This window comes from Dryobates pubescens, chromosome 11 (genome assembly GCF_014839835.1).
Source record: "Dryobates pubescens isolate bDryPub1 chromosome 11, bDryPub1.pri, whole genome shotgun sequence".
Taxonomy (NCBI): Eukaryota; Metazoa; Chordata; class Aves; order Piciformes; family Picidae; genus Dryobates; species Dryobates pubescens.
In genome coordinates this window covers 16816538-16931224 of record NC_071622.1, presented here as the reverse complement: position 1 = coordinate 16931224, position 114687 = coordinate 16816538, and the positions used below count along the sequence as shown (strand labels likewise).

The 114687-nt window shown below is 38.4% G+C and overlaps 3 protein-coding genes across 4 annotated transcripts; 2 read left to right on the top strand and 1 right to left on the bottom strand.

The window, feature by feature from the left end:
* Positions 1 to 1671: 1671 nt before the first annotated feature.
* On the top strand, positions 1672 to 44117 carry BTBD8 (BTB domain containing 8). 2 transcript variants are annotated; one of them, XM_054165051.1, is made up of 17 exons: positions 1672 to 1933; positions 2783 to 2900; positions 7212 to 7301; positions 8564 to 8644; positions 9751 to 9847; positions 10450 to 10538; positions 10764 to 10866; positions 14905 to 15087; positions 15847 to 15984; positions 17141 to 17270; positions 19814 to 19875; positions 20981 to 21617; positions 21966 to 22050; positions 22648 to 22787; positions 24366 to 26723; positions 40783 to 40951; positions 43763 to 44117. In XM_054165051.1, the coding sequence occupies exons 1-17, from the start codon at positions 1714 to 1716 to the stop codon at positions 43863 to 43865; spliced, it is 4803 nt and encodes a 1600-aa protein (XP_054021026.1). In that variant the 5' UTR covers positions 1672 to 1713; the 3' UTR covers positions 43866 to 44117. The 2 variants fall into 2 exon arrangements, with proteins under 2 accessions (XP_054021026.1, XP_054021027.1); XM_054165052.1 differs by lacking the exons at positions 1672 to 1933; positions 2783 to 2900; positions 7212 to 7301; ... (2 more) ...; positions 40783 to 40951; positions 43763 to 44117 and adding an exon at positions 28077 to 31081 and having other exon boundaries at positions 9767 to 9847.
* Positions 44118 to 44948: 831 nt separating this feature from the next.
* GLMN (glomulin, FKBP associated protein) lies at positions 44949 to 62994 on the bottom strand. The gene is made up of 18 exons (XM_009909866.2): positions 62927 to 62994; positions 62341 to 62466; positions 60894 to 61013; positions 60027 to 60135; positions 58561 to 58807; positions 57972 to 58071; positions 57089 to 57276; positions 55821 to 55874; positions 54862 to 54892; positions 54430 to 54519; positions 53863 to 53904; positions 53704 to 53777; positions 53265 to 53349; positions 51855 to 51964; positions 50681 to 50744; positions 47799 to 47922; positions 46388 to 46470; positions 44949 to 46255 (listed from the first exon to the last, which is right to left on the bottom strand). The coding sequence occupies exons 1-18, from the start codon at positions 62990 to 62992 to the stop codon at positions 46148 to 46150; spliced, it is 1821 nt and encodes a 606-aa protein (XP_009908168.2). The 5' UTR covers positions 62993 to 62994; the 3' UTR covers positions 44949 to 46147.
* Positions 62995 to 64742: 1748 nt separating this feature from the next.
* On the top strand, positions 64743 to 102922 carry RPAP2 (RNA polymerase II associated protein 2). The gene is made up of 12 exons (XM_054165565.1): positions 64743 to 64804; positions 65715 to 65760; positions 68145 to 68259; positions 68697 to 68795; positions 69761 to 69826; positions 70997 to 71085; positions 73238 to 73273; positions 74008 to 74941; positions 75260 to 75354; positions 77321 to 77401; positions 84875 to 84943; positions 102739 to 102922. The coding sequence occupies exons 1-12, from the start codon at positions 64744 to 64746 to the stop codon at positions 102920 to 102922; spliced, it is 1875 nt and encodes a 624-aa protein (XP_054021540.1). The 5' UTR covers position 64743.
* The last annotated feature ends 11765 nt before the right edge of the window (positions 102923 to 114687 follow it).

The window sequence follows — 114687 nt, the reverse complement described above, 5'->3', positions numbered from 1 at the left end:
ATAAAAAAGACCAAAAAAAAAATATACCAAATCCTTTAAATACAGAGTTTAAGAAGGAAGATGACTTCTTTGTATGTTTTCTCCACCTCTTTAGAGGATAGTGCTTAAATAGCATACTCAAATTACAGTGTTCCCAGTGTTAACACTAAAGCCTCTGGCCTCGAATGAGTGACTAAATGAAGATCTGCAAGTACATGTCTACTAAATCAAAGTAACTGTACCTCTTCTGGTAAATGCTGCTAACTTCATCTCTGTGGTATGAAACTACTGATAAATCATGTTATCTGTTCGCATTGACGTTTTAAGGCTCCATGAAGTTGTTGATGTGCAGTATCGTTCTATAAATAAGAGATCTTTGCAGTCACAGAATGTGGGCTTTGTTAGCCTTTCCAGATCTTGAGCCAAAAATAAGGTGGTGAAACAGATGGGGAAGTGGGAAGTTGGAATTACTATATGGGCAAAGCGAAAGTTCCTGGGTAATCTTAACTGCAGATTTTTATGTTTTCAAGTGCTTCCTTTGAAATTAAAATTTACATCTCTCTCATAACCCTATACCATTTGTTTATAACCCTATACCGATTTTATGACTCTTGTACTTGTAACTTTGATATTAGAAGGTTGTTTATGTTTCTGGGTTTGTAAATTTGGATTCTACTCAAATTTGTATATCAATCTGTCATTGCTGACACAGCTTGCTTCTGCCTTTGCCAGTAGATGAGCTACAAAGAGCAGATAAAACTTTCTGTAATTAAAAAAAATAATGAGGGAGAGAAATCTTTTTCCTTTTAACATTAAATTGCATTCTACTTGTAATGTTTTCTATGGACAAAGGAGGACATGGGGCTGTTGGTTGACAAGAAGCTCAGCATGTCCTGGCAATGTGCACTTACAGCCCAGAAAGCCAATCGTGCCCTGGGTTGCATCAAAAGTGCAACTGGCAGGTCAAGGAAGGTGGTTCTCCCACTACATTCTCGTGAGACCCCACATGGTGTACTGCATTCAGCTCTGGGGCCTCCAACATAAGAGGGACGTGGATCTGTTGGAGCAGGTCCAGAGGAGGACCATGAAAATCTCCAGAGAGCTGGAGCACTTCTTCTGTGGACACAAATTGAGAGAGTTGAGATTATTTGGATTGGAGAAGAGAAGGCTTTGGAGAGATTTATATCAGCCTCCCAGCAGCAGAGGCACTTTTTAAAAAGGCATGTAGTAGCAGAACTAGGGGCAACAGCTTTAAAATGAAAGAGGATAGACAAAGAAATTCTTCACTGGGAGGGTGGTGAGGCACTGGAACAGGCTGCCCAGAAAGGTCGTGAGTGCTCCTTACCTGGAAGTGTTCAAGACCAGGTTGGATGGGGCTTTGAGCAACCTCATCTAGAGGAAGATGTTCCTTCCCTGTAGTAGGAGAGTTGGAACTAGATGATCTTTCAGGTCTTTTCTAATCCAAACTGTTCTATGATTTATAGTTTTTCATTAATTGCAGAAATAAGTTTTCTAGGGAGAGTTTTTAAAAGAGGCTGTGGTGGGGAGGAGAGTATTGTTAAGCACTGCAGAGTCCAGCTTTTCTTTTCTAGTCCTCAACTTTGTTGGAGAAAAAAAAAACACACACTGGTTTTTGTTTTGATTAGCTGAAAAATTACAGGACTAAATGTAGTGTCATCTTCTAGGCTTGTATATGCATCTGATAAAAATCTTAAAGAAGATGAGGAGCTGGCTATGATGAAAAAAGTATTGGAGCCCAAATTAATACAAGAAAACAACACTGCTCCTCTTCAGAACACTCAAACAAATGTAAATTGTGTTGGAGATGGTAAAAGAACACCTATTGATCAGAATACAGTAAGTGAAGCTGTGCAGGAAGTTACTTGTGCATCTTGTATTGAAGAGGAAATCCCAGAAATAGCCATTGATGCAGAAAGCAACAAAGCCACCACAGGTAGGTTTGGACTTACACTTTTATTTTTGTGGTGTTGTATGTTTTTTTTCCTTTTAAATAATTATCCAAAGATTTATGTAAAAATGCATGTTTTAACATGTGGATATATCTTCTTTGCTATGGTCTACCTTTTCTCTCACACTAGAAAAAAATCAATTGCTGCAGAAACTTGGCAGGAATAGTTCCCAGCCAGCATGTAGCGTAATAAATCTGATATGATTTGCCAGGCTTTGGGCACATTCATCAGCATTGTGTCCCAACTTCTCTCTGTAATGCTGCAAACTCAAGTCCTCAACACATGAGTCTTCATAGAGTAGAATCTCTCATTTCTTTTTCTAGCACGTTACACTAGTTCTACTGTTCTATGAGGCTTTTGGAATCTTTCAGAATCTTTCTTACTACCCCTGTGAATGAAGTAAGATGAGGAAATGTGTAACTGCATACACACCAGAGTTGTTGACTGCTCCAGCTGTGTCAACTAAGATAGGATCAAGCAATAAATCTGCTCAGGAAGAAGCTCACAACACTATGACCCTGAATTAATTCAATCTACTTTAATGCATAAACACCAGATTTCTTTAGGAAAAAAATGAATTGACTACATGATCTTATGAAAAAATAACTTCTGTAGATCTCAAATATGAAGTGTTTGTCAGATTCTGGTAAGTCAAAGCAAGAAAAATGGATGGTCTGGAAACTCTTCAAGGAAAATTCTTGCTTGAATATACTATATTAAAATACTCCATAGTGTCAGATTCTTAATTTAAAATATTCTAAGTTGCCTGTGTACAGTCAATAGTATAGTGTACATCAGACACAGTGAAAATAACTCTTTCTTTCCATCTGTAGGTAATTCCAAGCTAGAAACTGCATCTGCATTGGGAGAAGACTTAATGATGCTCTACAAGAAGTGCTGTTGTCCAGATATTAATATATGCATAGAAGGCAAAGTTTTTCAAGCTCACAGGTATTCACAGGTTTGGATGGATGGATGCTTTGCTGGGTAAAAAACTGGCTGGATGCCTGGGTCTGAGGAATGGTGGTGAATGAAGTTCAATCTATTTGACAGCTGGTCACAAGTGGTGTTCCCTAGGACTGAATTCTGGGGCCAGTCTTTCTAATATCTTGATTGATGATTGAGTGTACCCTCAGTGAGTTTTCAGGTGACACTAAGTTCTTACTCTCTACTTGAGAGTAAGAATGGTCTATGGAGGGACCTGGACAGGCTGAGGCTAATTATATGAGATTCAACAAGGCAAAGTGCTATGTCCTGCACTTGGGTCACAACATGCCCGGGCAACACTACAGGCTTAGGGAAGAGTACCTGGAAAGCTGCCCAGTAGAGAAAGACCTGGGGGTGCTGGTAGACATGAGCCAGCAGTGTGCCCAGGTGGCCAAGAAGGCCAAAAGCATCCTGGTCTGTATAAGGAGTAGTGTGACAAGCAGAACCAGGGAAGTGATTGTCTTCTTGTAGCCACCACTAGTGAAGCCACACCTTGAGTGCTGTGCTCAGTTTTGGGGCCCTCTCTGCAAGAGAGACACTGAGGTGCTGGAGTAGGTCCAGGGAAGGGTAAAAGGTCTGGAGAACAGGTCTTATGAAGAGGAGCTGAGGAAACTGAGGTTGTTTAGTCTGGAGAAAAGGAGGCTGAGAAGTGATCTTCTTGGTCTCTACAACTTGATGAAAGGAAATTGTAATGAGGTGGTGGTTATCAGTTTCTTTTCCTTAGTAACAAGGGAAAGGGCAAGAGCAAATGGCCTCAAGTTGCACCATGGGAGGTTTAGATTAGATATTAGAGAAAATTCTTCAGTGAAAGGGCTACCAAACACTGGAAGAGGCTCCCTGGTGAGGTGGTTGAACCCCATCGCTAGAGGTGTTTAAAAGATGAGGTAGGTTGCTAAGGGACATATTTTAGCACTAGACCTGGTAGAGAGAGGGAGGTAATGGTAGACTCAGTGATCTCAAAGGTCTTTCCAAAATGAAATGATCCTACAATTCTATGATTCTGTAAGTATTTAGTGTAAAGTTTTTCAGCCAAAGTCCTTTCATTATAAAATGCTGCTGGTACTCTGTAGTATGTTTTTGCTGATGCTGTTATGTAGCTGTGAACCATTACAGTTTTAAGTCTTAATGTGAGAAGTGGCCATACTTGATACTAATGAACATTATCTCAACAGCAGCTATTGTCAAAACAGTTGCATTTTTAGCACTTTTAAGATTGCCATTGTCAAGTCAAATGAGTATCTGCTCATGTATAAATACTTCATAGGTTTTCTTTGCTAACTTCTATTTAAATAATCTGTGCTCTCTTGAAGAAAATGGAATCTCTATTAATAACCTCTTCAGCTACTAATGCTGAACAAAATTGCCATACAGGTAGAAAAGTTCTGGAGTAGTAATTTTTTTCCCCTGCTCTTCAGAATGTGCAGACAGAATCTGATTTTACTTAAATTACTTCAGTTGTGTAGGTGTAGAGATTGTCAGCAGCCTTTACTAGGTCTAAAGTCCAAAACCACTTAAGAACTTTGACTTACTGGACTTCTGTAGCTTGGGAAAGAAAATTTCAGTGTCAGTACCACTCCTTTGTTATGAGTCTGTTTGCATTTGAGATAGCAAACTAGACAGCCTGCATTTTGTTCCCTTTGAGTGTATAAATAACAGAGATTATAAAAAACCTCCATTACTTTTAGTAGTCTCTGAACACAAAGCCAGTGTGCGGGATTGCATCACTGACATCACAAATATATTTACAGAAGAGATGTCACAGTAGTGTGTTTGGGGGTTAGTTATTTTTTTTAATAACATAATTAGGATAAATACTGAATTTCCATAATGTGTCTTTAGACATGTTTGTTTCTTCGGATCAGCATTATAAGACAACATGTTCTTAGGTCCATAAAAATCCCTTAATGCAAAAAGATATTTTAAGAGATTCCATCAGCAGGGTTTCTTTAATGTAGGCCCCTTACTGCCTGCAGCAACATATCTGGTCTAACCAGCATCACAAAATATTGCAGTAAATCACAGGGAAAATAATGGTGTTCTGAAACAGGCACAAAACTCGCTTGCTTTAGTACTGCATCATGTGAATAGCTGGAGTCATAAGGGAAATCTAACGTTGGGCATAATTGTGGCGACAGCACCAGTGTGGTTTACTTAAAAAGGGTTTTTTTAAGTTCTCAAACAGGAGACAATTTAAGCCCCCACGCTCTCCCACTGAATTATGTGTCAGGACTCCTTACTTTGTCATGAAATCCTATGAACTTCCAACAGACTTTACAGTGTGTGCAGCAGAGTTCTAAGAGAGCTGCCAAGTTATGTCTACCTAGGGCTGTGTTACATTCTTACAGAACTCTGTGTGGGCAAGTAAAATTTATTCAGTAACAAGCTTGTGGTAAAAATTATGGCGGTAGGAAAGCACCGATAAATTTACTTTTAGTTCATTTGGTACCTCCATGTATTCTATGTTTAAAATTCACCAGTGTGTGTTTAGGTAATATGTATTTGTCCATATTCTACTGAGTAGCTGTCTTATTTAAAATGAGTGAATCATAGAACCAAAGAATTGCTTCAGTTGGAAAAGAGCTCTACGATCAGAGTCCAACCTATGTCTCGGTCCAGAGGAGAAGGGAGAGTTACTAAGTTAAACCATATTCCAAACTGCCACGTTCATACGTTTTTTGAACACCTCTAGGGACGGTGACTCCACCGACACCCTGGGCAGCCTGTTCCAATGCCTGACCACTCTTGCAGTAAATAAATTTTTCCTAATATCCAATCTAAACCTCCCATGGTCCAGTTTGAGGCCATTCTTCTCATTCTATCACTGGATACTAGGAAGAAGAGACCACTTGCTATTCCCCTAGGGTGAAGTGAAATATCCACTTCCACCATGCCCTTGAAGTTAGCCTAGCCCTAATCATTACTAAACATTATTTGGAAGAGGATGACCAAATCTGAGATAGTGTATTTCATATCTCCATGATATTGTGTTTATTGGATCTTGTAAAAACAAAGATTGTGTATGTATTGAAAGTTTCACATACTCAGAGTTGTGATTTGCATTCGCACATTTAGATGTGGACATAATTGACTGAGATATGAAACATTCTGTAAAAACTTCATTATTATTGCTGGGTGAATCACAGGAAGAATGTGCAAGAAGTTCCCAATTTAAAATATTGAGACTTCTGAGGCAGGAGGGAAAAGAGATGAGAGATTCCAGAATGTATTATGACTAGAAAAACATAGAGCATTCTTCTTGCTTCTTCCCATACAAAATGAGAGCACTCTGAAGCATCTTAAGAGTCACCAAAAGAAAGGATTCTTATGCCTAACAGAACAATTTGCTGCTTCTGACACAGGGAATACGGAACATAAAGTAATTTTATAGATAATGGGAAGCTTAGTAAGTGTCAGGGAAAAGTTGGGTATATGACTATTATCCACAGCTGCAGCAGCCCGGACAAGGTATATAAAGGCTAACACTATAACTGGTGAAAATCTGGAAGGCTGAAATTGTAAAACAGTTTTTATCCACTATTTTCTCTGTCTCTCTGACCTTCCACTTTCACCTTAAGAAGCTCCAGTTGCAAAGGTCCTCTCATCTTGGTTTTTTTTGAAGGGTGATACTGGTCATTGATGAAAGTAGCATTAAATTGTATTAGCTCCTTTGTGGCCAGATGTGGCTTTTAAATATACAGGGGTAATAAATATAAACAGAAATAATGGATAGATCTTTTTAAGTAGTGCTGGAAACACACATCATATGGTTGTGCCATCTGTTGGTATCAAGTTTGCTTGAATTTTAGGATACACTTGTAGATGACCAGTCAATTTCAAATAAAAGATGGGTTTTTTGCTTGTCTTTTCATTTTAATAAATATGCATTTTGTGGTATAAAAAGAATTTAAGGGATTCAGGCTGGAATTAGGCTGTATAATCAAGGGGGGTTACTGTTATTTAGTTAATAGAACAGAAGAAATAAATTTCCAGTTTTATGTTATATAAAAGGAAAATGCTGGGATAATAGATTTCCTCTGTGTGAATGTCAAAGTCATACTAGAAACAAGCTTTAGCTGAAATTTACAGTACTGTCTGTGGTTTGTGGTTTTTTTTCTCAAGCATATTCTGAAATTACAAACAGACTGGAAGAAAAGGCATGCAGTATACAGATGACACTTTAATGCATAAAGGGCAAAGATTTAAGTCAATGTTGTCAAAGAGTCTCATAATAAATATTTGTATCTAGTGAAATAGCATTTACTTTTTCTCTCTCAGGGCCATTTTATGTGCCAGATCTAGTTACTTTGCTGCTATGTTGAGTGGAAGTTGGGCTGAAAGCTCCCAAGAGCACATCACTCTTCAAGGGTAAGTGTTGTCTTTGCAAGTCGTGTGGGAGCAAAGGTAGGCAATTTTAAATCACTGCAAATATCTAACAACTGTGCTGTGTGTAGAGCACTGAAGATTAATCTGCCTTGACACTTTTTTTCAACCTGATGTATTTCTTGAGTACTGTTTTGACTTCAGTATGAAACTGTCTCTGTAGTGTATTTGTTAACATTGTCAGATGGTTCAGGGGAAAAAAAAAAACATTTTTATCAGGAGAAAGGTAGTAATTGTAGTTTTCTGTCAATGTAATATTGCTGCAAAATCAGGAATGTTCTCTCTTGATTGTTTATCATATATCTGATGATGTTCATGAAACAATACACTTTTAATCAGTTCCTTAGCTTTAATGCTATACATAGTATGTTTTAGAGGCTAGTAGTCAACAATTACTCTGGTATTTATAAAGTAAATACTTTCTCTTCCTGTAACTGATTTCTACATGGCTAAGAAATTTTCCTTCCTATTTTTCAGTAGTGGCCTTCCCCTGAGAAGTACTTCATTTTTGTATGAGTAGATTCTCATTCCTAGGTCTCATAATTTTTGCTATTAAGAATCATATCCATAATTTTACTTTTTCTAGTTCAATTTTCTCCTTGATGCAGACTTCCAAGCTATCTTTTTGAACACTTAGGGCTTAGTCTGAAATAATGAAATAGTGAAAATTCTGCATAACAGCTGTCAAGACTGTGGGGAAACTGCCTTGCTGATGTCATGGCTATCATGTGTACTAATACAGAGAGAGACAGCTGTGCTGATTCTGCTTCTTAGCATGTTGCAATTCTTTCCTTTTGTTTTTAGTCATCTATGTCTGTTGTTTAAACATGTTTGAAGGGGTCTGAGTTCAGTCTTTGTGACTACACTTCATTTATACTAATGCCTGCTTTCAAGCTCTGCAGATTGCACATAGGGATGCACATATGTAAACACAATAATGTCTTATTCAGGAGACCACATCCACCATTTATAACAGACATCTGTGCATTATGGTGCTGGGACAATGCAAGGATGCAAACACTGTTCTGGGCAGGAATTGCATATTTCTAAATCTGAATCTAGGCATAAAGGTGTTCTTGCATTGCAGTAATCTTGAAAATAACTTGAACTTGATCAGATCATCTACCTTCCATTCACAGAACCAGCTGGATGATTTAGCTTCCTTTGGCTAAGAAATGTGGTGCATTTTATTCTAGACATATCTTTATCTTTTTCTTTTTTTCTTTTTTTTTTTTTTTTCCCTCCAGCATAAGCCATGCAGAAATAAGTGTCATCTTGCATTTTATATACGGAGGTATTCTGGACTTCCCAGACCAAGTTGATGTTGGGTATATGTCATCTTTTACTGCTTTTTTAATTGTAGGTTGTGCTTGGTTTGTGTCTTCTCATTGTGTCATAAGGGAAATTCTTCATAATAAGATAAATATATCACATATAATGACCATTGCACCTAAACATAGCTCAGGAAATTCCAAAAGTAAGGCTGCTAAAGAAATCTTGTCTGTTTGACAGCTACTGGAAAAGGTGTGCCAGCCATTTTTTGAAAGTTACAGGGAGAGTGAAAACAGAAAGGTTCTGCATAGAAAAATAGCACCCAGTTTGCATCTATCTTCCTTTTAGTGTGATATTATATAACAGTTAATACTCAGAATTTGTTTCAGTAATCATTTGAGGTGGTGTGAAGTCTAAGTAGGTAGCATTAGATCAATAAAAGATGACACATAGCAACCAATGTAGATCTTGCCATTTTCTTCTGGGATGGTTTTTAATTACTGTTTTATACATCATCTGGTAGTAGCAAAATGTATGCTGAAATGTGAATTATTCCCTGAAACTCTTTTTATATAAGCCATTGAACTCTGCCACTAAACATTAAAGCACGACAATTTCATACTGTTAGAATTGTTATTCAAAGCTTATCCATCTAAAGTAACAACATGGAATTGTTTATAATACACCCCAGTGTCAATGTTTAGGTAATGAATTGATATAGACGACAAAATGATGGTCTTTATTACTGTATTAATTAATAGCTTACTGTGCTTTTTAGGACTTGGAAGGGCCATAAATCTCAGATACTATGTCACCAATAATGTTTTATGTAATCCTTGGGAAACACCTACAAATTGCCAAAACTTTGCTAGCACAAATATCTTCCCTTTCTACCCTTAAAACAGAGAAATAGTTTTCTTAACAATTTCTCAGGCAGTGGCTACGGTTTACATGATATTAAAGACTGGACTCAGTAGTTGGGAGATTGAACAGAAGCATGTATTGACTTAGCAATAAAGATTATTCTTTGCAAGTTTCACACTTGGTTATCAATCTAGTTCAAGTGGAACAAAGAGGTGAAATTAGCATGTATGTTTTCCTGTAAGCAAAATGCATACATCAAAATGATTTCTGCTTCCTGTTGCTCCTGCTTTCTCTTTAGCCGCATGTTGGCCATTGCAGATATGTATGGTCTAGATGGGCTGAAGGAAGTAGCTATCTACATTTTGAAAAGAGATTACTGCAATTTTTTCCAAAAGGTATGTCAGTTCTAATGCTACTTTGTGAGCCATAATGCCTAAGAAGAATTTTGATTCTATTAGTTACACATCATACTTATGAGAGACATAACTGTGCGGTCAAGATGTTAGCTTAAGTCAACAGATCCTTAGCTGTAAATCTGCTGAATTCACTGTGACTGATGGTGGGAGTAAGGCCTGTGGTGTCAGCCACCTACTTAGAGAAACTTGTGAACTACAACTAATGAAAAGCAATATTCCACATGATTCATTCAATGTATCAAGTTATATGTTACATACCCTTTCTCTTAATAGGAATAATAATATATATTTCCATATCAGGTTTCAAGAGCATATATTTAGAAAATACTTCTGCTCAATTAAAATTAGTTCAAAAAGATGGGACTGCTTAGAGTTGAGTATCTTCACACATTACTCTTACAAGTCTGAACGGTCCTACTGATTGTGGAAGCAAATGACTTCCCTATTCTACGTAAAAGCAAACAAATTTAAATACCATGGTAGCTAACAGTATTTCTATTTGAAATGAAGGTTTTGTGCTAATGTACAATGTCTATAAGTCAGAATGTACAATAATTGTGACAATTTGCTAACAACTCTAGCCTGTTCCTGGAAAGCAGCAACCTGTACTAGAATGCATGGCTATTGCTCATTCACTGGGAGTGGAAAACTTATATGCTGCTTGCATGAAGTAAGTAAAATAAAACAAATTATGGTGTGTGCTTTCTCAGTTCTCTGCTTTTTGTTGACATTATTTTATTTTGCTAGATGTGGTTTGTTTTGGCATATAAAATCATCACACTTAACACGTTGGGGTTTTTTTCCTTCACAATACATCGTGGTAGCACTGATGCTAACAACTGACGCTAGAACGTTTTCCATATTCCATACCTAAGAAAGGCTCTCTTTTCAACAGATGGGTAGGAAAACATTTTGCAAAGTGTTTGTCAGAGAGAAGCTTTGCCAGTTTACCTACTGAACTTCAGAACAACTGTCTTGTTATGTTGATTAACTCCTTGGTAAGTAGTCTAGAGTGTACTTGATATTAAAATTAAGCAAAATAATTATTTTTTTCTTAATTAGCTGTATGAGGTAAATACCATATTTGAAATCCGTAGTGTACTTACACTATCACAGAGACATTCAGGTTGGAAAAGACCCTCGGGATCACCAAGTACAACTGATAACCCTACTCTGCAAGGTTCACCCTTAAATCATATCCTCAAACACCACATCCAAATGACCTTTTAACACATCCAGGGCTGGTGACTCAACCACCTCCCTGGACAGCACATCCAATGCCTGACCACTCATTCACCACCCTGAAAAATATTTTCCTAATGTCCAGTATAAGCCCACCCAGTCACAGCCTGAGGCTATTCCCTCTTGTTCTATCACTAATTACCTGTGAGAAGAGACCAGCACCAGCCTCCCCACCACATCATTTCAGGTAGTAGTAGAGAGTGATGAGGTCTCCAACAGCCTCCTCTTTTTCAAACTAAACAGCCTCAGCTCCTTCAGTTGCTCTTCATAAGATTTATTCCCCAGGCCCTTCACCAGCTTTGTTGCCCTCCTCTACACTCACTCCAGTACCTGTGTAAAAGCTTTTAAACCAGGTTTTGATGTGCAGCTGTCATCATTATGATTCATGGTACACAGTCTAGTGATAATCACATCTAAGTCCAGCATAATAGAAAACAAGTTTATGAAACACAGCTGTGACAACATAGCACTGCATGTATTTGGGTCGTGAGGAACAGCAAATTGCGGTATCGGTGTCTGTGCTCGGCAGCAGCATCAGTTGTTTGCATTTGCCATTTTCCCTTTGCCCATGTATGAATTTGAGGGAAATGTACATTCTTTTTGTCCCCAGACTTCAGGTAATCACAAGCCTTCTGTTAACAGGCAAGCTGACTTTTCAAAAGTAAACAGTATACATATCCTGTGCTTCTCACAGAACAATACTGAAGTTTGGCCTGCTCCAAGCTCAGCGTTCATGTTTTGTGGCACGTATTTTCACTGCTTCAATTTAGATCTGCCTTAAGTACTTTCTAATTGTGTTTCTGTGTAAAACTAGGCCCAGAGCTGACTTAAAAGTAATTATCTGAACTAGATATGTTAACAGGCATTTGGTCCAGCAATTGGCTTGTAAATGCACTGAATTGGAACAGAGATGGGAAGAGTAAGCAGAGGAGCTAAAGGTATTCAGTACAGCTGCTGCCAAGCATGGCTGTATATGTGTGGCATACACAAAGCTTAATCTAGGTAGCTCAGGTGACACTAACAGGATGGTTTTGGTTCTAGCACAGGAGACAGCTAAGTGTGTGTGATGTCTCGTATTTCTCATGCTGAAGTCTTTGTCCCTTTGTGTCTGTTACTGTTGTTGCCCAAGCTAAAGAGCTCAGGTATGACTACTGACAGTGACAATATGGCCAAGAACTGCTCCTTGCTGACAGAGCTGTGAAGGCTTCTTGGGACTATTCCCCCCTCCCCTTAATGTACTTAATATATGAAGTGCTAGGTCCAGCAGATCAGCAGTTAGTGGCAGTTACTACTGCATAGTCTGGTGAAAACCTGAAAACCAAGAGATTACAGAGCTGTGTAGTTGTTCAAAGGAAGTTTGAGAGTACCCACAGTTATAAAATCTGAACAGTCCTTCTATGAGAATGCATAATTTCTGATAGAATAAAGGCAGTAATTATAGCTCTTAATATTCTAGGTGTTCTGCCATTATGTTAGATCAGTATGCTCAGTCGTCTCTAGAACACACATATGTGTGTGTATGTATATACACACACACCCCTTTGTGTGTCATATGTTGTATAAATATTTGAGAAGTTTTTAAGTAATATTTTCAGGATTATAGATTAGTACATTCTGATCTACAGGTGTTCATAGTTACACCACCACCCATCTCCAAACTTGCTCAGGTGTGTACCATAGCCAAGAATGTATGTAGACACAGGCTCCTCTCCAGAAACCCTTGTGCAACTTTATAAGGACAGTGAACAGGCAAACCTAAGCACTTCAGACCTTCCTCCTCTCTGTGCCTATTAAACCAGAGCAAGATGCTGTGGTTACAGTTTGTGTTGAAATACATGAGCTATCTTTAAGCTGCCTTTTGCAGAGCTGTCATGGCACTGTAGTACTTGGTACTGCTCCAGCTGTGCACCCAGCTTCTCTAGAAGATTTTTGCACTCTGGACTAAGCGTGTTTTGGTTCCCATTTTAAAATTTGTGTTGGTGTGTCTTTGCAAGATTCACTGGTATTTTATGGTATGAAACCTGGAAAGCTTTTAGAAGCATAAGCCTCTTCTGCCCACAGAACAGTTCTGGTGAGCAGTCATTTAATTCTGAGTCTGAAAACTTGAGGAATTCCCAGTGGAGTTTTCCACAATATGCAAAAATGCTTAAAGCTGCTTGGGGGCAAAAGAACAAAAGGTCTGACATTATTTTTGCCAGGGCTACTGTGTGTTTTACAATCATACAAGTTCCCTTCCAACCCCTAACATTCTGTAATTCTGTGTGATTCTTTTCTGTGCTGTAAAACTTTTTAACAGTTACACCCAGTTAACAGCATGACTCTGCTGATACTTGCATTTGCCAATTTTGGAAATGCAAAACCTAGTTAATGTGGGACGGTCCTTGAGAGGAAGGAAAAGAGATTGTTCACTGGAAAATCTCTGGGAAGCTGTAATGATGAACACAAGTACACTGAAATGGGAGTGCAGTTTAAAACACTGTTCAGGTACTTATCCCTGGTGTCTCTACTATATGCAAGAAAACTACTGTTTTTTGAAATAGAATGGTCAGGGGGGGAAAATAAAACAACTGAAACTCACAGCCACTCCTACGAAGTGCTTATTTAATTAAAAGTCAATGAAGGCATTTTATATTTCACTGGAAGTGTCTAGTGGGAGTAAATGCTTATTGCTTTGTGAGCAGGGGCTGAATTCTGGGCAATTCAAAAAGCTTGTAATTGAGTCCAGTGGGAGCAAGATCAAGCCATAGGCATATACTTAAGTCACCTTATATGCATGGAAGCAAACTGGTTTCACCCACAGATGAGTAAAATAATTTAAAAATGCGTGAACATTGGCTGGACAGATTTTATGTTGTAACTATAATATGTATAAAGAAAATCCTCCCTGCATTATACTTTGCATGGGATACACATGGTTGTAATATGAATTTGTGGTAGGGAAGTTTGGGTCAAATATTTATCTGAATTGTTGCTTTCTCCAGTGTTACTGATCTTACTGCATAATTTATCAGTGACCTGCTATGTCATGTTGAGCAGTGCTTTCAATCCATTCTAATGTGGGTAACAATAACTTGCAAATTCATTTTACATGACATGTTAGCCAGTAGAAGTTGCCTTCAGGTACCGTGCTGACAGAATGCATGAAAGAACCAAAGACACAGACTAGGGGAATAAATATTAGCAAATCTGTTTGTTTTAAATGTAACTATAAATATAACAGTTATGTTTCTTCGGAGAGAAGTTAGACAACAGTGAGGGTAAATTCAGTTAAAACTCCATCTGGGAAGACAAATATTTGATGTTTCCTTTCAATATTTGATTGACTCCTCTAAATAAAGCAGAAGTATTCATAGCTGGGAAAATGCTTGTGAATTATGTATCCTGAATGCTAGGCCATTATCACTCACCTAACAATTTCATTTACCCATTTTATATGAGAATTTATTGCATCATTCAATGACCTAAACATTTTCCTGTACTCAGTTTCTCCCGTTAACATTTGCCTTATTGTATTTACAACTTCAGTATGTAATGATACACAGTTCAAAAATACATTAAAAGCCATTTAAAACTTTACTGCCTAACTTAAGCAGGCAAAACAGAAGGGGTAGATTTTTTTCTTTTTTCTGCTTTAGTTTCAAAGGTAGGAATAATGTTCAGAGTTATCAAAAGCCATCTTTATTTAAAAAAGGAAAATTAATACATCGTTGGATCCTTTTGTAAATGTAACTGAACAGAAGCTATTTATAAGCATCAATTCTTGGCAGCAGGCTAATTTCTGTTTATGTTTTAAGAACCACAAGAATGCTGCTTTCCTTTTGATGGAGAGTGACCGGCTGATGAATAGTCTTCCCCAAGTGAAATGGACAGAGGCAGCTGTGGCCTTGGCATCTAAGCTACAAGAAGAATGTGTAATGTTTATTGTGGCAAACTTCCTACATGTAGTACAAAGTGAAGGCTTCTCTATTTTGTTGCAGGTAAAAAAGCCCTCAAGTTGTTGAATTATATCACACTTTTGAATTGAGTTATACCACCCTTTGCATAGCTCAGGCTGCTAAATAATCAAAACAGTTTAAACTTTTGCTTTAAGGTACAATTCTATGGAACATTACAAAAACCTGGAATTAAGTAGTACTAAGGGGTTTGGGTTTTTTTCAGTGTTATTTTAAAGTACATTAGTACTTTGATATGCAGGGATGATACTGCGTTCAGATTACTTGCCTCAGCTAAGCAAAAGTTCCAGTTAATTTAGTGGGATAGTTTCAGTGTTGGAAAGAGATGAGCATACATATAACCTTCAAGAAACCTTTTGGACCCATTAAATAACAGCATGTACTTACTGCAATGATTATGAATATAGCCAAACTTCTGATTTTTGTTGAAAAAGTTGCAAGACTGTGGGAATGCTGCAGGTACTGGTGAGAACATAACCCAGCTGGATGACTAGGTAAAAAAAAATGGAGCTGTTAAAGCATTTTGTCTTTGACTCTAGAGTTGCATGCAGCTATAAATTCATTGTGGTGTGCGTGTTCCTAAAATTTGGGTTAGCAAAGGGCCTCACGATGATTTGCTAGAGTTCTGGAGAGGGGTGGGGTTATGGAACAGATGCAAGGAAGATGCTTTGCTTTGGAATACCTTCTGCACAGTGTGACAGCAGGTCCCCTCTGCTCAGTAATGCTTTTGTGTACAAAGTTCACTCGTTTGTTTTAAACGGCTGCCTTTTGTTGCTTCCTTAGGCACAGGCAATGAGCAGCAAACCGGATCTTCTAGAACTAATTCTTAATGCAATTGAAAAAAGTATTAATAATGAGAATAGCTGCTTTCTTCTTGTAGCTGTGGATACATTGTTGGACTCTACAAATGTGAAGGACATGGTAGGTTTCTAAGTGTGCAGTGTTTGTAGGGAAAAACTTCTGGTATTGTCTCATGGTTCAAATCAGATGATGTGGTTTGAGCTTAGGTGGCTGAGTCTTGAAATGGGGGTTGCACAAAAGAACATCCAAGGTCCCGTTGGAAGTGTAGGAAATGTTGGCATTTATTTACTGGATATTAACACTGGGTTGTTGTAGGTTTATTTTCCTGCAAAGAGAAACTCTATACACTGGAATTAAAAAAAATGAAAAAAATCTTGTATATTACTGAGAATGTAAGTCCCATGGGCACCAGTGTTCTGCTGATCATCACTATCTCCCTTCCAACCCAGTGCTTTCAATGATTCTATGATTATGTCACTTTAAGTTTGTCATGAGGAAAAAAAAAATTACCAAAATTTTGCATTACCTTAAACTTGCAGTGGAAGCATGCTTAATCTTTTTTTCTATTTTCTCTATGCATCTTTGCCCACGTTTTTGTAACTGTCTCATCTGTACTGGGTTTTGTTTAAAACTCTCCTCTGAAGGAAAGACAGCCTCTTAATCATGTGTGTGTGTGTTTTGGACTGGAAGGAGGTGTCAGTCTCCATGTGTGTAAAAATGCTGTGTATATCCACACAATCTAAATAAATGGTATTTAACCTGTGGTTGAGTGAAATGCTGGGGATAGTTCATTAATAGTATGACATACTGATTAAAATACAGAACGAAGCTACAAGCAAAGAATGAAAAATAAATGCAAAATGAATTACTGCAATCTGGTGCTATTGTAGATCTTCTTAGTAAAAGCAATAAAAATTTAATCAGATACATTAATTTTCCCTAGAGTATTTGACCTTGTTGTGACACAGCTGACAGTAAAGAGCTATTATGGGGTTAATTTAAAAAGAAAGGGGGGAAAAAAAAAAGGACGGAAGAAAAAAGAGCAATGTGGTGTTTTCTAGTGCTGTAGTATGCTTTGGTTTTAAAGTATTGTAAAAATTACTGTGATGGGCAATAATCCTTCAAAAACAGCATCTCCATCTACCAGACCATTATAAAATATAAGTGATGACATCATTGATCTAGCTTAGGGAGTAAGTAGATTCTGAAAGGAATAATGACTGGTTGCTATGACAATATGCCCCTCGCCAGCTGCTGATTTGTTACTTGAACACAGGGTTTTACGTGCAAGATCCAGGCTCTGCGTGATAAGCTGTGGGTCTTCCTGGTTCAGTCTTTTTATGCTGTTCGTCACACAGAAAGCTGGAAGCTGATGAGGCCAGACCATCAACACAAAATACAAGCAGGTATGTCTGGCGTCAAATGGTGCTAGGATTTTTAGCAATCTGTTTACTACATTAAATATAGGTGGTATTGTGGAGGCAGATACAAATTAAAGCAAAAATTTGTGATGCCTTGTGTTTTTGAAGTGCTGTTTTAGAATAGAAGCATGGTAGCATGCCTTGCTAGTTTCTAACATGGAAATCAGTAAGTCATTTTCTGTGAAAAGCCTCCCCTGCTTTTCTTTCTGGGAGTGTATATTATAGGAGCCAAACCCATGTAGATTGATTCTGTTCTTATTTACAGCTACTCTGAATTATTGAAAATACTGCAGTAGGATTAAAAACCTTATCTGCCTCATTTTTAAGGAGATAAGCACGCTGGATGAATTAAATTTGCACAAAGCAGATTATCTGTTCAATGAATTCAGCTTCTGTCCTTTATAGTTTCCTCCATTATATATAAATATTGCTTGTCTCTTGCATAATGCTTATCTTGTGCACCGTGAGTAAATGCAGATAGCTTGACTTCACAGTTGATTGGTATTGTGATATTGTGTGTGCCTCTGCAGAGAACCCCAAAGGAGCTGCAGTGTGTTTTCTCAAAATTTTAGCAGGCTCCAAGGAAAAGGAGTTTTTGTTCCAAACGTTTCTTTGTTTCAAAGTGCAGAAGTATTCTGAGGATGCAGAACTGCTGATGGAGTTTGGGTTATAGTTGAATATTAGCTTTGACAGTACAGTGTTATAAAAGACCAAAATTGTGTTGAAGACTTCTCTAAAATCAAATCACTTTGATTTAAAGGAAAAATAAATATTTTTGGTGTCCCTTATGTCGAAGACATTAGTCGCTAGTATTTGATGGTTATAACACTGTTTATGCCTGTAGGTAGGGGAAAATTTCATTCTACAATTACATGCTGAGAGAAAAATGCAATTACAGTCTTTCTAAGCATGATTTAGGGGGTGTAGTCAAATAACATCTCACTGCTACTGTATAAAACAGGTTAGTGATTTCTTTCTGGTTTATAAAATCCAGTAGCTGCAGAGCTGGCTTTAGAAATAAGGGTGGATTTTTTTTTCTTTGTTTATTTTGGGCTGTTTTATTTTTAGGCTTATAGTATCCTTATTATAAATAATGTTTAGGCTGCTTTGCATTGGTGCTTTCAAAACCAAAAAAATATTTTGGACCAGGGTGTTCCTTAGTCGTCCAAACTCCATCTTGCCAGAAACTGTTTTGTTCTCTTTTAGATTATAATTCAGAGCTAGCATGTATTTTATACATGAACAGCCTGATATGTTTGCATAAATTATCTGGGTTTAATTACAGGCAAAGAGATCACACAATACTGGTAGACAGAATTTTCATGTCCAGGTAAAATACATCTAGGGTAACTTAACTTTTATCTTAAAGACTTCTGGTAGTGGTTTATCTTCTAGAGATGTAACCTTTATAGAACTGGAAGGCTATAATAGAGGAGGAAGAATGCCAAAAGATGACAGATGATATTGTGGGGTTATTCATTCACAACATGTCTTGTGTTTTCTCAGGCACAAGTTTATATGTATTTTGTCTTAATATATTGGTATGTATTAATGTGCAGAGTCATTGCTAGAAAAAGGATTAGTCCCTGGGGTGCCATTTTCAGCGTACCTTCTGTGTGATTTTTACAGACTTATGTAAAAAGTATTTTTAGTATCTTCAATAAGAATTCAGCAAAATTTTCTTGTTATGCATTAAAAATGTATTCCTGTATAATTAATGTCAGAACATGAGACTCTGAATGCTTACTTTTTTTTTTTTTTTCCCCAAATACAATTTTCAGCTGAACTATTAATACAAACAAAATGAAACCTTATTGATTCTGGGTCTGTAGAGTGTCTATAAATAACCTTTTTGTATTCTACAAGTGCAATTGATTTAAAGGCTTTATTGAAAACTGCTTCCCTCCCAGAGTAGACCAGTCAACAAAAAGGAAAAAAAGGGCATCCACTGCCTGAAAATTCCACATGACAATCACACGGATAACTCTCATGACATTATGACACTAAGCTGCATGCTGTTTAAAGAGGCCCTATGATCTTACTGTGTACATTTGGATATTTTGGCTTTTCCATTTTTAGAATTAATGTAACCAATCTCTTCTTTTAACAGAATAAATAAATACCCTGTAAATTACAGTACATCACTTAGGACTCATTAGTCCTCTAAATATGATACTGTCTTTTCTTTCACTGGGGTACACTTTCAAAGGTCTCGGTGCACTGCAAGCTTAAAGTGAGCTAAACTTTGATAAACAAAAGTGTGTCTCACTATGGATGTGGGGAAACAGAAGAGTTAAGCAACTTGCTTATGGCCATGTGACCTCATTACAGACACCACACTTTTTGTTCTGAACATGAAACCATGAATTTCCACTTAACATTTGCCATGTCACCAAAAATAGCTTTCCTAGAATAATTGAAAGACCCAAAGAACTCCTTTCTGATTTCAGATGATGTTAATTGAGTAGGCTGGCTTATTTTCTGTCTCCCTTCTTCCCTGCTAAAGAAACTGCTTGTTCCTTTTGCAGCTGCATTTGACAAGGGTGATGACCGGAGACTTGGCAAAAAACCTATATTCTCTAGTTCTCAGGTAAACATGCTATCCAAGCTTGCAAAGAGAACTATTTTCATCTTCTGTTTTCAGTTCAGTCAGAAAATTTGTGGTATTATTTAAGATAACTTGCTCTTGAAAACTCTTTTTTATGTGAACTGTTATTTCTGCAGAATCAGTAATGCCCATTACTGGGAACGTGTTAGGACTCAGCCTATGCTCTGCTACACTTACAAACAGATAAGCTCAAATAAAAGACAGGAATTTGTGTTCAGAATCTCACATTCCCCTGTTGCTATGTAATGAAAGGGATCTGTCTCCCAGAGCAAATGGTTTGCTACTGAGCTAATGAATCTCTGCTATTACCACAAGCCATCACTGCACTGAGTCTGCTACACTCCCTGCCCTGAAAGAAAAAGAAAATAAAGATGTAGTGTCCTCAACAACCCTTCTTTGAGTCTTGCACTCAACGCTACTTTACTATTTGTTAGAAAAACAATATGGGATTTGATGGTCTCAGATACATTGCAATGACATTGGTATCACAAAAATTCCATTTCATGCATTTAATTCTCCATGTTTCAGTATCGATCTTTACCTGAGAGAGAATGAATATTGTCACTTATCTGATGGGTACACTGTTGGTAATGGTTAAAAACTGTTGATAAATCACATATATTATAAATTAATTTGGGGGTTTATGTTTGTAATAATTGGATCTTTATTGCTCTTTGGAAAACAGGCACATATAACTTCAAAAAAGTTGCCTTTTCTTTTTACTTCAGCAGACACTAATACCTAGAAACACATATTACAGAGTAATTTGTCCAAAGTAACAGTAACAACTCCGCTTAGGTATTTCTATGTCCTCTCTATAGAGCAGTGTTTCACCTGAGAATTACTGGCACTCTTGTTGGTTGTTGGTTTGGGGATTTTTAACTTTTATATCTTTGAAGGTCAGCAATATGAGCTAAAATAGATTATTTTTTTTTTTAATATGCTGAATCTTGTTGCTTTAGGTTTATGTACTAATTAAAAAGTAGCTGTGTTTCAGAAATGAAAGATTGTGAATAGTTCGGTGTTGCAATCTGTCTTCTGTTGTTTGGTTTTTGTTCTTGATGCCTCTTTTTTTTTTTTTTTCCAGCTAAACAAATCTATTACTGAATCTGCTGGCATAAAGAATACTTCCTGGAAAGAACACGGCAAGAAAGATTGCTGGGGAGGTTCTTCCACTAATCAGGATAAAATGAAATCTGATGGATTAGGAGCATCTGGACATACATCCAGCACCAACAGAAACACTGTTAATAAGGCTTCAAAACATGAGGATGTAAAAGGGAAAGATGGCAAAAAAATAGTCTCCAAGATTACTAAAGATTCAAAACCTGGGGAAAAAGCTGCTTCACCAAAGGCTAGAGCTGTTATAAAGACAAAAATAGAAAACAATGGAAATGCAAAGGCAGAAGGCATGCTTACCAAGCAAGATACAGAAAAGACATCATCTGCAAGTGGACAAAAAAATTCAGGAAGTGGTAAAGGACTAAAGAACCATGAAGGAAAAACTGCAGGTGCCAGACCTAAAGTGCTAACAGTAACTTCAAGTGTGCAGATCAAAACAAAGCCATTGAAAAAAACGACAGAGAAGGACTCTCCCTCCTTAGTGACTGTGGCAGGAACTTCCAGCAAGTCAGCAAACTCAAACATAGTTATCCAGACTGCCAGTGAACAAACAGAAGAACCCAAAGAGGATAAGTTAGTAGAGGAAGGGGCAAAACAGACTGGTAATTTGTTGTTGTTGTTATTTTTTAAGGCCCTTTCTGACTTGTTCCAGACTGGTCACACACTGAAAATTAGCCTAGGAAGCTTTAAAAAAAACTGCTATAGATTGATAAGAGTCAACTTCTTGCTCTGTAAATGAGTATTAATTTGAGATAAGAATATTACATTTCTTCTTTATTAACTGACTTTATTTAATGACCGACTGATAGCCATATAAAATGGTAAAAGTTTTACAAGTTCAGCATCTGTATTTTTTTTAAATAGCTGATCTTCATGCATTAGATTTTTTTTCAGTACTTATATGCAATGACTTTCCCCCTCTAATTAACTTTGAATTTACTTTACTGTAGTGAAAATGAAACCATCTGTGAAGACATCAAATGGAGTCACCATAAAAAAAAAGACTGAGCTTGAGGCTAATGTCACAACAAACAGGTATGGTACAAATCATTATGCTGCTCTACATACATATGCATGTATGTATGTTAGTGTATGTTAGTGAAAAAAAGTTTTAGATGAACCATTACATTTGCTGATAAGTCAGCATGTGCTTTGTAATTTTAAAATGGTTGTCCTTTGCATGTTATTAGCAGAATTGACTTAGTTCTTGGAGATATTGTTGTGAAGATAAAATTGATTTGGCTTTTATGTTGGATTGTTTCATGCTAATAATTTTTAAATTGTTATAGGTCATTCAGAATTCTGCATACTGGAACAATTAATGACTACACAAGGTGTTGTAAACTTACCATTTGTGGGATAGCTTAGGTTAAAGTAAACAGGAAGGAGACTGAATCACTGTGAAACTGTGGAATGGGTCATTATATATGTGTCTATAAAATATATACGCATATAGGTTTTACACATATATACAAACAAATATTTTTTAAGTAGTGTACCTTTTAGGTTGCATTTTCAATGTTTATATATGTAAGAATATTAAAACACATCTATTGCTTGTTTAAATGTAATTAAACGTTGCTAGATCTTGGAAATAACATGGAAATAACAGATATAATAATTTATTTGCAGTCTGACAAAAAAATCGTCTGGAAAAGGGTGTAATGAACAAAATGTACAAGCTGGTATAAAGAAAAAAGGGAATGTGAGTAGCAATTCTGCAGCACACCAAAAGACTCAAAACACACCTATCAATTCTCCCAAGACCCAAGGTAAAGTTTTGTACAGCAATTAAATTGTCTGCCATTATTATGAAAAGCTTTGCTGTATGGTTTTTTTGGGGTTTTTTTCAGTGCAAGAATTTGGCAGAATCTTCTAAACAATTCTGTTCTCCACATTTTGCTTTTGGTGGCAACCCTGAATTGCAAAATGCAAACGAATATGCGTCAATGTCAAAATATTTAAAAGATAATATTCACTGCCAATTGGTGTTTTCTTCTGCTTGCTTAATCTGCTTTTCAGACTCTTATTTGCTGATCCCTTGCTATTCTGCACTTGGAACCATGAGTGAGTTCAACAGAAATTCTGTAGGTCAAGCATTTTTAATATGCATCAAGTATCTGGACTGCATACTCTTCTATGAACTGTTAGTTTATGCCTTCTTTTTTTTTGGTGATTCCCCGCTGGCAGTAGCACTGCTGCTGTTGGCTTACCCCACAAACAAATACTTGATTTCAACAGCTATTCTTATCAAGGGTGGGAAATGGCATTGTAGACCAGAGAGAGAACCCAGGTTTATAAATATACAAAGTGTTAAGGATGGAGTTCTTACTGGAGAGGGGGAATTAATATATTAAGATAGTTTATTTTAAATGCATTGTGATATAGAAAACGTAGCTCCTGTCAATTTGTGGTCAGTAAAGCTCTTGCAGTATTTTCTAACTGAGCAGGGGCATTAATTCTGGTATTCTAATCGCATTATAACTAATGTAATTATTTTCTGCCTGTTTTCATTTCCTCTACAATGTAAATTGAATACAGTACTCATCACTTCCCATGCTAAGCTGCTGTGCAGTGTTTCTGTGCACTGATAGCTGCTCACTTCTGCTCCAGCAATGACTACTTCTGTTACAAGTGAACATAATTCCTGTATATATAGTCTATCAAGTTTTAAAGATGGCATGTAAATACAAGATAGTATTTTTGCTGGCTTTGTCTACTGCTTACAATCTCAATTCTTAACTCTTTAACAAACCTTAAATCCCTTAGTTACATAAAAAGTTAAGTAACTTGCTTCTCAACATAAACACTAATGTAAGAGTCTATACAAGAAGATTATGGACAGGATGGGAAGGATCTAGGAAAGGGCCACAAGAATGATCAGAGGACTTGCAGCCTTTCATGAAGGAAGGCTGAGAGAAATGCATTTGTTCGGCCTTGAGAAGGCTTAGGGGAATCTCATGACCACATATAAGTACATAAAGGGAGGCTATCATGAGGAGGGAGACTCCCTTTTTACAGAGTCACATGGAAAGCGCAAGGGTAATGGGGACAAGTTGCTGCTGGGGAGATTCAGACTGGATACCAGAATTTTTTTTCACCATTCAAACTATTAGACATTGGAATAAACTCCCAAGGGAGATGGTAGATTCCCCTACATTAGACAGTTTCAAGGCTCAGCTTGACAGGGTGCTGGGCCATATAATTTCAACTATATTCTTACCCTGAAAGGTTGGACTAGATGATCCTTGAGGTCCCTTCCAACCTGGTATTCTATGAATCTATAAATTTGGTGAATATGCTTTGACTAACATATACAATCTTCATAGTCTTTTTCTACTGTTTGTTAGGACCTCAGGGGGAGTCACCAAATTCACTGAAATCAGGAGTGTCTCCAAAACATAATGAAGAAAAAAATGTTGTGCAACATCTGGCTCAGACAACACTCCCAGAAAAACAACCTTCAGCCAAGAAGAAGAGTGTTAAGCAGTCACAAACACCTGCTGCAAAAGCCACTGCAAAAACAACATCTAAACCTTTGGCTCCATCAAAGCATGCTGAGATTATGAACAATAAAGACACAAAAGTGAAAGCAGTTGGGCAATCTGTATTAAAATCTCAGTCCTCTGCCCAAAAACATTCAAGGAGTGAATCCCGTGTTGTCCAGAAGAATGTGCACACCTCGGAGCACAGAGGTTCAGGTCAGAAACCTGAAAAAACCATGGCTGATGCTGTGGCAGGTCAGCTCAATGACAATAATGAATGCTATTCTGCAAAGCAAAGTGAATCTTCAAAACCTGTGATGGAAGGTAGCAGCGAAGAGAAAATGCAGGTGTCCTGTAAACCCAGTAAACAAAAATTACCAGATTCTTCTGAAAACGTGGAATACAAAATACAGTTGGAATCATCTTCTCCTCTAGTTACAGAAGAAACTGTTTCTAAATTGCCCATTTCCCTGCAAGATGAGACAGAAGCAAGACAAATCTGTGGAGATCAGACTGGAGCTAAACGCATTGAAGACACAGAAAAAGATGATGAAACAGCTGAGTTCAACTGTCATGCGCAGTCTTCCAGTAATGGATACGTAGACTTTTCCATGGAAACCAATCCAAAAGCTACTGCTTCCGGACAACTGGTAAAACACGCAACAGCAACAGAATTCTGTAGTGAACAAAGCAATAAATTAAATTCTGAAACAGCTGTTAACAATGGTGAAAATGCTTTACCAAGCTCTTCCAGTACAATAACCAGTGAAGAGGCTGAGACATCATCTCCTCAGATTCATAGGGAGGGGCTTCTTACAGCTGATGAGCTGTGTGATACATCAGTCTTCACTGAATATAAATCAGTTACTGCAGATTTAGATGATGCTTCAGAATGTTCAACAGAACAAATAACAGAAAAATGTTCACCTAGTTACACAGAGCCTATAGATCCTACAGACATGCCAGAAAACCATGAAAATGCAGAAATTCCCTTCATGGACCACTGGAGTACTGGTGCGCTCGATCCAAAAGAGAGTCCCGAATCAGATACTGGTAGTGCAACCACATCCTCTGATGATATAAAACCGAGATCAGAAGATTATGATGCTGGAGGCTCTCAGGATGATGAAGGATCTAATGAAAGAGGCATTTCTAAATGCAGCACTATGTTGTGCCACGATTTTCTTGGAAGAAGCAGCAGTGACACAAGTACACCTGAGGAATTAAAAATTTATGACAGCAGCCTACGAATAGAAGTGAAAATGAAAAAAGAAAGTTCTGATCTCTTCCGTGTTAATTCAACAAGCGATGATGAAATACCACGAAAAAGACCTGAAATTTGGTCCCATCCGGGAAGTACAAGGACCAATAGTAGGGAAAGCAAAAGTTCTACTTTTGGTAATACACAGTTTAGTCAGGAAGCAGACCAAGTTTCTTCTTCTGCTGATGAAACAGAAGATGACAGATCTGAAGCAGAGAATGTTGCAGAAAACATCCCTCCATCAAATGTTCCTCCGCAACAGTTCCAAGGAATTGATAATTTAGCTTTTGAAGATGCAACAGAAAATGATACTGCCAGTCAAGAGTTTTCTAAAACCAAAAGTTTCAAACGATCTGTTTTACTTTCAGTAGATGAATGCGAAGAACTGGGATCTGATGATAGGGTGGAAACTCATACTTCACGTCAGCATTCAATAGATTCTCTTACTCCTTCAGAAGTATTTGACAGTATTTCTCAAGAGAACCACAGAAAGACATTTTATTCAAGGTGCACAGTGGAAAGTGAAGATGGATTCCTGGATTGCAAGCAGCATAAGGACAGAGATAATAGATCGGATAAAAGTGGAAGTTCTGTCCTACATCTTCATGGCACTGAAATCCCAGGGAAGGAGAATCAAGGTGCTTCAATGACTAAACAGCATAGCTCAGAGCAAGTAGATTCAGCAGCCAGTCCATGTCCGGGAGAGAACCAAAAAGTAAATATGAAGAATGAGGTGGCTAGCGAATTTCACCAGTGCAATAAGTACTTAGACAATGATGCAAAATCCCAAGAAAGACCAAGCCATTTGGATCTTCATCAGAGAGAAACTAATTCTGATGTGCAAAAGAGCAGCTCTGCAAAACCTGTAGAAGCCAGTAAGAATCAGATACTGACTCAGGAAGGTCAAGAGAGAGACAGTCAACCAGCATCTACTGAATGCGCTAATACTGATTTACTTCCAGGTAATGTACAGAAATAGAAACATTCAGTCATTCAAAAACAAATTAATAGGGAAAGTGTGGCAATTTTCTGGGATTGAATCCTGAACTGAAGTAATTTTGGCTGAAACAATACTAAGTTTAAATATTTTAAAGTATTTTACTTAGGTAGAGATTGCTTGTCTGTTTGAAATGCCCGTCAGTACCCTGCTGTTCAATGAGAAACTTGACTACAAGAAAAGAGATTTTATGAAATGCTAAAAGAAAGATTGGATGCAGCTGTCTGTATTTCAGTTATTTTTAATCCAATCTAACATTGACAGCATCAGCATTTGATGGAATTTTAATATCTGTTTTGTCTGCTTAACAACCTATAGTATGTCTGAATGGGATGTGCAATAAATATAGTAATAACCTTAACTAAAGCGCACTTAACTGTTTACCTAAACAGCTATATGAATTATTGTTGTAATTTATTTATTTATATAATATACACAAATTGGGACCTTTCTCCCACTGAATATAACTGAATATTCGCCATACACATCAGTGGGAGCAGGTTTGAATTCTGATTTAGAGCTTATGAGATGTTTAAAATTCTAAATTTTACCAGTAAAAGCCTATTTCCTAAAATAGAAATATTATACTTAGAACTGATGCTTATATACAAAAAGGTTCTTACTTGTTTCATGTAGCTAGATGAGTACTTGTCTGGTTTTGTGTTTTGTCTTCTTTATACCAATAACTCAGTCTGTTTATCCCATCAAAAATATACAATAGTGTTGATTACAACTATTGTGTATTCAAGAGTAATGAAATGCTGATGATGATATCTGTTTGCCAGATCACAGAACAAGAAGACATTAAGATTTGTACTATTTTTCTTTTTAAGTTCGCTTGCCCTTGCCTGCAGCTGCCCTTGCATGTGCAGTGTAGAAATAAGCCTGTGGATAAACAATTTTGTTTTTAATTCTCTCCTAAGCTGACATAGCTTAAGTCACCATTCAGTAATCGTTCTCTATTAATTCCCTCCATGCACCTCCCGCTCTAAATTTTAATTCCTGTAGTAAATGAAAAATTTCATGTGCATTAAGTGTATATTTACATTGTCATTTTCTGTATCAGAAACCTAATTATGGAGGTTATTGTTAATTACCAGTGGTGATTGCTACTTTAACTTAATTTATAAATTATACTTTGGTTTTTATATAGGAAATAAATGCCTCAAATTTTGTCAATTTTGTATAACACTCCATTACCCCTTTTTTTAACCTGGTTGGATTGTCTGTCCTGAATGAGTTAAGTTTTGCTCTACACAGCCCTGAGGGGAGGATCATGTGCAATTTTTACATTGTACAGTATTGTGAATTATTTCAGGAGACATAGATGATTATGACTCAATGGCACAAACCTGCATGTATGAGCATCGGCCTTCAAAAACCCTTTCTCCAATATATGAAATGGATGTTGGAGAAGCAATTGAGCAGAGGATGGATTCAGAAACAGCAGTTCTAGATGTGGATTTTGAAGATCAGCAGTTTGCAGAACAGGACTGGACACTTCTCAGGCAATTATTATCTGAGCAGGACTCAAATATAGGTTTCAAAAACTCTGTTCCTGAAGACCTTAACTTAGCACAATGTCTTATCAATCAGACACTGTTTCTGGCACGAGATGGTTCAAATCCTCAGGGTACATCACAAGTTGACACATTCAGTAGGTGGACTGAACTAATATCTCCACTTGACGATTCTTCAGCAAGTATTACAGTGGCAAGCTTTTCATCTGAAGATTGTTCGTCCCCTCAAGGGGAATGGACAATTCTTGAACTTGAAACCCATCATTAAGGTGATAAATTGTTTCCAACTGAACTCCAACCTGTTCCCCAAATCTATTTTTGATGATTTATTTTTTTTTCCCCCGTACGATAATGAAACACTGCGTCAGTCGAGAACGAGCAATTCTTGATACTGAGGCAATCTTTCTGATACAATGAGGTAACTATGTTAATTTATAATCTAGAGTTAATCACAGGTACAGTAATTTTTTCAAGACTTAAATGTATGTCTTTTCTAAAAATGAAATTTGAGCATGTGTTTTCTAGAATTGTTAGAAAAATTAGATTACATAAGAGGAAAAAAAAAATCTTGGTTCCCACCCTTCCATCTTCCTTTCTGACATTTGCTATTCATATCAAGCAAGAATTTAGAGATGATGGCACAGTTAGTCGAGCTAACCCCATCCCCTTCCCTCCCCCCGCACTTATGGTGACTTCATTTTCCAACAATAAAGATTCAGAGTGGTCATGTCAAAAGGTGACGTGTGCCAGCACTGCTTGAAAATGATGGAAACATATTCAAGGAAAATGTTTCAACGTGAATCTGCCTTGGGCTTTATTAATATGAGGAGTTTGCTTCATCTGTTTCTTTCAGATTTGATTTCTGTATTTTTGGTTTGTTCTGTTTAGAAGTTTCCAATAAATTTTTTACATTGTCTTTCCTTTAAAGAGAAGACTTCATGAGGGTCGGTGCTATAGGAAGAGCACTGTTTCTTTCTTGGAAATGCACATATTTAAACATGTTTAATAGCATAGTGCATGGAATTCAGAGGAGTTGGTAGAATGCTGCTCCTGTTCTAAAAAAACAGCAGATCTGGAATCTCCAAATGTGTATCTCAAGTCTGAAGTTGTGGTCAGTGTTACATCAGAAGTTTAACATTGATTAGAACTACTTCAGCCTTCAGTTTATTACACTTGCACCCTTCTGACTCTGAGGCATTGAAAGATGTTCAGAAATTTGGGGTTGTTTATTCTCGTGGATACTGCATTTGTTAGAGAGAGGGATAACATCATTTTTGCATCTTCATTAATACCTCTAGTGTAGCTTTCATATTGAGACTAAATGAGAGCATAACCATTATTCTGACGAAGAACGAAATGGAATATATTTCTCAGTACTGCTCATTCTGCTGGTTTGGGGTATTAATACTGGTGTGGATAGGACTGTTTGTTTTCTTCTCTGATTTAACAGGGGAAAAATTAATTTCTTAATTCTTACCAAGTCTGAACTCCTTCTGAAATATACAGTGTTTTTTCCCTGCAAAGGTTAGGCCTTATAAGGTATCTGCATTGTGGAAAGAGCAGGGCTTGTATTTCACACAGCTTAAAATCTGAACAGGAAGCATTCTACCTCCTCTTGATCATTAACAGAAGTGCCTTCAGAATTGGGTACCCTATGGCAGTAAAAGGCTACTAACATCTTTTTATTAAAGTTATTTAAGATAAGTGCACAACTTAACGTGACTGTAACCACTGATAATATAGTCAGTTTTGCAAGCTTTTACACAGTTCCAGCAGTGCTTTAGCCATATTTTGAACATCCTTCTGAATTGAAAAAGTAACACTGGGGAGTGGCATATGAAGTTCCATGTATGTTACAGGAAATACAATGATGTATAGAAGTTTTTTAATTGGGGGGGGGGGGGGATTATTATTATTATTTCTTTTCCAGTTCTACGAAAATTAAATTAACTTCTCTCTTCAAGTCCCTGATGATGTTGTGGCAATTACTTTAACAGTTTTGCAGTAGAGCAGTGATTAGAATTCTGTGTATTGTTCAGTTGGTACATATGCAGCCATAGAATTCAGCTTCCCACAGCCAAATAGACGCTGTAGAAGCAGCAGGAACAGAAAGTGGTATTGTTTTAAATTTGCGTTACCAGAGTGCCTGTGAGACTTAATCAGACCAGCATCCCACTGGCTAGACACTGTGCAAACACAGAACAAAAACAAAGACTCCCCACAGGGTGGTTATAATCCAAGTTATGACAAAAGACAAAAAGAACATGGATGGAAAAGTAAAATGAGAGTGTCAATATTTGTCTAGCTGATTAGCAATGGTTTCAGCACACCATCAGTTTAAATATTGCCATTTTTTTCTTCTGTATGCAATATGAGAAGGGGAGAATGCAGAGTGAGATTTGAAGGCTTGTTAATGAGGGAGCTTGTAAGAATCTATATTCCTGGCCAGCTCTGAGTGCCATCTAAACTCTGTTCCTTGACCTTGCTTAGTAGTCTTTTCTCACTCAGTCAGGTGTTCAAGCTTTAAGCAGGTGTAGGTGGCCAACTGTTTAACAGTATCAGTCACCTGAGTTCTCTGGAGTCCTGCTCATGCCTCCTGATAGTGATTTTTACCACTGTACTGATCTCTTCTCTAAAATGAGAAAATGGACAAAAGTTTGTTTCAAAACATTACAGAGAACCAAAGCTGGTGTTATGGGCTCCAACTGAATAGTGATTAAAGGGTCCTGAGTGACCTCTAAAGCAAAGACAAGGTATGTACATCTGATGAAAGAGTGAGGGGGCATCAGGGAAGAAACTAACAAACAGATAGCATAATCAAAATTAAAGAATTGACCTTTGCAGCAATATTTTGAATTAATATCAACAGTGAAATTGCATTGTCAGAGCCTGAGGTGATGCTGACAGCTCATGAGAGATTAAGTGAATGAACAAAGAAGTCTGTATCCTACAGCTGGTAACAAGAAATTCAGTGAAATGTAAGTGAAATTTAGAGAATTCAGAAATCAGATTTTAAGATGACTCTGGTTTTGCCTAGCTTAAATGACATTATGAAAGTGGAAAGGAGGAAGGATGTTTTATGTGTATGGGTGTATTAAATTTAAAATAGGCTAGACCTCTGGAAGGTGATGTCAATAGCCAAAATTACTTTTTTGTTTGAAAAATTAGTGTCTAGACTGGACTGCAGAAGCAGCTCTGTGAGTCTTTCACATGTAGATGCTAGCTGAAATATTGTTTGTGGAATAAATCCCTGACAGAGATATCCTGGAGGGAAAAGGAAAGGAAAGATGGAGTATTGGGCCTCCAGGTGTTGGAGAGCCAAACACTTGGAACAGTATGGGAAACTGAGGAAAGATCTTCCAAATGGCCTACGCAAAATACAATTGGGGAAGCAAAGGAAATAAAAAAGACAGTGATAGGAGTGAAATGAGGATAACAGGATCTAATGGCTTCATTGAAGATGGCCCACAAGATGAGTATAAAACAGCAGTTTTGAGGCCATTTAAGAACATTATTAAGGACTGTGATCAAAATTAAATACTGGCTTCCTCAAAATGAAAGGAAGGCAGATGCCAGTTTGGTAGAGTGTGATAGAACTACAGGAAAGAAACTGAGGTTAACCATTAAAAGAGAGGCAAGAGTTGGAAAAGCACATCGGTTAATAATATGTTTGTGTTTTTAAAGATATGAGATTATACCGTATTTATAGAGTGTATCGGGGGGAAAAAATTAGGAGACTGAGACAAAGGGAAGAGGGCGGATAAATGTGCTTGAAATGAGATCAGCAGGCAGCCTGGACTGCTACTAGGAATGATCAGATAAGAGCATAAGATAAGACCAACATCTGCTTTTGTGGTAGGGGTAGTGGAAAGGACAGTCCATATATTCTTCTTTTCTTTCTATTAGAAAAACATGCTGTAGAATCCTAGAACTACAGAAAAATCATAGAACTACAGAAAAATGCAAGATGGAAGGGATCTCAAAGGGTCTTTAGTCCAACCATACACTAAAAGCAGGGGTAACTTAGAGATTAAATTGCTATGGCCTTATCAAGGTCCATAGCATGTGAAATGGTAATAAAATCAGCAGGCACAAACATGGTGCTCACAGGAAATATTTATGTGAGGTATAAGTATTCTCATTATAATAAAATTACTTTTGTTGTTGTTGGAAAATATTAGTAATAAAGTATAAGAACTACAGCTTGCTTCCAATATTTTTAAGTTCTGAAAGATATGTGACTGAGCTGTAGACATTTAATAGTTGTAGTCCACACTTTCTGATATTTTTAAATTATTTCAAAATCACATAGACCTTTTGAGTTTGCAAATTTTGTTATTATTTTGGAAGAACTAGTGGGCAAGAGAATTTCTCATGCTGCTCACAAAGACTGTCCATAGGATCTGTTCCCCTAACATTGCCTCTTGGTTTCTTTCAAGGAAATTAACAATAAAAAATGCACCTGTTACAGATACAGATTGTAGGAGACTAGTTTAAAACTTTGCATAGACGTTACTGTCATCAGGAAAATAATTAGGAGCATGCTTATTCTACTTTGCTTCAGAAATTCTAAACCTTTGCATGAAGTAATTAAGAACTGCTATTATGTTGTTCATCAGCTGCTCAGAACTGAGACATTTAAGAAGTCATTATTTTGCTTTCATGAATGTCAAAGCAGAAAATTTGGTTGACCTCAGCTGAAGCAGGTTCAGGGCATGCCTATATTAAATGCATGTACTAAAACTGCTATTTTTCCAATATATCTAGTTCATAGTTTTCTAGTTTTACTCTACTGTTAACATTGTACGATTGTAGATGTGACAAATTGCAGCTAGAAAGACTTCAATTTAGGAGTCATAATTGTATGCATTCCGTTAATGTTTCATGACTGGAGTGATTTAACATTTGTACATTGATAGATTACATTCTTGCCAGGACTACACAGGAACGTAGGGCAAAAGACAGAATGAAAAGTAGCAGCTTTGTTACAACGGATGATTCCATGGAAATGGGCTTTTGGATTTTAAATCCAGTACAGTTAGAAGCTTTCATCTCTTTCACAAAATCCGTACTGGTTTTTAGCTCTATCCCTTGAACACAATCTATATGTGCTGATTTTGAAAAACAAGGTTTAAATCTATTCTTGGCCAATTTAATACCTAACTATTGACAAACTACTACATGTGTTTAAGGAAACCAAACCTTGAACAGGGAGAAGTGATTTATATAAAAAGTGGATATCATTGGTGGGAGGGATACCAAGTTTGATTAGGTTTGGGTTGTTGTTTGGGGGTTGGTTTTTTTTACCTCTGGTAACTAATAAGAACCTATACAGCACATGGGTGCAGGCACACCTGTTTATTTTTCGCATTCTGCCTTCCTTTTCTACTTAGCTTTACAGTCTCCACTGTCTAGTCAATTAGGCCACAGTTCTGCACACCTGGGAGCAAATTGACTTAGAACATTTGCAGTTTGGCTTTCAGGTTAACATTCACTTTTTAGAAAGGGTAATGAAAATGGAACTGGCAGTGGGGCCAGGCACTGTGTATATGTGTGCTTTTGTGTAGTGCTCAGTGGGGTTCTAATCCTGATGAACCTTCTGGACACAAAGTATGAATTAATAATGGAATTCCATTAAGTTGCTTCCCTGGTCTCCTTAATTTATTGCTGAAGTTCCCAGGTCAGAAGACTGTTCCAATAGAGAAATCAAAGTCATAAAACCCCAAACTTTTTACACTAAGTGCAAAAAAAGATCTTTCACTATTGCACAGTAAAATACTGATCAGATCTTCAATATCTGAATAGTTGAAAGGGAGTTGACTACAACTCCATAACCAGTTATATTTAACAAGGACACTGATGATCAAAAGAGTTTTTGTGTGTTAACAGAAAATTACTCTTAACTGGATTAGAGTGAGTGGATATTCTGAGGAACCTGACAAGAGACTCAAGTGTACAAATATGGGGACTTGAGCTCAGTTACCCAGATAGTCCATTAGGTTTTGTACTTACGCACATGTGTAGAATTGACTCTGACTTTTTCTCAGCTCCCACTGAAATTAGTGTGAGTGGTATCAGAGCCGCATTTATAAAAGACTAGAAACACATAAAAATTTTGGCATATGTAAATTATTTTTTAACTCTATTGGCCAGTTTTGAGACTCATCTCTCCAGGTTACTACTTAAATCTACAGCATCCTTATTCAAGCAATCCTTATTTAGTCATTTGTGTGACTCTTACACTTGTGTTTAGTGGAATTGGTTTCATTTTTCACTTCTTTTTATAATCCACTTTTGAGTCATCTGCCTCTCTATAGAATTACATCAGTGTGCTTAAGATCAGTATAAATAGGACAAGCCATATGTACATGCCAAATTCAGTATAGGTAGTATAAAAACTTATTGTTACCTTCATAGAATCTGGTGATGCTTATGTCCTTCCATATTTTTTCGTGATAGAAAATGAAACATCAGTCTCTTTTTTTTCTTCTTTTTTTTTTTTGTGGATTGTCATGGTCACAAGGATTAATCCTATCTATCCAGAATGGGACACATTTGGAGAACAGTTTGAGTGACTACCGGTACTCCATGGATTTATCATCCTAGAATATTTTAGCCACTGAGTCTTTGGGTGGTGAAGGTGTTAAGCTCTCAAACTGAATTCTTGCATGTTTTCCACCTGCTTGCTTTTCAAACCTGGATAATTAGCTGGGGGCTGATGAACCATATTTCTAAATGAATCCCTGTGAACACAGTCTTCTGTTTCCAGAATCTCTGTACAATTGCATAGTCCCACAAGCTTTCTTCCTCATGCTCCATACTGAAGATTCTTAGTTGACTTCTGTATGACAGAAAATAATAAACCCTCTCTGTAACAAATGTTGAGTCATTGTACTTCATTGAACATGTGGGCTGCTACTATCAATTCTTATTTGTGTTCTCTGAATTGCAAAAAACCCAAACATGTTTCTTTCCTCTTCTGTTTAGTAGACTTTCACTCCTTTTTCTCCTCTGAAAGGAAAAACATACTTTTCTGATCACGTCATCAGAGAACAAGACAGGTAGGTGATGCGTGTGAAGATGTGGCTGCATCTTGAATACTATGTTCAGTTTTGGGCCCCTCTGCAAAAAAGACACTGAGGTGCTGGAGCATGTCTGGAGAAGGGCAACAAAGTTGGTGAAGGGTCTATAGAACAAGTCTTACAATGAGTGGCTGAGGGAACTGGAGTTGTTTAGTCTGGAGGAGACTGAGGGGAGACCTCATTGCTCTCTACAGCTACCTATAAGGAGGTTGTAGTGAGGTGGGAGTGTCAGTCTCTTCTCCCTAGCATCAGGTGATATAATAAGAGGAAATGGCCTCTAATTGCACCAGGGGAGGTTTAGATTGGATACTGGGGAAAAAATTATTTACTGAAGGAGTGGTTGGGCATTGGAACAGCCTGTCCAATGAGGTGGTGGAGTAGCAAAATAGGAAATCAGATGTGAATCCACTTCTTGTCTGAAACAAAAAGAAGGGCTATTTTTAAATCACTAAGATGTCTAATTCCTTCTAAGCAAGCCAAACAATTTGCTATTAAAATGTATCAACTTTAATATATAAAGTCACTTCATTCTATTTTTAAATGCTAAAAAGGGTTTAAAATGGAAAAGCTTTTACTATGCTTTCCCATTTTCCCTAGATAAGCATAAGTGTGGATTCACATACTGGGTGAAGAGCAGAGATGGATGTCTGGTTCTTTTTCAGTACATTCAATAACTGCACTCTAGCTTTTCTTTGCCCTGTAAAAGAAGTACTGTTTCCTCTTCCATGATGAAAAAAAAAAAGCTCAAATGATCTCAGTACTTCTCTTTAGCTGAAAATGATGCTGTTTAGTGTTTTCACATTTTTGAACTGTTGCTTCTATATTTGGAGTATCATAGAAAATAATTCAGAATATTCTTCTCTAGAAACAGCTGCAGTATTAGCTGTCCATTAGAAATATGCCCTCAAGATTGTTTTCTATGCACAAGTAGACTACCATTGCTGTTTAGAACACCCACTTGTTCTGCTTGATGTCCTGGCACATTTTTGTCTTTCCAGTCCTTTTTATCATCTAAAAATGTCTCACAATCTACACTTGTATGGTGACGACTTCTCAGGCCAGCACCCGATTTTCTGGAAGGCTTTTATGGGATACTTAGCAGGGTTTTCAGCAGTAGAAGCCAGTGCCGCTGCTTTGCAAGGCAATGCAGAGCAGCAGATAAGGGTCAAGTGGAGGAAAGGTAACTAGCTTCCCTACTTCCTCACACAGGCCTCAGATTCTTTCTTAGCAGCGAGTTATGTGCACTTCATTTGGTGGTTGCTAGTTTGCCATGTCTTAATTCCTCATCTCTGTGGGGCATGGCTTCAGGTTTCAGCTGCCACTTATCCCAGATAAGGAGGAACTGCAGTTGCCCTGATGGCTGCAGGAAGGGAACAGACCCCCTCAGAGGCCTAGCCACTGGCCCTGCTGAGGACAGGCCTGCCCCATGCCTTGCGGTGCCACTTGATGCTGGAGGCCTCTGCGCCCACCTGTGAGGCTGAGACACTGAGGCAGGACGGCAGTCAGGGCTACCCAGAAGGCGGGAAGCGTGGAGTAGTTGGTCCTTGCCCACCACCAGATCCCTCACTGCCCCGTGAGGCCACAGGGCCTTCATTTCATTGTATTATCAGGTTTTTAAGAGGGCCAGTTAAAGCCTACACTGGGAACCAGCTGGCATAAGGGTTTTGTGGAATCCAGCTCTCCCAGCACTCTGGACTGCCTCACACTCTTGCCTGGGAGCTTCAGTGTCCCCAGCTGACCCTTACCCTAAGAGAGGCTTGCCCAGCTGGGCAGCCAGGCACGGTTTTAGAAGAGCAAAATGCAAACCTACATGAAAAGAGCCAGGGCTCTGGCCTATGGCATGGTGGGCTGCCCCAGGCTGGGAAGGAGGCCCAGGGCTGCTTTCCCAGAAGTTATCTTAGTGTAAAAGGTTCACAGTGACAAACATGCCATTTGAATATAGGACAAACATTCCTTACTTAAGTGCTTTTAGGAATGTTTTTCTGCACTTATTTATTCATTATGCTGCTCTCCCTGTTATGCCTTCCTCTTTAGAGGAAGCCCTCTCAGATTCAGGTTCTTAAAACCATTTAGCTGTCTAATTGCCATCTTAAAGTAGTTCAGTGGTAGTGGGCAGAAAGGGGTAGTGCTCAGTTCCCTTTACTCAAACCTTTAAGGGACCCATGTGCCTTAAACGTTTCACCTCTTTAATTGGCAGGTAATATCTGTCATCTTTTCCCAAGCTTTTCAGAAAGTGGTACCTGAGATTTCACTGCAAACTCTCGAAAAAAATGTCAGAAAGTGGTGGGCAGGAACAGTCAAGATGGATAACAACAGTTATTATGAGCACCACTCTGCAGGTACAATACCACTTGTCAAGAGCAGTATCGGGCTCACTAAGAAACACTGAAATAAACATTTCCTGTATTTTATACATGGAAATATTTTATCCAATGTCAATGAATTTAATGTTTTTTTTAGGATAAAAAAAAGTGATACTAGTCTGAAGTTGCTTCTGCTATAGTACCGGTTCTTTTGTGTGTATTTTTTCCTCCTAGCTGCTCTTGTATCTATTTAGTATTCTTGCCACTTGCTATTTTGAGTTACACAGATTTAGACTTGTTCTCCTGACTCATCATTTTTGCACTGAAATGCTGCTGCTTTCAATTAGCTCTATAAATATTTCCATCTGAAATGTTTCTGATTTACTGAATTCCTCCCTAAACACTTTATTTTCTACTATACTGTACCAAGAGCAGGGTAGATGATTACTCTGGCATTGTGAAATTCAGTTTTAAATAGTGAGTCTTACAGATATAGATTTATATCTGTTGATATCATAAGCCTAGACTCTACTCCCCAGTAAACTGAAAGGGTATGTCAAGGAGCTGGTAATTAGTTTCTGCAGCTGAGGCCAATTTCATGCCAGAAGGATAATGAGAATTTAGAGACAAGAGGGCTCTGATTCACAAGTGAGGATATCTTATGCTAGTTTAGCTGACAAGGTTATCACCCTCTCTCTTCTGCATAAATGGGTGAATGGTGTTGAAGTAATTTCTGAATCATCTCAATTTAAAGCATGTTCTTACTTGCTTGCTTGTCTTGGAATGACAGCCTGTAAGCTGTTCCAGTTTGGGAACTAAATCCATACTATGGTGAGAGCTATTGGAGAGCAGTGACACCAGTCTAAATCACTCATTAATAAGCACCCCAGCTGTAGTCAAAATGGACTCCTGGTGAGCAAATGTATGGAAATAGTTGAATTCAATTCTAAGATGGCTTTTCTCTTACAAAGATAGTGCTTTGTATCAGTTTTGATCATGAGCTTTCTCTTTTCCCTGTACAGCTATCCTTTTCTTTAGCTGTTATTTGTATTTGTGCATTAAATAATTCACTGTCAGCAAAGGCTTTGAAGAAGCAGTGAGTGTTTCCAAAATGGTAGTTAAACCTCAGCAGCAGCTGTCAGTGAGTGTTCCCTTTTCAGACCAATTGAAAGCATAACATTTCTGGTTACTGCCTCCTTCAGGGTTCACTTGCTATACTGGCTTTATTTTGTACTCTTCCACTAAATCATGACAATTCCTTATATAGGCAGGTTGGCTACACTTTAAATTAATAGGTTAAAGAACATGTTATTAGCTACAAAGGATTCAGTGATACAATCTTCAAAATGTGTCAAGCGACTTCAATAGAACATACTACAGAAATGCATTTTGCAGGCTGAAAAATACATCCAAACGCACTCCATTCTCTAGATGATTATGTTGCATAGTGCAATGTTCTAGTTTTCCTGAGTGGATGGCATTCTGTCAAAAAGCTTTAAAGAAAATCATGTCCCATACAGATTTTCTGAACCATCATCCAGATGAAATGCTGACATCTGTGAAAATAATACCATCTAATTAACCAGAGCCATAGAAACACACTGCTGTATGTTCCTCACTTCTGTAAATCCCCCTTTAGCACATCTTACAAAAATAGACTGCAAAATGTTTGAGCTTCTTTATGTATTATGCAAGAGTTTCCTGAGGCAAACTGAATGTATGCATACAAAATTGTCATTTGGTGTTTGAGAACTTCCAACCCAAATATTTTACCATTTCATTAACTAAAAAAAATTTAGTTAACATTTTACTACCTTTTTATTGCAAATTTAAAAAAAAAAAAATTAAACACTCTTTTTTATATATATAATAGTTCAGACAATCCTTTAAGAATAATTTTATCTAACTTGTTGGCTGAAAACATATTTTTAGAATAACTTTTTAACATTTATTCAGAATCATGAAATTTCTACAGTTCTACAAAGGCAACAACACCGAGTGCGATATTCAGATTCAGTGGAAATTGGATCCGTGATTTTTTCTCTTTCTGGTACAGTACTTTGAAGTTTATACTTTGAAACTCATAATCTCTAATGAGGTACAGTATCAGGCCCTGTTGTAGGCGACACTGAATAAAAGCTGCCTTGTTGGCTGGCAATAGCTAAAGAAGCTGCGCTGTGATTGCATGTAAATCAGAGGATGAAGCAGAGAACTCTGGGGATTAAACATTTTCATTAGTTTTTACCTTTTTTGGACATATTGTAGAACAGCTACATTAGATTTGGTGATCATCAGCTGAACTGTTCAGTAAATTCTTGTTATAACTCAGCAAGCAGGTTGAGTGCCACTGACATGTAAGGCAGCCATCATTTAGTATTCATGGCTGTAAACCTAAGACTGAACCAAGACCCTTAGCTTCCATGTTCCAAGTTGAGTTTGCAGACCTGGTGCTAGCAGAGGAGTTAGGGAAAGGATTCTTTGAGCAGGTTTGATTAGGAAATGGCTGCAACTGCAAATATGAAACACCTATCCTTTCTTTTTAAAGCAGAGAATTTTTTAGACAGGTTGTTCTCTGTTGTTTTCCTGAACTGTAAGGACTAACACAGTAAGTGTTGGCCTAGTCTTTTTGTATCCCTCTTAAACTTCAGCCTGCTTAATTTTCCCTTCCAGAATAACTTGAGTCAACAGGTTTCTAATTTCATTTTCCATGGCAGACAGTTTAGGTAACATTTAAGATGTTACAGGTGTGTTTATCTCATTTAGAAAGAGGACTTGCTGAGCAATTCAGTCTTTGCATTTGCCCTAAATTCATTCTGTTATAGCAGCTGCTTGTTCCTGAAGCATGTGCATTCAAATATCTGTAACTTCAAGTGGATTTAACAGTTGGAATTTTCTTTTGATGTTATGGTCGAAAATAACCTCCAAGTTATTTGTAGTTTCATTTTCAAATTACTAGTCATCACTGGCCAAATCTCATGATTGCATTTTACTGTGAGGATGTGTAAATCCATTCATGTGTTTTGTTCCACCACCTTTTAAACTAATGGTTAAATGGTTTGTGATGAAAACTTAGCATATTACTACTATGATGTGTACATTTACATCAATTTCTTTGACAGGTGTTGCATTTATGCTGTCAGACACTCAAGAATTGCTTATGGCAGGGGAAGAACAGTACTCCAAAAGAATTCAGAAGTTCATAAACATTCATCGAAACAGTTTTTTGGTGTTGTCAGCTGCTCTTCATGGACCAGAAGAATGGAATATCATGTTCAGGATTCAGAGAAGGTATGATTTCAATGTTGAAATGAATGTTTTGTTGCAGTTCTAGATTCAGGAATATTATTTTAGGAAGTAGATTCGAGAATATGAATTTTATTTTTCTAATGCACTGGAGAATTAAATGAAAATAATACTAAGTCAATCAATCTGATACATCATAGGCAACAGAAGAGGATGTTCCTCCAAACACACCAGATAACATCTCTTTCAGTCACTTTAGGGCTCTGTAATGTAATCCTTTTCTGCCTGGAAAAACAGACAATTTTCTGAGCTGTGTCAGCATCTTTCCCTGGTCATTTTCACAACAGAACAGGCAACTCTCCACCAGAAAAGGCTTTGCCAGCTTTAAAAAATCTGTTTACTTGTAACAGCGTCTATTCTACACAGCTACAACAATGGCAATAATCAGTGTTATTTTACAACAAAAGTATAAAACTGGCCCTTAAAACTGCTTTGTTTAAAACTTTATCTGTGATTTCTAATGATGCCTGAAAACTTGCATGTTTCAGTATGTACCTGTTGACAACAGTTAACAGCTTGCGCTCCATATTTGTAGTCAAAGCTATTTTCTGGTAGCTACAGTAGTGTTCTGACGGCAATTGATTTTCACTATTGACAACCAAGTGACTATTCTAATGGAGTCTTTAATCTTTACTTCCTTGAAACTAGCATCAATTCCCTTAAATCCTGGGCACACTGCCAAATGTTGATGAACAGTACAGCGTCTAGGATGAAATGTAGGAGATCTATTACCCATTTGTGAAAATTCCATAAATTTTCATGTGAGGCCTTAAAAGCTCTGCCACTATTCAGCAAGAACATGTTATTCAGCTGGTGGCAGTGCTAATTCTCAATCTACTTTGTGGTTATGCACAATGGATTTTGTGCATGTGCTGGTCCCTCTTAACAAATGTGATGTTTTGAAACTGTATTCCATTTAGAAAGTCTGTAATTTTATTAAAATAATAGAATAAAAATAATTGTTTTGTCATTGCAGGCTATCATGGCCAATTGATGTTGAGATGACACAATTGTATTTTAGATGCATGTGCATTTTTACTACCTGGAGTTCTGCTACTGTATGTAGATCACTGGCTGAGTTTTTGCATCAGTGGGGTTGAAACTTGTGCCATATTATCTCAAACTACAAGTCACATATTTGGTTGGTTAAACAACCAAGTCCCCTATTTCTTTCTGCATATCTATGATTTTGTGGAACCAGGGGAACGATTTTTAAACTATTTTTAACAAGGACATTATGGGATTGCTGTTCAACAACAGAAGCATTTTATACAGGGTTATGTATATCATGGGGGGAAGTGGGAGAAAAGCAATCTTCATTATCACAGCTCAGATGAGCATTCCACTAATATCCCCAGTAAATCTGCATGTTTAACACCTTGGAGCAAAGAGCAGCTATGTGTTCTAACAGCCACTCTTCTGCCCCTTGATCAAATTAATAAAATACAAACTAAATTTAGACCTGTGGTAACTGAAGTAAAACTGCTGACAGAAATGGATTTTCACAGCTATAGGTAAGTACAAGTAACTGTTTCTTTGGTGCACTTCGTTCGTTCATGCTACGCTTTAACCCACTGCTGGGATTAGCAAAGTTGCATCTGTTTATTTCCCTGATACCTAAATATAAATCAACCACACTTCTGCATTCGATTTCAGCAAAATTCAACAGTGACCTGAGTACCTAATCATAGGAAAGGCCACTGCCTTTAACATTTATTTCTGATAATTAAAAGAAAGGGCAGCCAAGTTCAGATCAGGTATCTACACAGCATGGGTCTTAATGTGACCAAGTTCAAGTCATCAAGCAGACTGAGGGGAAGAACAGGTGGTAGTCACAGAGGGAGGTCACTAGGGAGTATGTAGTTGAGCAGCTGGGCACTTCATTTGGATTAAATTTTTGATTATTTAAAATTCCTCATTCTTTGTTGTTAAGTCCCTGTAGTGTTTTAACTCGACAACAGACAACAGCAGCAATGTTAACTTTGTTGTCATTATTACAACCTGTTTAAGACACAAGTCTTAAGGAGAAGCTCTGTGCTTGTCAAAGCTTTGATCTCACTCTCTTCCTTTACTCTACTGAAAGACAACTGGTGCCAGTATCTTAAATCTTCAGATTCAGTTCTCAAGAATCAATTCACATGAATAACATTAGTTATAGAAAAATAATAAATTTTATATACATTTGAATGAATTTTGTAATAACACCTTACCGATTGCTACACTACAAATATTTAGTTCAAATTCTAAGCCTTTTTAGCACAGTGTTTTTAGATACTTTCCTGTATTCTTCCCAAGCCATAAACAAAAATGCAACATATAAAACCAAAACCCCCAACAACCAAACAAGTCAAAATAGAACACAAAAGCCAAACAAAATAACAAAACACAAACAAAACCCCACCAACAAACAAAAAAGCCACCAAAAAACCCAAACAAGCAAAAAACCCAACTAAACACACCAAAACTTTTTTTTTTACTGGCACTGAAAAGAGTCTTCAGCCATACAGTAGGAGAGGGTTTAGTTCTCTCTGAATGTACACATGCTTAACAAAGCATTGACTGATTGTCAAAAAACCCTGGAAAAAGAAATGAGCCCTTCCAAGTCCCACCTAGACAAGTGGTGCAGTGGCTATACAATCAGCATCAACTCTCCAGTTGCCTTTAAAGATGAAAGCAGTCTTCTGTGTACTTGCGGTGAGGGTACAGTAAGAAGTTATGGGAATGCTTCTTGACTTTTATAGCATAACAAATTGAACATGTGTTCTTAAAGTAACCTTAATTTATTTTGACTTGCAGATTCTTTGGCAGTAATTTACGCATAATACCAGTTCATAATACTGCTGAAACTGTTAAGTTAATGCTAACTATAGCTAAGGTAAGTCTCATTGCAAACACATAAAAATATTTGTTCAGAACTTTACTAGGCAGGAAAAACCAAGAAATATAAAATTTATTTTTCCTTACTGGAACTTTTTGGGTCGTATTAACCACAAGCCCTGTAATACATTGAGGTAGGACTGTTAAGCTGATGGCTCAGCTGAGTCTTTAAATTATTGTTAAAGATAACTCTAAGAGCTCTTAGTAGCACTTATAAAAGCAGGTATTTAAGAGCTAATTCAGCTCTTATTTACCATTGTTAAGTTAGGATGTCTTCAATTATCATTTACTATCAGGTAGTGATAGGACTACGGGGAATGGAAAAAAAATAGACATGGGTAGATTGAGATTGGATGTTAGGAAGAAGTTCTTCACCATGAGGGTAGTGAGACACTGGAACAGGTTGCCCAGGGAGGTGGTGGAAGCCCCATCCCTGGAGTTTTTTAGGCCAGACTGGATGTGGCTCTGAGCAACCTGATCTAGTGTGAGGTGTCCCTGCCCATGGCAGGAGGGTTGGAACCAGATGATCTTGAGGTCCCTTCCAACCCTAACAATTCTGTGATTCTATGATACCACCGCAGAACCAGCCTGACAGCTAAATATGTAATGACTTACAGTGCCAGTCTGAGAACTCTACTTGTGGATTTTTGATGATAGTAGGATTTCCACAGCTTAATGAGTGTCGTTTGTCTGTGCATACCTCTATTTGCAACATATCTTGTATGCACCAACACATTATTAATTGAATTTACTGAAGAGTGTTAAAGAACGTTTTTCCATGAAAATTCTAAATTGGATACTCACTACAATAGTACTAGCAGCATCCAGTGTACTACAAATGCCTTATGTGGGCAGCTCAAAATAATGAGCAACAGTGTATTCAGAGTATTCATAAGCCACATTTCACTTACTGCATGGCAAAAGTTGTTAACTACATATTACCACATTGAACATGGAACTTCAACATTTTATGGAATCCACTGGTGTCTGGCCCAGTCTCTTAATAGAACATTGACCTGAAAGCTTTTAAGATTGCTGCTGATCCCACAAACTTGAATTTGCTTTTGTATTTCTTCAGAAAGCTTACACCAAATGTTACCAGGAAAGCCCCATGAGGAGTGATGACAGTATAGAGCATCAATCTGTCAGGACCATTATATTATTTGTTACCAATGCAGTGCAAAGCCAGTTTGAAAAGTAAGATGTTCTTCTATTACTTAAGTTACTCCAATTCTATTCATAATATTTTTCCCTCCCCTAAGATAACCTCCAAGCCAAAAGCAGATGATATTTGTTACAAAATGGAAATGACAAAAGCCCAAATAATAGAAAACAGTCCAGTTTGGAAGATGCTTCAGAAGAACCAGCAGCAATGTAATTAATTTACTATTTGGGGGAGTTATTCATAAACAGAGTGGTTACATTTTAAACAAAATATAAAATGTTCTTTCAGATAGTTACATTTCAACAGATTATATACAACTTATGCAACTGAAATGAAAATTTGTACTGAATAACTATACAGTGAAAAATATCATACATTATACTAAATGTGTATTCTAATCAAAAAAAGGTGGTTTACTGCACTATACAAGAGCCATTCTTTATTTCTAACTGGATTCAGAACATGAGCACATGTGTTTATCATTTCAAAAGATATTTTAATGTATCTTAAATAAAACTATCATTAAAGAAGTTCAAAACAATTAAAAAATAAAGGTATACATATTCAATCTTACATAGTGTGTGTGTGTTAAACTCTCTCTGATGTCTTATTAATTTTTAACATCTTATTTGGTTCCAAGATGATGTGTTTCTCTTTAAACCTGGTTTCCTTTGCCATGTTTCTACTACTATTTACACCTTACAGTCCTGCTTGCAAATATAGAAGCTTGTTTGTCCACATAGAAAACTGCTAATAAAAATACCTTGTGCATAAACAGTGCCTTATAATTACTTGTTCTCCAGTCACTTTATAAAAATACTTGCATATTCATACCACCCAGCAGCAACTATAAATCTTGAAAATTAACAACAACAAAAAATATGCACAATACCTCCTTGCCCCAGCAAAAGAACAAACCTCACTCACATTTTTAGTTTCTAAAGTTGTTCATTGCATACAACAATAGCAAAAGAAAATAAATAATAACAGCAACAGGACCTAGGATGAGCAGCATTTGCAATTCCTCTAGAGGCCACTCTAAATTGGTCTTCTTTTGAAGGTTGGTAGCCTCATCTTCAACTTCAGTTTCATAGTCAAAAGGATCTAAGAAGCATGTTAATTCAAGTACTTCAGCTAACTTAACTATTTTCATCCACTGCAGCTTTTATTTTCACTTCAATGAGTTCTTCTACTCGAGCTAGAACACTTTCTATTAAATCAAATGTGAAGAGAGCAGAGCCTAAAACCTGAAATGACAAAAGGGATATTATTTTTATTAGAGGATTTGTTTTGTTTTACCTATTATACATGTACCTTTGTCTCCAGCTTGAAAATAAAATTTCAGTGCTTCTGAATAACTGAAGGAAATGCAAACTCACCTGCAGCTGCATTTCTGTTGTCATGGCAGGCATCTTTTCCCCACTAACAGTTAGAGAACAAATTGTGTTAGAACTCTGTGCCTCTGTGAAGAAAAATAACCAGAGATCAGCCTGCTGGCTTAAATAACTTTTAGAATGAAAACAGTATTTAATATTAGCCCAATATTTAATAAAACCCCAGACACAGGACAGAACATGTTGAACCTTAAGAGAAAGACAGCTTGAGCTGGCTGCTGTCTCTGCACTTTCTGTAACACATATGACTACATTACTAAATAAGCAGTATCTGCAAGTCTAAACAATTTTATATAACTAAAATGTTCCTTAAAAAGAAAAAAAAAAGGTCTTTTTTTGATACATTTTTAGTATTTCCACATCCAGACACCTAGCAGGAGGTGTTTTTAACTTGCCTTAATGAATCTAGACATGAAATACTTAAGACAAGACTGCATCTGCTGTTTTCAAGCAGATTGCTTGTAGGAGGCAAAACTTAAAAGGACAAGTCTGAAAACTAAGGAGAAAACCTCTCACATTCAGACCAGATTTGAAATTCATCAGAGTGCTCACAAAGATTATATATTGGGAAAAAAGGCTAAACATCTACTGTTACAGGTTCTCTCCCAAACTCGAGTATCTCTTGTTTTCTCAAAGATAAACTTAAGAGGAACTTAAAACTTCCTGATTAATTTTAAAGGATTCCCTTTAGAAAGATATCTACAGATTGCCTTCGGAAAAATTCCTCTTCTTTGCCTCATAGTTACATAGTTTACAGCAGAAGAGGATAAGGCTAGGGGCAGAAAGCTGTACTGACCTTTTTGGTAGCAGAAGCAAGTTCCTCGGTCTGTCTAATTATATTGGAGACCGTAAAGGAACAGAGGATCTGACATACACAGAGATCGCCTCAAGCAGCTACAGTTCTTATGCCCTGTGGAACGTTTTCTGCTTAACCCAGAGCAGAATCTGATTCTGTGTGTCAGTTTCAAAAACCCATTTATTAAAAAATCCAGAAAGTAATCCTTCAGGCTTTAAGCCAGCACCTACTGGCTGTGTGATTTCTTTTCCTGTTAACTTCCCTACACCTATATATATTCAGAAAGAGTTTGATGTGCCTGTCTACCCTAAAAATCAGAACTTTAAGTGCAGAACAAGATTTGAAGGTCTTCATGTGACATTTCCATCAGGTTTCCATAAGGCCTACAACTGTGATGAGATGAACGAGTTCAGATTTTTCTGACCAGTAACGAAAATTAGTATCGAATGCAGCAAGTACTGAATTACTCTTCAAAATTTGGAATCCTATCAACAATTAAATAAAACATGATCCACACAGCATTCATCAACTCTTTACTTTCCAAAGGATTTCCAAATTTTCTAAATATGAACAAAGCCAAGAAAAAAACCCAAAACTAACCTCTTCGGTTCTCTTTCTTATTCTTTATTTCTGCTTCATAGTGTGCTTTTGACATATTGAGTCCTACATGAAGTGGCTTTAAAAAATTTTCCTCAACCTTTGCAAGTATGGTCCATACACCTGTCTATTCAAACAGAACAGAGAAGGTTACAAGTTGGTTTTAATGCTAAGTTTTCAAGCAGAAGTTTTTGGACTATTTATAACACATGCTGCTGCGCCGGAAAGGAAAAAAGAAAGTAATTCATAGATTCAAGCATTTAAGCATGAACGCTATCATGATGGATATTTAAGCTGCTCTCCTTCTGTCTTAAATTGTTTGTTGAAAACTGGAGGATGAAGAAGGGATAGAGGGAGCAAATGATAGGTAAGCTGGTAACTGCAGCAACAGAAACACACATTTTCAATTTGCAAGCCTCTCTCAGCCTAGACTCTCTACAGTGAGTAAACAGCAGTTGTAGTTTCATCTGAGGTAATTCAGCAGCAAAATGGAACTAATATTTAAATCACATTCCTGAATTAACACTGCAACACCAAATGAAAGCTGTGATAAGCATCATACTCCCCAAATACATTAGAGTCTTGTCTGTATTGCATTCAGTTTAAAAAGCATTGTAGGAGCATTACTGGATATGCTACTACCCCATCCTTAGGAACAGTAGCTGAAGCGACCATGAACTTCTCCCCAGTTTGGCATAGGTGATAGAAGAGGTTCACAATAATGGCACTCAGGAAGTCAGACATAAGGAAAAGAAGTTCAAAAGCAAGGCTGTTCAAGGTTACGCAGCACAAGAAGAAAACTTCTCTGCCTTGGCCCCTTCTAAGCTTGTAGCTACAAAACTGCTGTAGAAGGAAACAAATACAAAGCAGTCATTGTGTCTTCAGATATACGAGACTCCTTTCTTCAAGTAGTATCCCCAAGGGCAAAATATGTACGATAAAAACAAGAGTTCTCAATGTTAATGCTGTTTGCAGTGGAAAATTCACCAGATTTTAATGCTAAATGACACAAGCTGGTCAAAATAAGAAAAGTGGTAATTACTTCCACCAGAATGGGCCTAATAGGAAGAAATAACTTTCCAGAAAAAAGCTTGATTTATGAAAGTGCTTGTTACACAACAATCAAAACATCTGAACTGAAATGAAAGGAAGTATTTTCCTACAGGACAAGTAAGGCATGAAGAAGGGAGACAGGGATGAAGTCAGGAAGAACTGGCAGGGTTTCAATTTAAGGGGAAACTTCAGAAGAGGTGATGTTATTTTCTCTTCAAACTGTAGGGACATTTTTCAGGTACTAGGAAGCACTATTACAGCAACTGTGTGCTACTATGAATATTGAAAGAGGAATTCCCTCTTCTCTCACACAGCTATGCATTTACACTGAACAGTGGACCATAATGAGCATTGAAATAGTAATCTGAGAAACAGATATAGTCTACCAATACTAATTACATAAATAGTAAATTAGAAATACACTAACTGAAATATACTTTTGCTCTTCATTTTCATTATACTTTTGGTAATTGGTGTAAGTGTTATTATTAGACTGATAAACTTGTATTAAAAAAATCTTAAAATTCTCTAAAAATAGGTCAGAATTTGTTCTATTTTGTAGAAAACAAAATGCAATGCTGAAATCTATTACTCCAAAGTATAAGGAAAGTCAAGGAACTGGATAGAATAGTCATGACCATGATATTCCTTATTCAAGTCAAGAAAGGCTTTACTGTACTTTAAAACTAAAAAGCGATTTTTATTTAACTCAAAATATTTAGTACAAAGGAGGTAAGTTATAGTTGTTCACTATATGATATATTGGATAAAATGCTCATGAATTGCATAAATTGAAGAACTGGTGGAAATAATGATTTGAAATTGCACTAGTATTAGAGTCAGTAGCCATTTGGTACTGGAAGGTAATCAGAAAACTAAATACAATTAATTCCACGGGTTCTTCAATGCTGTAGTGACACAAGCCACAATGGGTAAAATAGGTAAGGGCCATTTCAATTCTTTAAATATACTGCAAAGTTTAAATAGGCAGAATATTTCTGAAATACCTACATTCAAACATCCACACATCAGAGAGATGATGGCAAAGAGGGTACACCCATAATAAAAACAGGTCAACTGCAGTGGTGGGCTGGCAAATTATTTTTGTGCATGACACATTTACTGTCTGTTTCTAGTAAATCAACTTCACAGAAAATTGGATGGATCTGGCCATTCCTTTTGATACTTCAGTAGATGGCTCTCAGACAAGAAATTTTTTGATGGTAATACCTAGAGAAGGCTAGAGTACCTACCATGCACCTGCACAGTTACTGTCAATATAGAGTATTATTTTGCACAGCTAGAAAACATTATTATTATATACTTTTTGAGAAATCTTAATGCTATCAACGTGAAGAATATTCCACAAAAAGTATTTTGCCTGAAGGTGAATAAAATGATCTTTGAATTGCAAAGATTTGTAGTATTATTACTATGATGATGAAGAGGCGTGAGGGATACCAGGGAATAAATAAGCAGGAGTATCAACTGGGTTTTCCCCACCCCCCTGCCCCCACCAATGGAACACTTGCTAGAGATGCAACTTTACGGTGACATACTCTAAAGCTACAGATACAGACCACAGCTCATCAGGTAAACTGTTACTGTAAACAAGATAATCTTTTCAGCATGAATGTAATGAAATTTCATCAGAATAAAGTAACACATCATCTGTTTCCCAATATACACAGTAAAAGCATCACTTCTGAATAACTGGCCATCGCAAAGAAAAATGCAGAAAACATGTTCTTGAATCAAGGTTAACTGTGTTTACATGAATGCAGCTATCAGCCCTCAGTTAATTAATCTTTTTCAAATCAGTTAGTACTTACCTGATTACCACTTTCACAATCCTTAATGACCAAGTATCTCAGTAGATTTAGTGATGCCATAATCCTGCGAAGTAAAAAGTACTATTTATCATGTAGAGCAGATTTGTATTAGAGACAGTAATTTAAACTGTCCATTAGCTAGATGTCTTAAACATTTCCATTTGTACAAAATGCAACTACTTACCTGTTGAGCAATATAGACTAGTCCAGAGCACCAGTGTGCATAATGGCCATGATACAACAGTTGACTCTTTGCAAGTGAAATTAAAACTGTTAGACTGGAGGAAGGTGGTTAAGTGCAAGAAAAAGTTCTCTGAAGAGACAGAACCTTCTTACAGAATTTGTAGTGTGCATCACTGGTGATCCAAACTTGATTTGAAACTAATGTGACAGTTTTCTTTATTACTGTACTGAGTTTTTACTTTTGCTTGCTTTTTAGGTATGCTTTTCACTGTTTCACCATATTTTTTTGGTGGAAACTATTTATTGCTTTTGTCAGAAAAGAAGTACAATCAGATATCATACCTCTGGGTTTTTCAGCAGTTTTATGTTCCTTGGGACACTATCACCCTGCTGATTTACAAGCCCAACCTTTACTCATCATATAGAAAAAAACTTGTCCTGGATAGATTTTCAGACAATTTTCAGTTATTTGCAGTTTAGGTGGCTCTTTATTCCCATTCATTAGATTGTGGCTTCCCAGAAGCAACATGTAAAACAGCCTCAAAGTTGTGTGCTCTAAGTTGCATCTGGTGTGTGTTATTCCCCTGTATCACATAAGATAATATATCACATTTTTTTTGTTCCTCCAACTGGTTCTGCAGAAAGCTGCCAACCATATTCCACTGAAGACATAATACTTTTATTTCTGTAATTTGACATCTGAGGCCTTACATGCTGAAGGAATGGAGGAGGAATTCCTTTCTTACTGTAAAATCAATGTAAAAGTATTGTGACATTCTTCTATATAGTTAGTTGAAAGGAAGGTTGAAATAAGTGATCATTTCCATTTCTAGTTCCAAACATTTAAAATACACAGGTGTTACCACCTCCTCAATTACATGACAGCACACCTCCCATTGTAGTAAGGTAGTCTGAAGTATTTTTTAAACAACAAACCAAAACAAACCAAAACAAGAAAAGAGACAAGCCTCTGACCACGATTACAACTCACCTGTCTGAGTTTTGCAGAAGGTCTGTCTCAGCACCTTCTGGAAGCGAAAGCACTAAATCTAGAAGAGAGATCAGGTGATGTCCTGTAAACCAAATGTTGTCACATTCCTTCTGGAAAAAAAAAAAAAAAAGAGTGGTAGTTTAGCTTAGTGCAAATTAAAATCTTCAAGGTATCTGCAAGAAATCTTTAGTAATTTAACAATAATTTTTGGAAACAGAAAAGGAAAAAATTAAAAGAAAATCAAACACTGGAAGCAGTATTTTCTAATTACTACCTGAGATTGAAACATACAAATCAGTTTTTCATAATCCTCCTTGTCTCTCCACGCCAAGCTGCTCAATTTTATCAGAACAGATTCTCTACCTCTCCAGCATACCACCACCAGGATAGTTAATATTCATTCACATAAACTTAGCAAATTGTAGTGGGCACTGGGTTTTTTCCTATATTGAGGTAAGGAACAATCAGTTATCTTTACCAGAGACACTAGTCACTTCATAGTAATAGCGCCACAATTTTGTAACTATTTTTTTCTCCAGAAGATGATCAGGTGTTTCAAGTTCTCTTTGCATATTTCTACACCCAGAAATAGACTGGAAGGAAAACTAATTAGATAACATGAATTTAACTGCCTGTTGAGTCAGATCAGATGAGGAATCTGTAACAATTAAGACAAGTTAGGCACAAAAAAGAAGATGAAAAAAAATGGATACCAATAGAAAATAGTTATCATTGTTGCAACAAACCTAGAGTATTCACATTTTAAAATTACTTATCTTTTTGACAGCCAGGACACAGAAGATATGTATTAAGAGAGTTCTGATACTGAGTAGTCAAAAAAGCTATTTAGCATGGAAATTTTAGAATATACTTTTACCTATTCAATTTTGCTGCAAGCCCTGTTTTTAAAAGAGTTTCACATTATCATCTTGTTCACATTGCTGACTCAAAAAATGTTCTCATAAATGATGACTCACTGCTTTCTAAGATAATTATGCTAGCAGAAGGTACTCAGGAACAGGCATACATTTACTATACTGCCCTATTTGACAAAAGGCCCTAAGGATTTTTTTAAATTTAATTTAACACACTATTTTTAATTAATTTTTCCAACTTCTTGGTCTAAATGACTGTAAGCTAGGAGATTTAAATGACTTTGATCTAGCTCAACTGTCTCTGATTAACGTTTGTGAAGCACTCATGATATAATGCTGACTATCACCAGAAAAAATCAAGAAAAAAATAATACTTCTGTCTGGGATGTCTTATTTGAGTTACATGCTAGCAATGTACTTCCTTGGAACTCTGAAGATCACAAGTCCTGAGCAGTTCCTATTTATAAAGAAGTATATATTTTTAAGCACAGAATTTTGAGAAGGCAACTTGTTTTTGTAGTGGTAGCAGCCTCACCGTTAACGATAAGTGAATCTGATCTTTTATATTTTTAATAATGTATCCTTCCACACCAGCATGGTTGCTTGTCTTCAGTAGACACCTTCAAATAAAAACAAACAAACAAAAATATTACCTCTTCAAAAACTGCCTGTATAGCTAGCTCAAGATTTAGATGACATTATGGCCTTTTTCACTAGTGGGAGCTTTACCACAGAAAAATGACTATGTAACCTTTAAAAACTAGGTTACAGATGACTACGTAACCTTTAAACACCAGCTTACATAAGACAGACAATTTCATGTGAGGCAACCGAAATTGATTTCTGATAGAATTTCTATTTTGGTAAATCACATTAATTTTACAATGTTAGTTGTTGGATAAACAATCATTATCTATGCAGTTAAGCTGAAATAAGGTCGATATTACACTACCTACAGTAATTTCAAAGCATACCTGAATAATGTGTGTTTTCCCTTCGCATCAAACTTGTCTATGAACAACTGCAAAATGTTTAAACTCTTCTTTCTCTAGCGAAAATAAAGAGGTCTTATCAGATGAATTCTAATTAAACAAATTCAGCACTTAATTGATGCTGTTGGTCAAATTACATACCATATGTTCCATGGGACAAAGGGTCATAACTTTCACCAAATCCTGCACGTGGACAAAGAAAACATGACACCTAATTACACATGGATTATTAGGTCACATCACACTGACTAACATCTACTGAAGACATTAAAAAAAAACCCAAAACAAACAACAAATCAAACCACAAAACACACAGCCCACAGAACCATGCCTTATAAACAGGTTCTCTTCAGTGGATCCGATAAGCTTCAGTGGTTGAAATCCCAGAGCCAATACACAAGAGTATTATTCCTATACTGTTAGGTCCAAATAAGAAATGTACTCAAGCAGCAGATTTGAAAGGAAAAGGCAAAAATGAGCAAGCCTCATCTTTCAGCTAAGATCAGCATCCACCTGCTTCAGTGGCCTGTACATAAAATACGTGCATTTTAATTATGCTCTCGTGGGTAGATCACCAATTCTCTGTAGCAGAAGGCTTCAAGTTAACAGCACAAGTGTATAAAGGTTCAGTAATATTTCCTCTCTCAAAACGCTTACGAAACTGTTAGATATTTCTAATCAAACTTCTGCAATATTGCCTCTTATTACCTGAGGTACATTAATAAAATCTCTCAATTCTAAATACTGATGGAGAAGGCTGCTATCTTCCATTCTCAATAAACAGCTCTCAAACAGATCCTGCAGATGGGGGGGGAAAAAAAAGGCAAACATTTTACATATATATGAGACACTACTGTATATGCATAACATTAATGGCTACAACTGCCTTCACTATAAACAATCACTTGGATATCCAAAGTTTGTAGGAGCTACAGATGGTGATTTAAACATTTATGCATGTGTCTAAAGTCCACTAAATATAAGCATTTGTAAAATACCTAATTGACCCTCAAAATACTTCTCTATTATCCGATCTATCATTTGTACTTTTCTCAGAAAGGGAAACTAAATTTTTACCATTGCACAAATTGGAAAAAATAAACATTCTAACATTGAAAATCTGATTGAAAGAAAACTTACAAGTCCTTTGGATAGCATAGATTCTTCTGTCCTAAGAAAAAAAACCATTGTCAAATTTAAGTTGTTAATTAAAAAGACACTGTTGATAGATATTTCAGAAGAAATACTACAACAGAGATCTAAAAACTTGTCCCTCAACAATTTTCATTCTATTTTATAAATACAGTATCTTTGTTATTCCTCCCCTTAGAATAAAAAGGCTAAAGAAAAGTTGAATATTAAAGTCTTCTCTCTAGGGTCAAACCTGACTTTATTTTCCCCGTAATTGCTCAAAAGCATCATCTTGTATCTCACAAGTGTCAAGACACTGATTAACAAAGAAAAGGAAACTTTTCCAAGATGATTCAATTTGCATAGTTCTGGCAAAGCTCAAAAAACCCCTACAGCAGATCCTCAACTGAAGACACCAGAAAGTTTTGTTTAAATTTTACCAGGAAATAGTAAGCTGCCCCAATGGGAAACTTCCATTCTATAGCAGCTCCAGAAACTATTTGGTCAACACTGCAGTTTATGGAAGGTGAAATAATGACAATATATAGGAAAATCTCATTTCCTTTAGAAAACCTGACCTTTAATCACATTCTATACATATCAGAAATCATTCAAATAAACAGTATTAAACCAGTTGTTACAGAAGTACAAGGAAATACATACTCAAATTATTCTGCATGTGTTTAAAAGACCTTTGTTTTGCATTTTAAGAACAAAGTTCTAAAAATTATATCACAATACAAGCAAAAAATAAGAAATAAAGTATTTATTAAAATTTTTTATACTTAGTGAAAAAAAAAAAACAGCTTGTTGTGGAACTTGCCATTTTAAGTCTCAGGCTTAAAAACCTCCTCTGAACTTATCTAGTATATTCAAAATTTGAGTCTATGCATTGCTGTAAGAAAATCACACCCACTATCTAGAACCCGAGACACCATATTTATTCTATTCTGTTCTATAAACCCTACCTTTTCAGCAGTACTTCAATATGTGTCATATTGCATTGCAGAAGGTATGATGGACTGAAAGAGAAAAATTAAGTTTATGTTAAATCACATAAGCTATATGCATTTGCACATAGTTAAAATATTGGACAGGACTAGGCTTTTGGGGGAAAAAAATAAAATCTTTATCAAAATTAATAATCCTGGAACAGACACAAAAATAGTAAACCAAATGGCTGCTAATAACTTTTATGTGGAAACTGTCCATAAATAAGCAATTGAAAACTTAATGAGATTTAACACATCCAAGTGCCAGGTTCTGCACATTGGCCACAACAACCCCACGCAGTGCTACAGGCTGGGGTCAGAGTGGCTGGAGAGCAGCCAGGCAGAGAGGGACCTGGGGGTACTGGTCAATGGTAGGCTGAACATGAGCCAGCAGTGTGCCCAGACAGCCAAGAGGGCCAATGGCATCCTGGCCTGTATCAGGAACAGTGTGGCCAGCAGGAGCAGGGAGGTCATTCTGCCCCTGTACACTGCACTGGTTAGGCCATACCTTGAGTCCTGTGTCCAGTTCTGCGCCCCTCAGTTTAGGAAGGATGTTGACTTGCTGGAATGTGTCCAGAGAAGGGCAACAAAGTTGGTGAGGGGTTTGGAACACAAGCCCTATGAGGAGAGACTGAGGGAGCTGGGGTTGCTTAGCCTGGAGAAGAGGAGGCTCAGGGGAGCCCTTATTGCTCTCTAGAGCTACCTGAAGGGAGGTTGTAGACAGGCGGAGGTTGGTCTCTTCTCCCAGGCAGCCAGCACCAGAACAAGTGGACACAGTCTCAAGCTGCGCCAGGGGAGGTTTAGACTGGATGTTAGGAAGAAATTCTACAGAGAGCGATTGCCCATTGGAATGGGCCCCCCCGGGAGGTGGTGGAGTCACCATCATTGGAGGTGTTTAGGAGGAGACTTGATAAGGTGCTTGGATGCGTTGTTTAGTTGATTAGGTGGGTTGGATGATGGGTTGGATGAGGTGATCTCAAGGGTCTCCTCCAACGTGGTTTATTCTATTCTATTCTCAGCATTTGACTAATCCTACTAGTGTCTTCAAAAGGAAAGCTTATCTAAAATTAAACCCTAATAGAGTAATTTGCAGAATTGGAGTATGTTCTTATACATGTAATATAAGCTACATAAATGCATGAACAAACAAATACTACTGAAAGATTTTCATTCATAACTGTACACAAATAAAAAGTTTTCTTCAGAAGTACAGATTATGGTAAGTGAGGAAGAATAGTTCTTACCTAAATACCATTGGAAATCTATCAATACCAAAATGCTGAACAAACATCAGATATGAAAGACACGCCAAAGAATCTGCAAAATTTTTTTGCTCTATGTCTGCAAACTCCTGATTCTCCCAGTGTGAGCTTTTGCCTTTATGATGTAAAAACACCAGGGGCATCAGTTCTCTTATATTCCACAAAATGTCCTAAAAAAGAGAGAGAGAGATTGCCCATAGCTGCTTTAAAAGGTCTGTATACCAATTCAATTCGAAGGTTTCAACTGTATTTACAGTAAGTTCTCTTACATGGCACAAGTCTAAGTTAATACAAATATTTTACATTTATGATATAATATACACCTAAAAAACTGCAGGTAAAATAACTGCTGTGAGAAGAATGTTATTAAGACAGTAAAATCAAGCACTCCAAGTTAGCAAAGATATGCTCCCACTGAACTGCCAGCTGTAACAACAGCAGAAGTCAAACACCATTGTCAGCTGGCACTGCAAGAGGCACATTAAAGATTTCTCACTGTGCAACACATGGATTAAAGCTAATATAAGATTTTACCTTGATGTAATACTGCAGCAAAGATGATCCTTTACAAAGTCAAATAAATTCACACATTGCTAAGGAAAAAAGCGGTTACAACAAAGCAGCAGCTGCTGACTCTGACAGCATTCCAAACTGGTTTATCAAGGAGCAAAACTATGTCTATAAGATTTGCAATTTCCAGAGGTGGGACCTGGATCTGTTCTATAGAGTTATCTACCTGCATTGTCTTAAAAGGCACAGTAAGACATCCCACTAACCAATAAAGGAAGCAAAATGAGCTCTAGAATCAATTCTGAACTAGACCACTGGTTTTGCAAAAAACATTATTAATTTTGACCACACTTACTATAATTTCAGCTGCAAAATGCCGAAAGGGATGCTCTTCAATGCCTTCAAGTTGTTCAAGCTGAGCTGTCAACAATGGGTATTTCAGACTTTTCATACAGCTGAAATAAAAAGTGGTGAAACAAAGTCACCAATGTAAGTGTCACTGATAACCAAGAGTGAAGTGTATATGCATATTAGCTGCTGCTATTCCCATTATGCCAAGGAGAATAAACAATGGATTCTCTCCTGTATAAGCATTCCTTACACTTCACCTTCAGAATATGGTTATCCTCACTGCTGTAAATTCAAGGAGAAGCAAAGAAACACCAAATCAGCTTCAGAGCACAAAGACTAGTATTTCTTTACCATTTCTTTGTACTAAAACATAAACATAATCATTACTTTTACCTTTCTTCTCTCACTTCATAAGTATGTCAAGCTTATTTAGGGTTTTGGGTTGTTTTTCATTTTTTCAAAATACATTTGTCAATAAGCAGGCAACGTTATAAAACATTCTTGAGATAGTTTATTTACTGCCCACGTAATAAATGCCTACTGCAGATGTTGTTAAGTTATAATAATATATTACACTGACATAAAATACTCACAATTTCATTAATTCTCCTTTCAGCTCCATGTCATTGTATTCTGGTAACTTTTCCGTGTTTTTAACAACTTCATTCACAAAAGGTTTAGCAAAGTCAACCACTGCACTACAACACCGACACAGACCAAATTTATCTTCTTGTATTTGCTGTTTTGTATAAGGTACAGGTAAGGGAGTAAGCTGATTCATAATCACGGCCAAAGATAAACCCACTGAGTAGGCTTTCTTGTTCTGAAGTTTCAAAAGCACTGGGGGAAAGAAAAATAAAAGGAAGAGAGTGAGGGGGAACATTTTGAGACATTTGGTTTTTACTTACTTAGTAGACAAAAAAACCCAAAAAAACTACGTGACTACGTAAGAAAACTTTTAGTTTCACGGAAGGAGAGGGACTAATACCTGAAATCACAGGTAAATCCAGCAAGACCATCATCAACCAGTTTACTATGATGTAGTTAAGATGATCATGTATTTGAGAATAGCAAACACTAAAGCAGTTACAGATTTCAACATATTTTTCCTTTCTCTGTAGCACCACGATGAAGACTTAAAAAAATCTATCTTTCTGGAATTCATCCAGGTGCAGTAGTATTAGTTTATCTGATCTTGAAAACTCATTTATTGCTTGACTCCTGTGCTTGGCAAAACCAGAGACAACAGCCCAACATTTCTGCTGCAGTCTGACTTGACCTAAAGCAGAACTGCTCTATAATCCATGGCACAACCAACAAAGGGGCTCCCAGACTGAGGAAGCAGCAGCCCAAGTGGGCTCTCTACCTGTAAACTGTACTCTGTGCAGGCTAACTGCAGATTGCCTATCCATAAAATCCACACACTTCTAATACAAGAAGCATTTTGTTAATTGAGATATGTTAGAATTTAACAATGCATCTCAGAGACTGCTACAATCGCACTTAAACTTGATACGGAACACTTGATCTCATCTCACATGTCAAACCAGAAACTGCTGCTTGTTACCAGCACTTCCAAAAACTACTTGTCTGCACACAATATTTTCAGTTTTTATATGCAACCAGAAGAATGCTTCCCCTCACCAATCAACTATTTCAACCTGCTTCAATCTGAAATAAAAGCTTTCTACTATGAAAATATAGACTTGTGTGTTTTAAAAAGTTAAACAACAAAGTATTTCACAAATTCATGTAGTTCTCTACTTCTGTAACAACAGCATGAATGTTTTACACCACTATATATAACAGTCACAGGACCATACTATTCTAAATGATGAGAAATAGCTGAATATTGCATTTTCAACTGCTGCTATTAATTCCATCTAAAAATCTTTCTAGTAGGGTCAATATCAGCATGGAAACTACACCCTTGTGTTATTTTGTAGAATGTAATAGACTGTCCTGTTAGGACAGACATATTCCAGCAAAGGCTAAACTAAATTGATAAACCAATGAGAAATAACTTATTTCAAATATCACATGAGAAACTGAGTATTACCTGTCTGCAAAGGCTGAAGCAATAACAAGACAGTTTGGCACACCTGCTCTCCAGAGGTCTGCTCAATCTGCTCAAGCAAACCCAAGAAAAGTTCCTTTGGATTGCACAGCTGCAAGAGAGGAACAACACATATTTTTAAATAACCATGGTCACAACCTAAAAAGTTCATCACAAGTTCAGTCCTGAACATCAAGAAAGCAGATCTGAACATCCAAGATAATCTTTAAGAAAATTAAAAGGAATTGGTAAGTACTTCCCTATAATTGATGTCTGCTGTAGTGTGTGTATGTGTGTATACTTTCATATAAGCTGCAAACATGTAATAATATATGATGACACTAAACTTGCTTTCTGTGCTTTATAAAAACCTAATAGTACCATAGCAAAATAAGCCTTAGAAGTTGAGAGAACAGAAAAACTTCAGTGTGAATTTCATTCCAGCCACAGAGGTTGCAAGTTGTTTTTTAACTATATGAATGATTGGAAACTAGTTTTCTACAGATTAAAACTCATCTCCCCTATTACTCCATCAGAGCCATCGTCATACTGTATCAGCAGTAGACAAGAGGCAGTATCGCTGTGGCTGCTCTGCAGCAGCCAGCTATCAAGAACTTCATGAGTTCCCTCTGCCTTTTTCTTTCTGGATAATGCTATGACTTTGTTTTGCCCAGTTACTAATTTCATAAGATTTGTAACAGGTTAATTATTTCTAAGAACGCTAAGTCTGGGTTTACTGGAGACAGAACTGGCCTGTGACTTTAAGTTACAGGAAATGCATAGATGAACCTAGAACTGGTCATGTCTTGTTTTCTTTGGAAACCCCCCCCTACAATTATTGCATTATAACCATATATTTCAAAAACATACCTGTGCCAGCTGATCTAGTATCTTCAGGCAGTGTTCTTTCTTATCATCTTCCTGTTCATACAAGAAAATACATCTAACAAGAGGAGAGATGAGATTCCAACCCATATTCTTGATGATAACCTAAAAGATTTTCAGAGAATAAACCACAACTGGACATCATCTAAATCTAGAAATACTGTATATGTGAAAGTCAAAAAAGACAACAAATCAATGTGCTGGCTGTGACCAACACCATAATAATGTCATTGAAAACTACATTACCAGAAAGTTCTGTATTTGACATGCATTGTATTCTTTCCCCATATCTATAAACATGGATGCTTATTTGCTATAGTTTTCCTCAAAATATTAATTCAATATATAGGGGTAAGAATGTGTATGACAACACATTTAAACCAAGACTGACTGCAGGAGTTTTGCTAAAAGAATAAATGCTTAGATGAAGTATACTCAATCTAAGTAAGTGGATTGCAATTTTCAGCTGTTTACTCCAAACTCACAAAATTCAAACCACACTGTGAACCACATGTAGTATCACCAAAATACTCCAACTTTCACTTTCATTCTGAACTTCCTACTTAACAGTCTACAATTTAGTGTAATCTCCCAGCTCCTGAAAATGCCTATAAGCATTAGCATTTCTTACATTAGCATCAGCTCTTGCAGTTTTGGCCAATATTATTATCTCCATCCGTGACAGGTTGACCCCAGACAGCAACTAAGCACCCACCAGCTGCTTGCTCTCTATCTGCCTGCAGTGGGATATGTGAGAGAATCAGAAGGGCTAAGCAGAGAGTAACTCATAGGTTGAGATAAGAGCAATTTAATAAGTAAAAGACAAATAATAATAAGGGTAGGGGAGAGGAAAATGATGCAAACAAACTCTCATCAGCAGATCAATGTCCAGCCAACCTCCAAGCAACTTCCATCAGTTTGGGTCAGCTGTCTCAGCTACGTCCCCTCCCAATCTCCCTGCTTACTGAGCGGGCAGGGAGGAACAGAGAATGCCCTGACAACTGTACAAGCATTGATCAACAATAGCTGAAACACTGGTCAGTTTACCACATATTTTGGTCAGAAATCTAAAATACAGCACTGTACAGACTGCCATGAAGAAAATAATCTCCACACCAGCCAACTACAGTCCACTATCTCAAATCCTGTCCTGCAAAAGAGGGATACTATCACCTTCATAATTATGCTTTTGTCCTCTCATTTCTCTTTGCTTAACTCACTGAAAAAAACCAAACATTTATTACTGGTTTTGTCAACTTGATTTCTGTGTGATACTTGAGGCTACACAAGAATGTGCTCTTAACGTAGAGCAACTTAACCATTCACATGGACACCTTACTCCACAGTGAAAGTAGCTTCCCCTTTTTAATAAGCAGTTTTATCTATTTAACAGTTAGTACATAACTAATATAGAGTGCAAACTCAAACTCACCTTGTTCTTCTCATTTTGAATTACTTCTAATAACTGAGCTGCATACCCATCTTCTAAACATTTCTGACCCGCTACCAGAAACAGATTAAAATCTTCCCCTTTGAAATCAGCTTCTTCCAGAATTTGCTAGAAAGAAAATATGTGTGCTTAACTCCACACTTGAACACAAAACACATTGTGCTTTCACTGAAAAATTAAATGCAGTGTCACTGTAACATCTTTTCTTATACACATATTTCACGTATTGAAAAAGCTGCCAAGAGCTACTAGAGAAGACAAAGCAGTGTTTCAATATGACTAAATTAGCAAGTGTCTTGGGGTGAGCACCACAGAGAACTTAACTAGACATAGAGGCTAAAATTACCTGCCCAACAAGGAGTTCAGCTAACATATTTGTGTTTTGGGGTCTTTCTGGTTTTAATTACAATAGAATAGAATTAACCAGGGTGGAAAAGACCTTCGGGATCATCAAGTCCAACCTATCACCCAACACCATCTAATCAACTAAACAATGGCACCAAGTGCCTATAAAAAGAGAAATGCACACTGCTTACATTGTTACTTTTACAGAAAGAAAACCACTTACACATCTTTGTATTATGGCTTGAAGTTCATCAACTGCCATTACAGCTTGATTTTGTTCTTCTGGCATTGAACCCTGTTGTAAATTAAAGAGTGCGACATTAAAACACAATGTAAAAACAGAAACTGAAAAATAACCACATTAGCTGAGAAAAAATGCCAAGAGAAGAATGAGATCGACCTAAACAGACAGGATGATTTAAAAAACAAAACAAAACAAAACAACAATCCAGACAAAAATGCATGTTTAAGTGTATACTATATGATTAAATGCATGTTTAAGCGCATGCTATATTATTCTACTCCCTGTAGTTCCAGAAGATAGCATTACACTCAGGAAACAACCTGTATTCTATGTACAGGAAGATATTTTTTCAGTAGTATGAGGGTCATCTTAACAAGCTAGGAGGCCTCAGCTACCAGCTAAACATATACTAACACAGAGGAGGTCTGGGCTCACTGTGTATTCAGCAAGGATGTCCATGCTTCACTACATTTTCTGTGACTATTCTCACCAGAAGAGCTTCTGCTCAGCCCTGACTAGAAGACTCTAACCTGATGTCTGGGATGTGCACAGCCAATCCAACACCATTCCCATTTATCTAATCAAAATTACATATGCAATATGGTTTACTTCTTTCTAGTGACTAAATAGGGCTAGTTCAGTAGTCCTCTACATCTAGATAATACAATTTAAAACTTCCTTGCTATAAATAATTAAGGTAAACATCTGAGTGAGTACATACAAAGCTTTACACAGTCAGGACCATGAATTACACATAGACTCAAGCTTGGTTATCCCATGTGATATATAATAGAAACAGTCATAATCTATAATTTCAAGCAATGCCATGTGCCTAAATCTGGTTATATGATCACTATGAATGTCAATTACCTATACACTGGGATATCTAGCTAACTACTCATTAAAACACCGAAGTTCTGTATTTATAGAGATATCTCAATGTAACGTTCTCAGTCCCTCCTGTTTATCCTCAGCTACATCACACAATAGCTAGATAACAAAGCTACATAGGCGTTCACAAAAACCAGGCAATAGCAAAAGCTTACAAAGCATCCCTGTGTGAATTTTATTATTCAAAGAATAAACATGGCACCTTCAATTCTCAAGGGTGCACTTTAACATTTTTATATCACTGCAGTCTATCAATGTATCTAGTCTGTCATTTAAATTTGACTATTACATACTGTATTACCACAAATTGAATTGTTTGAGCTCTTCATTTTTCAGGATGCTACTAAGCCTCCCAAAACAATTTAAATATACTCTTGGACGTTAATGTTCTTGAATTTGCAGCCCCCAGTAACTTTACAATGTACTTGGAGCCATGAAACGTGCCCTGAGCACCCAACGTGCTGTTCCAGGGATTTACCAGCTGAGCTCAGATGGTCTCAGGCCTTAATACTTAATCCGGTTTCTAATTAAATCTTTTCAGAGGTTTCAGCGGCAAGAGGACAGCCTCTGAATCATGTGAAGCTTTCTACTATTTATACCCTCCAAACTCCCTCCTTTTTAATAAACACACACTTCAGTCCCTTCCCTGGGTGGGGTACAACAGGCAGGCCCATACAAAGAAGCTGTCAACATAAGCCTTTAACACACGGCTCGGCTGAAAAACCACGAAGTCACCCCTTGCTCACCTCAGCAAGCCACCGCTGGAGCCCCTCAGTCCCGACCAGCCGTACCCCTCCGCTTCACAGCGCCGCGGCGCTTCTCCCCGCTCTCCTGGCCCAGGCCACGCCGCGACGGCGGCTCCGCCTCCGGGTGAGAGGTCAGAGGGAGGGAGCAGACGGCCCACGATGATGGCTGCCGGGAAGCGACCGAGCGGCGAGAAGGGGAAGATCGGCCGGCGACGCGCAGGTAGGCTGCGGGCTTCGTGTGCTGCTCCCTTAGTCATGTGCTGAAGGCTCTCCCTGTGCCGGCTGGCCGGCCCCGTTGATTCGCCCACCTCGCTGTGCTGGGGGGCAGCGGCGGGACTGCCGCGGTGGGACTGCGCGGTCGGCGGTGCGGGCACTCCGCAGCGAGCTCGGTGGACCTCCGCCGAGCCGGCTACAACCCGCGCCCCCGGCGGTCCCCTCAAGCAGCGCCGGGGGCTCCACTCCCAGTTTCCGCGGTGCCGCGCCTGACAGCTATCGAGCAGCTGATCTGGAGACGCCGTCCTCGTGTTTTAAGCGTAACAGTTCCTTTATTTCCCTTCCCTGTTGCTCTTGTCTTGAGAGAGCGGCTGCTCGAAACCACCGTGTTGGTAGCTGGGTCAGGGCGGGCGGAGCAGTCTGCGATAGCGTCTAGGAGGCAGGAAAGGTGGCAAAAGGGGCTCTTTGGTGAGGGTACCGGTGTCGAGGCCTTGCGGAGTCCTGCCTGGAGCGAAACCCAGTGGTGGGTCAGTAAGAAAGGATAGCTTTGGTCAGCAGGGGGCTGCGGGGGTAAGGCTGAGCTGGAGAGCCAGTGGAGAACAGAGTCAAGTATGAATGGCTCAAAAGTATTGTCAAAATTAGTTTTCCTTGAGCCTTCTGACTATACAAAGCATGAGGAATGAGTATGAAAGGAGCTGAGTCTGTCAGCTCTCACACTTACAGAAAGTGTGTCTAACTAGTTGCTGGATGGTGACTACCTGATTGAAGCTGCTGTCAGCAAACAAAAGCAAGTTTCTATGCAATTCTCTTGATGATGCATATAGTTTTGATATTTTTCAGGTTCCAGTATTTTCCACCATTAAAGGAAGAAAGTACACTAATTTCTATATTTCTACATTTGTGTGTTTCATTTCTAGGGAATAAGCATTCAGCTGCACCAAATAATGAAGATGCTGCTCAAAGGTATAGTTTCCAATAATATGTGGCATTCATGTTGTTTTGCCTCACTTCGAAATCACATTCCCTGCTTTGTGTGGTTTTTGCTTTCTCAGAGTAGTATGACTAACTTGAGGGGATTGCTAGCATCAGCGTCATGAACATCATGCAAGCTTGTTTGGAGTCATGCCACATAACTTCAAACGCATCCAGGTGGGTTTTGGAAGTCTCCAGAGAAGGAGACTTCCATAACCTCTCTGGGCTGCCTGTTCCAGTGCTCTGTCACCTTCACCATAAAGAAGCATCTCGTATTATGGTGGAACCTCCTGTGTTATAGCTTGCACCTACTGTACCTTGTCCTATGTCTGGGCACAACCAAAAAGAGACTGTCACCTTCAACTTGATACCCACCCCTCAGATATTTACAGATATTGATAAGATCCCCTCTCAGCCTTCTCTCAAGACTAAACAGCCCCAGGTCTCCCCCTATCTCTTCATGGGAGAGATGTTCAAGTCCCACAATCATCCTCAGAACTCTCCATTGGACTCTTTCTAGCAGATCCCTGCCTCTTGAACTGAGGAGCCCAAATTTGGACACAGTATTCCAGATGTGTTCTCACCAGGCCAAAGTAGAAGGTGAAGAGAACCTCCCTAGACCTGCTGGACACACTTTTAATGCACCTCAGGATGCCATTGGCCCTCTTGGGCACAAGGGCACATTGCTGTCCCATGGAGAACTTGCTGTTCACGAGGACTCCAAGTCCTCTCCATGGAGCTGCTTTCCAGCAGGATGACCCCAAGCCTGTACCAGTGGCTGGTGTTATTCCTCCCCAGATGCAGGATTCTGCACTTGTCCATACTGAACTTAAAAGGTTCATCTCGTCCCAGCTCTCTAGCCTATCCAGTATACTCCTCCTGCTCCCCCTCTCCCCCAGCTTCCCCACCATTTTCATATCATCAGAAAACTTGCTGAGGGTATATTCAATCCCCTCATTCAGATCATTGATGAAGATCTTGAACAAAGCTGGATCCGGTACTGATCCCTGGGGAATGCCACTGGCTACAGGCTTCCCATTGGACTCTGCACCGCTGATCACAGCTCTCTGAACTCTCTTGTTGAGCCAGTTATGAATCCACCTCATGGTCCAATCATCAGACCCACTTTTCTTGAGTTTACCTGTGAGGTACACTCAATAATATTATGAATCTAACCTCCAAGTTGTATTTCTTTACTCTATAGTTCTTGTTTTCTTCTGTCTGACTTTCTTTGCATACCTGCCGGTTTCCTTTATTCACTTTAAAACCCAAACTTCAAGGGGAAAAACAAATTTCTGCTTTGGACAGTTACTTGAATATTAATTTCATTCTGTAGCAGAGCTCTGCTTCCAGGTGAATAGTATAAATCTTTATCAGTTAAGACAGCAGAATGACTGTACATTAACAACGTCTATGAGAAGTGCTGCCAAATGGGCACCTAGATGGTTGCTCTCTTGATATTTTCTGATAATAAAACAGTGTCAGGACTTGGGAACACTCCGGAAGTGTGCTGTAGTGAAATTTGTTTGATTAATTCCTTCCAATATTTTAGAATAGAATAGAATAAACCAGGTTGGAAGAGACCTTCAAGATCACCGCGTCTAACCTATCAACCAATCCAACCCACCTAAACATCTAAACCATGGCACCAAGCACCCCATCAAGTCTCCTCCTGAACACCTCCAGTGATGGTGACTCCACCACCTCCCCGGGCAGCCCATTCCAATGGGCAATCTCTCTTTGTAAAGAACTTCTTCCTAACCACCAGCCTAAACCTCCCCTGGCACAGCCTGAGACTGTGTCCTCTTGTTCTGGTACTGGCTGCCTCGGAGAAGAGACCAACATCCACCTGTCTACAACCTCCCTTCAGGTAGCTCTAGAGAGCAATAAGGTCTCCCCTGAGCCTCCTCTTCTCCAGGCTAAGCAACCCCAGCTCCCTCAGCCTCTCCTCATAGGGTTTGTGTTCCAAACCCCTCACCAACTTCATTGCCCTTACACTCAGTCTTGTTGCAGTCCTTCTTTCTTACCATTCTCCTGGCAGTACTACATAAATAGTTCATTCATGGCTCTTTGTCCTGCTAGTTCTGGGTTTCCCAGTCTTGCAAGAAGACTTAGTTAAGCTTATATGGAAGTGTTACAGTACAATAACAGTAAATACTTTTCCTGACCATAGTGGAAATAAAGCAAACCAAGGTTGGAAACTCATTTGTGTTTATTGCAGTATTACTAGTCCTGTTACCTGTTGCTTTGCTTGGCCAATATGATGTAATGCAGATAAATGTAAACTAGCATATTTGAGAAAAAAAATAAAGATATGATTGAAGAATGGTTTATGAAAATCTGCCCTCTGTAATTCAGTGTCTGTTCTGTTACAGGAGAGCAGCTCTGGAGTCTGCTATAAGAAAGAAAATTGAATGTGAGAAGAAAGCATTGTACATTGTCGAACAGCTACTAGAAGAGAACATTACTGAAGAGTTCCTCCTGAATTCTGTAGGTGTTGCAAGTTTTTAACACTATTTGTATCTTAGTGTTTAACTCTGGGTTTGGGGTTTTTTTTGTTGTTGTTGGTTTTTTTTCTTTAAAATTCTTGGAACATTTTGCTGCAGTTTAAAGTAGAGAAACCATTTATTCCCTCTCTTAACAGCTCTGATGATGATGGTCATTGTCAAGGGTTCTGCAGTGAAAACATGCCCTAGTTCTGTAACACTGTTTGTGTATGTTTATGAAGCTCTTATATATGTAAAAAGAAGTCTCTCTTCTTTCATTTTTTTTTACCCTTTTACCATTTTTACTGTGTGGGTTCTAAAGGTTGTTTATTAAACTTACTAGATGAGTGTTACAAAATTAAAACTGTTTTTTGCTTATGAGATGTTATGAGTAGAAGTGACAGATTCTCCAGTATTTGAACTATTTCCTTTTCACTTTAGGGAAAATGTATTACTCCAGCTCACTATAAAGATATCGTTGACGAACGAGCTATCATCAAACTATGTGGTTATCCTCTATGTCAAAATAAGCTGGAAAATGTAAGTTATTTTTTATTAATCCTGTTATCATAAGAATTTCTTCACAGTTTTTATTCTCTTGCATTTTCTTTCTAATTTTAAACTTACAATGTTAAACATAGGTTAAAATACTGGCAAGTATATTAAACATAGATTAAAATACTGGCAAGTGGTGGGCCAGGCTTCATATCCATTTCAGTATAGTCTTTCTGAAGTAAGAGGTAACATTTGATCCATTGACAACCATTACCATATGACAGAATCAGCTGGTATCTACTTTGGCAGTAATAAAGATAAAAATGAGGTGTGGCTTTGAGGTCTTCCTTTATGCATGCAGAAACTCTATAATCTTGTAACTGCATATCTTTATGAGAAGGATTGAAGTGAAAATTTAATCAAGGCAGGTATATTACTATGTGAAATATATATATATCTACTCTAAAAATTTAAGTTCCCTGTGTCAAAGTCATAATCACACTTGTGTCAGAGCTTAAACAGAACTCAGAAGTCAGTTAGATAGCCTGTTATGTAAAACCAGCTGTGGTACCCCTGATTATCTGAAAAAGAATATACTCACATCCAAAACATTAACTCTTTTGGACTTTCTATGTCTCCAAAGAAGTTCACTGGGTTTGTCTGGGTAGTTATGAGGGTCTCTGACAGTACAGTCTCTCATATATATAAATAGATAGAGATTAAAGAAGGACCTGTCTTTAATTGCCTGACACACATGAGTAAAGTTTCTACCTTGGCAGCTCCACTCCTTTATGTTCAGCACTGGCTTTTGTAGATATGAGCTTGTCTTTGATAGATGTAAATGTTTAAAGATAAATTGCCATTCTTGCATCTCAGCAGGTACAATATCAAAAGAATTGAGAGCAAATGCAGTAGTGTGGTATCCAATTCAGGTAGAACGTACTAGGAATGATGTTTTCTGTGATATCATGATGGAAATAAGTCTTGCTGATGAGAGCATATTGTTTTAGGTGCCAAAACAGAAGTACAGAATTTCAACAAAAACAAACAGAGTTTATGACATCACTGAAAGAAAGGTATGGTAACAAATCTATTCTAAAATGTATTAAATACTGTCTCAACATCAGAAAAGCATTTTGTAACAGCATTCATAGAGTTGCTTGATTCAGAGACACTGGGTTTAGTTCTTAAGAAAATAATTTTCATGAGCTTTAGAATATGAATTTTTTTGTGCAGTTAAGATGCTCTGTTTAGAAAGACAAAACCCCACTTATTTTCTTTTCTAAACTTACAGAAAGTTTTACTTGGATAGCAGTTTGTATGTGATACAACTAATGTGGTAGAGACATCTGCTGACTCACTGACTATAGTCAGTGAGCTTCAATATGGTCAAAGTGAACATCCTTTTCATTCACTTAAATTTGCAGTAGTGCAGTCCAAGTTATATGTAGTGCATTCCTTAGTGTGTCTGCCTTTAGAGTTCTTTTTTAGAGGATTTTTCAACATAAAACTGTCTTCACAAAACCTATTCCTTTTTTTTGAAGCATATTCATGCACATGGTTGTGTAAAAGTCTACTTTGCCTGCTCACAGGATATGGAATCATCCACAGGTGCTTAGACACTAAAGTGTAGGATAAGTGTTTCTAGTTCCAGAATAAATTTCTTCAGTGTTGCTAGTGTATGTATGTTCCTTTCCTCTGGTTACAATGCTGAGATACAAAAAACTGTGGAAATTGTTTTCACAAGCTACCAGGCCAAACTCTGAGAAGAAATGGGATGTTTTTGTTTGTTTTGTTCCCTGATGCAAATGTTCAAATTAATTTTTCAAAGATGCTGCCAAATTTTATGCATTGTTCCAAGTATGCAAAATATCCAAGTTCTGTTGCTGACTGAAATCTTCATTATTGAGCACCTGAATTTTACTGCGTGTCTTTTAAACTGTATGAACATCTAGTTGGGTTAGAGATTGCTCTTCAAACAGTTTTACAGGTTTTGGTAATTATTATTACATAGCATCCAGCACCAATTTACTTCTCAGCATGTAATAAAAGTGCAAAAAGCAGAAAAGGGTGGTGGGGAATGAGATTTCATAGGTATGGTTTCTCAGGTGAATTAGAAACCTGGTCATAGGCTTAGAAAGAAATGTGAATTGGTACTTAATTTTACAGGTAACAAAATAATGCCTTTTTATGAGTATTAAGGTTGTCTTTAGTCATATTTCTATTGTTTTCTCTCCTTCTTCCAGTGCTTTTGCAGCAACTTTTGCTATAGAGCATCTAAATATTTTGCAGCTCAGATTTCCACAAGTCCAGTATGGATGCGAGAAGAAGAAAAGTAAGTATTATCCTGTACATTCGTTATTCATTTCATGAATACTATTTTCTCTATCCAAGCTGCCATGCTAATAAATTAACTGCAGTACATCAAAGCAGAGTTACCTGATGTTATCATGTTAGCTTAGCATGGTATGCATTTTAAACGAGTTTTTGCCATGTTGATTACAAAAATTGGCACAACTCAGTGCAACTCATGACTACTTAGTAGGCATGACCATGCTACTGTATAGGGCAGACTAGTCAGAAATAATAGTCAACTCCTATTAAATGTAAGATGTACTTAGTATGGTTTGTAAAAATCCAGTCCTACTATCTAGAGGATAAATTTTTCTTATCCTGTTACAGGAGATATTCTAATTTTAGCATACCACTTGGCAGTGGACTTAAGGTTAGACAGAATGCTTGCACCTGAAAGCAGATGATAACATGAGGAAGTTCTCCTGTCTACGTTTCCAATAATCTATTTCTTGTTAACTGCAGTACATATTTTGGAACAGTGTGGTGTATTCCATGTTCCTATTGTAGGCTTGCAAATAATGAGTTGAGCCAATGGGTGTCACTGTTGAACAAGAAATACATGGAGACTGGTCAGCTGAATTTATTCAGCTTTCATTTTCCCAGACACTACTTCTCATAGTCTTCTGGTTTTCAACAAAAGAAACTAGCTGAAATTTATACATGTGAGCTCATTTTCACATTTCAGGTCAGTCATTTGAAATATCTGATGAATGAGAGAAGAGGTTTAGAGCAGCCTAATCTGATCTGAGGGATTCTAGTAGGTAAAACTAGTCTCTTCATTAAATGTTTAAAGTTTACTAGTATTTTGGTGCTATTGTTTTGCTGTTTTTGAAGACATTAGTCCTAAAATCTCCTTTTATTCCTGACATTAAAAGTGTATAGTACTGCTATGCCTGACAGAGCATGTGTACTGTGTGGTGGTGTGATACGTATCAGAAAACAGACAAGCAAACAAAACCCTATGGCTAGGTGTTTCTGTTTGCACAACCACATGCACATACAGACACTGGTGCAGGTTTACACATTAGGATAATTGAACTTCTTTTGACAGAAAAACTCTGAAGAAGAGTTACGTGGAGTCAATAGTTGAAATCGTTGTGTGTTACTACCTCTAGTTTCCAAACTCCATTCATTTATCTGAGTGGTGAAGCCTTCACCTTATTAAACCTGTGAGGTTTTCTATATACTGCTTGAGAGGTGTTAGTGCATTCGCCTTAGTACATGCCTAAAAGGTTTTCTTTCATAGGACAGATGGGTGAGGATTACAATGTTCAGTGTTGAATAAAATGAATAGCATTGATAAAATGAACAGCTGCTAATTGAAGCAGATTAATTGCAAGTAGAGGTTTGGAAAGAAATCCATCAGAAAGAAACCTGTAGTATGTTTAGTAATGTTTCTTAATATCTTTACAGCCTAATTTTTGACTAAGTAAAGAGATTCTGAATTGAATAAGTATTGTTATTTTATTAATTTTGACCATTTTCCTATAAATGGTCCAGGATTGTTTTTACTGTGGTAACTTTGTGACCCATGAGAATCTTGGAGTGTTTAATTTGTTGAAGAGGAGACCAAAGGGTTATCTGAAAACAGTTTACAACTACTTGGAAAAAAATAGTTACAAAAATTAGAGCCAAACAAATCTTTGTTGATAGCAGAAAACTTAACAAAGAGTGATGGCCACAAATTATTACATGGATGGTTCAGGTTGGAAAATAAACTGCACTAAGGTTATGGTGTTATGAAACAGGGTGCTCAGCAATGTTTTGAAAGCCTCCAAAGGTGGAGATTTCAAGGTTTAAACTTCATGCGTTTGTAGCTGACCTTATCCAGCAATGGTAAGCACTGCATTAAAAGCAGGTCAGACTAAGGACTTCAGAGGTCCTCACTGACTATCATTTGTGTGATTTGATGATTCTGTTAAATGTTGTTCCTCATAACAGCATCATGCTGCAGGCACATGAGTCATGTTCTGTGAACATGTATGCATAACCCTGCTCTTGCTAACCCTGATTGGAACAGAGGGTGTTGGCCTAGAAGATCCTCAATCATCTCTTCCATCTTCAATGATGCTTTTTACGTATGGAGCATTGATTTGGCAGGAAGATCTTCATTCTGTGTCCTTTTTTTGCAGACCACCAGACATAGAGTTGCTGAAGGAGGGTCAGAGGTATGCTGAACAATATTTTTTTTTTGGTTGTATGTGCTCACAGTTAGAAATATTAGCATCCTATCAGATTAAAGGGGAATCTTTTATTTCCTGTGTTAGAGAAAAGACCTTATTAGAACCTACACAAAGGATTATTTGTCTTGTTTGACTTCCTTTGTGATTCTAAACCAGCATATTTGATCTGTATGATTTAGTGTACAGCTGCACTTGGCTTGTATGTCCTAACTGAGCCTGTTGAAATCTGAAACAAATACACTGTTTGTACTTTTCATATTTTGTACCATCTATTCTTTATAAAGAAAAGGGCACCAATTATATGTGATGAAAGCTTTTGTACTACTTAATCTAAAACAGCTATGTCAGCTAAAGTGAAATCAAAATACTCTGTCATCTCTGTGTACCTTGCTGTGTTTTTGTTTGTTTTCTTATGCAACACATGGCCATTAGGTGGCAAACTTACATACACTAAAACCAGCTCTGCTGTCTCCCTGATTTTAGGATACTTGTTTCCTATGTATGTCAAAATGCCTAGCTTGATTTATTATCTCTGCTTGTTATCTTGGTTACAGAACATTGCAATTCTTTGAGTTCAAGAAGGCTTTTAGAATAGCAACTCTGATTCTTAAGGCAAAAAAAGTATACTTCTACTATAAGAGGACAACACTTATCTTTCTTACATGAGAATGAGAAACTATTACAGATGATACCCATTGATGGCTTATGTTTTGTTACAGTGGACAGTCTGGAGATGAGGTGAAACTACGTGATGAAGTAGTTAAAGTATCTGACATTGAAAACCCTAGGATATCTTCAAATCCATGTAAATCTGGTTCTTGTGACACAGTCAGTGACAGCAGCAGCGATACTGAACAAGAATTTGTTTCTTCTGTCCTACCAGAAAGTCAGTCAAATGCAGCTAATTTTGCACAGCAGTTGCACAGAAAGACCATCCTCAAAAAGAAGCATGCTCAGAAAGTCTGTTCGAGCCCTACAGCTGAAGACCCAGATGTGGTAAAAGCCACTGAACAACTATCTAATTGTAATTTAGATGCTCAGGAAGAAAAGCATCATTGCTCTGTTCATAATAATATAACGACATCACCTTCAAAAACAACAACTCTAGAGAAATCAAGTGCTTCAGAAAACTATGAAAATACCTGGGATTCACCTGTGGTTTTTCTAGGTGTAAGCAAAAGAGGGGCAGAACATCTTAAAAGAACACTGGCTAACTCAAAAGAACATAAAAGCCCTGAACTGAGGCATCCAGTTGATTCCAAAGGCAGTTTATTAGAAGTACTTAAGCAAACCCTTATGGAATGGAGAACTGAGGAAACTTTAAAATTTCTCTATGGCCCAAACTACACTTTCTGTTCATCAGAGCACATATCATCCACCAGCCAGGAGAGTGAAGAGCTTGACGAGGATGACTTAGAGACAGCTGACGATTGTAACACTGTTGCTGCAGAGCGGTCTGAAAACAGTTTGAACTATTCCTTACCTTTCACAGGCCCAGGTGACATAGTTAAGTCTGTGCCTAGTTATGAAAAGTTAAAAGAAGAGACGAGGTTCCTAGAACTCAGAGTAAAAGAGTTCTACAAAGGAAAGTACATCTTGGCTGAAGAGGCAGCAACACATGCACAAGCAGGGGAACAGCCTAGCAAAGACAAAGTAAGTGTCCAGTGGAATGGTGTCAGGGCTGTGTAAAGCCTGCTTTCAAAGAACTACTACATGTTCTTTGTTTCTGTCATCATAACTGTAAGGGTCTTACAGCGAAGGAGAAAAGTTGGTTAGCTGTCCACTCTATGTAGAGAGAGATTAAGCAAACTTCTGTCTATTAAAAAGTTACTGGTCGCATTGGTTTTATTCTGTTGGAGAGGTGAGCTTTCTTATGTTCAAATATTTATTGAGAAGCTGTGACTACTTTGATGCATTGATTTTAATGAAATACTAGGTTACAGCTGTTAAAAGGATTTTTGTCTAATACAGGAGGATCAACAGGAAGATCTCGCCTTTCCGCTTGTTGATTCAAATGCACAAATGCAGATTAGAAAGCGAATTGTTCTTGAAAAACTGAGAAAAGTGTAAGTATTCTTTGTTTTGGTAGAGGTCAAGCTGAACTTGGTGCTTATTCATCATAATTTTGGAAAGAATCTAGACTGTCTAGATCCTTGTAGCTTGTTGAAAATCAGATTCTGAATGATAGAAAATATGAAATATTTAAATAGCTGTATGTACCAACTGCCCAAATCTAAACAGAAAAACTTGAAGTTGATTGGGAGAAGTGCAAATATTTGAAATACTTGTCCTGTACAGCAAGCATGCTGTTCCTGGTGAATGAATCTACACAGGAGGAAGCAGTGTTTTCAAACCTCTTAATCTAAGCACAAATCTTACTGGAAGAGTTTCTAGTCCATGTTTGGTATCAGTATGCTGCTAGCTACAACTATGAAAGGCCCTCAGAGCTGAATCTTAAAACTTTCCAACACCAGACCTTTTTCACGTACATAAAATGGCTTTGAAGTCCCAGAAAAGATATTAAGGCATCACTGCTGCAGCTGTTAAAATTATTAGATTGTTAAAGTTGAGAGGACCTTATCTGTTTTCAAGCCAATGCAGGTGAGTGTTTGAAAGGCATGTCTGGGGTGGGTTTGTAAGTGGAATTCTGCTTTTCTGTGGTTGTAGGTTGTGTTAGCCTGCCAAACTTGATTCTGCAGAAGCTGCTTTTTTTTTTTTTTCCTTTAACTAAGACCAAACTCCCACAACCGAATCTCCTCTCAAAAAGCTCAATTCTTTTTCTTTCTACCTGCAACTAGTGCGAACAGGCTGCAAACATACAGTCGAACCATGCTGTGAGAAAGGTATCTCTGATCTGTCAATGTTACACAGATTCTAAGGACAACTAATGTATGGGGAAGCAGCTTCTATGCACCTTCTTATTTTTTCTCTTATTTATCAGTAATTCTCAGTATCTAGCAAAATTTGTATTGAATTTAAAAGTCTGGTGCTCCATGAAGAGAGAATAAGAAATAATGTGGTGGTGGTGTTTTTTTTCCTTGGCTTATTCAATGATTTTTTTTTCTTGACTATCCCCTTCTTTAGTTGTTTATTTTAAATTTCATGAGGTGATGTAGTGTCGCACGCAAGTGAGACCATTTTCATTGTAATAAAGCAATGATTTCTTGGTGTGTTCACAGGAAGTCAGTGGAAGTACAAACCTGCCCAGCATCATAGAGTCCTGTGTTCAGTTTTTGCAGTACATGCAGTAACATAAAGGAAAATGAGAATCCTGATTCTTCTGTCAATATTGATGCACCTTGTGCATATGTGCACATAAATATAAATAACTGGATGTTCAAATGCAAGAGGATATTAACTACTAAGCAAGTCAGGCAAAAGTTTCATCCTGTGTATGAAAAACAAGGTGCAATTTCCAGCATTTGGGGAAACTGACTGTATGTGCAGTTTGTGTGCTTTGTCAGTTTTTACACACAGTCAAGTTGGGAGGCAATCTTTTTCTTTCTTTTGAACTTGTCTCACTCGCTTACTATCACTTTAATTCCAGGTTTACAATGGAATGTTATTTCTGTTGCATCTATGTGATTCCAAGGTTAGCAGACAGATTCTCAGATAACCTCTTTCAGACATGTAGTTTTCTGTTGTTATTTTTGAACCAAGTAAATATAAATATTTCAAACATAGAGTTCTAATCCTCATGAAGTAAACACTTCAATTTTTATGTAAGAACATCTCACCAGAGCTGAAATGTGAAGTTAATAAGGAGTACGCATGTGAAACTGTATTTAATTTCTTCTTCACACGCACACTGAACTAGAGCTTCTTATTTTTAAAAAGAAGCAGTTGTAAAATGAAGATGTAGCCCAAAAGCCACTCAGGAATCTGAACTGTAAGCTAAAGGCCTGACCTGCTGCACAGTAGTCGATCTCTTTTTCTGTCTATTAACTTCTGTGAGCTTTTGTGGAAGTCCTATCTGAGAAGGAATGAGAAAGAGAGGAAAATGTATATTGACTGCTGTCTTTTGCCTTTTAGATTACCTGCAGTTTTGGGCCCTCTTCAGATTACTCTAGGTGATGTTTACACAGAGCTGAAAAATCTTGTCAAAACTTTCCGGTGAGTAATGGTCTTTATTTAGAGATTCTTCATGATTGATTAACTAAACATGGTGTTGAATGATTTGTGATTTGGGCACAGAGAGGGCCCCATTACAAATTTGCCCTTTTCTAGCTGTGTGTTCATGTAGGTAATGTCACATTCCCTATGGACTAACAAGTCAACCCTTTCCCTGCTTCTGCCAGTGGCTAGGTCACCAGGAGTATTTGTAGATTTTTAAAAACTAGGCCAGTGGTCTCTGGAGGTTGGTGGTGAGTCTTTTAAAGGTTCTGCTACCTCGTCACCTCCTATTATGTGTGAGTTCCTGAGATCTGTCTCTTTCTTTTGCTCTGTCTCCCTACAGCCAGGCTAAATGGTTTTAATGTGGTTCCTAATTGTTGACACTAACTTCTAGACCAGGAAGGAGGTCCGCTATGACCTGTCTTGTTCCTAATTTCAAGGGAAAGTAGATCTAGTAGACACTTTATCACATCAGATGAAACTTCAGGCAGAAGCACCAAATACAGTATTTGAAAATACTGGGGTAGAGGAGGAAAAACAGAATGGTGGTAACTTCTCAGAACATTTAAAGGTTTTATTTGGGAAACAACTGTCATAACTTAAACCTAGATTATGCCCTGCATCTTGAGGTATTGCCAGGCCAAGGATCAAGAAGACTCGTTAGCTCTCTGTGTATGTTGTCATTCTTGAAACTTCCCCCCCTATATGCCAAACCTGTATGAGGTTTACATGTAAATTTTCCAAAACTCATTCATGTGGCACTTACCACAAGGAATCTGAGTTCTGATGAACAGAAACCCAGCTCCTCCTGATTTCTTGTGATTTATCTTACATCTGGAAGGACACCATTAAAACGCAGATCCTGTATGTGTGGGATTTTGTACTGTGGAAGATACTTGTATCCTTTCTGGTGACTAGTAATTATTTCAAATAAAAGAGATCATGCACAGTGTTTGAACTTGATTCACAATTTCAGTCTTGTAAGTTGTGTTTAACCCTTTATTTTAACAGCAACACTGAAACCGGGGAAGACTTTTGATTATATTGGAGCAGTGTTCCAGAACAGTTTTGTTGCTCTGCAGTCTTAAATGCTTAGTAGTCTCTTTAGCTTACGGATTGCTAGAACTGTAAAAACTGCATTTGAACTCTTTTAATCTAGTTTTGTATGATCAATTTATGTAAGGAGTCCTGAAAATTCTCAAAAGGGAACTTCTGTTTTAAAGTCATTTTTACTGTTCAAAGATAGTGTGGCCTGAATGTGAAATTTTACACCGCAAAGGAGCCGTGAACCCAAAATGGACTCCTAAAAACACAGATACATATATATATATGTGTGTGTATGTAAATATATATATATATGAATTTGTATACAGAGTGGACTTTGGTCCCAGTTTCTGTCTCATGTAGCCATAAAGTAACATGTTTTAAAAGTCTTCAACAATCCCTGAGCTAACACATAGTGAGTTTACTTTTAGGTCTTTTTTTCATTAAGAAGCAAGTTGAAAGTAGTGGTAGCATGTTCTTGGGGATTTCTTACTGTGAAGATGCCTGATAAGTAGCTTGAGTGGTTTTGGCAGGGGAAGGTTGAAGACAGTTGTGAGCACTGCACACAAATTTGTGCTTGTTTATGTATTATCTCAGAATAAATGAAATTTTATTGTCATTGATAGTGAATAGAATAGAATTAACCAGGTTGGAAAAGACCTTTGAGATCATCAAGTCCAACCTATCACCCAACACCATCTAATCAACTAAACCGTGGCACCAACTGCCTCATCCAGCCTCCTCTTAAACACTTCCAGTGATGGTGATTCCACCACCTCCCTGGGCAGCCCATTCCAATGGCCAATCACTCTTTCTATGAAGAACTTCTTCCTAACATCCAGCCTAAACCTCCCCTGGTGCAGCGTGAGGCTGTGTCCGCTTGTTCTGTTGATGGTTGCTTGGGAGAATAGACCCACTCCCACCTGGCTACAGACAGCAATAAGGTCTCCTCTGAGCCTCCTCTTCTCCAGGCTAAACAACCCCATCTCCCTCAGCCTCTCCTCATAGGGCTTGTGCTTGAGGCCTCTCACCAGCCTCATTGCCCTTCTCTGGCCACGTTCCAGCAACTCAACATCTTTCCTAAACTGAGGGGCCCAGAACTGGACACAGGACTCAAGGTGTGGCCTAACCAGTGCTGAGTACAGGGGCAGAATTGACTTCCCTCCTCCTGTTGGCCAGGATGCCATTGGCCTTCTTGACCACCTGGGCACACTGCTGACTCATGTTCAGCCTTCTATCAATCAGTACCCCCAGGTCCCTTTCTGCCTGGCTGCTCTCCAACCACTCTGACCCCAGCCTGTAGTGCTCCATGGGGTTGTTGTGGCCAATGTGTAGAACTCAGCACTTAGATGTGTTAAATCTCATGCCATTGGACTCTGCCCATCTGTCCAAATAATACAAAAATACAGGACCTTTGGGCCATTTCTCCTTTATGCATTTCTGATACAAAAAGGTCTGTTCATACACTAAAGCTAGCTCGTGGATATTAGGATGAAGGCATGGGTTTGACTCTCCAGTTCTGTACATTGGTGTAACTTTACATAGTATGAGTGGTCTCTCTGAATTTAGGTTGAATGCTTTGGCAGGGGACTTGGGATTAATTTTAAATGGTATTAATGTTTACATGGTAATAGAAATCTAAATGTTGCTTTATTTGGTAATGTGGTATGACTGCTTAATGACTATGGAGGGAGCACTGACAAATGTTAGTGCTCTTTCCTGCTTTCTGTACTGGAAAGCTTTCAGGGTAAAGAACTTGCAAAAGACGGTAGGACATAAAACACATGGCTGTAGTCAAGCTTAGCTGAAGAAGGGTAAAAGAGCATGTGGTGAAGTAAGCAACAACAATTTTCAGCTCCATTGGTTTTTAAAGGAACACTTGCAGTTCAGTCTCCTTTGGGCAACATTTTATTCAATCACCACTGCGAAGAAACACACTAGAGAGATCTCAAGAGACATTTTAGAATGGTTAGAGCTCTTCCCAAACAAAGTCCCTCAGTGCCCGTAAGCTTTTGTTACGAAAACTGAGATGTCAAATAATTCTCCAGAGTGTGTAAGGGCACTTTGTTAAAAGATTAAGAGAAAATGAGCTATTTATATATAGAGGCTAAGTGATAATATTTTTAAATGTGATTTGAGTTTTTTAAACATAATACTTTATACTGAAAATAGAATTTCATCTGTATCTTATGGTTGCAAGTATCTTAATGCATTTTTATGGATCTTACAATTGGCATTGAACTCTGTTAAGGAATACGATACAGATGTTGCCTGAAGATGTGTTCAAGATTCTTTATTACAGCTTTGTATCATCTCATTTCCAATACAGTATTTTAGGTTTTAAATATGTACCATGAATGTATGATTCCTAGTGTATACACTCACTAATAGGCCTTTACTTATTACCTTTGTAAGGTGGAATTTTATGTTCTGGGTTTCAAGTCAATCAGCAGCAGTTTCTTGTAGACAAGATTCTGTATGGAAGTGTGAAAGTACCAGAATGTTAATGACCTTTTCTCAAGTAAATAGGCTTGAAGTTACAATAGTAGCTCATTTTTGCTAGTTGTCATTAAGCTGAATTACACTATAGTATGTTAGTATGTTGCTGTTTTTCAAGGGAGAGAGGAGCTGTCTTTTATGGCTAAATTGATCTAGTTGAAGCCTAAATTAAAACAATCTGTGCTTTAGTATTTGCCTGTGATGACCTGGGTTGAGCTTCACTCATCTTAGTGCAAGTTAAGGAAAAATTATAGGTGGCTGAGGAGCTGAGCTGAAGTCACACCTTCATGTCCTAATCCCATAAAGTCATCTTGCTGCCTTACAGAATAGGCAAACAGCAGAACTAACAGGTCAGATTCTTGGAAAGGAAGTTACATATGTGCCTACACCTGTGAATCTGGATGCATGAACAAAAAGAGTGCTTCAATTGCAAAGATGCTGATGACTTCACTTTGCAACAAAGATGAATTGTAAAACGAAAGAAAATCTTATCCATCTGGACACATGTTTTTAATTCCAGTATGAGAACGTGGACACATTGGATATAACTGAAAAACAGCAAGCATGGACCTATTCAAGGAATAGGGGGGTTTTCACCAAATGTATATTTTGTATTAATCACAGGATAACTCATTAATAACTCATTCCTTCTAGCTATTAGTCAAATTCATAACAACGTGTTGGAAACTGAGCTCACAGTTTCATAGATGATAAGTATATTCTTATTGTAAGGATGAACAAGCTTCTAGAAAAGGAAATGGAACTCAAGACTATTTCTTTTATAACTATTTGTAGTTAAATACACTTTTAAAATATTGCTTTATATTTTCCAGTTACATCTTCTTGCATCTCATTCGTAATACCTGATGCTAGGGGCCTGTTACAGCATGACTATTTAGCACAATATTACTGGTGTCCATTTGCCATTTTCTGTTGGACAGCATTCCTAGAAATCCCAGGAAATATAATCCTGGTAAGGAAAGGGTGGTGAGTTTCTGCATTGCTGAGTTTTTTTCCTGTAACTTCAAGTTTGTTGTGGTCCCTGTGCAAGTTCTTGAACAGGGCAGGGCCACAACAACCCCATGCAGAGCTACAGACTGCGGTTGGAGTGGCTGGAGAGCTGCCAAACAGAAAGGGACCTGGAGGTGCTGATTGACAGCCGCCTAAAATATGAGCCAGCAGTGTGCCCACGTGGCCATGGCAAATGGCATCCTGGCCTGCATCAAGAATAGTGTGGCCAGCAGGAGCAGGGAAGTCATTGTGCCCCTGTGCTCTGCACTGGTTAGGCCACACCTTGAGTACTGTGTCCAGTTCTGGGCCCCTCAGCTTAAGAAGGACATCGAGACACTTGAACGTGTCCAGAGAAGGGCAACAAGGCTGGTGAGAGGCCTTGAGCACAAGCCCTATGAGGAGAGGCTGAGGGAGCTGGGATTGTTTAGCCTGGAGAAGAGGAGGCTCAGGGGAGACCCCATTGCTCTTTACAACTACCTGAAGGGTGGTTGTAGCCAGGAGGGAGTTGGTCTCTTCTCCCAGGCAACCACCAACAGAACAAGAGGACACAGTCTTAAGCTGTGCCAGGGGAAGTTTAGGCTCAAGGTGAGGAGGAAGTTCTTTGCTGAGAGAGTTGTTTGCCATTGGAATGGGCTGCCCAGGGAGGTAGTGAAGTCACCATCCCTGGATGTTGCCTACTGGATAGTGAAAGAAATCAAATGCAGTTGCAATGCATCTTGCTGGGGTGAACCACAACACTCAAAAGTTAGCAAATAAGCAACCCATACAGCTATTTAGCATCATCCAACTTTTTTGGCTTACCATATCCTGTGCTAGAGACACCAAAAAAGTAGAGACATTCTGTTTTGAAAAATTGCATATTTATTTCTTCATTGTGGTAGGTGAGGAAGAATTTGGCCAAACTATTAACATCAAATATTTCAGTGCAAAACTCAAATCAAATACACAAAGTTTTGTGCCATTTAGCATTTCCACGTTTTATGTTCACAACAGAACTCTAGTGACCTCTCTTTCACGGATTGTTGTGAAGTAACAGTTTTGGCTGCAGGCAAGAAAACAGTTAATGAACTATTTTTACAGAGGACTTTTCTGAAAGCTTTGCTCTTCAGAGGCCTTGGTGTTGACGCAGCTTGTTTTTCAAAGTGACTGCTCTTCCAGTGCTCCTTATTATTTAAGGCTTCACACCTGTAGGTTTCTGGCTTTAGTCTGATCTGCCTGAAGTGGTTTGGGTTTTTTTCAGCTGCACAAGTGTTTTAGGACAGGTGTTGTACTGGAAAGTTGCTCACTGGGGAAGCCTAACTGTTCATCCACTCCAGTGGCAGTAGTACATCGGCAGATCCATATTGCCATATGCTGCTGGTTAGCTGTATCTTTTAACTACTTCCTTCATAAATAGCATATTGATGGCAATGACTAGTGTTCAGACTTTGCCAATCAATACTAACATTGAATAAGAGTTAAGTGACACAAATAACTGCATCTCTCTATTTGTGTGTAAGAATGACACCTTCCTGTGCTCTAATCAATAGTGACTCCTTGTAGAGCACTGAAATAAAGCTGCTTTCTCTATTTGACATAGTTTTCCCGGGTGGCTTGGAGCTGTCTCTTTCATTGTGTCTCACCATAGCAGATTAACTGGAATGTTACATATGAATTGCCTGTCAAGATGATTCTGTCAGGCATTTCTTGGTAGTGTTTATCACTGTCATCAGTACTGAGTCAAGATGTTCATCATTTGTTTTGTCTCTTATTCTATAGCCATAAAATAACAGTTCACCAGGTACAAGCTTTGTTGCCAGCTATTTGAAACAGTAGTTTGTAGACACAAATCTTCTGATAGCAAAAATAATCTGCATTTCCATAATCTGGAATTATTTGTGCTAGTTTGATATGATAATTCCTGTATATGTAGTACAAAACATTGCTTTTCCTTTCATCATTGAGGCACTATTTGAGTAATCATTTTGTCAGAATCTTATTTTGGTTGAAAGTCTTGGTGATTTGAGGAGAAAAATAGGGCAGTATTGTCATGATCGTTACTATCCTTAAATGAAAATTAATTTCTTAATATGTTTCTGAAATAGGGAAATGCAAAGTGATCCTAGAAAACATCTTATTGATAACCACTTTGAATATCATTTTGGGGACTTAGTTAACAGAATTTAAGTTTTAACAATGGCAAGTTCAAATACCTTTTTCCCCTTCTTAATGTGTGGGTTTGCCTAAACTCAGCCATAGCAATTCACACATCAGTTGGTTTAAGCCAACGCTTGACTTAAAGCAGATCTGGTTTATTACCAGGCTCAGCCAAAGGGGTCAGCAGGTATAAAATGGAACAGCATTTTTGTGGAGCACCCATGTGGTTCTTCATTCACACCTCATTTTCTTGCTTTTATATCTGCACTGATTCCCGTTGCATGAGTTAGAATTCCAGGTTTCCATCTTGAAAAATTACAATCTTGGAGGATTGCCTCCAATACCTTCCAAAATCCAGTCTGTTCTGCAGCATTTGCTTTTACAGCAGATCTGGATCTGAAGCCAACAGGGGGAAGATAAGTCTAAGAAAGCCTAACTTTTCAGAAACCTGTGTGCAGTGCCTGAAAATTTCCTGGTGGATATGAGTGAGAGCTGAGCCCTCACAACAGCCAGGACTACTTATGAGCTCATTCAAAGAATTAATCTTCACTATCTCATTTTCATACAGAAATAAAGAGACATATTGGGAATTCTTCAATTCCTCTATTTCAGGGTAAGATGAGAGGAAAGCCTAAAAGTGGGTGAATTGCTCAGATAAAGTTGAAACTGCTACATTGCAACTCAGGATGCTAAGTCTTCTAATGGTAAACTTAAATTGAAATTCAGCAGTTAAAATCTGTTTTCACTCTGAAATGTTCTGATGTTGTTGTTATTATTTTTCAGGTTAACAAACAGAAACATTATTCACAAAATGCCTGAGTGGACTCTAATTGCTATTGTTTTGTTATCCGTGTAAGTACCCTTAATTGTCAAATATTCTTATAAGCAACTGTCTTAACTAGCCTATCAAGATTCAATTTTCACATAAAAAGAGGGAAAGATTTCTTTAACTGGGGAATCACCAGAAATATTTTTCATGCAAACAAACTGAAGTCTTTTGACCAAACAGAACTGTCCCACTTGCACAACATGTTAACAATAGGCAAACTTAATATATGTTAAAAAAAATCAAACTTTTTAAAGGGAGCTGGCAGGGTGAAGTAGGAGAATACTTCAGTCTCTTCCTTTTGCTGCTTACAAACATTCCTCCCCACTCTGAGAGTAGGACAAAATTACATGTATTGTTTGGATTTGGTGTAACTGTTACACTTTATAGTTCCTACTTAACTTCTAAATTTGGAATGATTTTACTTTCATGATTAAAGTGAAAGGCTGGAGCACTTCTCCTGTGAGGACAGACTGAGAGAGTTGGGACTATTCAGTCTGGAGAAGAGAAGGCTCCAAGAAGACCTTATTGTGGCCTTCCAGTATCTTAAGGGGGCCTACAAGAAAGCTGGTAAGGGACTTTTTAGGGTGTCAGGTAATGATAGCACTAGGGGGAATGGAATAAAAATAGGAATGGGTAGATACAGATTGGATGTTTGGAAGAAGCTCTTCACCATGAGGGTGGTGAGACACCGGAACAGGTTACCCAGGGAAGTGGTGGAAGCCTCATCCCTGGGGGTTTTTAAGGCCAGGCTGGATGTGGCTCTGAGCAACCTGATCTAGTGTGAGGTGTCTCTGCCCATGGCAGGGGGGGTTGAAACTAGATGGTCCATGAAGGATGCTATATACTTCTAAATGTGTTCATTTGACTGTTCTAGCAAACTTCTTTGAGAGGGGAAAGCTTTCTTTAACACCTCTCAAATTTCTGAAAGCAACCAGAATCTTATTTTTATGAGGGTTATCTTTATTGCTTAAATGTTATGATGTGGCAGTGCCTGCAGTTCTCCTTCACTTTGTCTTACTGTAGAATAAAATTCTTTCCAAGGGTTTTGCTAATGGGAAGTTAGATTTTGTTACAGTGTCTTTCAGTAAACTTCTCTCCATAGGTATGATCTGTAAAAACTGTAGTCATACATTTCAGGTAATTTCCTTGCTTTGTTTTCCAAATCAATGTATGCTTCTGAGGTTAAAGATCTAAACTTTGCAGCGTGTAAAGCAGACAGTTCTCTCACACATTTGTGTTAAACGTTAAACACTAGTTCACTTTTTAATAGATCACTGGTGGTTTCACAGTGTCAGGCCCTGCCTTTAGGTAGAGTTAAACCATCAAGCAATCTTTGTATGTCTTTCAGCTTGAATTGCAAGATTGTAAAAATCTTATTGCAGAGACTATTACTGCACTGCTGCTGGTGGTTGGGTTTTTTTTTGCTCTTCCTGGGTCACTGAAGCCTTTAGGACAGAGAAGTACTTACAGACGTTCACAGGTCAAGAAGTGTTGTGGGCCAACCTCGTAACATCCCAGTACTGCACTTACTTTCCTTGATATTACTTCAGGCTGACACATTGTTCTGGCTTTACTGTCCCAAGGAAGACTGTACCAGCAGGCATTAGAGTAGGCTTCAGCGAGTCTTACATCTGTGTCATCCAGCCAGATACCGCTCAAATGATTCATTAAATCAGAACACAGAAAGTAACTTTACTTGAATGCCTTGACATAAATTTTTTATCAACGGTAAGAACAAATCTTTTGTCATTTTTACTATATATTCTTATGGTTGAATTGGTAATTTGTGAAACAGATCTTATGAATTTTTCAAGTAGTTTCTGTACATTTTAAGGAAATGGTGACTCTCTTGATCAGAAGTTAAAATGTTGCTGGTCTCTCCACGTATGATGAGGTCTAATTGCTTACATATCTAATGATTGCTTTACAATTGCATTAAAATGTTATAAAGTGGCAGGCTGTCTCAACAACAATCAGTTGAGGCAGAGAACCGAGTCTCTTTTTACCTGCTTTCTAAAAGACCGCTGCTAAACCAATTAATTATATTTGATCCTAAGATAGAGTATGTATTATCTCTAATGCTTTCCTAGTGAATTCATAAACAAATCTCCTCCTGACTTCAGCTTCATGTAAGGTTCTTGCAAGCTCGTGATCTTTAGATTTTGAGCAACTTCTCGCAGCCACCTCTTACAGGATATAGAAGAATGTAGATAGGGTAGAATGAGTGTTTAAGATTGCTCCAAGAAGGTGATGAGTGTTGCATCATTTCTGGAAAGATTAAACTACAATATTTAATTCATTGGAATTGAAATCAAACTTGAATATTCAACGCAAGCCAGAAGTGTGCAGGGAAAGGACTGAGCACCTGGGCAAGTCCTTGCAAACGGGTTCTCAGCTTGTGGCCCTTTCTAATCTCCTGCAGTTTGCCAAGGAGTCTGTTACATCTTACTAAAGAACTACACTCCATTAAGTCTTGTCTGGCTTTGCCATAGCTATGCTGAGAGATAATGCACATTGCAATGCATGTAATGTCATCTAGTGTGCAGAGTTGTATGGGGCCCAAGTCAGAGTGTCTCTTTACTAGCTTCTGTCACTGAAAGACAGTATGTATTCAAAGGTCTTAACCTGGTCCCAGACACAGGATGGTCATTTTGCTTCTAACACCAAGCAGCAAAATAGCATAAGCAAGACCTGGAAGATGATATTACTTCTTTCCAGGTGGATGAAAGATCACGTTGCAGGTACCTAGGGGTGGAGGACATAGAAAAACAGACATTACAGGAGGCAGAATGAGCATGGGATTTCAGGGGACACTTCAGAATAAATTTGTAAGACCTCAAATGGGTTTTTGCTTTGTGTGGAAGGGGACAAGATTGTTTCAAGTAGCAACTGTTGGACTTTGTTTGCACCCCATTTTGTGCATTGATATTGTGGCCTACCACTTCCTCCTCATATGTGGCTAGCATATGCCGAGGACTCAGTGTACTTACATTCACAGTGCGCTTTCAGAGTGATACACTACTGGGCAGAATAACTGTTATCATTACTGCTGTATTGAATTCAAGTGTCATCACCACTTAATACTTTGTGTTGTGTTATGATAATGCTAGCCTCACTTCATTGGTGTATGCATAATTACTCTTTGTAGGGAACAGCATTTTGGATAGTCATAACATCTAATATTGGTGCTTAAATTAGAGCCTGGCTCCCTTTATAGCCTCCTGGTCTCTGAGAAGCTATTGAAAGTATTTAAGTGCCCTTGAGTCTGACTGTTAAAGAAACCTGGGCTTCCAATTCATTACTCTGAAATAAAGTGTGTGAAATTAGACAGTGTGACTATCTTTCTTGAAGAGTAAAATGTTGGGAGATCATGGCAGTGTAGCAATTCCTGTTCCTAGTGAACAGCTGGATTTATTCAATCAAATTGTCTTATAAAATATGAACAGTCAGTCTCAGCCTTTATTGAAAATGTAGCCTGAGGCACTCCTATCTTTATGACTGGCACATTCAGCAATGCTGTATTGACCATCTTGGAGTACATTTTGACAGCCATAGAATTATGTCCAAGTAATTGCATTCATGCCTATCGTGGAGTGGGGAATGCTTTAAAATTATCTGTAGAACAAACATCCTACTTATGTCATTTGTAGTAATTTTGGCAGTGGTAGATTCCTGTGTCTTCCTGTTGCAACATTTAGTGTGTTAAGCAGATTTTTTTTTGGTTGTAGCGATAGCTGCTTTATAATGCACTGCAAACTAGAATACAGAAGTTGCATCTTTTCCCCCCAGAGAACACTGCAAGACATCAAATGAAGCAGATAAATAGATACAAATACAGTAGTTCAAGAAGGAATGGAGAAAGCAATGGGAAGATTGGTTGCTGTGAAAGCATGGGCACTTGCTGGTTTTAGTGTATACCCCTGGTACAGTCTAATGGAAAGCTTTCAAGATATTTTTCAGGAAATGTCTGCTTTCATCTTACTTATCTGAGCTGGCTGGTTCCAGTGAACTGTGGTCAGCTTCATCTAAAAAAACGATGCAAGAGGTTTCCCCTGCTAAAAGCTTTGAAGCATTTCAAAATGTTCTGGGATTAGTTTATAAGCATTTGGCTGCAGTAGTTAAACAAACTCAAAACGACGATGATCACCAAACAAAAGCCATCATTATACGTGTGCAGCCACTTTAGATAAATGTGTCATGTGCAGATGTACTCTAGAGGTTTACTCTCTTGGAGGTAACAGTTCAGGAACTGGAGAATCTTGGGTTCAAGTATGCATTTTTACGTCTTTGCACATGAGCACACCCATTGCTCACTGCTGACCGCTCTACATTATTTTAAGAGGAATTTTAGATGTTTATGATATCACTACTGTGTTCTTGTCTGAAAATGTCGCTGTTTGAAATGTACAAATACGTGGTGGATATGAATCAGACTTGCAGAGTGACTCTTTCCTACAGAAACTACATAAATGTTAGCTGGATGACCTTTTATCTAGAAGTCTGAAGATAGAAGAATGATTCCAGGTTTCAGCTGAGAAAAATCATTTATCATTAAGCTGAAAATATAATAATTTCCCATTTGGAAACAGTTTGCACAACCAAAAATCCAGAAAAGCTTTCTGTTTATAAAAGTGTTTGAACATAGTCATAGCATTGTCTGTATTCTCCATCTCTGTGCAGAGTTGAGCTGGATGAAATAAAGAAAAGCCAACTTTATTTTAATTTTTTTAATGTGTTAAGACACTTTTTACCCTTTTGCTCTCAATTTTAGGTTGTCATTTGGTGAGTGTGAACTCAAATAGGGTTTCTGTTAAGCAGTTCTTGCTTTATCAGCAGTTTCTAAGCAAACTCAAATCTGCTTACTCGGCATATGTGGAGGAGATCAGTATTACTTTACTTCCTCCTAGCATGCTCAGTATTACTTGGGAAACACATATAGAACAGTATTTTAAGGGATTTGCAGTGTTGTTGATTAGGACATTAATCAGTGGCAACTTTAATTAAATAGCTTCATAATTCACAAGGGAGAAAACGGAATAAAAAACCTTAGCAGTTTCAAAGGTGTTTCTCCTTACACAGAAAAAAACCCAAACCAAACCAAACCCCCAATGTGCCGCTGTAGTGCCTTTATGCAGCAAAGTGCTGCTGTTGATTTCATTGCAGCACACACACAGCTGCAGTCTTTTTTCCTTTCTGGTATTTCTGAATGGGAGATTGGGATGTATATCTTTCATGCTTGTCCAGCACAAACTCTGAGGTGAGTCCAGGCTAGTTAATTCCCTTTTACAGTTCTGGCCCTTGACCTTATCAGCAGGAGCGGAGCCTTAGCACATGCTGTTTCCTGGATTTCTGTTGCATGGAGTTGGGGGAGGTGCCTCAGAAAACTGTCATCTCTGCACCTGACACTTTTGCTGCCCAGTGCAAGGGAAAAGCATGGTTGTGGCTTTCTGCCAAGTGTCCTAGAAATCCCTCCAAAAGAGTGAAATCTACATGTTTCCAGCAGTTGTAATTGTGGGCATTCAGACTGAGGTTGTGCCCAGCTGTGCAGGAGCTGTTGTGCAAAGTGCACCACTGGTTACAAATTGTCCTTCATGGTGGTGGTGTTCTGACTAATCTTTTTGTTAGAATTTAATAATACTTTTGTGTTGACCATAATTTTTGGATTTTCTGCTTTAGTCATCCTTGGGAACTTTATGTGCCAAATGTACTTGTGAATTAGGATTATGGCAGTGGGGAAAGTACTTTCCTCTGACACTTTATTTTTGCTATGTGCGAGCAAACGAGATTTTGTTGCAGCTTCGGTTTCAACCCTCTGAAAGATAGCATGCCAAATTTCAGCAGACTCTTTTATCATGTTGACTCTTTGGGGAGCTAACTCAGTCAGTAGAGTTCATGTCCTGTTGAACTCTATGCCACAACTGTGTGCTGATCAAGCAGATAGAAATATTGCCCAGCCTTATTATACAGAGAACTGTTTTACATTTATTTCTTGAAAAGCTATGTAATGAGAAGATTTGTTATGTAATGTCACATTCTCCCTCCTTCTGGCAATGCTGCATACAGCTTTGCTTACTGGAAATCGTTGTTACAGCACAGAATAAGTTGTACAGTTATGCAGTAATATAGACAGTGCTGAACTAATGCTGCAAGTAAAACATGAGTAATGCACAGTTAACAGCTGCTCTAAACTTAGTTTTAAACTAAATTAATTTAAACTTCATTCACTGAGCAAACTGCACAGTTAATTTTGCCAGTGAATCCTGAAGCTGTAGCCCTATGAATATATGAAAACAGAAAATGCATCTTCTTTGGGGAAGGAAGGAAATTCATGGCCCTGACAAGAGAATTGTGCGTAGAGTGTGTGTCTAGGTGATGGGCTACCATAAAGTTCTCGGGGTGCTCTTGGGATGTGAAGTGTATAATTAAAATGACCACTTAGACAGCAACCATCAGTTAATCAGCATGTTGTGAAAATAAACATAAAATAACTATATATTCATCGAGTATTGTGTGGTATAATACTAAGAAACTAGACTTCATGTCCATAGCAGTACATGTTCTTCTCCCATGCCTTCCCAAAAGTAAAAGTGTGCTTTAACTGGCTGGCAGCAAGCATAGCTAACCCACATATGGGAGATTTGTCCTGTAACTGCAAAGCTTAGGTACCAAATCAACATCTGTGCAAAAACTTTACAGGTGCTTGAGTGTTTAGAGGCTTAGGCTCTCTGTATGTTTTGGTTTGGTTTGATGTATACCACGCTTATCTCCTGTGTTCCACAGAAGTGTGTATGTCACTCGATCTCTTCATCCTCTCTGTCCATCTGAACAGTTCCAGAGGACACTGAATAGATCTAACTCATTAATCATAAAATTCAGTATTGCTGAGACAAGCTATTCAGCTTAAGAAAAGGTTAAAGAATAGTTGAGATTCATGTGGCTCTTCACATATGAATCAAAGCTCATCATATATTGTTTTCTTTGATATGTGTTTAGGTGAGTGCACTTTCACAAATCAGTGTTAATAGTGTTAGAGAGATGGTAAAATTGGGGTTAAGAGAAGAAGAGTGAATTACTGGAAATCATCTAGTCAGTAATAGATCTAGAGATAATTAATAGGAAAAGTGTTTTGAGATGGTTGGTTTGGGATGGGGTTTTTTGGGGTTTGGTTTTTGTTAGTTTGGGATTTTTTTGTTTGGTTGCTTTTTGGTTTGTTGCTTGATTGATTAGTTTCTTAAACCTACTGTAGTTTATCTGGAAAAGGGGTCATAAGAATCCTCAGCTTCTGGGAATTTTTAAGAATCTCATTTTGAGAGGTCAAAAACTGCACTGGCATTTGCTTTCAGAACTAGGAAAGGCAAGTAGGAAAATACTGAGGTTCTTATGTTTAACTTCTGAAGAAAAAAAAATTTGGACACAGTGGAAGCAAGTCTAAAGCAAGCATGTCTCTTTACTCAGCTGCCTTATCCCAGGTGTTTGATCAGCATATGGGACTGAAAGGCTGATAATCAAGTTACAGTGTTAGAAAGGTGTGAAACTAAACTATGGTCAGTTTTATGATCATTGTTTCCATAGTTAGTGAGTACAGGTGAGTGCATTTTATAAAGTCAAGTATTGACAAATTGTTTACCTAACCATATTGCATTGTAGCTGTTTTAACTGCAGACAGTATACTGTCTTTACTCTTCAATGACTTTTTTTTTTGTTAGTATCACTGAATCGATAGGAACAGGTTACCAGCACATGGCAGCAAAGAAGTCCAGCAATTGCAAAAATGGATGTATATGAAACAATGCTTAATTCCTAAAATGCATCTGGTTTGTATATAAAGGCATCTTTTAGATACTAACTTATCCCACTATATGTCCACAATAATTTATGTATCAGTGTGTATTTTACAGAGTCACTAATCTCAGAAACTTGAGCCTTAGCATTTCTTAATCTTAGATACCTATGCTTAATTTCATGTAGCTAAGTAACCCCAAGACTTAAGCAGTATAAATTCCCAGTATGTGAGAGAAGTCACAGGGAAACTTTGCAGAACTTAGACTAAGGAATAAACAACTGGAAAAGGTGAAAGCATCAGTTTTAAAATAAATGTTTAATTTAATAAGTTTGAAATTTTCACTAAATTGAGAAAGAGGGGAAAATGGGAACACATGGTAGGACTGAGAAGTACCTTTGATCTGTCAGCTGGTTAGCAGGAAACAGTCTTCAAATAAATGGCGCTCTTTAAACAAGGCCTGTCCTTGAAATGTGTACCTAAGAAACTTAGATTTGTTGAAGAGAAACTGCCGATAGTGATTTCTTCTGAATTTATATTGTGGAGGGTTTTTTAGCCTCGGCTTTATGCAGGTAAGTAAGCTAAATTGCAACCTTCTGCAGCAAGCCCCTGAATGTAAGTGCTTTCAATGGCACACAGTGTTCTAGAGGTTCTCCTGCTTCATGTCTGTGAACTAATGTTGGAGTAATATCTTGGAATGTGGTATGTGGAGGTGGATACCATACTCCATCCATCCATCCTCTAGTCATATCTGTTAATACAAAATGATGAAAACACAATCTCTGACCCAGCTAAACTTTGCTTAGCAGGAACACTATAGAAGTGATAACTGTGTGAGAAGAAACCGTGTTGATGTTTGCATTGCGAAGGTTAAAATAATTGTAGAAAGCAACAGACTTGTAAACTTTCCTCTGCTAAATGGAAATTGTTGCTGTCACGTTTTCATGCTACTGGTTGCTCATGGAAACTGAAATTAGAAAATAGTGGAAAATGCCATTTTCTAGTTACTTTTTGAGAACTGTATTATCTAATTAATTACACTGTGGTAAAATAGTGTTTACAAATACAAAATACAGAATTAACCAGGTTGGAAAAGACCTTTGAGATCATTGAGTCCAACCTATCACCCAACACCATCTAATCAACTAAACCATGGCACTAAGTGCCTCATCCAGGCTCTTTTTAAACACTTCCAGTGATGGTGACTGCACCACCTCCCTGGGCAGCATGTTCCAATGGCCACGCTCTCTTTCTGGGAAGAATTTCTTCCTGACATCCAGCCTAAACCTCTCCTGGCACAGCTTGAGACTGTATCCTCTTGCCTGGGAGAGGAGACCAACCCCTACCTGGCAACAACAACCAGAGTAGGCAGAGCAAGGCAACCACCAGCTAGGAGCAGGCAGAACAAGGCAAACAGTCTCCTCCCACCCCAGGTTTTTGTTACGTGAAGAGAGAGCTTCAGATATTTATCTCAATTTTGAGGCATTTTTTCAGCTATTTCTGTATACAGTGCACATCAATATTGTCTTCAAGTGTGCAGTGTACAGAACTGACATAAATAGCACTAAATGGCTAAACTACACCCTTTGATCAAATGTCTCACCGTAATTTTTAGGTTTGTTTTTTTTGTTTGTTTCTTTCAGACTTATTTTGGGTGTTCCTTTGCCTGTGATATTAGCATCACTAATGATGTGAATTTTATTTTGTTTTGTTTGTTATGTAAGAAAGTGCTTTACTTGTCCTTCCTTGAAAGTCACAGGTCATCTATCTTACAGGATTTAGTATTTTGAGAACACTCTGAATTTACTTGAGTTCTTTCCTTTTCTGTATCTTATTATAAAAGCTTTTAATTGCAGGATCTTTGAAGTTATGCAGCTGGCTGTTACAAGTAACAGCTGGCAGTTGATTGAGCGATCCTTAGCTTGCAGGGGCAAGGAAAAAAGTGGCATAAACAATACATCCTGCTATTCATACAAATAGTTTGTCAGTTAGGTTAAAAAAAAATATAGAAAGATCCAGAACATTTGCATTTTATTCAATCTATTTTTAATAAACGGACTTGATAAGGTAACTGTGAGCCAGTTGCCTCCCCACATCACCCCTGCATAGTGCAGTTAAAACATTGGAGTGCCTTTCAAAGTGTTCCTGTAGACAGTTTAACAGAAAGGGGGGGGAGCTTATATGGTATGTTAGAGCAGAACCAGCCAAGTATTTTGCAGATCTCTACTTGGTCTCCAAAGCCGTGTGAGGAGAGCATGTTATAACATGAGGGAACCCTGCAGTGCAGCTGGGCCCTGAGGGCCTGACCAAAGTCCCTGACACTCACCTAGAAAACAGTGATGTTTGGGCTGGTACAGCTTTAGGTGCACCTTAGATATTTTATTTGTTCTTTTTTCTGAATTGCCAGTTGACTATTTGGATACACATAACTGATTGAGAGGTTAAAAAAAAAAGGAGGAGGAATAAGAAGGAATTCCCTTGTTTCTTTTTCAGTTGTTAGTAAGCACTTTTATTAAACTGCTAGATACTCTGTTGTAAACTGTTAACAGCTGTGAGTTGTATGCAGCCATCTGTACAAGAAGTGACATTTCAGCCCCATTAAAAAGGAAGGGAAGTAGACTTTTGTCTGGACGCCGGCTGTATAGGCCACACCTTGAGTCCTATGTCCAGTTCTGGGCCCCTCAGTTTAAGAAGGACATCGAGACACTTGAACATGTCCAGAGAGGCAACAAGGCTGGTGAGAGGCCTTGAGCACAAGCCCTATGAGGAGAGGCTGAAGGAGCTGGGATTGTTTAGCCTGGAGAAGAGGAGGCTCAGGGGAGACCTCATTGCCCTCTACAACTACCTGAAAGGTGGTTGTAGCCAGGAAGGGGTTGGTCTCTTCTCCCAGGCAACCAGCACCAGAACAAGGGGACACAGTCTCAAGCTGCGCCAGGGGAAATTTAGGCTCAAGGTGAGGAGAAAGTTCTTCACCGAGAGAGTTATCTGTCATTGGAATGGGCTGCCTGGGGAGGTGGTAGAGTCACCATCTCTGGAGGTGTTCAAGAGGAGATTGGACGTGGCACTTGGTGCCATGGTCTAGTCATGAGGGCTGTGGAGACAGGTTGGACTCGATGATCCTCCAGGTCTCTTCCAACCTTAGTGATACTGTATGTTTGTGCAAGGGAAGTTTTAAAGAAGAAAAATACCTATTTTGTGTAAGTACACACATAGACATGTATCAAAAGAACCTTTTTCTTGAACAGACTTGCAGAAGCTGCATAGGAAAAAAACTAAGCTAATGGAAACAGTCAACTAAGTGAACTTTTGAATGACCCTTAAGTTCTGCCACATACTTGAATCATGCAGGAATTCCAGTCATTGATTTCGAATCAGTGTTTGTAGCATTGATTTAAACGTAGTGGACAAAAATTTTAAGCTATGAATAATTTAGTTTCTGTTGCCATCAGAGGATTAAAGTGTCTGTGCTGGATTCTGTGGAAAAGTCAGTACACAATAATGAAAGGAAGTTAAATAAATAAAACATAAATTGCGCTTTAGCTGCAAAATTCTTGTCTTTAAGATGAGAATAGGATCTTCAGGCTATATTTAAAACTAGACCAGAAGCAGCTTTTTTCCTCATTAAGAAAATCGCTTGTTTATTTTTGTCAGTTGTTATCATTCAGCACTGTGGGCTTCAAAGTGTTTCATCTTTCATTAAGAAAATACAATTTAGGAATAAATTTGGGGAGATTAAAGAAAACTGTCCCTGAATACTGGCTTCCCTTTTTGACCAATAGGATATGCTAACAAAGGGCTCCAAATTTCAGAGTTGCAAATGACGCTGATCATAATTACTTTCATTTCTTTGGCACTAGTATTTAATTTAAAGGAAGACTTAGTTCTGGAGATATATTTAAATCTTCTGCATCCTGTTTGTAAGTTAGATGCTTCCAGTTTGAGGTTGTCTGTCAAATATTAATGTGTTCTAATGGAAAATGTTCACTCTAGAGACACTCTTTGGCTTTTAAGGGTGTTTTTTTAAATGTTGAGTTTTCTAAATCATGCTCAAACTAAAGTAGTAAGAAATAAGTGGGATTTTTTTTAACCAAAACTGTGAGCATAACAGCTAAAGCTGAGGGTGCGATGTTTTCTAATGTCTGAGTGTATGTTAAAATGCTATGATTGCATAACCACTTCATCATACCAAAGGTTATCTTTTTTTTAAACTCCCTGGTGTTTCATCTTTAACTTAAAACTACACTGACATTATGCTTCAGATCAGCTTTCTGTCTGATACCAGCTTTTGCTTTATGGATCCATTGTGTTTTAAGGTCTGTGGAAATCTCTGCTGTGATGTAAGACACTTTACTAACAAAATTTGTGTCCCTAGACAAGTGTACTGTATCCAGTGACATACTGGCAAGTGAGAGTCTCTACCCCAAATTAAGCAAGCAGTCAATGTATTATGAAGAACATTCAGAATTACAGCAGTGCTTTGACCTACTCTGCCTGAGTCTGAGCACCTTGCGGTAGGGGTTCATGAAATGAGTAAATGCAGTGAGCATTTCCATTCACCCCGTCAGCTGAAGCACAGTCATTAAGCGATGGATCCACTGGTGACACTCCGGTTACATGTACAGGCAGGCAGTCTGCAGGCTGCAATGCTCATTTGTTTCAATGAGCTGTATTGCTGAACAGTAACACTTGTTGTGTTGACTCAGTCTGACCCTTTGTCTTAAACAAAACAATTACTTTCACTTAATAGTTGTGTTGGAAGCTTCCTTCAAAGGGACGTAATTAAGAAAGGAATCTAAGACAGTATTCTATAAAACTGCTATATTAAAAGACTGGTATTTCTGCTTAATAATTTTTGGTGCATTGCCAAGCCAATCAAATCTGTGACGTAAAAGTAGTGCAAATATATTTGACATATGCTAAAAAAAAAGTCACAAAACCACAACCCCAGTTCGTATGTGCTGACACAATAGAGCACCAGTTACAACAGCATGGTTGGCTTCACTAACTCCTCTAACAGGGCACTGTTTATTTCTAGAGGAGTTTTAACACTAAATAAGATGAACTATTACTGAGAATGACCTGCAGTATCATACTGATAGTAGTTTTTATTAATCTGATCAAGCATTTATTATTAAAACCTGTGGATGAGTTTTGTGCTCTCTCTTCCACTTACAGTGCAAACAGGAGGAAATTCACTGTAGGCAGCTGCTAAGCAGTCACAGTATCACAGAATCACCAAGGTTGGAAGAGACCTCAAAGATCATCGAGTCCAATCTGTCACCACAGACCTCATGACTAGACCATGGCACCAAGTGCCACGTCCTTGAGCTGTTGACGAAGTTAAAATACCTTGTATTATGTAACAATTTTAGCAACTCATGTCTAGGTGATGGCCTCCTCTTTGGTACCATCCTGTAAGCAGCTTTTAGCCCAAGAAGTGGTGCAGGATGCTCAGCTTGGCCATCTACCTGTCGTGCAGAAGGGCTTGTTCTGGACTTCTCAGTGGAGCACCTTTTCACCAGTCTTTCACAGGGTCTGGTTGAAAAACAGTCCCTTCCCTGCCACTTGCAGCTGACATTGCCATATACAGCTTATTTTGATCCATACAATACCATTCCAATCCTTTATAACTTGTAGAACCAATCAGAGATTACTTTCTCCATGATTTCAACTCAAAATGGTAGGTACAGAGCTGGGAAGAATATATTAATACTTGTAAATCTCAAAAGCAGTTGATATTGAGGTAATACTGTCCCAGATGTTTATCAAAAAAACTGTGGAAGGTGGAAAAGCTGGAGATCTTGTGAGTTCCTGGGCTTGTAGATTAATTTTTCTAAGTACCAATTAATTGTTTGTAAAGATGGGCTTAGATTCATGACTTGGGTTTCTTCCAAATCTGAAATTAACTCATAATAGCCTTGCAAGTGTGAGTTTTGAATGGAAATTTGACAGACTTCCAGATTAATTTCCATCATCTGTAACCCAAACAATATCTCCTCTTTGGGATTAAAGACTTAGACTTCAATAAGCTGCTCTACTTCCAGGGCCATTTGGTCACACACACAAAAAGCACTAGATTGCGAACCATTCCTTGCCAAATCACACACTTTGGTGCAGCGTTTCCATTAAACTGTTCTTCATTTGTTTCTGAATATAGGCAACACTGGTGTATTGGCAAGAAGATTTTTGGTATGAAGTGGTTTTCTAGTCAGATAAGGTTCCTTTTAATGCTTTCTTGTAGTAGTTGACAGGTAATGATCACTGGCACTCCACCAAGTGTCTCCTGTACAGTTATGTTTCTTGATGGGTTTTCGCATTGTTTCTCCTACATCAGTCCTTGAACAATGTGACATGACTTATGTCACATATCATAGCAATGGAGCAAATGTGCTTCAGCCTAGTGCTAATGGCACGTTGTTGGAGTGGCTGATTGATCTCTCAGAACCTCTAATAGCTATGTTAAATCACCCGAACTGATGTCAGGCTCTTGTAAGCACTTCTACCCTTCGTTAAGTGTACATAGTGCATGTTACCAGACCTGCAGCTAAAATGCTTGTGGGATGAGAGGACAAGATTGCTCACAGCTGTAGTCCAATTAGTGACTGTCCAAAGACAGCATAAAATGCATTGGATTTCCTTGCAGGTGGGCACCCTTAGCAAGAGTCTATTGATGACACCTCCATCAGAAGCTTGTTGGCACCGTCCCTGTAGCACATGTACACTGGTTTGTGTCTGTGTTTTTGTAGGGGAAGGAATTAAAAAACCAAATGGTGCTGCAAGCTCTTGCTTTATTTCGTAGAATCATAGAATGGTTTCCATGTTCTGAAAGGGTTACAAAAGTTTCTTGAACGCTCATTAGTGCAACTCTCATTCTGATAGAAGAATAGTTACCAGTCATCCTGGTTATGATGATCTTTAAAAATTAAGCCTGAAGTGCCTAAAATCAAAGGTAGAAAGAAACTGAATTAAAAAGAGAAAAAACTTATGTTGTCATTATTATGATAAGAGTGTTGTTCAGAGTGTTTAAATGCCTGTAACTGTCAAAAATGTTTACATCCTATGTTCCGAAGCATTCTATGGAAAGACAGGTGGTGCTTATCTGTGTTGTCATTCTGCTTTATAATTCTCTTCTTGTTCAAGTTCCAAGCATGGTGAACAAAGTAAGGGACTGAAATAATTGTGTTCAGAACCATGGCTTCTGAATGTATTCATCAGTATTGTGTAAGGTGTGCATAGATGTAAGAATAAGTTGCAGGCATTACCATATCAATGAATGAAATGTATTCCATATGATGAGACTGACTTCTACAAACGTTTTAATTTAAGGTTAAACTCCTAAACATTTCAAAGTAGTCTTGATTTGAAGCACTGAAACTATCTAAACATACACACTTTCCAGATGTCATTTAATGGCTTCATAATAATAGTTTGGGCTTCGTAAGAATTTCCCTTTTTTTTTTTTTTCTCAAGTAAGTGACATATGTAGAATAGCCAGCAAATACAAATTTTATCAGTGAGATACAGTTTGACATTTTTAACACTCTTAAAATCTTTACCAAGACCTGTTTACCATATGGTGTTAGTGGGTGGGTATGCTGTTTCATGCAGCCTGATACATGCTGTACTGCTTTTCCGTGAGCTGAGTGTGACTGTTTCCTTTCAACGGGCATGCTGAAGGCACTGGAGCACGCGTGTGTAACTTTGCTCAGAAGCACTTCAGTTTGCATGTGTAATGGGTTGGGGCAGACCCCCTCCCCACCACAGGCAGAAATAACGACTCAGACAAACTGATTGCAAACGTAATGGAGAGTTTAGATAGAGAACAGTGAGTGTGCACAAAAGGAAACAGTGACAAGAAAGGAACCAAAGTAAACCCAGAAAAACTCCAAACCCCACCTGAGGGTGCATCCAAAACCCCCAGGGCTCCTTCCTCCCCCTCCCTCTGCTGGGCTAGTCTCAGCTGGCCAGGCCTGAGACTGCCCATCCCCCTGTGGCCTTGGGCCCAGTCAGGCCCATGGCCGGGAGATCTCTCCCCCAGTTACCAAGTCTCGGAGAGGGAAGGAAAGAGGAAGTGCCAGACCCCACCGCAAAATTTATAGTGGTGCAAGGGATTATGGTAGAAATACCTAATTTCCTGAGTCCACCCACTGGGATGGACTTCTGGACACAGGAAACACCCCTGTAGCAGAGGGCACCCAGCCCAAACTACGACAGCATGCTTCTGTAGGTGATTGTTTTTAAATCACTTAATCCTTCAGCTTTGCTTTTTTTTTTTATTTGACTTTATTTGCAAGTTTGTTCCCCCTGAATGTTGCAACATGTGAAAGTGACAGATAAGCAGAATTGATGTTTTTCTTTTCGTTGTTGCAGTAGCCAATTGTTGTTGTTGTGGTCCTGTTTATATTCTGTCTTTTGAAGATGCTGCAGAGTTTCAAGGCAATTCCATGATCTTTGAACTGAAATGCTGTATATAATTAAACTGAATTAATCATGATGGTTTCTTGAGAGGTAGGGGTAGGGGTCATTGCAGTTTTCAGTGGCATCTATATGGTGTCAGTGGCACTATTTAAACACTGCATTCAAGACAAAGTTCCTGTTGCCGCTGTATGGGTTCTTGTTAAGTGATCTTGTCAGTAGTGTTTGGTGTTGAAGTTACTTACCATTCAGCATTAGCTTTCATATCTGATTTTGTTTCTTAAAGATTTGTATATATTTTTTATTTATACATGTGTGTGTGTGCTTAGGAAGTTGATTCAGCTCTTACTACCTTTGAAATATTTTGCAATAGAATTGCAAGAAAGAGAAAGGACTTTGGGATAAAAATAAATATGGGTAAAATTAGAACATAAATGAAAACAAACAACTCCACATTTCACCTCGTCTCCATGCAGATAATATTTATATATAGATGATCTGCATGGTGATAGCTCCTTGCAAACTGAGGAATGCATTTTAGCTGCAGCAGTATGCCCCTTTGGTTTTGGATTCTGTGAAGATTATGCCTTCTGTTGCTGTTCTTGATTTTGGAACTAAAAGCAACATACAGCAATGCATGCCTTGCAGTTTCCATGATTTCAGATGATGCATAACATTTTCTTTGGGATGTGCACTAATGTCCCATTTATTTCCATTGCCTGTTCTCTCTTCTCGTAGTTGGCAATTGCTTTCAGCTTCTGGTCATTGTAATTTCAGTTCAGTGTCTAAGAAGGCTAATTTAAGCTGTGAAAAGTAGGAAATCCGATTACTTTGATAACTCTTTCACATTGCTCCTCAGTTTGAGAATTTAATTAATGTCTCATGTGCCCATGTCCATCAAATAAAATCAATAATACTCTAGAAAGCCTCCAAGAGAGGCTTCTATATGTTTGGAGAAATCTAGCTAGGCTTGAAGCAAAATGCATTTGCCATGTTGACATATTACATGCTTTATGGTATACAGGAGAAACAATCATTCAAGTGAGTGGCCTTCTTGAGTGTCTTTATTATAAAGTTTGAGTTGCCAATTAAGTACCAAATCCTTTCAAGGAGGACTGAGAATAATTTGTAGTTAAAACATTCTTCTTGGTTACTTTTAAGATAGAATTTTATAGCTCTTTTATATTTTACTTGTACAAAGAACTATACAACTTTGGCAGTATCAATGTTTTACAGTAGCACTCTTTTTAGCAGAGAAGAAAAGAATGACTGATGTCAATTGCATAGTATTTTGCACTTTATTTTGAACATTTTCTGTGTTCTATAACTTTAATATATAATTGATTAGAGCCATACAAACTACTAGCCCTTTTTTTTCTAATTTGATTTTGGTTGGTTGGTTGGTTGTTGATTTGTTGGTTTTGTCTCACTGCATACCAAAATTCCTGTTTTGGTAGAGATCATACTGTATATAAAACACATAATCCTATGTACTGTAATGAGTCAGCATTATAAACTGCCTTTCATCCATACAGTTATTTTAACTTATGAGCTTTGCTTTCTTTACATCTGACTCTGACAAGTCGCTTTTCTGTACCAAATTTGTGGGTTCTTTTTTCCTAGGTTGTCACAAATTACTCCACTTTTCAAGAATAATCAGAGGAGCCCAATGTACACACAGTTCCTGAACACCTTGCTGGAAGAACTGCATTTCAAAAATGAAGACCTGGAAAGTTTAGCAGGAATCTTTAGAAAGGACTGCCCACTTGAGTGGTCAGTCAATTTTCAGCTGTATTGCATGACATAAAGCTAATCTAGCAAGCTTTAATTTTCAACGTTTTGTAACTGTGCACAGAAACTACAGGCTGTATCAGCCAGGGTATAAAATGCCTAAAGTACATTTTAGAGTAAAGCAATATATACAGTATAGAAATGAATGGCATCATTTTGTCACTTAAAGTAAGTGCCAGCTGGTTACTTAGCACTTTCATCTTTTGAAAATATGTAGTTGGTTTATATGTCACTGGTTTAGGAGGAATTTCTCATCGAGTTCTACTACAATTTATTTTTTACATTTTATGCATGGCTATGGTGGTTAAGACTCAAAAGGGTTTTTTTATTGTTAACATGAAATCATAACATACAGTCTTTATGATATTAAATTGAGCTAAAATCCATGTGGGTTTTGCATAATACTGAGATTACATTTTGTATTCTAGGTAGGCTGAACGATTTATTTAGTTATTTATGCTGATCATATTCAACTGATGTGATGAATATAGCATTTTAGTGTTTCAGGAAATCGGGTATTAACTCTACTGACCTTGCTTCTCTTTTCCCACAGAGTAAGATCATCATCTTTGCGTCTCCTAGCATCTGAAATAGCAGCTCAGTGAACAAAACACCTTCACTTGATGGAGCATTTTTAACAGAAAAATTAAATTTAATACTAATAGTACTTCTTGCACTTCTGCTTTTTCACTTCCTTAGTATGAATAAGGATTTTGAGGTCTTGTGGAGAAGCTGACCATAACAGCAGTTGTTCAAAACATGCACAAAGATTGGATCATCTGAAGACTTGTCTATTTAAAGACAGTAGAAACGACTTTGGATTAGTTTTGGGTTTTTTTTTTCTTGCTTTGGAAATTTGCCTACAAGATATGGGAAGAGGAAGAAGACATTACTTAGCCTGGGGTCTTAAGAACACAGTTGCTGACGTTTTTCCAGTTGACACGACGCATGGAGCAGTAATCATGAAGTGCTACATGCTACACAAAGTAGCATGTTTATCTGCTACTTCTGAGACATAGAGTGGTCTTTGAACTTGTGTAAAAGTTACTTTGAAACAGCCTCTAATGGTTACTGATTTGGACTTCAAAATATATTTTAATGACTAAAAATTGCTTGGCTTGTGTTTAGACTTGGGTGCGTTTAGACCTGCTTCTGTTACTAACTCATTATAAAAGGCAATTCACTAGTCACTCTTAGTGATTCTCTAATATAGTTTATTGCCTAGTTCTCAGTTCACAGGACACACTTGAAGAAAGTTGTAACCAACAGTGCCTAGTCTGCAGCAAATGGTGGCACCAGTTAAGGGTGAAGCAAGACTTAGCAGGGGTGCTACACAGCAACTCCATTTCACAATCAGAATTTATTCCTTTGTCTTGTTTCTGTAACTGGACACCAAAAGGGAATCTGCACTTTGTTCATTTATTGTTGTGCAGTTGTTCATGATAATCAGGATAAATGTGTCGATTGCTCCTGGCACACAGAAGCAGCTTTTTCCTGGAAGCTTCATTGTATGGTGGAGTTTGCTTAGGTGATGCTCGACTTCGCCTAGCCTTCTTGTGATGGGATGTTCAGTATAATTTCTAAAAGCAATAATTTAGAATGAGGAAAGCCTTTAAATGCAGAGTTAAAGCTATGCTTTTTTCCAAGTATGCAATAGGGAAAAATACCCATTGTGATCAAAGCATGTCTGATATCAGATTCATAAGGGTGTATTATGTAATCTGGATAGAAGATTCATTAGTTTTGGTCCACAAGGGAAAAATTCTATTGATATATACACAAAGAAGGGACAAGGTCCCATCAAAAGACAAGCTTCTAAGACTGGGTAATAAGTGTGATACTCTGAGCAAAACCTAACACCTTGAACTTGTATCTAGCAGCTGTTTCTGATTTTGGTAGTTAGATGCATTTCTATTTTTAGCTAGTACTTCACTGTAGATTCTGAGTAAGCTTTATTCTGTTCCATGTATATTTACCTTGGGACAAAGACTCAAACTACCCCATGACAATGTTGCTATACTGAGTACACCTAGAAGGCATTACTAGTGTACACCATACTGGGAATGTGACTGTATTTCATCAGGTTTGATATGTCTTGTTTGGAAAGTTTTTATCTTTGCTGTCAGTTTAGGTGTGTGAATATGGGGGTGGGGGGGTGTTGTTTTAGGCTTCAGCTTTTACTGTACAGCACTTACTGTGTAGGAAATGTCTGGTCCTTAGGCCTGTGACCTATTCATTCTTACTACCTCCTCATTAAGGTAGCTGCTTTTATTTTCTGCCTGAGCAGTACAAGAAAGTAAGGTTCCAGGATTTTTGCATCTCCTCCTTGGCTACTTTGCAGTAAGCTCAGTCATTCTTTTACTTGCCCTAAGAGAACAAAATAACCACTCTCCTCCTGTGACCACCTTCACCAGTCCATTAAAAAAAGAGTTTTGTAGGATGCTGGAAGTACCCTGAAGGGACCATCTAAAGCACCCAAGCCTGTCTGGCAGTGGACCGGTAGCAAAGCAAGTATGATACGATGTGTTTCATTTAACAGCAGGGGGGAAAACAAACTCCTGCAGTGATGTTTTTAATGATGTATATAATGGATAGAGTAAAGAATAACAAAATACTTGAAAGCTTAAACCAAAGCCTGCTTTCTGCTGTTGCAGCTGCTCAGCATCAGAGGAGGCATGTGTGATGTATACCTGCAACTATAGATGTAATGAAGGGTTCTAGGAAGGGAGTTGGCAGGTCTCACTAACAGGGCTTTAAGCTAGATTTGAAGGGGGAAGGGACTGAGACCAGTCTGCCCAGACAGGAGTCTGAGAGTGGTAAGCTGGAGTCAGGGGCGAAACCAGCAGCCCAGCTGAAGTGCATGTACACTAGTGTATGCAGTATGGGTAACAAACAAGAGAAGCTGGAAGCCTTGTTACAGCAGGAAAGCTATGATGTAGTTGCCATCACAGAAACATGGTGGGAAGACTCACCTGACTGGAGCACTGTAATTAATGGCTACAGGCTCTTCAGGAGAGATCGGCGAGGGAGAAGGGGTGGAGGGATGGCCCTGTACATCAGGGAGGCTCCAGACACCATGGAACTAGAGATGAAGGATGATCAGGTTGAGTGCCTGTGGGTGAGAATTAGAGGGAAGGCCAACAAGGCTGACATCCTGGTTGGTGTCTGTTATAGACCACCCAACCAGGATGAAGAGGTTGATGAATTATTTTATAGGCAGATAGAGGCTGTCTCAAGATCACCAAACCTTGTTCTTATGGGCAACTTTAACCTGCCAGATATCTGCTGGGAACTGAACACAGCTGAGAGGAAGCAGTCTAGAAGGTTCTTAGAGTGTATGGAAGATAGCTTCTTATCGCAGCTGCTGTGTGAGCCTACCAGGGGTAATGCTTTGCTTGACCTTCTTTTTACCAATAGAGAAGGGCTGGTGGGAGATGTGGTGGCTGGAGGCTATCTGGAGTCCAGTGACCATGAGATAATTGAGTTTTCAATATGCAGTCAAGCTAAGAGGGGCAGCAACAAACCCTCCACTCTGGACCTCTGGAGGGCAGACTTCAGGTTACTTAGGGAACTAACTAAGAAGGTATCTTAGGGAACAGCTCTTAAAAACAAAGGGGTCCAGGAGGGCTGGACCTACTTCAAGAAAGAAATCTTGAAGGCTCAGGAACAGGCTGTGCCAATGTGCTGGAAGGGCCAACAGGGCAGATGGCCAGCCTGGATGGGCAATGAGCTTCTGAGTGAATTACAGGGAAAAAAAGAGGGTGTATCATCTTTGGAAGGAAGGAGAGGTTACCCATGGAATGCTTAAGGATGTTGCTAGGTCATGTAGGAAAAAAATTAGGGAGGCAAAAGCCCATTTAGAGCTTAGACTGGCCACTGCTGTGAAGGACAACAAAAAATCCTTTTACAAATATATTAGTGGCAAGAGGAGGGGCAAGGACAACCTCCACTCCTTGGTGGACACTGAGGGGAATATTGTAACTAAAGATGAGGAAAAGGCAGAGGTATTTAACACCACCTTTGCTTCAATTTTTAATAATAAGATAGGTTGTCTTCCAGACAACTGGCCTCCTGAGCTGGCAGATGGAGTCAGGGAGCAGTATAGTTCCCCTGTAATCCAGGAGGAAGTAGTTAGAGACCTGCTTAGCCACTTGGATCCACACAAGTCCATGGGGCCGGATGGGATCCATCCTAGGGAGCTGAGAGAGCTGGCAGATGAGCTGCCAAGCTGCTCTCCATCATTTTCCTCCAGTCCTGGCTCACTGGAGAGGTCTCAGATGACTGGAAGCTGCCAATGTGATGCCCATCCACAAGAAGGGCCAGAAGGAGGAACCAGGGAATTCCAGGCCTGTCAGCCTGACCTCTGTGCCAAGCAAAATTATGGAACAGGTCATCTTGAGTGCAATCACACAGCACTTAGAGGATGGCCAAGGGATCAGGTCCAGCCAGCATGGGTTTAGGAAGGGCAGGTCCTGCCTGACCAATCTGATCTCCTATGATCAGGTGACTGCCTGGTGGATGTGGGGAGGCCTGTGGATGTAGTCTGCCTGGCCTTCAGCAAGGCCTTTTGACACTGTTCCCCACAGCAAACTCCTGGCCAAGCTATCAGCCCATGGCTTGGACAGCAGCACTCTGTGCTGGATTAGGAACTGGCTGGAGGGCCGAGCCCAGAGAGCGGTGGTGAATGGTGCCACATCCAGCTGGCGGCCAGTCACCAGTGGTGTGCCCCAGGGATCAGTGTGGGGCCCCATCCTGTTCAATATCTTCATTGATGACCTGGACAAGGAGATTGAGTCCATCATTAGTAAATTTGCAGATGACACCAAGCTGGGGACAGGTGTTGATCTGTTAGAGGGTAGGAGAGCTCTGCAGAGGGACCTTGACAGGCTGGGCAGATGGGCAGAGTCTAACAGCATGAGATTTAACACATCCAAGTGCTGGGTTCTGCACATTGGCCACAACAACCCCATACAGTGCTGCAGGCTGGGGTCAGAGTGGCTGGAGAACAGCCAGGCAGAAAGGGACCTGGGGGTACTGGTTGATAGTAGGCTGAATATCAGCCAGCAGTGTGCCCAGCTGGCCAAGAAGGCCAATGGCATCCTGGCCTGTGTCAGGAACAGTGTGGCCAGCAGGAGCAGGGAAGTCATTGTGCCCCTGTACTCAGCACTGGTTAGGCCACACCTTGAGTAACGTGTCCAGTTCTGGGCCCCTCAGTTTAGGCAAGAGGTTGAGTTGCTGGCATGTGTCCAGAGAAGGGCAACAAAGCTGGTGAGGGGTTTGGAGCACAAGCCCTGTGAGGAGAGGCTGAGGGAGCTGGGGTTGCTTAGCCTGGAGAAGAGGAGGCTCAGAGGAGACCTTGCTGTCTACAACTACCTGAAGCCAGGTTGGTCTCTTCTCCCAGGCAACCAGCAGCAGAACAATAGGACAGAGTCTCAAGCTGCACCAGGGGAGGTTTAGGCTGGATGTTAGGAAGAAGTTCTTCACAGAAAGAATGATTTGCCATTGGAATGGGCTGCCCAGGGAGGTAGCGGAGCCACCATCACTGGAGGTGTTTAAGAAGAGACTAGATGAGGCACTTGTTGCCATGGTTTAGTTGATTAGGTGATGTTGGGTGATAGGTTGGACTTGATGATCTCAAAGGTCTTTTCCAACCTGGTTAATTCTATTCTATCTCAGGATGAGAACAGTGTTAATAAAACTACATGTACAGAGAAAGTCAAGGAAGATGGAGGAAAGCTTTTGTGTCTATTTTCACACCAAAGTTCAGTTCACAGGCCTTCAGATAGTGTCAGTTCAAGTACTGCACTCTGTACTACTGAATTTCCTAGTGCAGAGCCCCTCACTACTTCTGTTTGATTCTTTGTGCGCATTGACCAGGCCTGCTGATGTCTGGGGGGTTTTGGAGGGAAGAAAGGAATTCAAAGTGGTTTGCTTGATGGTCAGTATTTCAGAAAAGTAGGCAAGCCATAATGTAACAGTTACCAGGTATTCAAAGAGATTGCCCTGCATCTTTGTAAAGTTTGCAAATCACGTTATGCTTATGCATGGCAGTGCAAAGTTCTACATTAAAACAAGCAGGAGTGTGATTTTGTTTGTTGTTTTGTTTCATTGAAGACTGTCAAAATGAAACAATGCCTTAGTAAATCTAGGAGAGCATAACAGAGATGGCTGTGCTGCAGTTTGAAGCCAGTACAGGAAAAGTTACATCCACCTTGTCTTTAATGAGTGATGCAGGGAGCAACTAAAAGCATGGTACATAGATGATGCATCTGGGGCCTCACAGGGTGTGTCCTCACAACACACACAAGATCCATCTGTATTTTCATTCTTTGGTATCATCAAGCAGTTTGGAAGTGAGGCATCTACTGTGTTATAGGGGGGAAGTAACAGTCCTGTGATTCCTGGAGTTAAACTTGTATGTCCTGCCCTTTTCTCCCTAGTTTGAGAGGAGGTAGATGCTACAAAATGCAAGAGGGGATGAGAAGCTTAAACATTAATCTCAGCTGACCTTTAGCTGCTGGAGAGAAAAGGACTAACACATCAGAGAGAAGAAAGAGGAAGAGAGAAGGGGAAAGCGGTACTCACACCTTCTAAATTTAGGCATGAGAACTTTGACCATAGTAGACTGACTCTCCCTGGAGTAATTTGGTGATAAAGTGTGGCATAAAACTGAGCAGGGACCTGCCTCTGCAAAGTGGGAAGCTTCTAAGCAATCTGATCCCAATGGTCCACTAATTTGATGGCTACTCCTTCACACAGAATTCTTTTCCTAACCTGTAATGATTAAAATCAAAATAAGTAAATATTTTTTAGCAATAATGCCAGTGTGTTGAAAGTACATCCACGTGGTCACACTCTAGTTCTACAATTTGCCCCTACTGTTTATTTGAAATACTCCTTATGAACACCCAGTGCTGGGGGTGGGCTTTAGCTTGATCTCCCCTGCGCAGCAGGCAATGCTGAACCGTCATTTCCAACGAGCATTAAATATTGAAAGCACAGAATCAGCCTCTCTGTGGCAAGTTTTAAGTTTCCATGAGCACCAGATGGTAACAAGGCAGGGCTGGGCACCTATAAAGATCTCTGTGTCTCAGTCCTGTATCTCTACCACCTGACAGCAAGTCCTCTGATTAGATTCAGAGGAAGTGGGTGTGCCTTCCATTAGCAAAGACAGAAAGCAACATTGCTGGAGACTTTTAACTCTTGTGAGCTTTCTTCTTGTGACTCTACACCTTGGAGCCCCTTCTTTGCACAGACTGCAGACAGTGCTTTTGGAGACAAACTACCTGAGAGACACTGCAGAACGTGAACTGTGGCATTTGTGGTGCTAAACAGGAATTGGTGAGGTGGAGGGGCAGGAAAGATCTGGTAACCTGTGTCTTAAAGCAGCTCTCATTTGAGCAATCTGGTTTCAAAAAGCAAGTGAAAGCACACGTTGCCTCAGTAGCTGATCTGGACATGCATGATAAATGTTAAGCACTCCCCCTTGGTTGCTTGCAGATGTAGAATAAGGAGCAAGGCAACCTAGAGTTCTGAAAAGAAATGACAGGAGTTGTCAAAAAGTAATAATTACCAAGAAGAAAGGTGAGAAGCAAGCACAGACCCTGGGCAATATTGCATGATACCTTTTGGGCATTCTCCTCAAAGTAGTCTCCTCAGTACAGCATCACTTTGGGGACAGCATTAACAGTAGTGGCAGGGCTGGAAAAGCCAGAAGCAAAGGCCACCAACTTCCTGAACACTGTTTCTGAGATCTGTGAGCAAGGTTTGCCTTCCCTCTGATTCTGTCACTACAGCTATATGCACACTTAAGTCCTAGACAGAGGAAGGCTTATCAGTCAGCATAATGGAGCAAAGGTGGCCCCTGTAACATTTCAGATGTCCACCTATGTGTTGGTGTTGCTGTGCTATCCTGCAGTTACCCCTAGACAACAGCTCCCTCATGAGTCCCTTCTCCAAAATCAGACTAGAGCCAACATATTGGTGGTATAAGGCAGCCATATCTTGCCCCTCTGAGAACCCCCCCTGTTAGAAGTCAGCCCCTAGAATGCTTTGATAGCCTTATACTTCAAAGGCAGAGTCATTAGTAGAATTGCACACTGTGATTACCTGCAGGAGCTGCATGCAAAGATCAGAGAACAAAGCCAGTAGGATTACTGACTCTCCTGCATCACCACAAACTATCATATCAATGCCATTTTCTGGCATTTTTTTAACATCTTAAATTTCAAGTGATGACTGAACTGAAGATACAAAGGGACAGAAACAGCTTCCTAGGGTCTTACGATTTGGTTAGAATTTGTTGTCACTACAGAGAGTTTGAAGGACTTTGGATACAGCTTTCATAAGCTGCAAACAGGATTTACATCATAAATCTTGTCTTTTTGTTTTACTCTGATGGGAGTGTCTACAAATCAGGTTAATATAATCAAGTATTATATAGTAAAGTAACAACAAAAAAAAAATCATAATTGATAGCATTATCTAAGAAACCAGAACAACCCTGCTTACAGCTGCCAGCCACACTCTGACTCATCTAAGGTATTTTATAGCAACCATATGTTAGGCATGTCTATCTCACCTATTATGGAAAAAAAATGATAACACTTTCTAATCAGGATTTGCCACTGAGCAGGACTTTCCATAAACACCTCAGTATTACAAGTTCCATCCACAATCAGGAAAAAGGTTTTTGCAGATAACTTCTGATTTGTTAATTTAGCAGCTAGAACAAATGGCTACGAACCTGCGGCTAATGCTGGTTCAGCAAGGCTGGCTGTAGTTCAGAGTATGGGTATGTTACTCTGGCAGTTGCCATGTTAAAACAGCACTTTGGAATTCTGTGTTGGAAAGTAACTTCAGAATGCCTGCACTTGTGAAAAAAAAAAACACCAAAACTCAAGTGATTTAAATTGAAGACACGGGCACAAAGCAGCAACAACTATTACAAATACTTCACTGCGTTGGCACAAGCAAAGCTGAGTTGGTATAGTGTATCCACCTGCACAGTCAGGAGAGAGAGGTGAATTCATATCAGCACAGGAGAGAAAGATTACAAGTTAAGTTTACAAATATTGAGGTCTTTTGATAACAATGCAGTTGGTTAAACTGTAATAATAATTGCATCTTAACAAAGGCAGACACTGTTGTAAACCCTATTGGCTGTTGATATTTGAGCAAGCTTTACATCCACTTCACTTTTATGCAGAAACCTGCCTAAGCCCCTCTGCAGTCTGACTTTAGTCCTTCTTGCATGAAAACTGGGTAGATGTCCCTCAGCCTGAACTATTCCTAGCCTTTGGCTGCAGTGCCCAAGTAGTCTAAAGGAGTAATATGGGGACTGAAGCTGCAGTCCTGGCACTCCCTCTGTTCTCAAAAGGGCTGGAGTTTTACTGCTTAAAGCTCTGATGACAAAGCTCCTGCTGATGCAAGCGAGAGCAAGCTGTTGTCTTGGTAATTATATATCTTAAGAATGATAGTCTCAATTTTTTTGAAGAGAAGCCCTTAAAACCTTATTTTAATACTTTCTTTTTTCTGCAATGCAGTCTCTCACTAAATTAAAAAAAAATAATAATAAATGAAAGTAGATATTTTGATGCTTAAGACCTTTAGCTTATTACACATTTTCAGATCTAGAAATGTAGTTAGTGTTTCTTCCTTATTAAGATAATTTCTCCAGAGGTCATTTGAAAACTTGGAAAATAAGTGATTTTACAGATTCTGCATTAGTCCTCAACAGCTCTGGGTCAAATGCATGTCATCTCTGCTAACTATTCATTTCTAAGATCCTCCCAAGCTCTGCTCTTTTGTACACCGAACATCTGATGCTTCTTGTTTTTCTTCTATAACCACAGATGTGCCCTCTTCAAAAAGCTCACAATCTCAAAATACTAAACTGACGAGCTGAGTGTCAAACCACACACCCCAAGCAGCAAGCAGTGCTGAAGAAAAACAGAATCACACTTGAAGAAAAACAGAAGAAATCACACAAATTGTTTCCAAAGAATGAATCTGGAACACTTTCAGCTTGATGCAGGCTTTGTTACTTAAGAATGCAAGTATCATGTGATGCTTGTAGCTTTTGTGCTTGCTTACTGTACAAGTAGAGGCTGCTCTCCGAAAGAAGACATTCATTTGAACAATGCTTTATATTTTCTTGTGAAGTTTTATCTCTCTTTGAGCTAAACTAGAGCCTTGCTATGGGACCAAGATGGGTCTCCTTGTCTGACAAAAAGCAGCACAGGTGTTGAGTTACACAGTAGGGTGAGCAAGGTCTCTTCAGTGGGAACGTGTGGTTTGCGTGCACTGCTGAGCCTCGCTGCATCAGAACCCCCATGTGTTGCTTGCTGAGAGCAAATCAAAGAGCTGGACAAGAGCTTGAGCAAGGCTCCCATCATGAGCAAGAAGGCCCACAGCTACCAGATTGCTGTAGTAGACCCCTACATTACAGAAGGCTATTTGAGCACATAGGAGTGAAATATCTGTCCAAGTCTTCATGGACAGGCTATAGCAGGACCAGGACACACAGCAGTTTCAGCTGTAGTGCCTGTCTGAAAGTGAGCCCTCCTCCTGCTGCAGGGGCTATGTGGGACAACATTTTGTCCACAGTGCTCCAGTGCTAAGTTGCCAAAAAAATTATTGTTTGGCTTGGCAATAATTGTATGAGTTACCTAAAATGCTTCATTATACCATCCTGCAGAGAATTACAGGTAGAAGAATTGGAAGAGTTCATTTTCAAGCTGAAAAGATCTATAAAACCAGCTACCTTGTTTCTTGATTAGACAGTTGAGCACACTGCATGATTTGCAGTATGCTGTCACCTTATCTCTACAGTTCAAATTTGTCATAGTATTAAAACAAAAGTTATAATTTAAAAGCCTAGCTACCAACATGTTTTTAGCTGTCTTGAAAGCTCTCTTTCAATAGGCAACTGTAAGATAACGCTGTCGTGCAGGTTTCAGTGAAAGAACCATCCATCTGGTGATTCAAAGGTAAAACCTCCAGTTCTGGTGCATCTCTGATGATCTTCTGTAAAGATCTGTATAAGAGTAATGCTGGATTTGAGGTTACATCATTTATATTTTAAGGGTTTGAGTCAAAAGCTGGATTGCCTTTTTTTTCCCTAGTTCATCTTTATCTGATAAAATTGAATACAAGAGAGATGATGCCTGAAGCAAAGCTGATAAAGTCACCAGTACTGAGAAGCATGTGTGTTGTGAGGGGAAAGCACAACAGCAAGATACATATCTTCACATCCTTATTTCCTTTACAAACGGAGGAAGGAAGTTCCCTGCAGGTTAGCCCAAGAGTATCTGCTCTTACAGCCTGAGAGCTTGCAAAGTTCAGTTTCCAAGATCCACAGGCTTTTAAAGACACTGAATTCAGTATTTCACAGATAACACTCCACAAAGATTTTTCTATACCTAGTGCTACTGAAAACCTTTAACTAAAAATTCACAACTGGGTATCACAGCTACCAGAGTTACAGACACCCCACCCTGTTTCATATACCTACTTTGTTTCTGTCTCTTCCTTACTCTTCCAAATGTTTCCCATTCTTCCTATCCCAGAGCCTGACCATTCCTTTTCATTTTACCTCTTCACCAACTCCAACAGCCAGCACTCATCCTCATGCTTTCTCCCTGTCATGCCTTCTCCCACTGTAAAGATCCCACTACTCAGTTTCCAGGCAGGAGACCCCTGGGCTTTCCATTCCTCACATTGGCTCGCTGCACTCTGCAGGGGGAGAGGAAGGGATGGCATTGCCCGGTGAGGGCTGCT

Excerpts from the sequence above, each read along its gene's own strand:
- GLMN (XM_009909866.2), bottom strand. The coding sequence starts at position 62,992 with ATGCCAGAAGAACAAAATCAAGCTGTAATGGCAGTTGATGAACTTCAA. Across the intron at positions 62,467-62,926 it reads AAGCCATAATACAAAGATGT|CAAATTCTGGAAGAAGCTGA; the intron begins GTAAGTGGTTTT and ends TTTTCTTTCTAG. Across the intron at positions 54,520-54,861 it reads CTATGCTATCCAAAGGACTT|GATCTGTTTGAGAGCTGTTT; the intron begins GTAAGTTTTCTT and ends CCCCATCTGCAG.
- RPAP2 (XM_054165565.1), top strand. The coding sequence starts at position 64,744 with ATGATGGCTGCCGGGAAGCGACCGAGCGGCGAGAAGGGGAAGATCGGC. Across the intron at positions 65,761-68,144 it reads AATGAAGATGCTGCTCAAAG|GAGAGCAGCTCTGGAGTCTG; the intron begins GTATAGTTTCCA and ends GTTCTGTTACAG. Across the intron at positions 68,260-68,696 it reads AAGAGTTCCTCCTGAATTCT|GGAAAATGTATTACTCCAGC; the intron begins GTAGGTGTTGCA and ends TTTTCACTTTAG.
- BTBD8 (XM_054165051.1), top strand. The coding sequence starts at position 1,714 with ATGATGAAAAAAGTATTGGAGCCCAAATTAATACAAGAAAACAACACT. Across the intron at positions 7,302-8,563 it reads GAGCACATCACTCTTCAAGG|CATAAGCCATGCAGAAATAA; the intron begins GTAAGTGTTGTC and ends TTTTCCCTCCAG. Across the intron at positions 26,724-40,782 it reads TAATACTGATTTACTTCCAG|GTGTTGCATTTATGCTGTCA; the intron begins GTAATGTACAGA and ends TTTCTTTGACAG.